Source organism: Phoca vitulina, unplaced genomic scaffold, assembly GCF_004348235.1.
Source record: "Phoca vitulina isolate PV1807 unplaced genomic scaffold, GSC_HSeal_1.0 scaffold43, whole genome shotgun sequence".
NCBI lineage: Eukaryota > Metazoa > Chordata > Mammalia > Carnivora > Phocidae > Phoca > Phoca vitulina.
In genome coordinates this window covers 10,080,656-10,210,759 of record NW_022589746.1, presented here as the reverse complement: position 1 = coordinate 10,210,759, position 130,104 = coordinate 10,080,656, and the positions used below count along the sequence as shown (strand labels likewise).

The 130,104-nt window shown below is 39.9% G+C and overlaps 5 protein-coding genes across 10 annotated transcripts; 3 read left to right on the top strand and 2 right to left on the bottom strand.

Moving 5' to 3' along the window:
* Positions 1-3,776: 3,776 nt before the first annotated feature.
* Positions 3,777-13,327, top strand: LOC116648427 (interferon-induced protein with tetratricopeptide repeats 1-like). The gene is made up of 2 exons (XM_032430411.1): positions 3,777-4,053; positions 11,589-13,327. The coding sequence occupies exons 1-2, from the start codon at positions 4,049-4,051 to the stop codon at positions 13,024-13,026; spliced, it is 1,443 nt and encodes a 480-aa protein (XP_032286302.1). The 5' UTR covers positions 3,777-4,048; the 3' UTR covers positions 13,027-13,327.
* A 5,362-nt stretch (positions 13,328-18,689) lies between these two features.
* On the top strand, positions 18,690-31,424 carry LOC116648436 (interferon-induced protein with tetratricopeptide repeats 5-like). The gene is given in 5 exon segments (XM_032430419.1): positions 18,690-18,857; positions 29,885-30,324; positions 30,327-30,532; positions 30,534-30,804; positions 30,807-31,424. Coding segments are annotated over 5 exon segments (1,437 nt in total). The 5' UTR covers positions 18,690-18,852; the 3' UTR covers positions 31,322-31,424.
* A 7,416-nt stretch (positions 31,425-38,840) lies between these two features.
* ZNF248 (zinc finger protein 248) lies at positions 38,841-62,270 on the bottom strand. Of its 5 annotated transcripts, XM_032430435.1 has the most exons (7): positions 62,182-62,270; positions 61,320-61,391; positions 60,489-60,590; positions 60,347-60,388; positions 50,677-50,803; positions 50,296-50,391; positions 38,841-45,670 (listed from the first exon to the last, which is right to left on the bottom strand). In XM_032430435.1, the coding sequence occupies exons 4-7, from the start codon at positions 60,359-60,361 to the stop codon at positions 44,172-44,174; spliced, it is 1,737 nt and encodes a 578-aa protein (XP_032286326.1). In that variant the 5' UTR covers positions 60,362-60,388; positions 60,489-60,590; positions 61,320-61,391; positions 62,182-62,270; the 3' UTR covers positions 38,841-44,171. The 5 variants fall into 5 exon arrangements, with proteins under 5 accessions (XP_032286326.1, XP_032286327.1, XP_032286330.1 ...); XM_032430436.1 differs by lacking the exon at positions 61,320-61,391; XM_032430439.1 differs by lacking the exon at positions 62,182-62,270 and having other exon boundaries at positions 38,841-45,667; positions 61,320-61,780.
* A 7,045-nt stretch (positions 62,271-69,315) lies between these two features.
* Positions 69,316-98,822, top strand: LOC116648446 (zinc finger protein 33B-like). The gene is made up of 5 exons (XM_032430434.1): positions 69,316-69,938; positions 72,965-73,027; positions 81,534-81,660; positions 81,919-82,014; positions 93,055-98,822. The coding sequence occupies exons 1-5, from the start codon at positions 69,585-69,587 to the stop codon at positions 95,304-95,306; spliced, it is 2,892 nt and encodes a 963-aa protein (XP_032286325.1). The 5' UTR covers positions 69,316-69,584; the 3' UTR covers positions 95,307-98,822.
* Positions 98,823-114,347: 15,525 nt separating this feature from the next.
* On the bottom strand, positions 114,348-129,630 carry ZNF25 (zinc finger protein 25). 2 transcript variants are annotated; one of them, XM_032430441.1, is made up of 6 exons: positions 129,521-129,630; positions 127,165-127,280; positions 118,559-118,685; positions 118,190-118,285; positions 116,210-116,273; positions 114,348-115,762 (listed from the first exon to the last, which is right to left on the bottom strand). In XM_032430441.1, the coding sequence occupies exons 2-6, from the start codon at positions 127,177-127,179 to the stop codon at positions 114,712-114,714; spliced, it is 1,353 nt and encodes a 450-aa protein (XP_032286332.1). In that variant the 5' UTR covers positions 127,180-127,280; positions 129,521-129,630; the 3' UTR covers positions 114,348-114,711. The 2 variants fall into 2 exon arrangements, with proteins under 2 accessions (XP_032286332.1, XP_032286333.1); XM_032430442.1 differs by lacking the exon at positions 129,521-129,630 and adding an exon at positions 129,017-129,507.
* Positions 129,631-130,104: the final 474 nt, after the last annotated feature.

Here is a 130,104-nt window from a genome sequence, read left to right as displayed (position 1 = left end):
AGGACCCAAATTAATAAAATTATGAATGAAAGGGGAGATATCACAACTAACACCAAGGAAATAGAAACAATTATTAGAAATTATTATCAACAACTATATGCCAATAAATTAAGCAACCTGGAAGAAATGGATGCCTTCCTGGAAACCTATAGACTGCCGAACTGAAACAGGAAGAAATTGACAACCTGAATAGGCCAATAACCAGGAACGAGATTGAAGCAGTGATCAAAAACCTCCCAAAAAACAAGAGCCTGATGGATTCCCTGGGGAATTCTACCAAACATTCAAAGAAATAATACCTATTCTCCTGAAGCTGTTTCAAAAAACAGAAGGAAAGCTTCCAGACTCATTCTATGAGACCAGCATTACCTTAATACCCAAACCAGGCAAAGACCCCATCAAAAAGAAGAATTTCAGATCCATATCCCTGATGAATATGGATTCCAAAATTCTTAAAAAAAATCCTAGCTAATAGGATCCAACAATACATTAAAAGGATCATCCACCACGACCAAGTGGGATTTATCCCCGGGATGCAAGCGTGGTTCAACATTCGCAAATCAATCAATGTGATAGAACACATTAATAAGAGGAGGGAGAGGGGCGCCTGGGTGGCTCAGTCATTAAGCGTCTGCCTTCGGCTCAGGTCATGATTCCGGGGTCCTGGGATAGAGCCCTGCATCGGGCTCCCTGCTCTGCGGGGAAGCCTGCTTCTCCCTCTCCCACTCCCCCTGCTTGTGTTCCCTCTCTCGCTATGTCTCTCTCTGTCAAATAAATAAAATCTTTAAAAAATAAAAATTAAAAAAATAAGAGGAGGGAGAAGAACCATATGGTCCTCTCAATTGATGCAGAAAAAGCATTTGACAAAATACAACATCCTTTCCTGATTAAAACTCTTCAGAGTATAGGGATAGAGGGAACATTCCTCAAGTTCATAAAATCCATCTATGAAAAACCCACAGCAAATATTATCCTCAATGGGGAAAAGCTGAGAGCCTTTCCCTTAAGATCAGGAACACGACAAGGATGCCCACTCTTGCCACTATTGTTCAACATAGTACTAGAAGTCCTAGCAACAGCAATCAGACAACAAAAAGAAATAAAAGGTATTCAAATTGTCAAAGAAGAAGTCAAACTCTCTCTCTTCGCAGATGACATGATACTTTATGTGGAAAACCCAAAAGACTCCACCCCCAAATTACTAGAACTCACACAGCAATTCAGTAATGTGGCAGGATACAAAATCAATGCACAGAAATCAGTTGCTTTCTTATACACTAACAATGCAACTGTAGAAAGAGAAATTAGAGAAACAATTCCATTTACAACAGCACCAAAAACCATAAGAGACCTTGGAATAAACCTAACCAAAGAGGTAAAGAATCTATACTCTAGGAACTACAGAACACTCACGAAAGAAATTGAAGAAGACACAAAAAGATGGAAAAACATTCCATGCTCATGGATTGGAAGAATAAACATTGTTAAAATGTCTATGCTACGCAGAGCAATCTATACCTTCAGCGCCATCCCAATCAAAATTCCAATGACATTTTTCAAAGTGCTGGAACAAACAACCCTAAAATTTGTATGGAGAAGACCCTGAATCGCCAAGGAAATGTTGAAAAAGAAAAACAAAGCTGGGGGCATCACGTTGCCTGATATCAAGCTATATTACAAAGCAGTGATCACCAAGACAGCATGGTACTGCACAAAAACAGACATTTGGACCAGTAGAACAGAATAGAGAGCCCAGATATGGACCCTCAACTCTATGGTCAAATAATCTTCGACAAAGCAAGAAAAAATATGCAATGGAGAAAAGACAGTCTCTTCAATAAATAGTGCTGGGAAAATTGGACAGCTATATACAGAAGAATGAAACTCGACCATTCTCTAACACCATACACAAAGATAAACTCAAAATGGATGAAAGATCTCAATGTGAGACAGGAATCCATCAAAATCTTAGAGGAGAACATAGGCAGTAACCTCTTTGACATTGGCCACAGCAACTTCTTTCAAGATACATCTCCAAAGGCTGGTGAAACAAAAGCAAAAATGAACTTTTGGGATTTCACCAGGATAAAAAGCTTCTGCACAGCAAAGGAAATAGTCAACAAAACAAAGAGGCAACCCACAGAATGGGAGAAGATATTTGCAAATGACACTACAGACAAAGTGCTGATTTCCAAGATCTGTAAAGAACTTCTCAAACTCAACACCCAAAAAGCAAATAATCAAGTCAAAAAATGGGCAGAAGACATGAACAGACACTTCTCTGAAAAAGACATACAAATGGCTAACAGACACATGAAAAAATGTTCATCATCATTAGCCATCAGGGAAATTCAAATCAAAACCACATTGAGATACCACCTCACACCAGCTAGAATGGCAAAAATTGACAAGGCAAGAAACAACAAATGTTGGAGAGGTTGTGGAGAAAGGGGAACCCTCTTACACTGTTGGTGGGAATGCAACTTGGTACAGACGCTTTGGAAAACAGTGTGGAGGTGCCTCAAAAAAATTAAAAATAGAGCTACCCTATGACCCAGGAATTGCACTACTGGGTATTTGCCCCAAAGACACAGATGTAGTGAAAAGAAGGGCCATATGCACCCCAATGTTCATAGCAGCAATGTCCGCAATAGCCAAACTGTGGAAAGAGCCGAGATGCCCTTCAACAGATGAATGGATAAAGAAGATGTGGTCCATATATACAATGGAATATTACTCAGCCATCAGAATACCCAACTTTTGCATCAACATGTATGGGATTGGAGGAGATTATGCTAAGTGAAATAAGTCAAGAAAAAAATCAATTATCATATGGTTTCACTTATTTGTGGAACATAAGGAATAGCATGGAGGACATTAGGAGAAGGAAGGGAAAAATGAACGAGGGGAAATTGGAGGGGGAGACGAACCATGAGAGACTATGGACTCTGAGAAACAAACTGAGGGGTTTTAGAGGGGAGGGGGGTGGGGGGATGGGTTAGCCTGGTGATGGGTATTAAGGAGGGCACGTATTGCATGGAGCACTGGGTGTTATACGAATACAATGAATCATGGATCACTACATCAAAAACTAATGATGCATTGTATGGTGACTAACATAACGTAATAAAATTAAATTAAATTTAAAAATATAAATAAATAAACAGAGCCACAGGCACCTAGAGAACTGGACAGAACTGGACAGTGCTCCTGCACAGCTATGAGAGTCAGGTCTGAGAAATAAGAACACTTTAGACCACTACCCCAGAGAGCATTAAAAATACTGTCATTAAGGCCTAACGTGTTCTGTTTGAAGTCTTAAGATGCTAACACAGACATTTTCTCTGTTCCAATGAACAAAGAAGAGGTTAGATACAGGCTCTTACTGTCATTGGCCATTCTCAGGAAGGGTATGCAAAACAAAGGCAGAGTAGAATTAGTAAAACACAACCTCTTGGTCAATCGCAGCAAATTTGGGTTGAGACTCCAGTTTAGTAATATACATGCAGCATTTTATACTATGAAAGGGACACTTTGTTTCCAGATGAGCAAACAAAGGCACAGATTTGGGGCATGAGCTTGGCAAGTTCACACAAGCCGATGCTCACAGGCATCCCTGGCTCCAGGCTTAGTGGACTATACGCGCCTGGCATTCCTCCCCCTCAACGCCCACCCCCTCCCCCCGCCCCCAACCAGCTCTCTACAAGGCCATGCGGAGCCTGGGAGAGGAATTCACCTTATCACTGAAACTGCTTTCACCAGCCTCCTCTCAATCGTTTTTTTCAAACAGAACAGAGAAAGCCATCCCTGTTTCATTTTCCCCAAGCAGGAACTCTGCTAACTAGTTTCAGTTTCCACTTTCGGTTTTTATTTTGGTTTCCAGTTTAATTTGGTAACAACGCCGTCACAGCTTACATCATTAACTGTTTATCTTATAGAGCCCTGAGGTGGGGCTTAAGCCCAGAATATCCTCAAGACCGGCTGGATCTCAGAGGAACCCATCAGCTAAGCAAAACACTGCAGAACCACTGTCTAATTCAGCACAGCCATGAGGTAAGATTTTTCTGCTCCCCCGCCTTTCAGTCTAAAGTTTTGGAAAAAATGTTAATCAAAACCATCTCCAGAGACTTCGCTTCAGTAATGTCAAGTTTCCTTACTCTTTTATTTGAGCATCCGCTTGTGGATGGAGTGTTCATTAATTCAGGCATTTTCCTTTGTGTTAGCATCACCCTGAGGAAGCTTACCTCATAATAACGCCCAAAGAAGCAGAGGGATGTGGGAAGAGTTTTCTAGGAAGGGAGAAAATGACCCCCAGCCTCTGAAATTCTTTTCCCTAAACTCACTACTGTCTGACCTAGGGAAGGAACGGACAGTTGATCTGGAAAGAGACAATGCTTTCTGCTGGCTCCTCACTATGGGGGAAAAGTGGGACCCACATAGCTGTATGAGCCACAGTCCTGGGTTCTCTCAGATTCTTGAGGAAAATACTGTGGGCATGGGGTAGCAGAAGCTCATGGCCTAGAGAACAAGACCTTCCTCTGTAGGTTTCCAGTCTCACTGTCTGTACTGCTGGGCTCCCATGGCAGGTCTTCTCAATCTGACCGGATTCAAGATGAGTAGATTACCTCTCCCTATGGAAGCCAGTGGTCTGCAGATCCTTGATATCCTTCTGGCCACGGGGCTTGACTGGAGTTGTGTACTTGGGAACATCCACATATCCCTTAGCTAAAGGCCCTAATGTGGGAATTTCTATGTTGTCTAAACTGAATCTTGATTTAAATCACCCTTGATATCAACAGACTAAAAAAATTTTAATTAATATCGACTTGCAAATTTCCCCTCAGTCCTCCAGTGGACAAAATTTTGAAGGGACAGAAGTTCCAGAAAGTGCATAATTAACAGGCCTATGATCAACCCTCCTCCCTGGTCTATAGACAGATGGAGTGGGTTATCATCGATAAAGGAAATAATAATAATAATAATAATAATAATAATAATAATAATAATATAGAAGTAGCTATCACTTTCTCAATGCTTATTAAGTGCCAGCCTGGCTTCTAAAAGTATTATGTAAATTACTATATTTAACCCTCAAAAGACAGCAATGAGGCAGGTACTCAGATCCTACTGATTTTGCAATAATGAATCTTAGACTTAGAAACGTTAAGGATCACACAGATAACAAATGATAGAGCTGAGACATGAGCCAGAGTCTCTATTCAGTGATACTTTATTTAACCTTTAAACCAATGTTTCTTTTTTTAAAAAAAGATTTGTTTATTTATTTTTAGAGAGGCAGGGGAGGGGCAGAGGGAAAGAGAGAATCACAAGCAGACTCCCCACTGAGCACAGAGCCCAGCACGGGACTCCATCCCAGGACCCTGAGATCATGACCTGAGCCGAAGAGTCAGACTTGCTTAACTGACTGAGCCACCCAGGCGCCCCTAAATTTCTTAAAGTGTACCAGTGGGGGGTTCATGAGATTATTTCAGACTGCATACTAATTAGTTTTTATGTTTTAATGCTTTTGTGTTTATTTCAACATGTACTAGAGAAAAATATGTATATATCACTTGTAGAATTTCTCCTGGTTTAGTAGCATGATTTTTTATTGTGATCATACAGGTATATATGATAAAATATAGGTATAGGTATGATAAAATTAGCCATTTTCACTTATTTTCAAGTATATGATTTTGTGGTATTTAGTACATTCACGACGTTGTCCAACCATCACCAGTATCTACTTCAAGAATATTTTCATCACTCTGAGGAGAAACCCCATACCCTTTAAGCAGTCACTCTCCACTCATCCTTTGCTCCAGGCTCTGGCAACCATTAATCTGCTTTCTCTCTATGGATTTGCCTACTGTGGATATTTCATAGCAATGGAAGCATGCAAGAAGTGGCTTTCTGTGGCTGCCTTATTTCACTTAGCATAATGTCTTCAAGGTTCATCCATGTTGTAGCAGGTGTTAGAATGTCCTTCCATGTTCAGGCTAAATAATATTCCACTGTATATATATTCCATTCATCTCTTGATGGCCTTCGAGTCTCTGTTTTCACTTCTTTTGGGTATATACCCCAAAGTGGCACTGCTGAATCATATGACAATTCTATTTAATTTTTTTGAAGAATCATCACCATTTTCCATGGCAACCGCCCCATTTTAAATTCCCCGTAGTAATGCACAACAGTTCTAATTTTTCCATATCCTCATCAACACTTGTTTTCTCTGTTTTGCGATAGCAGCCATCCTAATGGGTGTGAAGTGGTATCTCATTTTGCTTTTGATTTGCATTTTGCTATGCCTGGTGATGTTGAGCACCTTTCATGTGCTTAAGGCCACCTGTGTATCTTCTTTGGAGAAATGTCTGTTCAATCCTTTGCTCATTTTTTAGTCAGTTGTGTTTTTTCTAATTAAAGATTATTTATTTATTTATTTGAGAGAGAAAGAGCATGAGTAGGGGGAGGGGCAGAGGGAGCGGAAGAGAGAGAATCTCAAACAGACTCCCTGATGAGCGGGGAGTCCGATGGGGGGCTTGATCCCAGGACCCTGAGATCATGACCTGAGCCAAAGTCAAGAGTCGGATGCTTAACTGACTGAGCCACCCAGGCGCCCCAGTTATTTGTATTTTTGTTGTTGAGTTACAAGAGTTGTTTATATAGTCTGGACATTAATCCCTTATCAGATATGTAATTTGCAAATAATCTCTCCCGTTTTGTGGGTTGTCTTTTCATCTGTCAGTAGTGCTCTTTGATGTACAAACATTTCTAATTTTGATGAAATCCAATTTAATCTCTGTTTACTTGTGTTGCCTATGCTTTTGGTGTCCTAACCAAGACTGCCAAATCCAATGTCATGAAGTTTTTTCTATTTTCTTCTGAGATTTTTGTAGTTTTGGTCCATTTTGAGGGTTTTTGTTTTTGTTTTTGTTTTAGTATACAGTATAAGGGTCCAACTTCATTCTTTTGCATGTGGATATCCAGCTTTCCTGGCACCATTTGTTTTTTTGGGGGAGGTTGTTATTTTTTTAAAGATTTTATTTATTTGCGAGAGCGAGCAAGCATGAATGGGGGGAGGGACAGAGGAAGAAGGAGAGAGAGAACCAGAGCCGGATGGACCCAGGACCCTGAGATTATGACCTGAGCCAAGGGTAGATGCTTAACTGACTGAGCCACCCAGGCGCCCCCTGGCACCATTCACTGAAACACCTTTCCCCATTAAATGGTCTTGGCACATGTGTCAAAAATCATTTGACCATCGTTATGGACTGAATTGTGTCCCTCTGGTCATATGTTGAAGCTCTAACCCCCACTGTGACTGTATGTAGAGATGGGGCCTGTGAGGAAGTACTAAGGGTTAATTGAGGTCATAAGGGTGGGGCCTTAATCTGAAAGGGCTGATCTCCTTGGAAGAAGAGGAAGTGCACTCACTCTCTCTCAATCTACAGCACCATAGAGGAAAAGTCATGTGGACGCCAGTAAGAGGCTTTATCAGGAAACAAATCAGTAGGTACCTTGATTCAGGACTTCCAGCCTCCAGAACTGTGAGAAAATAAATACCTGCTGTTTAAGCCAGTCTGTGGTACTTCATTATGGTAGCCCTAGAAGACTAATGCAACTATAAATGTGAGTGCTTATTTCTGGGCTCTCAATTCTATTCTACTGATCAATATGTCTGTCTTTATGACTATACCACCCTGTTGTGATTATTGTTGCTTTGAAGTAAGTTTTGAAATCCAAAAGTATGAGACCTCCAACTCTGTTCTTTTTCAAGATCATTTTGGTTATTTGAGATCCCTTGAGATTCCATCTGAATTTTCGGATGGATTTTTCTATTTCTGAAACAAACAAACAAACAAACAAACAATAAAAGCCATTGGGATTTTGACAGGGATTGCACTGAGTCTGTACACTCCTTTGGGTGGTACTGACATCTGAACAATATTAAAGCTTCCAGGCCATGAACACAGGATGCTTCTTACTTTATTTCTGTCTTCCTTACCTTCTTTCAGCAATGTTCTGTAGTTCCCAGTGTACGAGCCTTTCACCTCCTCGGTTGACTTTATTCCTAAGTATTTTATTCTTTTGATGCTATTAAAAAAGAATTGTTTTCTTAATTTGCTTCCTGGGTTGTTCATTGTTAGTGCATAGAAACACAACTGATTTTTACATGTTGATTTTGTATGCTACAAAGGTCTAAATAAACAGAAATATAGCATGTTCATGGACTAGAAGACTCAACATAGCAAAACTGTCAATTCTCCCTTAACTGATATAAAATTCCTATCAAACTCCAGCAACAGGGGCACCTGGGTGGCTCAGTTGTTAATCGTCTGCCTTTGGCTCAGGTCATGATCCAAGGGTCCTGGGATCGAGCCCCACATCGGGCTCTCTGCTCATCGGGAAGCCTGCTTCTCCCTCTCCCACTCCCCCTGCTTGTGTTGCCTCTCTCACTGTCTTGCTCTATCAAATAAATAAAATCTTTAAAAAAAAAAAAAAAACTCCAGCAACAGGGCGCCTGGATGGCTCAGTCAGTTAAGCGTCTGCCTTCAGCTCAGGTCGTGATCCTGGGGTCCTGGGATCAAGCTGCAGTCAGGCTCCCTGCTCAGCAAGGAGTCTCCTTGTCCTTCTCTCTCTGCCCCTCCCCCCCATATGCTCTCACACGCACACACACTCTCTCTCTCTCCCTCAAATAAATACTTTAAAAAAAGAAATATTAAAAACACTCCAGCAAGATTTTTTATAAATACAGACAATATTAATCTAAAATTTATATGGAAGGGCAAAGGAACTAGGATAATAATTTTTAAGAAGAATAAAGTGAGAGGAATCATCCCACACAATTTTAAGACTACGGTAAGTGAAATTATATGGTAATGGTGTAGGGATAAATACATAGCTCAGGGAAACAGAATAAGGAACCAGGAAATAATCCCACATTATTACTGCCAACTGATTTTTCACAAAGGTGCAAAAGCAATTCAATGAAGAAAGAACAGTCTTTTCAACAAATGGTGATGAAACAATCAGATACCCATAGGCAGAAAATAAGCCAGCAAATTAATCTGCTTACATTATGCAAAAGTTAACTCAAAATGGATCATAGATATAATGTAAAAGGTAAACTATAAAACGTATAGAAGAAATCACAGGAAGAGTACATGGGTGGCTCAGTCAGTTATTCGTCTGCCTTCTGCTCAGGCTGTGATCTCAGTGTCCTGGGATCAAGCCCCTCATCGGGCTCCCTGCTCAGTGGGAAGCCTGCTTCTCCCTCTCCCTCCGCCCCTCCCCCAGCTCATGCTTGCTCATTCTCTCTCGCTCTCTCTCAAATAAATAAATAAAAATCTTTAAAATAGGGCACCTGGGTGGCTCAGTCGTTAAGTGTCTGCCTTCAGCTCAGGTCATGATCCCAGGGTCCTGGGATCGAGCCCTGCATCGGGCTCCCTGCTCTGCAGGAAGCCTGCTTCTCTCTCTCCCACTTCCCCTGGTTGTGTTCTCTCTCTCTCTGTGTCTCTCTCTGTCAAGTAAATAAATAAAATCTTTAAAAAAATATCTTTAAAATAAAAAAATTAAAAACAAATTAAAGGGGCGCCTGGGTGGCTCAGTCGGTTACATGTCTGCCTTCTGCTCAGGTCTTGATCTCAGGGTCCTGGGATCAAGTCCCACATCAGGCTCCCTGCTCAGCCGGGAGTCTGCTTCTCCCTCTGCCTGCCACTCCCCCTGCTTGTGCTCTCTCTCTCTCTCTCTGGCAAATAAATAAATAAAATCTTTTAAAAATTAATTAATTAATTAATTAAAAGAAAAAGAAATCACAGGAGAGAATCTTCAGGACCTTGTGCTTGCTATGAGGTTCCTAGACACCATACCAAGAGCATGATCCATGAGAGAAAAAAAAATCAATAAATTATAGTTCATCAAAAATAGAAACTTTTGCTCTTCAAAAGACCTTATTAAAGGATAAAAAAAAACAAAAAACAAAAAACAAAACAGGCTACACCCTGAGAGAAAATATTTGAAAACCACATACCTCACAAAGGACTCATATCTAGAATCTATACAGAATTCTTGAAACCTGACAATGAAAAAACAAACAATCCAATTAGAAAACAGGCAGAAGATATGAAGAGATATTTCACCAAAGAGGATGTGTGGATGGTAAAGAAGCACTAAAGATTTTCAACACCACTAGCCCATAGGGAAGGGAAATTAAGCCCACAGTGAGATATCACTAACCCCTATTAAGAGAGCTAAGAAAAAAAAATTTAAGTGAAATTCCAAATGCTGGTAAAAATGCAGAGAACTGGATCCTTCACGCATTGCTAGGAGGAAGGTGAAATGATACAGTCACTGTGGAAAATAGTTTGGCAGTTACTTAAAAACATAAGCACATGCTAACCATATGACCTGGATGCCACTCCTGGGCACTTATCTCAGGGAAATGAAAATGTATGTCCACACAAAAGTCTGTGCACAGCTGTTCATAGTACGTTTAACTGTAATAGGCCCAAACTGAAAACAATGGAAATGTCCTAGAATAGATGCATAGGTAAACCAACTATGGCATGCCCATGCCACAGAATATTATTCCCCAGTGAAAAGGAATGACCCATCGATAAACTGAACAACTTGGATGGATGTCAGGGGCATTATGATGAGTGAAAAAAAAAAAAAAGGCAATCTCAAAATGCCACATACTGTATCGTTCCATGATATGACATTCTTGAAGTGACAGAATTCTAAAGATGAAAACAAGTGACCAGAGGCTAGGGATGTTTGGTGAGGAGAAGGGAGGGAGGGCAACAGGCGTGATTCTGAAGGAATAGTATGAGGTCGATGCTTGCGATGATAAAGTAGTTCTGCATCTGATTGAGGTGGTGGTTCCATGGATTTACTCACTCACGTGATGAAATGACACAGAACTGACAGATATTTTCCCAAAGTCAGTATCTTTGCTATGGTATGGTCGATCGGTAAGGTACAGTCCCTGGAAGAAACTGGGGGAAGGGTACGCCGGACCCCTGTACTCTCTTTGCAAATATCAGTGAGTCTATAATTATTTCCAAATAAAAAGTGGGGGAAAAAAACTTGGTTGAACAAATATCATCCCTTTTAGGTGGTCTTCGTTTGTTGCAAAATCTACAGACTAAGATCCTGAAGTGAATAATGTTTCATAAGGCTCTACCTTTCTAACTGGTTTCTGTCCTGATTAGAGATATAGGAACACAGGACACTCATATAGCACGTAAGATGCATGCTCTAAATGCTTCACAAAAACAGGCGTATTTATTTTCACCCAAATCCAGACTCAAGTGTGGTGCGTCTGTTACTATCCACGTCTTACCGACAAGACTCTGAACCACGGAGAGGTTACTTGGTGGAAAGCGGTGAAGCCAGTGTATGGGACCAGGCAAGCTGCATCCAAAGTCCATGCAGATCTTAGAAATATAAGGACTCTAAGGAAAACCACAGCAGGCATGCCCTTTCCAAGGCTAAGTTCTAAAAAAGAGGCATTTTATCTGGCTTCTTTCTATTGATTGTTCCTCATTCAACAAAGAAAATCTGTTTTGTTTTTGTTTTCACAGTAAGAATGCAGATGAGGTCAAAGCTAAGCTGGACCAGCTGAGATGTCACTTTACGTGGGAGTTGCTAGTTGAGGACACCGAACTGCCTGATTTGGAAAACAGGATCTTGGATGAGATTGATTTCCTAGACACCAGATACAACGTGGGGATCCACAACCTGCTGGCCTATGTGAAGCACCTGGCGGGCCAGAACCAGGAAGCCCTGCGGAGCCTGCAGGAGGCTGAAGGCTTAATCCCGCAGGAACGTGCCGCCCAATCAGATGCGAGACGTCTGGTCACGTGGGGCAACTACGCCTGGCTGTATTACCACATGGGCAGACCCGAAGAAGCCCAGGCTTACCTGGACAAGGTGGAGAACACCTGCAAGGAGTTCGAGGCTCCCTCCCGCTACAGGATGGAGTGTCCCCAGATGGACTGTGAGGAGGGATGGGCCTTGCTGAAATGTGGAGGAAAGAACTATGAACGGGCCAAGGCCTGCTTTGAGAAGGCTCTGGCAGTGGACCCGGAAAACCCTGAATTTAGCACTGGCTATGCGATCGCCACCTACCGCCTGGACGTCTTTAACAAAGCAACACAGGTTAGTGAGGCATTCTGTCTGCAGCCCCTGAAAGAGGCCATCAGGCTAAATCCAGAAGATGCATATATTAAGGCTCTCCTTGCCCTGAAGCTTCAGGACGTAGGCCAAGAAGCTGAAGGAGAAAAGTACATTGAAGAAGCACTGACCAACATGTCCTCGCAGACCTACGTCTTCCGATACGCGGCCAAGTTTTACCGAAGAAAAGGCTCTCTGGACAAAGCTCTTTGGTTCTTAAACAGGGCCCTGCGGGCCACCCCCTTCTCTGCCTTCCTGCACCACCAGATAGGGCTTTGCTACAGGGCACAAATGATCGAAATAAAGAGAGGTGCCAACTGGCAGCCCAGAGGACAGGTTAGAGAAAATTTTGACAGAATGGTAAAAATGGCCATATCTCATTTTCAATTTGCTCTGGAACAAAAGCCCACATTTGACATTGCTTATATACACCTCGCAAGTATGTACATAGAAGCTGACGACTACGGAAGCGCTGAAGACACATACCAAAGAGCATTCTGCTTGAAATCACTGGAAGAAGAAAAACTACAAAAGATACATTTCCACTATGGTCAATTTCAGGAATTTCAAAAGAAATCTGAGGTCAATGCAATTATCCATTATTTGAAAGCAGTAAAAATAGGGAAGGCATCATTGTTAAGGGATAAAAGTATGAATTCTTTGGAGAAATTGGCTTTAAGGAAACTTCGTAGAAATGCATCAGATGTAGAAAGCTTGAGCATTCTTGGGTTCATCTACAAAGTCAAAGGAGAAATGAATAAGGCCCTGGAGTACTATGAGCGGGCCCTGCGGCTGGCTGCTGACTTTGGGAACTCTGAGACACAATCCCTAGCCGTGGGAATATGAACCACGTTCACATTTTGTTTGATTTTTAGGTATATGTGTTAACTCTAATCATTTTTTCTGCTTGCTGCTTTCAGAAACATATTAAGTAATCTACTATAGTTATACAAGTTTTTAACATTTATACTCAAACCTGATAAAATATTGTTTGTATTCAGTAGTGAATAGTGAAACAGATATATATACATTTCTGTATGTGAGAGTGAGAGGAACCATTTCTCTGTGTATGTTATCTAGTAGAAAAACAGTTTTTTGAGTAGATTTGTAGCAAATAAAGCACTGGACTTACATAAAATAAAATGTTTAATTCATTCGTTTTATCAACAAACAGTTTTCAGTGTTAGACACTGAATATGGTGATGTGGGGGAGGAAAAAATCTTTTTACTCTACCCATCTTAGGTTCACTGGCCAGGACCCTGAATGAGACGGACAAGGACAGACTAACAAGAGAAAAACAGAGGTTTATTAACACATGCATCTCACATACACATGGGAACGCCCAGTGATGAGTAACTCAAAGGGTGGTTAGAACTTGGACTTACATAGCATCTAACAAACGAACATTACATTTAGAGAAGGGATAAGAAAAAGGAAAAGAACCTTGAGTTTCTCGTGTGGCAAACTGTAGGAAGGTAAATATATGGGGGAGATTAATGGAAAATAAGAGCTAGTTAATAAGGTCTGTCATGTAGATTTCTCCAGTAGTGACTCTGGGCTGATAAGGGCCTAGAGTTGTCTCAGGCAATCAACTTCTCTCTCGCTGGGTAGAGAGGGTAAGGGGACACCTTTACAAATTTATGTACTGCTTTCAGGCAGATAGGGGGATTGCAGAGAGTTTTTCTTACATCTGCTTCTTAATTGCCTTCAGCTGAAAATAATCCATAAGCCAGGCGCCTGGGTGGCTCAGTCAGCTACGCATCTGCCTTTGGTTCAGGTCATGATCTCAGGGTCCTGGGATTGGACCCACATCAGGCTCCCTGCTAAGAAGCCTGCTTCTCCCTCTGCCCCTCTCCCTGCTCGTGTGCGTGCGCTCTCTCTCTCTCTCTCTCTCGAATAAATAAAATCTTTAAAAATAAAAATAATAATCCATACACCAACGTGGCATATTTTGGAGTGGCATACTCCGCTATCTTTCAATGAAGCAAGCAGACATTTCCCCAAACCTCCTGAAGTTCACAATCTAGACAGAGACAGTAGAACAAGTGCACAGTCAATTCAAGGTCAACTTTCTCCATGAAGATGCTTGGAAGTTCATTTATTGCCAAATTGTTCCAAGCAGCTTCTCTAGTTTTATGCCTTTTGAAGCATTATTTATTCAGTCATTTTCTGGTCTGAACAAGAAATAGGAAAAGGAGGGCGCCTGGGTGGCTCAGTTGGTTAAGCGACTGCCTTCGGCTCAGGTCATGATCCCAGGGTCCTGGGATCGAGCCCCGCATCGGGCTCCCCCTGCTCTGTAGGGAGCCTGTTTCTCCGTCTGCCTCTGCCTGCCACTCCCCCTTCCTGTGCTCACTCTCTCTCTCTGTGTCAAATAAATAAATAAAATCTTAAAAAAAAAAAAAAAAAGAAATAGGAAAAGGATACTAAATGATCTGAGAGACCATCAGTAACAATCACCTTTGATTATGACATTTTATTAAAAGGGGTTGCACACCGAGCAATATTTTTAAAAGGAAAAAATAAGGAAACCACATGACCTTTTTCATTCTTATATATATTTTGGGAGTGGGTATATTTATTTCCTACTGTGGCTGTAATAAGTGACTACAAACTTGGTGGCTTAAAACCACAGAAATGTATTATCTTACAGTCCTGGAGGTCAGAAGTCTGAAATGGATTTCGTTGGACTGAAATCAAGGTGTTGGCATGGCCACGCTGCCTCCAGAGGTTCTAAGGGACAAGCCCTCTTGTACCTTTACCAACTACTAGAGGCTGCCTGTATTTCTTGGTGGGGACCCTAATCCACAAGACTACAAGTCCTCAAGGAATTCACAGACAGACTGCACAGGCCTTTGGATTTCTACCAGAATTCTATAGGAATTGAAGGGACCAGACTTCTTTTTAATCATTGAAGGGCAGACATCAGAGTTACAGAGATGCAATCTTCCCCACTTACTTATAACTAAAACCAGAGATTTATTAGATCGAACAAAAATGGCATCTTACAGTGCTTATGTTTGGGGCAGGAGGCCAGGTGGTCCTAAAAAGAAGTCTGACCACTGCCAACTCTCCCGGAGTGAGAAATACTGAAGGTAAATAATTGTTGGATAATTGGTTGATTCTCTACTAGGCAACTCTTCCCAGGTATTGCTATCCATCATTTGCCACCCAAAAGCAGAGCTCTTTCATGCAAAATAAGTCTCTGGATTATGTGATGTGTTTGTGTGAGGTGTGTTTGACAATCTGCAGAGACCACGGTTATTAGAGTGTCTTATAACCTAATACCATCTCTCTATCCCCTCCCTCCCTACTCTGGAGGAGGTCTCTGCACCCTCAGGGCTCAGTAGCTCTAACGTTTGCAATAGTCTGGATGTTTGCAGAGAAAAACAGCAAGCAGCAAATCCAGAAAAACAGATGCTTTTTAGTATTGAAAATGCTACTGCAAAGCTTACACATGACTATCTCCAGGCATTACCAAGAAGTCTCTTTAAATTGACAGCTGACTTCCGGGAGCTGGCTACTCCCATGGAAATGACTGACAGAAAGAACCTCAGTTGGTGTCCTTATTTGGAGTTTCCAAAATTTCTCCAAGTGCCTAGGGAATATCTCTCATGTCCCCTAAATCGGGCTGAGCCACAGCTCCTGCCATTCACTACTGTGAAGGTGCCCCAGGCCAGATCTTTGCTAACTGCTGTCTGCACACCACTGCAAGCTTCAGTTCCTTGGGGACCCTCCCTGGCCACTGATGTCTCCATTCTCATAATGCTGCTGGTGCTGGAACTGCATTGGGAATGAGGGCCCCTACCCATAGCCTGCCCCAGCTTGAATGACCCACCCTCAGTCTGAATCCACAGCTCTGTGGCTTGTCCCCAGCCAGACCAAATGTGATACAGCCATCTCCACTCCGGAGTCCCACGTTGAAGGGAGTGGGCCTGCTCTGACATGCCCCTTGATATCTACCCTTTTACCCAGGCCTCCTCTTAAACTCAAGTTCCGTCCCCAACTGCTCTTCATCTGTGTTCAACTCTTCCTCTCCTACCTGAAATCCAGCTCTCTCTCTTCCAGGCTGTGTTGTGAGGACTAACTCAAAGGAATGCAAACAAATACACGAGGGTATTATTTATAGCACTGATTCTCAAGGAGGGAGGGTGTCAGGGGAGAAGAGGAAGTTGCCCCTGAGAGGAAAAAAAAAGTTGCTTTGGCAACTTACAATTTTGTTTGTCACAACTGCAGGGTGCTACTAACATCTAGTGGGTATGTGGAAGGATGCTGCTTATATATCTCATGATGCTGGGCAGCTTCCCGCCACACAGAATTATCCAGCCCCAATGTCAATAGCACCAACATTGAGAAATCCTCTCCTACACCTATTTCTTAGAAGAGTTATTGCTTAAGTTTTGGTTTCCCAAGCAGATTTTAGATCAACTGCCATGTTTCACTTTCTATTTCCCTTTGTTGTTAGCTGTTGTGTTTTACGTGTGCATTAGAATAAATTCAAAAGACAAGGCACTACTGATTTTCCTAAGAACTCACCCAATCCAACAGTCTGTGAAAAAAGATCAATATTCAAATTCCATCTAGTAATTTTGGCATGTTCAACACCCACTCAACAGCTAGGCGTGTTTCTTCTCAATCCTGAAAATGTATCTTTGAAATTTTTACAGATGGCTTTTGTGTTTCTGAATTTGAATTCCTAAACAACATAAGTAGATAACCAGGATTTTTTTTTCCCTTTCATGTTTACCTCTGATTACTTAGTTGCTATCCATCTAAACTGTAATAAGCAAAGACAATCTTTTGGCCCAGTTATGGTTAAGAGAAAAGAAGGGAAAGAAGCAGGAATGAGGCAGAAAATAATCAACGCACTGAAAATTTTTTCAAGCACTGAAGTGCTTATTAAAATTTTCAACACCCTTGGTAAGGAGGAAATTGTGGGTTTAGTTTTCACCCACAACAAACTGTTCAGTACCTTTTCTAAAATGTGGCTTCCTGGGTCACCTGCTTTTGGCTCAGGTCATGATCCCGGGATCCCAGCCTCACCTTGAGCTCCCCGCTCAGTGGGGAGTCTTCTCCGTTTCCCTCCCCCTGCTCCTGCTCTCTCTTTCTCACTCACTCTGTCTCTCAAATAAACAAATGAAATCTTTAAAAAATAAATAAATAAAATGTAGCTTCCTGCTTCAGTTAAACAGGCCCGTGACAGTATCACTCTGATCTCATTTCTTACAACATTTTCCCTGCTCTTGCCACTCCAACCACACCATCCATGCATGGCAAGTACGCTCCCACCTCCCGGGGTTTGAACTTTCTTCCCTGCCCCATAACCACAGTGCTTTGAACTTTCCCTGCCTGAACTTCCTTCTTTGGCCCCATAACCACAGTGCTCACTCCTTCACCTGCTTCAGCTCTTTACTCAAATGTCACTCAGTGAAACCTTTCCTCCCCCATATATTTATAATGGAAAACACCCTGCACTGTAACCCTATCCATGCTTTTTCTCCATAGCACCATCTGACACACAATGCTTTATTTGTTCATTATCTTTACCTACTCCCTCCAGAAATTAACTCCATGAAGGTAGGTCCCTTTTCTGGTTTCTTCTTTGCTGTATGGACCGTGTCTGGCACAATGTCTGGCTCTTAGCAGTTCAATATAATTTGTTGAATCAATGATTCAACATCAATGATTCAATCAATGATCAACATTGAACGAATGATTGAAGTCGAAGGGGACAAAAATTTTGGTGTATGAGTATTTGGCATTTTCTGCTTAGAGTCCAAATACCACCCCTACCTTTATTAGAAGTGTATTAAGCGAAGCGCGGTTGCCAAGGGCGCAGAAGACAAGCACTGTCATACAACTCTGGGTAGGGGGTGTAGAAATCTCTCAGCAAAGCCATTTGGCAATAGCTATCAAATTTTACCACCGGGAGTAATGGTACAGGGACACAGCAGCCCACCTGTGCAATGGGTATGTTGTCTGTTGAATCAGGGACTTTCCGCTTAGGATGCAGAGAGATACAAAGAGCATCACTGCCACCCTTACAATAAAAATAACACAGAACAATCTTCTGTTGTTTTATTTTTTTAAAGATTTTATTTATTTATTTGAGAGAGAGCCCGCGTGCACATGAGTGAGGGGGAGGGGCAGAGGGACAAGCAGACTCCCCGCAGAGCAGGGAGCCCCACGCGGGGCTCCATCCCAGGACCCTGATCATGGCCTGAGCCAAAGGCAGACCCTCAACGGACTGAGTCACCCAGGTGCCCCTCTCCTGTCATTTTATTAAAAAAAAAAAAAAATCACTCGAGTTTGTGCATACTCGGCGAGGCAGGCGAGACCCCAGACCAGATTCCAGAGGCCCCGCTGCAAATCCCACACCAGGATCTTGCACAAGCTTCTGTTTCCTGGATCTGGCCTCCGACTAGTCCAGGAACAGAGTGACTACCTAGTTTCGTTTTCCCGCTCGGGTGCGCCTATGTTCATAAAGGCGAAGGCCCCGCGGGGCGCAGACCTCGCGCTGCAGACGTCCGCCCGCGGGAAGCGCACTCCCCGCCCGCCCGCGTCCACGCCTGCCCGCGCCCCACGCGCACGCCCCTCGCTCAGGAGCCCGGGCTCCCCAACCTTAGCAGAAAGCCCGAGGGGACGGCCGCCTCCCAGGACGGCCCGCCACCACCATGAGGTGAGGATTTTCTCCGCTTCTGCTCCCAAACTCCGCGTAGGCCTCGGACTCCGTGGCCCGCGCTGCGCCGCGGCCCTTTCGGGGGCCGAGCCCTGGGCGCCCCGCAGCGGGCATCGGGGTGGGCGCCCCCGCGAGCCCGGGCCCCGCCTGCGCTGGCCTCCCGCTCCCTCCCGGGACTGTCGCTGCCGGCTCGTCACCTGGACCTGCTGCTACTGCCCTAGTGCCTTTCTGACTTCGGGGTCTCAGCTCGTCCCCTCCTGGGAGCTACAGATTCTTGGTGATCCGCCCAGTCCGCGATTTTGTGCGGATGTCTGTAGCTGTCTCCTAACAGCGCAGGGCTGTTTTTCTCACCGGGTTTGTGTGCCCAGCGCTAGCACCCTGCCCTGCACCTGATTAGTGAACCATCTGCATTAACGAGTTGAGGGATTAGAGGCTAAGTTCTTGTTCCAAGTCTTGACTCCGAACACCTACTAGTTGGATGACCCAAAGCAACATTTTTTAAACTCTGTGAGTCCGTTTCTTATCCGTAAAAACGAATGGCATCCAAATCTTAGGACTGTGGAAAGAGTTAATCAACTGCTTAGCATGTTAATATTTGCAAATGCTGATTATTATTATGTGAAGTAAAAAAATGAAATTTAGTGAGTGCCCCACCTCTCACATCCGTAGAAAGGGAGGGAGGTTTCAGGAAGGTGCCTGAAGAAAGGAGGAGGAAAAAGGGGTGCACTGTATGTGTATGCGGGATGGCCTGGAAGCCAGTGGACCCCACTGGGGACTGTCCCCCAAGAACAATGAAAGGCTGCTCCTTCCTGGCCAAAAATCAAAATTGCCTAGAGATAAATGTTGCCTCTTTCAGACACAAGAGCCTCTCTCTGCCAGCTTCCCAGAGACAAAGTTTAAAAATTAACTGGACAAAGTTTAAAAGTATAACTTATCATGGCATCCAGTTGTATACAAATTCCAGGGTCTGGGCAAAGCACTTCAGTGGCTGACTGAATGACCCTTTAATATTTCACGGCCACATTCATATTCCCTGGGACAGCCCTCTTCAACCTCCTTGGGCTGGGCTGGGGTAGACCTTCAGAACAGAAGCAGAGGGCCATTGTACTGTGTTGATGGGCAGGGGCCTGGGCAGGCTGTTAAGGGGTTGTCTTGCCATGATTTGGTGCACCACTAACCTTCACCAAGGGACAATCATACCAGGTTTCCCAATCAGGACCATAGAAGACAGTCCAAAACCTATTTTCAGAATCAAACATAGGGCCAGACAGAGAGCATGCCGAGATATAAAGCCAAGTGGGATACGGAAGACTGAAGTGGGAAAAAGTTTGGAGCCATTAGCAGGAAGGGAAGAACTAGCAGGAATTCCTCATCTGGAATCCAGGTGCTTTTTATGTTAAGCCTAACCTCTGGGCTGGACGTGCCAGAAGCTGCCAGTATATTATCTACATTTTCATTCATTCAACAAATATTTATTTACTGAGCTTCCATTATCTGCCTAGCATAGTAGATGCTGCGGACACAGGTGAAAAAAATAAAATCACAATAAGGTCTCAGTACTCATGGGGATTATATTTAAATGGGAGAAATAAATAATAGGTAAGTGAGTAAATAATCAGCATAATTCAGAAAGTGATAAGAGCTACAAGGAAAATAAAATAGTGTAATGGGCTAAGAGAGTGATCTAGAATGGAGGGGGCCGTTTTAGATAGTTCTGCCCCAGCAGCCTCTTGGGTAGGATATATTTGAGCTGAGTAACAGGACGAGCTAGTCATGCAAAAATTTAGAAGCAGAGCATCCCAAGTAGAGTAAAAACAACAGGTATAAAAGTCCTTAAACTTGATGTGTTTGAGATAGGAAGAAAAGTCCAATATGTCTCAAACACAGTGAATGAGGAGAGTAGGAGGAAAAAGGCTCAGATCGTAGGCAAGGCCGGGCTCCTTTAGGGACCTGTGGGACATGGCAAGGGCTGAATTAGTATCTAAGGGTATTGGGTAGCCATTGGGAGATTGTAAGCAGAAGACTGACATGACCTGGTTTACAGTTTCAAAAGTTTATCAGGACTGTATGGGGAATAAAGACAGGAAGCAAGGAGACAAGATTTTTGCCCCAGCCCCAAGGAAAGGTGATTGTGGTTCAGACTAGGAAAACAGCAATGGAAATGCAGAAAGGTGGATGGATTTGAGATGTGGTAGAATTAACAAAACTTTGTACTGGATTGGATGAGGGATTAAGACAAGAGGAATGGAGGGATCAAAGATTACTCCTAGCTTATTTGCCAAACAAGATGGGGAAGACGGGAGGAACAGGATCAAGGAGTCCAGGTTTCTGTATTGGGTATGTTTATTTCAGATGCCAACTGAACTTCTAATTGAAGATGTGAACTAAAAATTCCTGAAGTCTGGAATTCAGGGGAGAGATCAGAAGTTGAAGAAGTATGTTGGAAGGTCATCAGGGTATATGAGGAAGTCTTTATTGGATTGTAGGAGTAAAGTATTTTAATTCATTTCTCTTGATGATAATTATATCTTTGATAACTAAGATCAATGCCCTTCCTTCGGATCACTTTTTAAGATTGTATTTATTTATTTGACAGAGAGAGAGAGTACAAGCAGGGGGAGCGGCAGAGGGAGAGGGAGAAGCAGAGCCTCCGCTGAGCAGGAAGCCCGATGCGGGGCTCAATCTCAGGACCCTGAGATCATGACCTGAGCCGAAGGCAGATGCTTAACTAACTGAGCCACCCAGGTGACCCTGGATCACTTTTAATATATATTTACCTAGCTCTTTTGTTGTTTGAGAGGGCCACTAATCATCCTTAAAGAAATAAATCCCTCTGCCACTTCTTATCTCAAGCACTCTGCACAGCAAGTCCCGGTGAGAAGCGGCTCCATCTAAAACGACCGCAACAATGTAGAATGTTGGGACTTTTGATTGAGGGCTCATATTTGAAACGATCACTTTAACCCGAGACCTTTAAATACCTGGCTTGTCCTTCCCCATGGGCAGCCAAACAGACCTCTTAGCTGTTCTTTAAGCTGCTCTAAAATCCCTTCACGTTTTCTTTTTAGGTCCTCCCCAGGCAAAATGAATTTTAAATACATTACATATATCCTATACTTTAAAGTAAACTATTCTAAAAACAACTTCCAATTTTTATGTTACAGAGGTAGAATAGCATTATGGTTGAAAGACAGTAGCTTTATGCACTCTGAATCAGGCAGAATGAGGTTTGAACCCGAGCTTGGCCACTTCATAGCTGAGTAACCTCGGACATGTAATTTAAACTCTGTCCCCCAGTCCTCATCCATACAATGTGAAAGTAATAAAATGTTATAAAAATTAAATGTAATTTGGAAGTGCTTGGCACACTGCCTGGCATGCAGTAAACTAGTGATGAATGGCAGCTTCTGGTTTTTTATGGTGGGGGGATTGTTTTGTTTTGTTTTTTGAAAGCTCATCTGATTGATTCTGGATCATATATTATAAATGGTACAGCATTTACATTATTGAGCCAAATCTGCAGTGAGCCCAGGTCATATGTATAAGGTTGTTTTTTCAAATCTGTCTTGATTTGCCATTTAATTTAGCTCTTCACCTTGAATAAAATATCAAACAATTTTAAGTTAAAAGGACAGCTCTAACCTGTTGTGCTAGAGGCCTTTTATTCTATGAAGCTGGCCAGGCCCAGTATCTCCAGTGTCCTGTCTCATACAGGAGCCACGAGTCATATGTGGTTATTTAAATTAATTAAAAGTAAATAAAATTTAAAATTCAGTTCCTCAGCCATCCTAGTCAAATTTCAAGGGATCAGTGGTCACTTGTGGCTAGTGTCCATCATATTGCGCAGCACAGATAAGAACACTTCCATCATGGCAGGAAGTCTCTTGGCAAGCTCTGGTTCTAAACCAGAACCTACAATCACTAAAAGGTGGCACCTGTATACACACAGAGAGAATGAGAATAAATTATGAAAATTATAAAACTGAAATTAATAATCTACAAATTAACTTAAATGTGTACTAAAGATAATATTGTCTTTAAGGATGAAATTTAGTTTTTATAAAAGCTGGAAAACAATTTATGGAGTAGTAGATTAGATTATAAGTATGAAATGGTTTTATTTGTTCAATTACTACTACTAGCTGTGCCACTAATCCAGTTCTCTAACTCCTGTCACGTTTGGCTATTAAGACAGCCCCTTCCCCGTTCCTAAAGACTCAGTCCCATCCAGTTTAAAACCTCAGTCTCATATGTGATTCAAAGTACTCTTCTTCCCAACTCCCAGCAAATATTGATATGAGTGCTATGCAGGACAGGAAAATGAGATATACTAGACTTTAGGATGACTGGCCAGGTGGGGGTGCAGCATTAGCTAGAGTGGTCAGGGGTACCCCTCTTTGAAGAGCTGACATTTGAGCCAAGACCAGAATTATGAGACTAAGTAATCCCTAGAATTCTCTTAGGAAGAGTTCAGAGTAAGGGTGTAAAAAGCAGGTGCAAATACCCTGAGGTAGATAGACTTGGCGGAGGAAATAAACTTTTTTTTTTTTTAAGGCCAGTATGACTGGAGCACAATGAATAAGAGAAGATTGTACAAAATGAGGCTAGAGAAGTAGACATGGGACAGATGATGAAGGGCATGCAACCATGGTTCCGAGTTTGAGGCTGTAGTTAAAATATTTGAGTATTAACAATGTAGAGCTTCGGGGCACCTGGGTGGCTCAGTCGTTAAGCATCTGCCTTCCGCTCGGGTCATGATCCCGGGGTCCTGGGATCAAGCCCCGCATCGGGTTCCCTGCTCCGCGGGAAGCCTGCTTCTCCCTCTCCCACTCCCCCTGCTTGTGTTCCCTCTCTCACTGTGTCTCTCTCTGTCAAATAAATAAATAAAATCTTCAAAAAAAATTAAAAAAAAAAACAATGTAGAGCTTCACTTCTGCTTCATGTTCCATCTTCCTTGTAATTATCCTCACCTCTCTGCTGCAGGCATCATTCTTTCCCTTGATACTGAATCATTCCCATTGGCATATCATTAAGTCATTAAAAATTTCATGATTAAAACTTTTTTTGACAGTTCCCCCAGCCTCCTTCCAGATGGAGTTCTATTTGTCTATTCCCTTAATAGTAAAATTCCTTGAAAAGAGTGGCCTGTATTCCCCATATCCACTTTTTCACCTCCCATTGTCCCCCCAACCAGTAATGTTTTCATCCCTGCTTTTCTAGTAAAATGCTCATCAAGGTCCCCCACAGCTTTGCTCCAGCACAAACAGTAATCTCTTCTCTGTCTTCAGTCACTCAACCTCTTAGAGTCATTGTACATATTGATAACCATCTGTCCTTCCTGAAATAAATATTTCTTCCTTAGGCTTTTGTGACATCATGGATTTTTCTTCTTTTTTTCTCTTTTTCCTTTTTTTTTTTTTTTAATCTACTACACCCATCCCCTCATCCACTTCCCTCCCCTCTGGCAACCACCAGTTTGTTCTCTGTATTTTAAGAGTCTGGTCTTTTGTTGGTCTCTTTTCCTTTGTTCATTTGTTTTGTTTCTTAAATTCCACATATGAGTGAAATCATATGGTATTTGTCTTTCACTAATTTATTTCATTTAGCATTATACTCTCTAGCTCCATCCATGTAGTTGCAAATGGCAAGACTGCATTCTTTTTTATGGCTGAGTAATACTCCATTGTGTATCTCACCATCTTCCTGATCCATTCATCTATCAATGGACTCCTGGGCTGCTTCCATAATTTGGCTGTTGTAAATGATGCTGTGATAAACATAGGGGTGCATGTATCCCTTTAAATTAGTGTTCTGGGGCGCCTGCGTGGCTCAGTTGGTTAAGTGTCTGCTTTCGGCTCAGGTCATGATCCCAGATCCTGGGATCGAGCCCCGTGTCAGGCTTTCTGCTCAGCGGGGATCCTGCTTCTCCTCCCTCTGCCTGCCACTCCCCCTGCTTGTGCTCTCTCTCTCTCTGGCAAATAAATAAATAAAATCTTTAAAAATAAATAAATAAATAAAATTAGTGTTCTTATATTCTCTGGGTAAATAAATACCCAGTAGTGGATCATATGGTAATTCTATTTTAAATTTTTTCAGGAAACTCTGCTGTTCTCATTTCCCTGATTAGTGGTGTTGAGCATCTTTTCATGTGTCTCTTGACCATCTGTATGTCCTCTTTGGAAAAATGTCTTTTCAAGTCCTCTGCCCATTTTTAGTCAGATTATTTGGGTTTTTTGGTATTGAGTTCTATACATTCTTTATATGTTTTGGATATTAACCCCTATCATTTGCAAATGTCTCTTCCCATTCAGTAGATTGCCTTGTCATTTTGTTGATAGTTTCCTCTGCTGTGCAAAATTTTTTATTTTGGTGTAGTCCCAATAGTTTAGTTTTGCTTTTTTTCCCTTGCCTGAGGAGACATGTCTAGAAAAATGTTTCAGTGGCCAACGTCAAATAAATTACTGCCTATATTTTCTTCTAGGAGTTTTATGGTTTCAGGTCTTACATTTAGGTTTTTAATCCATTTTGAGTTTATTTTTTTTAAATTTTTAAAAGATTTTATTTATTTCTTCATTTAGAGAGAGAGTGTGTGAATGCGTGAGTGAGGGAAAGTGCAGAGGGAGAGAGAATCTCCAGCAGACTCTGTGCTAAGTGCAGAGCCAGATGCGGGGCTGGATCCCATGACCCTGAGATCATGACCTGGGCTGAAACGAAGAGTCGGTCATTCAACTGACTGAGCCACCCAGGGACCCCTAAGAGTTTTTGTGTATAGTATAAGAAAGTGGTCCAGTTTCATTCTTTTCCAAGTAGCTGTCCAGTTTTCCCAGCACCATTTGTTGAAAAGACTGTCTTTTTCCCTTTGTATGTTCTTGCCTCTTTTGTTGAAGAGTAATTGACCATGTAAGCATGGATTTATTTCTGAGCTCTTTATCCGGTTCCACTGATCTCTGTGTCTGTTTTTGTGCCAGTGCCAGACTGTTTTGACGACTACAGCTTTGTAGTAAATCTTGAGATCTGGGTTTGTGGTACCTCCAGCTTTGTTCTTCTTCCTCAATTATTGCTTTCCCTAATCAGGGTCTTCGGCGGTTCCATACAAATTTTATTATTATTTGTTCTAGTTCTGTGAAAACTGTTGGTATTTGGGTAGCAACTGCATTAAATCTGTAGATTGCTTTGGGTAGTATGGACGTTTTAACAATATTCGTTCTTCTCATGACACCAGTGCCTTCCAGCTCCCTCCCTCATTGCTCGTGCTTGGCCTCCTTTCCTGCTCCTACTCTGCTTGACCTGGAGTGTAGTACAGCTTCGTTTTGACCTTCTTCTCTGCCTGTGCTCACTCTTTGGGTAATTTCATTCTAGAACTCATGGTTTTAAAGTTGATGTGCATGCCAGTGACTCCCCGTTTTATATCCCTAGTTCTAACTTCACTCTCTTCATCCCCAGTATTTTCTTCATTAATATCCAACTTCATACACAACCTCTTGACTTGAATGTCTAATCCGACATCTCAAAATTAACATTTGCAAATAGTCCTCTCGACTTACCCACTCAGTTCCTGAAGTCAAAGCGTAAGCGTTACCCGGGATTCCCTCTTCTCCTTCTGGTCCACCCCACACCCAACCCATCAGAAAGACCTGTCAGCTCTGTCCCAGACATAACCACCCAGACCTCACTAACCCTCCACTGCAACCCCAGCATTGGCTGGCTCCCACTCCCCTTGGAGCCCCTCAACAGCTGCTTTCATGTCTTTTTCAGGGAGATTTGCTCCGGCCATACTATTTAAATTTTAACTACCTATTTGACCCCCTGCTAGCCTCCCATTTCTCCTTTTCTGCTTTATTTTTCTCCTTATTACTTCTTACCCATCTCACATACTCTATATTTTCAATTATTCTGGGGTCTTCTTATGGCACACCCTCCCCACCCCCGACCCCTCATTAGAATGTAAGATACATGAAGTCAGGGCTTTTTTTTTTCCCCCTGTTTTGTTCACTGCTGTATCCCAACACTTAGAACAGTGCCCTGAATAAATTCTCTGGATAATTGTTTGTTGAATAAATACTTCCCTATCAGATTCCCAACTTCCTTTCTTGCCCCCCCCCCCGCCCCGTCCATTCTCCACAGAGCAGCCAGAGGGATTTTTTTTTTAAGCCTGTATCAAACATTCTCATTTCCCTACTTAGAAATCTCCCTGTAGTGGTTTCCCATTACAACGAGAGTAAAATTAATATTCCTTATCATGGGCTGCAAGCCCTGAACCTCTGTCCCTGCTACGACCATGCCTCATCTCCCACTCTTCCCCTTCACTATGCATCACATACACTTTCCTTCCTTCTGGTCCATGAACATTTCGAGTCTGTTCCCACATCAGGGCCTTTGCACCTGCTGGTTCCTCAGCCCAAACCAGGGTTTCTCAACCTCCGTACGACTGACATTTTGGGCTCGATAACTCATGGTGCTTGAGGCCTCCCTGTGCGCTGTTGGATATTTAGCAGCATCCCTGGCCTTGACCCAGTAGAGGCCAGTAGCATTCCTCCAGTGTGATGACCACAGTTGTCTCCAGACATTACCAGATGTTTCGGGGGAGGGAGGGCAAAAGCACCCTGGTCAAGAAGCGGTTGCTTAGACCCTTCTGCCCTCAGATCTTTGAGGACTGCTTCTGTTCCATTGCTGAGATCTTACTGTTTCAATTGCCCCTTTCTACATGGGCTGTTCCTTCACAGTCTTAACTAAAGTACCCCCCCCCACACACACATACCACCACCACTTAATACCATTAATCTGATTTTTTTTTCTTTTTAACACTCCTCACTATCCGGAATTATGCTGTCCATTTGTGTTTCCATATTGATTTGTTTCCATATTTCTTTTCTTTCAACTCCTTTTGCTCCTTCCTCTTCCAGAGTGAAATTACCATGAAGAAAGGGCCTTTTTCGAACTTACTTGCTCACTACTGTATCCACTACAACTAGAATTGGCACAGATGATGAGGTGGTCAATAAATGTTTTGATGGAAATAGTACTACAGTGCTCATAAACATTTATACAAATACGTGTGGGGGTGGGGGTCCTGTGTGCAGTAGAAAGGGGAATATACATGCATGTCCTCACACACAGTGTACCCTGTTCATCCCATAAGCAGAGCACTTCTCTGTTCGAAAGAAGCCTTAAGGAATTTTTTTTCTGTATATTTCTTAATTACGGCCAGTGGCAGATTTAGAAAGTCCTTCCTGACTGCCTCACCACCACCATCAACAAAACAAACAAATAAAACTAGGAATATTAATCCAGACTTTGTCCGTTGCAGATAGTAGAAACCTAATTCAAACTAGCTTAAACAAAGAAAGAGTTCTTTCTTTAAGAGAAGTTCAGGGGTAGACAGGGTGATCCAGGCAAGGCTGTTAAGTCACTATCTTGGGCATTCTGTCCTTCCTCCTGTCGAAGCTCTGCTTTCCACTCTGTTAGATTCCTTCTCAGGCAGGCTGTCCTCAAATCTGGAAAGAAGGCCACCAGCAAATCCAAACTTATATTCTACCAGTTTAAAATTTTTAGAAGGAAGAGACATACTTCTAGTGAAGTCCCATTTCAGCAAAATGATATTTTAATTGGACTATCTCTGAGTAAATCACTGGGACCAGGGAATGGCTAGAATATCGTGTGTCTTCCCAGACCGGAGTGAATGGTGCACCACCCATCTCCAATCACATGGACTGATAGTAGAGGGAAAGGATGTTCCAGAAATGAAATCCAAGAGAAGGGATCTTCACCAAATCAAAGCCAGAGATGTCCACAGCACTGGACTGTGTACACTTTCTGGGTCACTTCCGTGGACCTTGGCTGGAATGCTGAGTTGTTATTGACTATTTACTTATAAGCTCTGTACAAGCAGGGCTGTGTCTCGTTCAGGGTTCCATCCCCAGGGTTATTTAGAAGATCTTGCACATAGAAGGCTGTCCGTAATGAATAAATATTTCCTTTCCCTTCCTTTCCCCTTCACCTTCCTAGTTCCAGAGATCCTGTTTCCAGTGGGCTCTGCAGAAATTATACTGGGTCTCGTACAAAGGGAGCTGGGCAAATATTTGTGAAGTAAATATTAAGGGCATTGATAAGTTCATAATAGCCCTTAGCCTTTACTCTTGCCCACAACCCCAGAGGACAGAAGGACGTGGCACTTTATAGCAAAACCTACTGAGCTTGGGGCGCCTCAGTGGCTCAGATGGTTAAGCGTCTGCCTTTGGCTTGGGTCATGATCTCAGGCTCCTGGCGTGGAGCCCCACGGGGTGGACTGCCTGCTCAGTGGGGAGTCTGCTTCTCCCTCTCCCTCTGCCTCTCCCCCTGCTTGTGTGCGCTCTCTGTCTCTCTCAAATGAATAAATAAAATCTTTAAAAAAAAACCTACTGAGCTTATTACTCAGCCTCCTTTTGCTTTTTCCCTATCTTCTTTGAAATCTGTTACTCCCCTTTTTATCTACCTAAAATGCTTTCCCCATCTCTTGGCACACCTGTTCCTGTCTGTTTCTGGGCCTTTTCTCTCTGTGGGGTTTTCTTCCTCCCTCTGCAAAAATGATGTATTGGTATGGCTTCCGTGTCTCCTTCAGTGTACTTCTTTTTCTTATTTCTGACTATTCTTCTTTCCTTTCCTATTCATAATACAGAAATGGAATTTTTATGTTTGTTATTGACTGTTTACAGATCTATGATTCTTAATTTTCAAGGCTAGTAAACAAAACATTTAAATTTCTCTCTGTAAAAATAAGTGGTACTTGGCACAGTTAGTGACTGCCAAAAGGAAATCGATACCCAGCCATCTTTGAGGAACTGGTTTTGCAATAAATAATGAGAATTTAATGAAATATTTCTAGGATATAGCTGTACACAGAGGAAACTAATATAAAGTTATAGGGGCCTAGTGCTTCAACTGGAAATTCCAACAGAAGATCAATTTGGTTGCTAAGCAGAGAACAATGTTTAAGGTTTAAAAATGGACTTATTTCTTCAAAAATTTAAAAAGGATTTTATCTTTGACAGTGAAATTCCTAAGGACCCCTTGAAGGCCATTCTGTTGGAGTCAGAATGTCACTTTACATGGAATTTACTTAAGGAAGACATTCTGTTTGATGTGGAAGATACAATTGGGCAGCAGCTTGAATTTGTCACCACAGAATCCAGACTTACTCTTTATAACCTATTGGCCTATGTGAAACACCTAAAAGGCCAAAATGAAGACGCCCTAGAATGCTTGGAACAAGCAGAACACATAATCCAGCGAGAGCACTCAGACAAAGAAGTTCGACATCTGGTCAATTGGGGAAACTATGCCTGGGTGTATTATCACATGGACCAGCTTAAGGAAGCTCAGAAGCATTTAGACAAGATAGGGACCACCTGCAAGAAACTGTCCAGTCCTTCTGACTACAAGTTGGACAGACCTGAGATTGACTGTGAGAGAGGGTGGGCACTCTTGAAATTTGAGGAAAGTATTACCACAGGGCAAAAGCGGCTTTTGAGAAGGCCCTGGAAGCGGAACCTGACAATCCAGAATTTAACATCGGTTATGCCATCACAGTGTACCGGCTGGACGATACTGCCAGACACGGGTGTATAAAGAGCTTTTCTCTGGACCTGCTGAGGAAGGCTGTCGCCCTGAACCCAGGTAATGCCTACATTAAGGTTTTTACTGGCACTGAAGCTTCAAGATGTACAAGCAGAAGATGAAGGGGAAAGGTATATTGAAGAAATCCTGGACCAAATATCCTCCCAACCTCATGTCCTTCGTTACACAGCCAAATTCTACAGGAGAAAAAATTCCTGGGACAAAGCTCTTGAAGTTTTGAAAAAGGCCTTGAAGGTGACACCAATGTCTTCGTTCCTGCATCACCAGATGGCACTTTGCTATCGGGCGCAAATGATCGAAATCAAGAAGGCCACAGGCAACAGACCTAAAGGGTCCATAAACTGAGAATGGACAGGCTTATTACAATGGCTATCTCTCATTTCAAAGTAGCTGTGCGACGAGACTCCAAGTTCCCATTTGTCTACACAGACCTGGCCAACATGTATGTCAAGGCAGGCAAGTGTAGTAAAGCTGAAGAAGTTTTCCAGAAATCACTTCATCTGGAGAACATAACTGATGATCACAAACATCAGATCTACTACTACTACGGCCGCTTTCAGGAATTTCACTGTAAGTCAGAAAGTACTGCCATCCACCATTATTTAGAGGCCTTAAAGATCAGCGACCAGTCATCCCTCCGTCCCAAACTGACAAGTGTTCTGAAGAAATTGGCTCTGAAGAGACTTGGTCATGATGCTTCAGATGTGCAGAGTTTATGTGCCCTAGGGCTTGTTTACAAGCTGGAGGGAGAAGAGAGGCAAGCTGCTGAGTACTATGAGCGGGCCCAGCGGATAGATCCCGAAAATGCAGAGCCCCTTGCTGCTCTCTGTGAGCTTCAACTTTCTATTTAAATATATACTCTAGGAAATTGTTTTTAAGCTTTTCTTACCATTTTGGGCTCATATATTTTTGTTTATTGTTTTAATCCATTGGTTGTTTTTTTTTTCAAGATTTTATTTATTTATTTGACAGATACAGCCAGAGAGGGAACACAAGCAGGGGGAGTGGGAGAGGGAGAAGCAGGCTTCCCGCTGAGCAGGGAGCCCGATGCGGGGCTCGATCCCAGGACCCTGGGATCACGACCTGAGCCGAAGGCAGACGCTCAACCAACTGAGCCACCCAGGTGCCCCCCCATTGTTAATTATAGAGCCAATTTTTACTGAATGTTTACTGTATACCAGGCATCATGCTAAATGTGATGAATCTTTTGGCTTTTTTTTGAAATTAAAATACTGTATCCATTTGAAAACAAAAACATTCCAGATGTACCTTTCAAAAATGGTATGGCCATTTGACTATATCCCCTTTATCTCTGTTATTTATAATTTTCTGATTAGGGGCACTTGGGTGGTTCATTCGGTTACGCGTTTGATTCTTGATGCTTGTCCCTCTCCCTCCACCCCTCCCCCCTTCCTCTCTTTCTCTCAAATAAATAAAATCTTTAAATAATAATAATAATAATTTTCTGATTAAAGTTTGTCATATTTCCCATACTGCTCACTTATGCAGTAAGCATAATCCTGCATAAGCCTTTGACCCCTAGGTCAAGAACGCTCTTTCAGGAGTGCAAAATTATATTGGTTAAGCTCTTAACTATGTAGCTTGCAAAAGATGGATCCTATCCATTTCTGACTCTGATGAGGATATTTAACCATTAGCCTGATAGTCACTTAAAGAATCCTTTTTGTTGAAAGAAAAAGTTCATAATAGTAAAAAGTCTGCCATCTATGATGACTTCAATAAAAGGAGAAAAAAACTAAAACAGGGGGAAAAGGATTTCTTTAAATATAGAACTTTAGGGACCCATGAGAAATCAGAAGTGTTATCTCCCCAAAATGTTCACTGCGTAACTAGAAACAGTTGTGAGAAAAAAATGAACAACGGAAAATCGTTAGTCTCAACTTTCTCTGGTCTTTTAACTAGAAGAATAAACCTAACCTAAATGGATTAATTTTATTCCAACTAAAACTGCAGAGTTTTTGGGTTAAAATTATTGAGACAGAAAGCAGATTGAGAAATTGGGAAAAATGATTTTAAAAAATGGGTAAAGTAGATGTCCCCATTCTACATCCATAGATTACCAAGGTTTCAGTGATTTGGTTTTGAGTCTGGACTGGGTGGTTCTTGTACCTCCAATTTCTGGCCTTTCGTTAACTCCTTTAGTATTCCAAACTTACTTCTGTATAGCTTTTTCTTTTGCCTGAAGGTTTCAGATTTACACGTTTTCCTGTAGATCTTTCAGGAATAGTTAAGCCCTGCTTTTGGTTTGAATATCCACCTTGAAGGGTCTATTGCTTAAGGACTCTTATCCCTGGGGGGCTTTTTAAGTTGAGATGCTGATGAAAGTGGCTTATTTTTTTTTTTTTTTTAAGATTTTACTTATTTGACAGAGAGAGAGACACAGTGAGAGAAGGAACACAAGCAGGGGGAGTGAGAGAGGGAGAAGCAGGCTTCCTGCCGAGCAGGGAGCCCGATGTGGGGCCCGATCCCAGGACTCCGGGACCATGACCTGAGCTGAAGGCAGACACTTAATGACTAAGCCACCCAGGCGCCCTGAAAGTGGCTTCTTTAAAGTTGTTTCTTTGATTATCATCTACAGTTATATTTACCACCACAGTATTAGTGGAAAAGTGTGCCTTGTGGTTTGATTCTCCATACTGCCACTGCCTAAAGACTACTATGTATGTTTACTTTTTACTTATTGTTACTATTTTTATTTTAAATTTTTGTTATGATTTTATTACAAAAATGATGAATTCTCATTGTAAAATTTTAAACAGAAGCATATGAATTTAAAACTAAGGCACTTCTCCTCACCCTAACCCAATTCCACACCCCCCTGGTAAGTTGTTAACAATATGTATCCTTCCAGATGTGTTTTCTATGCATATTCAAACATACACCCATACTGCAATGTATTTCATGAATTAAAATTTTTTAAAAGTTTGATTTACTTAAGTCTCTGCTGTTTTTATTTTACTAATTTCATTTGTTTATTCAAGAAGGAAGAACAGGGAAGGGAATGATCAAGTATTTCAGAAATTCAGGATGAAGTCCTAACCTGTCAGAAGAAGCATTTATCACATTTTGCAGCACATATTTTATTTTGCAGCAAGTCATTGGGAATAATGTTGGAATTAAGGTTATGTTCCCAAGTATGGACTCCATACACAATAAGATACAATTATGATATCAAAACAATAATACAGCTAAAAGCCTCTATAATTAAATATCAGACTTTAAAGTCTATTAAATGACTTTAAAATTCACTAGATATTAAAACATTGAAAAATTGGTTCACATGGGGGCACCTCAGTGGCTCAGTCGTTAAGCGTCTGCCTTCGGCTCAGGTCATGATCCCAGGGTCCTCCATCGAGCCCGGCATCCAGCTCCCTGCTCGGCGGGAAGCCTGCTTCTCCCTCTCCCACTCCCCCTGCTTGTGTTCCCTCTCTCGCTGTGTCTCTCTCTCTGTCAATTAAATAAATCAAATCTTAAAAAAAAAAAAAAAAAGAACTGGCTCACATGATTATGGAAGCCGAGGATCATAATCGTGGCCTGCTGTCCACAAGCTACAGACCCAGGAGAGAGCCAACAGTGTAATTCTAGTCAGAGTCCAAAGGCCCGAGACCTGGACGGATAATGCCATAGGGCTCCCGTCCAAGTCTGAAGGCCTGAGAACCAGGAATGCCGGCGGTATAAGCTCCAGTCTAAGGAGAGGAGAAGACCAATGTCCAGCTCACACAGCCAGACAGACGGAATTCACACTTCCTCTGCCTTTGGGTTCTACTCAGGCCCTCAGCAGACGCGGTGAGGCCCATCCACACGGGGAGGGCGGTCTGCTTTCACTCAGTCCACTGAGTCAGCTGCTAATCTCTCCTGGGGACACCGTCACACCCCCCCCAGAACTAATGTTTAACTAGACATCGGGGGTCCCACAGCCTGGCAAGCCGACACACAAAACGAACCTGTAACTGCGTCCCAGGTGCAATGCTTAGCAGTCGTGCCATCAGAGTGACCGGGTTTATTTTCTCCACAGTGAGGTCAACAAGGATTCTCTGGAGAAAACCCTTCCACAGCTGAAATGCCATTTCACCTGGAACTTACTTAAGAAAGACAGTGTCTCAGGTGATCTAGAAGATACAGTGTGTCACCAGATTGAATTCTTAAACACGGAGTCCAAAGCTACAATGTACAATTTTTTGGCCTACGTAAAACACCTGAATGGCCACAGCGAGGCGGCGCTGGAGCGCCTGCGCCAGGCGGAGGAGCTGATCCAGCGGGAGCACCCGGATCAAGCGGAAACCCGAAGTCTGGTCACCTGGGGTAACTACGCCTGGGTCTACTATCACCTGGGCAGACACGCAGATGCTCAGATGTACGTTGACAGGGTGAGACGAGTATGGGGGACATTCTCACATCACTACAGTACTGAGCGGCCACTGGTTTCTCCAGTGACCAGAGCTGCCCGGGTCCTCTGCAGGGCAGGTCCCTGGGAACTGTGGTCACTACCGCCATCTACTGACACTGTAGCACCTGCTCGGCCTTGTTCCTAGCCATCTGTACATGTCTTAGCTTTGCCAGTCTCTGGGTGGAGCAAAACCAAGGTAGGTCCGTTGCATGCTGCCCTGAAAGGCTCAGAAAGCTAGGTGCTCACCTGGCTCTTCCTTTCCCAGGGAGAACCCTCTCTGGCTGGGAGTTCCCTGTGGGCACTGAGCAGCGCCAGCCAGGGCAGGTGGAATCAGGGGGCAAATTGAAGCTGTTCTCCTCTTTTTGAAAAGTTATTCTCAGGTTTATTTGTTTTTTTCCATTGTTGCTGAATTTGGTAAGTGGACACCTGAGCTTTGCTGGAGCTGGTTTTATTCACGAATAAGTTGTGTAACTGTGGATCTCAACTGGGGGCGGCAGGATCCCCTACTTCACCATCTTGGTGACATCACTCTCCAACAGAGTTTTGTGTTTCATTTTCAAATAACTCCTAATCAACTACAAAACTGTCTGATTCACATCTATTGATTGATAAATGAACTTACGTATTTTATTTTTAAATCTTACAACAACCCCATAAAGTAGTTACTGCTGTCATTCACTTTTTAGTGAGGGAGAAACCAAGGATTCCGATGCTTAAGTCACCTGTGTAGACTCACAAACGTGTTGAGTGGTAGAGTCTGGACATGTAAGCAGACCAGACTGACTGCAAAGTCCAGGCTCCTTGACGGTGTCTCACTACAGACTACCAAGACCCCACAGCCCCAGCTCCTAGGGGACAGCCTTTAACAACTCTCCTCAGTCACAATCGCTGGCCTCACTCCCTGGCATATGCAGCTGAAGAAGAGACCTTCTGGGATCGAGGCCCATACATTTTACTGCATATAGGGAGCTTTCCTCAAAGAAAGTGACAGGGGCGATCACAGCTCATCTTCTGCTGGATGCCAGTCCTCATCTTCTCCCCTATACCCTTCCCTCCACCTTAAAACAGCAGACGCTTGGCACAGCCTATCCGCAAAGGCCTTTCTCTGAAGGTAAGTCCTGGGCAGGCTCAAAACTACACACATTAATACACCCAACTGAGAAGCATTTGGAGATTGTGACCACGACCCACTGCAATCCAATTACAACTCTTTTTCTTTCTGACTACCAAACTCCACAGAACCCAAAAGAGCACAAACTTCCTTTCCAGTTCTCTGTCCAGAACCAGGTGTCCAAAGGATAAAGGCTGGAGCCTCCCGCATGGAGCTCAGGAGGCTGGAGACAACATGGAACCGCCCATGTGCAGAGCAAAGAGCTGTGCCTTACCTTCCCAGTGTCATCAGAGGTCCCATCCTTTACAGTTCTAGATTCAGTGACCATTAGCCTCTACGGCCCCTCCTTTAGAGCTGCCCAAAACAATCTCTTCTCCCTGGAGGTGTTGTTTTTACGATTCCTAAGAACAGGGTTTAAAAGTGGGCTTTAATCATAGCCTGTGTCTATACTGACATAAACCTACCACAAACAAATGTATATCACAGATACATCATTTATGAACATAGGTAAAACATTTAAGAAAAGCTGAAAACAGAGGCCAACAATTAAAAAAAATGCCACATCCGTGATCAGCAAGATTTCTCTTGGGCTGCAAAATAGGTCTGCTTGGGAATATTATATAAACATTAAACAAAATGGAAAAATTCTAAAAATATAATCCAAAAGAAGACCCCCTCCTCTTGGAATTAACTTTAAGTGCAAACCCTGGCATTTTTATAAAGAGCATGATGCTTTGTGACTATCTCTTTATTGAATAGTACACAGTGAAAATCTTTATTGGTAAATATATTTTAACAATATAAAATTCCTCCCTTATATTCATGATGATAATATAGTCCAGAGGTTTACATGTTCAGAGAAAAAAATAGACATAAATAAGAAATGTGCAGCCTGTATGAAGGGAACTATTGGACTTCAGTGAATAATAATTTAAAAGATTTGAGTAATAAGAGGTACAAATCATTTTCCTAAATAAAAAGATGAAGTATATTATGGTACAATATTCCAAGCAAAATCTCCACAAACTTTCATATTTTCACATTTTTTTTGTTCTGTTGCTAGAACAAATGTAAATTTTATGTAGAATAATAAGAGGCAAACATTTTGTGAAAAGGCAGACTGAAGCTGAACTCAAGTGTCTTTAATAGCTACAATAATCTAAATATTTTAGCTCTGAGTTGTGAAAAAAACATGTAAAGTCCTAATATTATGTTAGAATTTAGTATGTGAAAATGGTACAATCTGCAAGAGGTAGAAAGAAATGGGCCTCCCGGGGTAACTGATGGTGTCTCTAGACAGCTAGTAAGAGTAGATGTTTACTTCCTATATTGCAATGAATACATATCTGTGTGTAATTGTAAGTATTCCTAATTGAAATATAAAATTTAAACTATCAAAGTTCAAAAAATCATGAGTTTCATAATTTTAATGTTGAGAATGCAGGACACCAATAGCAGACAAAACTTATTTAAAAGTTTGAATTTATGAAATCTTGACTTCAAAAAAAATCCCTCCGTGGACAAGTTTTAGAGGGTACTCCAAAATAATGAGAAAGGGAATCATATTAATGTGGAATAATATGTTATAAGGTGAAAAAAGCCATTAGGTATAGTTCTCATTGTTGCTGTAAACAGAGATAAAATATATAGATTCTTATTACAAAGAGCACATAAATCAAGAAGATACTGTAATACTTCTATGACCAACTACTATAAAATGAGCACCTCAGTTAAAATGAGGCTAAGGAACCAAAGGTACTGCAGGTCCTATGCAGTACACCCCAGAGCGCTGACTGCTGCAGCCAGCCCCGGGGGAAGTGGGGAGCGGCGGGCAGCAAACGGCCCAGTCGGTCCTCCTGCTCTTGCTCCCTGTCCTGGGCCTGCCCATGCTGCTGAGGTCTGGGTGAGGCCTGTGAGCTCTGCTCCAGAGGAACCCTGTGCCCTGGTGTCCGGGAGCCCAAGACCTCTCCCCCAAACCCATTTACTGACCTCCTTCCCCACCCCAGGAACCCCAAAACACAGACCCTGGGTCCATCTGCAGCTTATCTTTTTGCAAACCCTGCCTGACATAAAACAATAAAACTAGAAACTTACAAAATAAATAAATTATAAATAAAAATAAAATGAAGCTAAGGACATGAGCCAACACTAAGCAAGAAACTGAAGATGAGCAGTCAACAAATAGTGTTGAACTGCTCAATGTCTCTAGAAAATCAATTCAAGATTATGTAAGGTTGGAAAAGCCTGTAAAAGAATAGGATCCATGATGGAAATGGGTTTGGAGAACACACATTTCCAAACTTTGGATGGATCTGAAATTCATATAGCTTTTCTGGAGTCAATTTCATCAGAACTGAATATGAACTTACCTTTTAATCCAGAAATTACAGTTTTAGAAAGAAATCCAAAGAAGAAAACTTGGAGGAGTGTAGAAAGGTATATGCCCAAAGGTATTCCTCCACAATGTTAATTTATAATAATAAAAATATTGGAAGTCACCTAAGTGAGTATCAATAGGTTATAGGTAAAATGGCATTGATCTGTAAGAATCCTAGGTGGTCATTAAAAATGACCACATAAGGGCAGAAAAGCCAACATGGACAAGATGTTAATCACATATTATGAAGTGAAAAATGGGAATTTACAGTATATATGTTATCCTAATACTGTATGCGTGAGTGTGTATTTCCAAAAAGAACACTGAAATAGAAGCAGCCAAACCAAAAACCAGAGACAAAACTACAACCCACCTATGGAGAACAACAGGGAGCAGTATTACTATTAATTTTCCCATATAAGTAAAATTGAAGAACACATTTCAGAGAACGTAGTCTATGACTCCTGTGTAATATTAAAGTCATTTTATTATATTTTCTAAGCATGATTACTTTCTCATTGTTACCTGCCAAACTAACAGCATGCTGTTTCATAAGTAAAAGTTTTTCACAGGCTTCCATAATATCTGCTCTTCTAAAGTTACTGAGGTTCAGGTATGTTTTTCATCACAACCACTAACATTAGCAGTTTTAAAACTTGTGGATACATTTTATAAGAATTTTTAAATGTTTTAAACTATAATAATATATAATACCTGCACAAATCACCGAATTGTCTAGAAAGGAAAAACCCCCAAAAACATAAACGATAGTTGTTCATCCATAGGTTATTAAAAATTACATGGTTTATTTCTCTTCATTAGCAATTACAAATACAGCTTTTGCAAATCACTGGGCATGGCAGCTTTAAAGTTGTCTACTCCAGGCAACAACATATCATGTGGAAATGGCATGGATACTTTTGCTTGCAATATACAATTTTAATATTCTGACAGTATTTCTGATTTGCCCAAGTCAAATGCCCATAAGAGTCCGGTCTATTATAACTTCTCTGGAGGTAAACAAATACGGATTAAAACGCATGGAAAAAGGCCTAGGATACATGCTGAACTAAAAACCAACAGTTATTTTAGGAGAGGCAACTATTGAGAGGCGGGGGAGAAGACTCATCTGTTATATTTTCCTTAGAATATTTATGCCCTCTCCCCCCAACATGGGCAGCTGGTATGGACCACTGGCACAGGAGCACCCAGTCCTAGGATGGCTAAGGAAGTCCGACTAGCCCCTGGGCCCTAGTCATGGTTGCCATGCCTCTCCAAGTTCCTTTTCTATTTTAAAGTATGTGGTTGGAGACCCGAAAGAGCAGGATATGCCTTCACCAGGGGCTGGAGGTCAAGTAGTTCTAAAATCCCCTGCTGTCCTCTGAGGATGTGAACTTCTTTGGGTTGGGGGGGGGGGGAGTGAAACGAGAATTTTTGGCCTGTGTGTCACTGCAAGTAAGCTGAAACTAAGGCCTGCTCTTTAGACGGGGATAACTATTCCCATCTTTTACATGAGGAAACTGAACCAGAGAGGCTCAACCATCCCAAACTATGGACTCCAGACATGGTAGAGCAGGCAAGATATCCAGCATCACTTTTCCAATTCCCCAAGTATCTGAGGGGACCTTGCTCTTAAAAAATAGTGTCTAAGAGGAGATATCAGTTCTTCATTGTCTGAAAAAGAAGCCTGGGGAAGTGCAGAGTCTGAAAGGAGGGGCAGGTGGGGAAGAGGAAGGAGGCGGGAGATTACGTAGTGTCCCGTCACTCAGTGGTACATGAAGATTCTGTGGAAATAACGGGAATCAGAACAGGCTAAGCCTTCCCCAAAAACACAAAGGACGAAGGAGTTGGGCAAGGGCAGCTACAACTGCAGGGGCCTACTGGGAGCAACAAGCGGCATGGTTGAGGGCATCTAGGATACCCAGGGGTTGAACCTTTCCAGAGGCAATGGCTCTACCTTTTCCTGCCAAGTATAGGCTGGATGTGAAGTGACAGGGCACACCGGGCACGGGGAGGCCAAGTTCCACACAGAAAATGGGCCTAATTCCCAAAAGACAGGTTCTAGAGAGTTTACCAGGAAACAATTTCCAGGCACTGGGAATGTGAATCGCTTAGTCATTTCAGAAGGCCATACCTATGACCCAGCCATTCCTTTTGATTTTGCACTTGAGCATTAGTTTTTAAGTTCTGGGAGATGACCCAATCACTGGCTGTGAAATCAGTTTAGTATATGGGAATAAGCATTTCTTTTAACAGAATGTGGTACAGTACAAAGTATCAAAGTGTATTACAGGTAATTAGGGTGCTGTTTCAGGAAACAAAACCATAGGTACCTAAAATTGTTGGTTATACATGTACATGTATTACACACACACACACACACACACACACACACACACACTCTCTCTCTCTCCAGATAACCAAATGGCTCACTCCCTCCACTGTAGCTTTCCCAGTGAGGTCGTCCCTTCTCCATGCTATGTAGACTGAAACATCTTTCTGACAACTTTTCCTATTTTCATTTTACTTTACGGCACTTATCGCCATCATCTTCTCCTTTGCAGACATTTTCTTGATAGGACTTCTGACAGCAACAAGGACACAAACTATCTGGTCACAATGACTTGTGAAAAAATAGTCTAGGATAAGTTCTCATTGGCCTATTTTGTAACAAATGACCATTCCTGGATCAATACAAATGCGGGTCCAGGAAGAGATGGTATCATCTGGGATAAATGTCAACTCTTGTGTTCACAAGGACGGGCTATCTTATGGGAAGAATGTAGAAAAGTTGCCTCAAGCAGACAAAAAGTAACAGCCACTACACCTAATATTTAAGTACATGCTAAAAATGCCCTAGCAAGTGGACAAGGAAAAGGGTAAGTTAATCAAACAATGCAGGGACAACTGGCTATTTATTTGGAAGAATACAGAGCTGCTTATCTCACAATACATGTAACAAGAAACACCACACAGGGACATATGAAAAATGTCATTTAACATAATGTCTGCTTCATGCATGTCAACAGACATACCTGCCACAGTGCTCACTTCCAAAAGGAATTTACTTGTGACGATACAAAAGCACAATGAAGTAGAAATACTTAACTTTCAACTAGTAGAATAAGTTTATTTCTAATACTGAGACTTTACATAGGAATTTACAGAAATAAAAAAAAACACCGTGCTGCTTATTATCCATTGGCTCCACCTAGACCTTCTCTCTCCACTTTCTCTGTGCCCACCTGGGCTAACCTGCAGATCGCATCTGGTTGGGTTCTCCAAAGGGAGGCACCAGCAATTCGGTGCCACAATGCTGGTGGGAACAATATCCCCTCGGAGATGGTTTCTCCTCCATGAGAGCAGCTCTTATTGGGCTCTGGTGACACTAGTTTCTTTCCATCCTTTGCCCCTTTATGACTTAGAATGGTCACGGCTTCTGGGTGATGCTAGTCTCTAGGTGCTTCAGTATCCCTTGTTTCTGGCCCACACCACTGTAATACGTCTACCATTACAATCCTCTTGGTTGGGGTAGAATTCTGTTTTTCATTAGAAGCAGGGCTGATACAAAAGCTATCCTTGTATTAACTTGTCAAAAGAAGTCATTCTTCCCCCAAATCACTGTATAGAACATGAACACTTAGAACTAAGTACTCGTCTGTATCAGCTGGAATGCCTTCAGCTAGAAGTAACAGATAGCCTTAAGGATAAATAAGCAACTATTATTACCACAGTACAGAAAGTCCTAGCCGAGAACAGGTCCAGATGGAGTTGTGCAGCTCAATGACGTCTGAGCCAGGCTTTTCCCATTTTGTCTACTGTTATCTTCAAGCTATTGCCCTTCAGGGCCACAAGCTATAATTTGGTATAACATACATACCTGAAAAAGTCCAGCATAAGAGAGACAATCTCTCCTTGTGTCTTCTCATGTTACAATAGTTTATCACTGAGATCTTTCCCAGAAGTACCACAGAATATTTTCCAAACATCTCAACAGAATCATTAGAATAGCATCTCCACGATTAACTTAGATTAATCTGTATTTACTCGTAAATCATCTGGGGGAAGAATGGAAAGAGAGACAAAACAGAGCCCAGCAAGTAAGAAGCAGAGTAGTGGGTGGGCAATGTCTCTTGGAACTGCTCATCAGTGTGTTCTCCTTGGAAAACAGTAGGACAAAGGAGGCAGGGACAGTGTATGACACCCTATTATTTTAAATACGAATACATAGTTCCTGGGGCACATACAACAGATCATGCCTAAATAGATACAACAATGAAATACCAAGAGTAAGAAAGTGGCATTCGAGTACATACCACTATTTTTTATTTGTGGAGTGCAGTGAGTATTCCTGTTCATAAATGATGTTAACCTTTGCAAAATTCATGTAAAACCCCGTTATTAACAGCACTTACAACATTATAGGACTGACCCAGAGGCAGCTGAAAAACCTCAGAAAAATATTATTTGGCTTCTTTGGGAAGTAGTAGTAGATTAGTAACAATGGCCATACTAATTCCTATTTGCCAGCAACATCAGAGGGAAGGTTGGTGATGTGGTTGTAAAATAACATATACCGGCCAAACGATAAAGAGACTCAGGTAAGTATTTACAATTAAGACTGGTGCAGAGGTAGTTAAGAAACCTCACAAAAACAAATTTGGGGTTCTTTACTGAAGAGGCAGTTCAGCAATAATGGCCATAGCCATTTGTTTATGTCAGGAAATGGGAGAGGGGGGTATGTAGTTTGTACTTTAAATTGTCCAGATATATTTTCATATATACACAGTGGTGTGCTGGTAAGTATTTGACAACAGGTTCTCTGAGAAAATAAAAACCCTGGTTTGTAGAGTTTGCCAATTTCCAGGGCGTAAATGCTCCCACTAAAGCCAAGCTACCAAAAGGACAATACTGAGTGCAGAGGTGGGAAGAGATGTGCAGTAGCATATTAGATGGTATTTTTACCATGTGACTTGATAATATAAGTGACCTAAAGAACAAAGAGCAAAATGTTATAAAGTAATTAAGAAGTGATGAGTGTATTTATTACCTTTTTAATATAATTTAATTTTTAAATAATAACTATGTTTAACAACTGGCTCACAAAATTCCCGAAAATTTAACCATCGGCAGCTGCAAGCCAGTGTGAGCTTACTCTAACACACCACTGTGTACATGTGGGTACATGTGTATAAATATATTTACATATACATATATATACATATATAATTATATCAACCTATAAAGACACTGGTGGTATTTAGTGTGGGTGATATAAATATAGACCATAATAGCTATTTAATTAAGGGATATTTTCTCTTCACAAGTATGTTGGACTCCAATATGCAAATCAAGCATACCTCTAACTTCTGCTGTATTACTATACCCACATCGGGCCTGCAAACATCAGGGACTCTTCATAAATGTTTAATGTTGTTGTGATTCAACTTTTTTTAAGCTTCAGATTCCACTGTGAATATGGGTATGAATGAATACCATCCACTATATTTACAATAAAATTTGGTATCACATCTGGAATATGACACAACAAATTCTACACAAAGATTTCTACCACATTCTTTAAGTGAATAAATTTCCCCTCAATATAAATTTTCTGATGAAAAGTTTCAGTTTTTGAGAGCTTTCACATATTTAAAATATCAGTAAAGTTTTATGCTAGTATTAATTATCTGAAATACGATAAGACATCGCTTTCTAGTAACATGAGGCATTCTTTGGGCTTCGTTCATCTCATTTTTAAAAATGGTGTAAGAATTTGAAAGGGCAGGTGAAGGCTTCTGGACATCAGGATGTTGAAAGAGCTTTCACCCTTGTGTGAATTCTCTGATGTTTTGTGAGTACCGACCTCTGACTGAAGGTTTTCCCACATCCATCACACTCATAGGGCTTCTCTCCTGTGTGAGTTCTCTGATGTTTAGTGAGAGCTGATTTTTCACAGAAGGTTTTCCCACACTCGTTACATTTATAGGGTTTCTCCCCTGTGTGAGTTCTTTGATGAACAATGAGGTTTGACTTCACACAGAAGGACTTCCCACATTCATTACACATAAAGGGTTTCTCTCCTGTGTGTGTTCTCTGATGGACAGTTAGGGCTGACCTGTGGCAGAAGGATTTCCCACATGTATTACATTCATATGGTTTCTCCCCTGTGTGTGTTCTCTGATGTTCCGTGAGGTTTGACTTTACGCAGAACGTTTTTCCACATTGCTTACATTCATAGGGTTTTTCTCCTGTATGTGTTCGCTGATGGTTGGTAAGGTGTGGTTTCTGACAAAAGGATTTCCCACATTCTGTACATTCATAGGGTTTCTCTCCTGTGTGTGTTCTTTGATGTTGAGTGAGGTTTGACTTCTCCCAGAATGTTTTCCCACATTCACCACATTCAAAGGTTTTTTCTCCTGAGTGACCTCTTCGAAGCTGGGTGAGATGTGACTTCTTGTTGAAGTTATTTCCATTTTCATTGTGCTCATAAGGTTTTTTGCCCATGTGTACTATCTGACGTTTAAAGAGGGTTGACTTTTCCCACGTTTTAGGACCTACTTTATATTCATGGGGAATCTTTCTTGTATAGGTTCCCTGATGGATAATGAAAGTTGAGTTATCACAGAAGGTTTGCCCATATTCATTGTATTCATAAGGAGTCTCTCCTGTAAGAGTTCTCTGATGTCCCAATCTTAAATCTGTATAGAAGGACTTCCCACAAATACTGCATTCATATGGTTCCATCTCCAAATGAGTTCTCTGAGATAAACTGAGTTCTAAACTGTGGATGAAGGTTCTTCCACATGCATTATATTTACAGAGCGTCTCTCCTATCTGTATTTTCTTGTTTGTGAAAAAGGCCGCTTCCTCATGGAAGGCTTGTCCGTTTTCATTATACTCAGAAGGCGGGTCAAAAATTGGCTGACTGAGGTCGTGGCTATGATTGAGCACATTCCTTTTTTGATTATATTTATAAGATTTCCCTCCGGGAGGTGTTTTCTCATGCTTAATATCAAGGAGCAATTTCTCATATACATTAAACTCATCAGGCTTCTTCCCAGAATAGCTCTTTCTACTAATAATTAAGCCTGAAATATTTTTCAAACTCATTTCACACGAGTCACATATCTTATATGGAAAATTTCTTGAAGGAACAGAATCTGTGCCCAGATTGAAAGCTTTTCTTACTCTATCACCACTATCTACATTTAACGTTTTGTTGGTGGTGAAAGCAAGTTGCCAAAAATGTTCGTCTTCATTGTCCTGGCTGCTCTCTATCAGGTCATCAACTTTCCAGTCTTCTAGAAATGAGAAAAATAACCACATCTTATGAATCCTAGTACACTTCTAATGGGACTAAACTCACACAAATGCCCTTTCATGTAGTCGATTCTTTTGTTTTAGGCTCAGTTTCCTGGCGTGAACTAAAACCAAGCAAAGGTTTCCTTTATCCTCCTGGTCTCAGTGGAAAGTAAATACATGCTGCAGTGTAAACAGGGAATGGAAACTGGCAAGGACATTTAACATTTTAAATAAAAAACCTTCAAAACTGGACGGAAAAGGGTGAAAATTCAAAACACAGGGAGCTGGGAGTGGCTGATTCGGGAAACTCAGAGAATGAGGTGAGCCAGACAGAGACACTGAACACTAAATAAAGTGATGTGGAGACTAGTGGACATGGCTTTCAGAGGATGAACTATGTGTGGTGGAGACAGAACAGTTCCGTCCTAATCCCCTCATATACAGATTCCTGGGGTAGGATTCTGGCTGGAGCACATGATTCTACTCTGCGCACCAACACCAAACTTCCTCGGGTTCAACCAAGAAGTCCTATAGCCCAGCATCTAGTTTTTCTTTTAACTTATTTTATGAGAAATAATTATTTTTTTTTAAAATGCTGTAAGACGCAGGCTAGAGAAAGTGAAATAAAATCAAGATACACGGTGAGCAAGGATTAGAGATTTTCTGAGAGGTGTCCACTTAGAAAGCAAGAAACTCAGAAAATTGGAGAATTCAACAAGGGAGCTTTTAAAATAAAAAATAAACTACAAATAGACTGAGAATCAGTAGAGGAAGAATTCAGAGACATCACAGTTCATGTCCTTATCCTCTCACAGCTTGACTACTACGGTAGGATTCTCACTAGTATGCATGTTGCCAGTCCTTTTTTCCCCTCCATTTGATTTATAAGAATCAACATAAATTTCTGAAAGCGCCTCCTTCCTCATTTTTTAAGGAACACTGCTTTACCTCAGACTCTCACTCTCCATCTAGCTGAGATTCACTACACCACAAATATCCAAAAGGAAATACAAAACGGATGAGGGGCAGGCCATCTCTGCTGAAGGACCAGGTTTGTTTTCTCACAGCTGCTAATGAATCTGTCCTGACCATCAAGTCATACATTGATTCACTTCAATCTGCTGGATTACTTCTCCCCAAAGCCATTTTATGTCTGAGGCAATGTTGATCTTTAAGTCTGCTTTTATACCTAGGTTTATCTTTTATATCAAGGTTTTCTGCTTTTATATCTAGCCTCATCTGTAGTTTTTACCTACTAGTGAGACCCATAAGGATCATGTTTCTCTACACGGTTCTGAGACCTTTGGTAAACTTTATCATAACAATCCTTGGCTGTGCTTCACTGTTGCTACCCAATGCAACACTGTCAATCACATGAGAAAAAACTTCGATGGCAGTCCTGAGCCCACTGCTCCAAGGGCCAAATAGTAGTAATTATTAGCCAGCAAAAACAAATCAATACAAAACAAACTTTCCACCAACTGGATTCACAGTAAGTGTCCAAGACACCACATCACATGTCCAAGTAACAGTATTTCTGTACAGCTCCAGATGGGCCTCTCATAAACCACTCACTCCCAGAAACACAATGCAAACTGCATTCCAGCCCTGGCTCATCCTGGAACCTGGACATCTTTCCGGAAATGCTGCTTTCTTTCATTGAAAACAAGCCAAAAAAATAATAATAAAAGAATAAATGCCAACAAACACTGCAACACCCCATCCACTTTCAGCCTTCACTCACTGTCTTTAAAAGTTTACTGCCTGTAAAATTCACCATAATTTGGTGATGAAGTTCCTTGCTCAATGCTACACCCTTTGTCAAGACCACAGTCTAGCTCTTGGCAGGTGTTACCAAAATCCTTCTTCCTCTGACCTCACGAAAGAGACAGAACATGAATAATTCATAAATGCAATGTGCATATGAATTATTTCCAACCTGTACATGATGAACTGTAATACACGAGGACAAAATGGGAATGTGCTTTTTGGAAAAGTACTACGGGATGCTTTCTGAATGGATGAAAAAGAGTGATCTCTTCCAAACTTGGCTTCACAGTTAATCAAAAAAGTAATTAGTAAACTATCAGAATTAGGAAAAGAAAGGGCCTTCTCTGTGGGAAAACAAAATCTCAATAAAGAAACCCTAAGCAAGAGTAATATGATTAGTTCTGAGTTTTGAGGATATAGCCACTAGTGGGTTAGGGTCATAAAATATGGGTTATTTAAATTACAGGGAAAAAAAATGAGCTCTAATTTAAAATAAATGAGATAACAAGCCATCACTATGTACCATTCAATGTTTAAACACTTTACACATACAATATTAAGTATCTGAAAAGCAAAGTAAACAAGAATGAAAGTTGTAGATAGAAGAGAAAGCATTTATACACGAAATTTAAGATACAAGACAGTATGGGGTTTAGAGGAAATTCTGGAGAGCAGAGAGAAAGAAACGAGACAGGTAGAATAGGAGGACCACATTATAATAGTCAATGAAAGGAGACTTTAATTTTAATTTCATTTCTTAATAAGTAGCAACTTTGCCAGGCTAGTGAAAGATAAATCGGATGCTTCAGGTAAGAAAATAAAAATCATTTAGGGATTAGATCAAGCCGGAAAGAGAGAACACACAGTTCTGGTTTTGAGTGGGATCAGTGAGAAGTGAGAAAACAGAGACACGCGAAAGCTGGTTTTGAAAGGCAAGCGACCCCGGAGTATAAGGACACTAGCAATAGGGGATAATGGGTTTAGTGCACTGATCCCGGAGCTGCCATGTAAGATAGTAATAGGACGCTAGGATATTCCTTATTGGATTCCTGAGAAACCAGGCTCTCTGGTTTTCATAGCACTCAGACTGTTCCTCAAGCTCCTCTTGTGATGAGATTTAATAGATTTTCAGGCCTTGTAGAAGAAGAACTGTTCCAGGACCACTGCTCTCATGTGCAAACCACCACTTTCTAGGAGTCTGCAAACTATGACTGCTGAGCAAAGGTCCTTGAACTACAACTGTTTTTTACATTTTTAGAGGGAAAAGACAGAAGAGGCAGTAGGGAGGAGTGAGGAGGAAGAAGAAAGAGGGGAGAGGGAAAAGGAGAACCAGGCAAGAGGAGGAGGAGGAAGTGGAGGAGGAGGGATCACACCCAGACCGCATGTGACCCACCAGACCTAAAATATGTGCTACTGTCTTTATATAAAAGTCCACCAACCTCCGACCTGGAAGCTCTCAGCCAACTTTGTGCCTTTACCACCACCCACAGCTGACGCCTCGCACACGGGCCCTACTGGCTCTGGCCTCAGCCACGTGCATCACACTCGCACAGAACCAACATCCTTTTCAACACACAGCCTGGGCTCTAGCAGTTCTCTCCAGCTTCTCGTGTCCAAGTTTAGGTATGTCGTAAGTCCCCTATCATCTAATTTCCTCTCAGTAAATGGCACCCTGATTTACCCAGTTGCTTAAGACAAATCAGTCAAGTCATACTAGACTCCTGGCTCTCTTCCACACTATCAATCCAACAGCAAATCTTGTTGGCCTCATCCTCAAGATCTACATACAAACCTACCACTCCTCAGCACTTCCAACATCGCCTAAGCCATTATCCTCTCTCCTCTGGAGTATATAATAGTCTCCTAAGTGGTATTCCTTCCTTGCTCGTGCCTAAGCACCACCTAGACACCAGATTGTATTTAGTGCATATACTATAAATCAGATCTGATTATTTAATCTGACTTAATTTACTCAAAAAAAAAAATACAATGATTTCTCACATCACTCAAAATAAAATTACCATGGTCCATGCTACTTCTTATGACATCACCTCCTATCACTCTCCCCAACACGTATTCACCTCCAGCCACAATGGCCTCCTTGCCATTCTTCAAACACTCTAAGAACACCGCTGAGAAGTTTGGCATCTGCCTGGAACAGCTCACAGTTTCACTTTACTAGGGTCTCATCCCTCCTTTGGACCTCATCAAACAGGCTTTCTCTGACTTCCTTACCCATTAGCACAGGCCATTATTCTCCACCCCGTCCCCACTGCTTTAACTCTCTCCACAGTGCTTACCACCACAAATACTGTATGTACATGTTCACGCGCATATGCTTGTGCATGTGCGCACACACACATACTTCTTGTCCCTCACTGTAATACACACTCCATGAAAAAGGATATTATTCTTTTACCTAAAAACATAACTGGATCATAGTGGGTACCCAACACATATTTGTTAAATGAATATGTTAAGTATAGCATGAATACACACCAGGTAACAAAAGGTGTCCGAAGAGAATAGAGGGAAGGTGAACAATTTTAAAAGATAAGCTAACCAAGAAAAATCACCTAAGATGAAGCCAACTGAGTTTGCATTATAGGTATTAGTAAATCACTCTAAAATATCATAGGACAAAGGAAAGCATTTATGAGGGGAAAGTGACATGTGGAGGAATGTGATTAAGGTAATGGAGGGAGATGTGAGCCAACTGTCCTCTGTCACTTCCAAAGGTCTAAAGTTTAAAAAAGAAATTTCTGAAGAATATTTCACAAGTGATAAACCCTAAACCAAAGGCCTAAGATCTCATTCCCTTGTTTTCCATCTGCCTGTGAACTCACTAACTCACCTTGGTGGCAGTGGCTTGGGAATCCTGCCTCTAATATCCAGGGCTCTTCTCCTTGCTCTATCTTGAAGACCACTTCTGGCTTAGTAATGCAATATCCTGTTGAGAAAAAATAATACAAGATGATAGCTAAATAGCCTGGCTTCAGGGACTCTGAAAAAATGATGGGGAAGAAAGGTACAGCCTCAGGAGCTGCCCAAGGGAGATGCCCAAATGAACCAACCCCTGAGGAGGTTAAGAACACAGCATTTTGTATGGTGGCCAGAGAGACTGGTCATCTCAGGGCCTTGAATCTCAAGCATCAATCAAAATTCCACAGGCAGTTCCTGTTTCAACAACTAGAAATGCATGCTAAGGGTAGTCACAAGGAAAAACAATTCTTACCTACTGAGACAAAATGGCTGTAATTTTCTAGAATCACATCTCTGTATAGTATCTTCTGAGCAGGATCCAGCAGATACCACTCTTCCTGAGTGAAGTCCACACATACATCTTTGAATGACACTTGTTCCTGTAATGGTATATTCCTTTTCTATATGAAGCCGTCAGAACTATATGACATGGAAGAAATTTAAAAGGGCTAATCTCTTTAGAGTTTGCTAAAAACTGACACATAGGATGCCTTCTTTTGTGTTACTTAAATAAAAGAAATATCTCGTACAAACCGAGTTTCCACTAAAGGCTTAGAACTGTTCCCCTTGCTGCAAACACTACTGATGAAAACAAACACACACCATTCCTGTTCTCAAAGTGCTTATGATCTGATGAGGAGACATATACATTAACATTTATTAAGTTATACACAAGAGCTAGCAGGATGCACACAGTAGACTGCAAAGGAAAGCAGACCAAGAAAAAATTAGTTCTTTAATATTATCATTTATATGATATAAAAAATAGACAATAAAACAGACAAAGCAGACCAAAGGGGACCCAGATACTGGAAATAATAAACAAGAACTTCAAAATGGATTATGATTAATATGTTCAATAAAACAGGAAAATATGAACAAAATAATTGGGAGAAGTTCAATGGATATATGGTATGTGTACTGTGCAGAAAAAAATTACTAGAGCAGGCTGAGACTGGTCTGCTTTGAAAGGTCTGCTGCTATGAGGGTATCCCTTGGCTGGCATCTGGGAACTTAAATTCCCTAATAAGAATGGTTCACTGAGCCTAAACTGTTTGTGTAAGCAATATGGTTTATGCTGCACACATGCATTCCTTCTAAGTCTGGAAGTTTCTGTGCCAAGCAGAGAGTACCAATGTGATCAACTCCCGATTAAAAACATTGAGCCCTGGGTGTCTACTGAGCTTCCGTGGCAGACATTTCACGTTTGTTGTCAATCTCATTGCTAGATTTGGGAGAAAACTCTTAGAAGTTTGCTCCTGGCTTCCTCTCAACTATGCTCTGTGTGCACCTTTTCCCTTATTGATTCTGCTTTATCTTCTTGTACTTTAATAAGTCATAGCCATAAGGAGAACCACTTGCTGAGTCACCCTAGTAAGTCACTGAGCCTGGGGATGGTCTTGGGGACCTCTGATGGATGTGTATACAGACATAGATAAAACGGGCATTCTGGAGCTGAGAAATACAACACTGGAATTAAGAACTCATTAAATGGGTTCAAAATCCTATTAGAGAAAACATGTATCAATCTAACAAGAGTATCAAAACATGTATGTATCTAACAAAAGGGTACCAAAATACATACCTCCAAAACTGATAGAACTGAAAGGAGAAATACATAAATTTTTTTTTTTTTTTTAAAGATTTTTTATTTATTCATTTGAGACACAGAGATACAGAGAGAGAGAGAGAAAGCACGAGCAGGGAGAGAGGCAGAGGGAGAGGGAGAAGCAGGCTCCTCGCTGAGCCAGGAGCCCGATGTGGGGCTTGATCCCAGGACCCCGGGATCATGACCTGAGCTGAAGGCAAACGCTTAACCATCTGAGCCACCCAGGCGCCCAGAAATACATAAATTTATAATCCTAGTTGGGAGGCTTCAACACTCCTCTGTCAATACTGAGAGATCAAGGAGGCAGAAAATCAGTAAGTATAAAGACGATCTGAACCACACTATCCATCAACATGATCTAATTGACAGTTACAGAATACCCCATCCGAAACAATAAAACACACATTTTATCATTCTATTCTAGCTCATATGTAACATTCACCATGACAGACCATAGTCTTGGCCACAAAACACATCTTAACAAATTTAAAACAATAGCTATCATACAAAATACGTTCTCTGACTACAATGGAATAGAAATCAATAAACAAGAGATATCTGGGAAATCACTCGAACACTTGAAAATTAAACAACACACTTATAAATAACCTATAGTTCAAAGAGGTCTCGAAAGAAATTTTTAAACATTGTACATGAAATTAAAATAAAAATACCACTTATCAAAATTTGTGGGATGAATTGAAAGCAGTACATAGAGGGAAATTTATAGCAGTGTATATATTAGAAAAGAAAAATTTTAAATCTGTAACCTAAGTTTCCATCTTAGTACACTATAGAAGAAAAGTAAATTAAGCCAAAAGCGAGCAAAATAAAGGAAATATTAGAATAAATCAATGAAATTGAAAACATGAAAAAAAAAAGAAAATTAATGACACCAACAGCTGCTTCTTTGAAAAGATCAATAAATTAATAAACTTCCAGAAAACCTAACCAAGAAAAAAGAGAAAAGAAACAAACTGTGAATCTCAGAAATGAAAGGTCAACACTACTGATCCTAAGGACATTAAAATAATAAGGGAATACTACAAACAATTCTATTCCTGAAAAATTAACTTAGTTGAAATGGATAAATTCCTTACAAGACACAGCTACCAATTCATACAAGGAGAAATAGATAACCTGAACAGATCTATATCTGTTAAAAACAAAATTGAATTACTAGTCAAATCACTCCCAAAATACAAAGTACTAAGCTCAAATGGTGTCACTAGTGAATTCTACTAAACATTTAGGGAAAAAATACTAATTCTCCACAATCTCCTTCAGTAAATAACACTTCCAAACTCATATTATAGGGCCAACATTACCCTGATTCCCAAACTAGATAAAGACATGAGAAACTAAAGACCAATAGCTCCCATTAGCATAGACACAAAAATCCTCAAATATTGGCAAATCAAATCTGACAATATATACAACGAATTATAAACCATAACCAAGTGGAATTTATTCCAGGTATGGAAGGCCAGGTTAATGTTAATAATAATAAAAAAATCAATCAATACAATCCAGCACATCAATAAGCCAAAGAAGAAAAATTACATGATCAAATCGATTGATGAAAAAAAGCATTTGACAAAATCTAACAGCCATTCATGATGAAAATTCTCAGTGCACTAGGAATAGGGGGAATTCTCTCAGCTTGATAAAGACCATCCACAAAAACCTTACAGCTAACATCATATTTAATGTTAAGAGACTGGACACTTTTCCCCTAAGGGCAGGAATAGGGCGAGGATGTCTTACCTCAATGCTCCTATTCAACTCTGTACTAGAAGTCCTAGCTAGTGCAGTAAGACCAAAACCAAACCAAACCAAACCAACCCAAGACCAGAAATAACACATATGTGATTGGCTCTGTATCCTGTTTCATTATCTATTTTTGTGCCAGTACCATACTGTTTTGATTACTATAGCTTTGTAGTATATCTGGAAATCCGGGACTGTGATCAATTTGTGAAACAAATCCAGCTTTGTTTTTTTTTTCCTAAGATTGCTCTGGCTATTCAAAGTAGAACAGAACAGGGGTGCCTGGGTGGCTCAGTTGTTGGGCGTCTGCCTTCGGCTCAGGTCATGATCCCAGGGTCCAGGGCTCAAGCCCTGCATTGGGCTCCCTGCTCCGCGGGAAGCCTGCTTCTCCCTCTCCCACTCCCCCTGCTTGTGTTCCCTCTCTCACTGTGTGTCTCTCTCTGTCAAATAAATAAATAAAATCTTTAAAAAAAAAAAAAAAGTAGAACAGAACAGAGAGACCAGAAATAAACCAACAGTTATATGGTCAGCTAATCTTCAACAAAGGAGGCAAGAATATCCAACGGGAAAAAGACAGTCTCTTCAACAAATGGTGTTGGGAAAACTGGACAGCTAGCTACATGCAAAAGAATGAAACCGGACCACTTTCTTACACCATACACAAAAATAAACTCAAGATGGATTAAAGACCTAAATGTGAGACCTGAAACCGTAAAAATCCTAGAAAAGCACACAGGTAGTAACTTATTTGACATCAGCCATAGCAACTTCTTTCTAGATATGTCTCCGAAGAGAAGGGAAACAAAAGCAGAATCAAACTTTGGGACTACACCAAAACAAAAAGCTTCTGCACAGCAAAGGTAACCATCAATAAAACAAGAAGACAACCTACTAATGGGAGAAGATATTTGCAAATGATATATCCGTTAAGGATTTGATATCCAAAATATATAACTCAACACCAAAAAAAACCCAAATAAGCTGATTAAAAACTGGGCAAAGGACCTGAATAAACATTTTCCAAAGAAGACATTCAGATGACCAAGAGACACATGAAGAGATGCTCAACATCACTAATCACCAGAGAAACTCAAATCAAAACCACAATGAGATATCACCTCACACCTGTCAGAATGGTTAGAATCAAAAAAAAGAAATTACAAGAGTTGGTGATAATGTGAAGAAAAAGGAACCCTTGTGTACTGATGGTGGGGATGAAAACTGGTTCAGCCATTATGGAAAACAGTGTGGAGGTTCCTCAAAAAATTAAAAATAGAACTATCCTATGATCCAGTAATTCCATTACCAGGTATTTACCCAAAGAAAATGAAAACACTGATTGGAAAAGATATTTATATGGCAGCACTATTTACAGTAGGTAAGATGGATAAAGAAGATGTGGGGTGTGTGTGTGTGTATGTGTGTGTGTGTGTGTGTGTGTATAATGGAATATTACTCAGCCAGAGAAAAGAATGAAATCTTGACAATTCCAACAACATGGATGGATCTAGAGGGTATAATACTAAGTGAAATAAGTCAGACAAAGACAAATATCATATGATTTCACTCATATGTGCAATTTAAGAAACAAAACAAACAAAGTAAAAAAGAAACAAAAAAAGAGACTCCCAAATATAGAGAACAAACTGGTGATTACCAGAGGGAAGGTAGGTGGGAGGAGGGGATGAGACAATTGGGTGTATCACTGAAAAGGAAAAACAAACTCTCTTTATTTGAAGTCAATATTATTATCTATGTAGAAAATCTCAAGTAACTTACAAAAAGAAAGAAAAAAAATCTACTGGAAGTAATAAGGAAATATCAAAACATCACAGGATACAAGGTCAATAAAAAAAGTCAACTGTTTTCCTATATCTGAAAATACCATTTACAATTGCACCCCCAAAAAAGGTACTCAAGTATAAAATCTAACAAAATATGTATATATAGAAAAACACACCATTTGATGGAAGAAATCAAAGATCTTAAGAAATGGAGAGATAGTCCATATTTATCAATAGGAAGACTCAATATGCCTAAGATGTCAATTCTTTCCAACTTAATCTATAAATTCAACACAATCCAAATAAAAATCCCCAGCTATTTTGCAGATATTGACAAAATGATTCTGAAGTTTATATAGAAAGACAAAGGATCTAGAATAGCCAACACAATGTGGAAGAAAAATGAGAATTCACATTGCCTGATCTTAAGAGTTACTATAAAGCTACCAGTAACCAAGACAGTGTGTTAGTGCTGAGAGAGACACATAGATCAACAGAACAGAACAGAGGGTCCAGGAATAGATCTACCAAAATAGAGTCAAATGTTTTTTGACAAAGGCATAAAGGCAATAAAAGGAGAAAAGATAGGCTTTCAACAAATGGTGCTTGAACAACTGGACACTCATGCAAAAGAAATCAACCTAGACACAGACCTTACACAAGGATTAACTAAAAATGAATATGAGGTCTAAATGTAAAATGCAAACCTTTAAACCTTCTAGAAGAAAATACAGAACAAAGAATATAGGAGAAAAATCTCTGTGACCCTAGATTTGGTAATGAGTTTTTAAATACAACAGAAAAAGCATATTCCATGGGGGGGGCGGGAAGCATAGGTTGAATATTATTAAAAATAAAATCGTCTGCTCTGTTAAAGACATTTCTAAGAAAATCAGAGGACAAGACACAGACTGGAAGAAAATATCTGCAACACATTATCTAATAAAGGATTTGCATCCAAAAAATACAAAAGAACTTTTAAAGCTTCATAAGAAGAAAACAAATGACCCAACTGAAAAATGGGCAAAAGATTTGAACAAACATTTCACCAAAGATATAAGGATAACAAATATATATATGAACAGATGCTCAACATCACCTATTAGTGGGAAAATGCAGACAACATGACATTATTTATTAGAATGTGTTAAATTAAAATTTAAATCCAAAATTATGACAATACCAATTTCAGGTCCAGAATCAGAACAACAAAGATTCTGATTTGTAGTTGGTAGGAACACAAACTGATACAGCATCTTTGTAAAAAACAGTTTGGCAATTTCTTGCAAAGCTATACATACATACATACATACATACATACATACAAAACTGACTCAGCAATTTCACACCCTATGTGTTTGAAAACTTATGTCTGCTTGAAAACCTACACATGAATATTTCTAGCACCTTAATTCATAATGGCCCCAAACTGGAAGAATCAAGAGTCCATAGGTTAACAACTCTGAAATCATGTATGTGTATTCTGGAATTGAACTACCAAATAAATGAAATTCAGATGATGTTAGCTGGATTCTCATTGTTAGAGTGGAGATTACAGACAAACAAGGAGAGAAGGTTACAATGTTCCATGTGGTAATGATTATAACAGGAGACAACAGTGTGAACTAATACTTAGCTTAATATACAGATGGTTACATACTGAAATATTTATAGACACCTGTATACACATGAGAGAGTATACGCGTGTATTTCCTCTTTCAGTTAGCTGGGAGGGTCTGCGAGCAGTGACACACCAGGAACAACAGACACACCTAGTCCCCCAATCTTGGTTTCTCATACTATGCTCCAATGAAAAGAACCAGAGCTATTTAGAAAAAAAAGAAAGGCTAATTCTAAAGCAGGAAAGATGTAAGATGAACCTGGAAAACCTACTAACAGGGAGGAAGGAAGAAGTATTCAAACAATAACGGGGTGTGTCAAAAGACACAGGAACCAACAAAAGGTACTTTTTAAACATTTTATTTACTTATTTTTGAGAGAGAAGGAGAGGGAGAGAGAGCATGAGCAGGGGCAGGAGCAGAGGGAGAAAGAGAGAATTTCAAGCAGGCTCCACGCTCAGCAAAGAGACCAGGACCCTGAGATAATGACCTGAGCCGAAATCAAGAGTCAGACACTCAACTGACTCAGCCACCCACGCGCCCTTAGAAGATGCTTTTAATAACCAACCTGGAATAACTTGAGCAAACGAAAGAAAACAAGGTAGCATTGTACTATAATCAAAATATAAAATAACTATCCATGAATTCATGCTGATATAAATAAATGCATTAGTAAATAGGAGAGAACAGAAAAATCTCCTGTGAAGAATTCCTGATAATTTATGTAGATACTCCAGCAGGAAGGAGGTATCGTGTAACTCTCACTTCTTTCCAAAGAGTACAGTATGAAAACAGAGGAAACAAAGAGTAGCTTTACTGCTACTCATGACCACATTACTTCAGCTAAGTGATCAACAGTGATACATCACTGTAATAAGTCATGTTGACAACACTTACCCTTGATATGATGTGACCAAATGACATTATATCTCTGTGGTCTTCCTCCAAGAAGCCCATAACCTCAGTCTTATCATGAAAACAACAGCAGACAATTCCCAATTGAGGGACGTCTTACAAAACACCTGAATGTACTCCTCAAAACTGCCAAGGTTATCAAAAACAAGGAAAGTCTGAGAAATTGTCACAGCCAAGGGGAGCTTAAGGGAACGACTAAGTGAAACATGGTATCCTGAAACAGAATACCTGCATGGGGGAGAAAACACCAGGGTCAATTATCAAAATACAAATTATATACCATAAAATAATAGTTTGCAACCTATATAACAGACAAGCATTAGTATGTCCAATATATAAAGAACTAGACACCGAAGAAGAAGAAAAACAAAAAAGCCAGAAACCTAAGAGCAAAATGGGCAAAAGATATGAACAGAGGGTTCACAGAAACGTAAATACATCTTTCAGATACATGAAAAAGAAATTTAACCTCACTCATAGTTTAAAAAACTGCAAATACAAACTTCATAAAATACCACTTTTTATCTATCCATTGCCAAAATTCCAAAAGTTGACCCACATGTTCTATGGGAGAAGCTGTGGACAAAACAGCACGCACTCAGTGTCAATGGGAGTGACACAAAATGATACCATAATCCCAACTGATCAAGTGTATCAATTATATTCACCCTTTGACCTGGCAACGCACTTCTGGGAATTTATCTGAGAGAAAAAACCTTATGTACAAGGTCATTCATTAGAACATGGTTTGTAGTGGCAAAAGGTTTGAAATAATTCATAAGTAATAATCACCAGTTTAATAAACAATGGAACATCCATGCTTGAATTACTGTGCAGTTATAACAAAGAAAGAAGCAATCCATGTTCTGTTAACAGAAAGATGTCTGGGACAGGCTGAAAAAAGTGAAAAAAAGCAAAGAAAGAATGGAAAATTGTGTATAGACTCGCTACTCAAAGTGTGGTTCCCTGAGCAGCAGAGTCAGCTTCACCTGGGAGCTTTTTAGAAATGCAAAACCCAGGGCCCCACCAGATCCACTAAATCAAAATCTGCATTTTAACAGGATGCCAGTGAGGTACAGGCGCATCTAAGTTTGAAAAGCCCTAAGGATGATGGATTCCCTTCTAAATAAAAGTAGGGGGCATACAAGAATATCCTTTAACTGAAAAAAGAAACACTGGGAGGACAAACAAGAAAGACAGATATCTACAGCAGGATGACCCTATATTCCAGTTTGTCTGGGACTGTCCCAACATATGCCAGTTGTCCCGTCATAACTTTATAGAACCTCTTTCATTCTCAGTGGAAGTGTCTCCATTTAGATGAGAAATAAATGTCACCCTTCCTAGAGGGAACATCACTTAACCTTTTAACCATGTTAATAAATTACTAATTCAGAAGTATTTTATTTAAAAAAAAGAGAGACAAAACCAGTCAGGAAAAAAGATAGACTGAAAAAAGCAGTGAGCCAAGGATGGGTAAGCAATAAACCCAAGGAGAGGCAACGTATGGGGCAAAAGGGAAAGACAACTTTGTGAGGAACAGGAAGGGAATGTATCAGAGTTAAGAAAGGAGAGCTAGGAGGGAGGTGTCAGAGACAACAGAGACTGAGGACTATGCCATAGGAAGGTCAAGTAAGACAAAGACAAAAACTGGATTTGACTACAATTTGGTGGCCTTTTCCAGAACTGCTTCAGGTGAGTGGTGGTGGTGAAGGAGCAAGAATGCATTCATGAGGTTGAAATGCAAATGAGAAATGCAGAGACCAAAACCAGAACAGTCTGCTACTCAAGCTAGAAATACAAACAAGCTGACGCAAACAGTTATGGAGAGTTATCTGGAGGATGTCCGGTCCCTCCATTCTGCCAGATCTTCAAAGTCTCATTCCTGGATTAAGCAGGACCACGAGAGAGCTGTCTACTCAAACCTCACTTTTGGTCCCCTGAAAAGCATCCACACATCTTTGGCACGGTGCTGTGTCTATCAGATGATTACAGGCAATTTCAGTGTTTTGATTAGAAAGATCAGAAAATTTTACAACTTGCGCAACTCTGTAAAATTAAGAGTCCTACATCTAATTCTACCAACTCTTTGAATTTGCTACTCTCGACATATTTCCCTTCAAGTAATTCTTGCGTAGTTCTCTTTTCTCGTAAAAATATGAATCCTTACAAACTTTAGAAAACCCATTTTAAAACAAAGTGGGAATAAACAAACAAAAAGCTCACCTGGGATCTGTTCATTTTCCGCTCTTAGTGAAGGAGGGAGAGCTGAGGAAAAAGGAAGGAAGAAGGAAGTTAGGAGAGACTTGGCCTGCCTTGCAGTTCCTGGATTTACCTGCCTACACAGCTCCACATACAAGATACTTACGTGTCCATGTGTGGCTCCGATATATGTTGAGCTTAGACATGATACTTTTCACTGAGTGAATGTAAACATTTGTTTCTTATTGATTTATTACCAATTTAGGTTCTGTGACACAGAAAAATTAAAAACATGAGAAGATGAGTTTAACATTTAACAGTAACCTAAAGGAGGAAACACTATGGATTTGTCAGAACTGATGTGGTAGGGAAAAATTAAAAATCTCAAGCCACATTGTTAATCTGTTTTCCTGTTAACACTATGAATCCCTTGAGGTCAGATAATCCAAGAAACCTCTGAAAAAAAGAGATGGGGGTGTTTAAGGCAAGATAAAAAATTGTTTAATGTTTGTTCTAACCTTCTTACAACTTTCAAAAGGTCTTTTAATTAAGAAACTATCTTTGACTTAACAGTGACAAAATGGGCAGGGGCTTGGGAATTTGCAGACCTGACTTTTAACCATGGTTCTGCAACTAACAAACTGCATGATCTCGGTCAGTCACCTTCTCAGACTCAAAATCCTTTTTTCATTTTTCAAATAAGGTCAAAACAGATAACCTCTTGCCTGCACTACCATCCTGCACGTCTATAAAGCCAGAACGGGAACCTCAGCATCTTTCTAGATGCCATTCTCAGCATCTTTCTAGATGCCATCAACAATGGGAAATACTGAACGAAAAATGAGGGGAGTAGGGGGTGTTCGGGGAGGGGTGAGGACAGAATTTCCTTCGCTATGGCTGGTGAGCCTTTCATTCCCGACCATGCCCTCACAAACTCTCCAAAGAGGTGACATCTCCTGTGTAGCCTGCGTGCCCACCCCTCTCAGCTCCAGCTCACCTCGCTCTTCTTAAATTTGTCCCAGACCTTCCACCGTCACACAGCCTTCGATGGCTTCAGGATACTGTCATGCTTATACATAACAAATAACAAATGAATACATAATAAATAATAACTGGGGACCTGGGGAATGTTAGAGCCAGGAAAGGGCCTTGGTGGCTAGCTAGTCCAGCCTCTTCCCTCTTCCATTGCACAAATGAGTTAACTGAGCAATGAAGGCCCTAGAGACTTGTCCAAGCTCCAGCCGCATGTATTACATACATAACAAACAAATACAATAACAGCTAGCAAAATGTGAGTGCTCAGAACAATGCCATGCGGCAAGTATTACTGACATCCACACTTTACAGATAAGGAGACCGAGCCTCACGTCGACTATTCGGTCAGAGCAATTCATTCACATCTGACGCCCTGCCTGGTTCTCCTACAACCGCGCCCCTCCTAGTAAGCCCGGCGCACATACGACGCACGCACACACGTCACAACGTCAAGCGCGCACGCACGTCGCGCACGCGCACTCACTCCTTCCCGGAGCCCCACCCCCTCCCCGTGGGCCCAGCGCACACGTCACGCACGCGCACTCCCCACCCGCGGCCGCACGACGGCGCAGCCAGCTTAGCGCTGGGGCTGGACACCTGCGGACCCTCCGAGCCCGAGAGCCCACGTTCCCACGCGGGACCCTGGTCCCTTAGTCAGAGACGCCCCCGTCCGCCGTCCCTTCGACTCTGTAGGCGCCGCAGACGCCTGGGGTCGCTCCGGTGTCCGCGGAGCTCCTACCCACCACCCGGCACCGCCGCCCCCGCCGGGCCCCCCGAGCCGCGCAGGGCCCTCTCGGCCCACGCCCCCACCCCCCGGGGCTCACCCGCAGTTCCCTCGCCGCGTGGACCCGGAAGCCAGGGAAGGTTTCCCACGAGGGGCTGGAGGCCGGGGAAGGACGAGCCGGGAGGAGAAGGCGGGGATGCACATGCGCAGAGGGAGGGAGCGGCGCGGCGGCGGCGGGTAGCTGGAACTCCGCTCCTCGCCGCTTGGGCTGGGAAAGTGCCTCTACCGTTAGAAGGGATGCCTCACCCCTTAGTCGTAAAAAGTAAGCTAATAGTACCGAGCTAGCAGGGTTTTAGTGAAGAGGCCTTTAGGACGTAGATCTAGCAGGTAAATTGTTCAGTACCTCTCTCGAGATTCTCTTCCCCGGTGTACACCATGCCCATTTCTTGAGAAATCATTTGGAGAGTTTCTGCCGACTTTGCTGAGTTGAGAGATTACTATCTGAGATACTCATGCCTGCTGCCTGGAGCCAGGCTTCTTTCTGTCGTTGCCCCTCGACCTTTGCATCAAAGCAGTGCACCTTTTAGACACAAGCCGAGAGAAGGAAAGCTGTGCTTGAATTTCATTTATGTATGTGGTATCTGTGGCCAGCATGGTTATTCTCGAATGAGAGAAGCAGCGAGCCAGCAATTCGGGATTAATACTAAAAACCGTTCATGTGTGAAAAACTGTTCGTGTACCAAACTTGAAAGCACGCTGTCATCTCCCGCAACCTCCCGTATACACTTCACCCAACTTACCCCAATGTTAACATTTTACAGAGCCATGGTACTTTTATCAAAACTAGGAAGGTAACTCGGGTGCGATTCTATTAATTAATTACAGAGTTTATTCAGATTCCGTCAAGTTTTCCACTAACGTCCTTTTACTGATCCAAGATTCTATCCAGATACCACGGTACATTTAATCATCACGTCTGCTCCAATCTGTAAGAGTTTTTTCGTCTTTCCTTGTCTTTCATGACCTTCACATGGTGGAAGAATAGTCAGGTATTGTGAAGAATGTCCCTGAATTTATGTTTGTCTAATGTTTTCTCCTTATTGGACCGAGGTTATAAATTTTTAGGAAGAATCCCTTGGGAGGATGTGCCCTACCTATATATCAGGTGACACATGATATCAACTATCATACTAACCTTTATTACTTGGTTAAGATGGTATCTGACAGGTTTCTCCACTATATAGTTAGGATTTTTCCATTTCCAGTTTGCACTTAAGAGTGGGTTGCTAAGTCCAATGCACACTCGGGGGACAGAGGAAATTAGCTCCATTTGGAATTTGTGGTCATATTTTAAAACCACCACGTGTATTAATAAATTTGAGGGGAGACCCTCTGAGGCTACCCAAGCATACTGTTTCTATTTAGAGTTTTGGCCACTAATTTTAACTTTCATTGCTGGATCTTGCCTGCAACCACTTTTACTGTGGTGTTCTAAATGGTGATTTTTCTGTTTTACTTCTATATTTATTGGGATTCTTAAGGAAAGATTTTCATTTTCCCCATTTATTTATTCCATCATGTATTTATGTCAGTACGGGCTCATAGATAATCTATTTTTTTCTCCTCCATTGTTAATCAACCCATCTTTCTCACCCAACGCTTCGATCCGTTTTATGTTTTACAACTTTGTCCTTTCGGAATGTCAACCGAATTATATAATATGTATCTCCTGAGTTTGGCTTTTTTCACTTAGCAAAATTCATTTAAGACTCATTGGTGTTGTTGCTCCTTTTCTCAAATCAGCTCCTTTCTCCCCACTTTTTTCATTTCATCTGATGCTATTGTATTATGTTGCTCAGATTGTTCCAGCTTGGGCATTGAGAGCTATCACAGGTTAGCTTTTGGGTCCTTTTAACAAATCCTTATCATTGTTTCTAAAGCACTTCCTTACTTTTTGACATACAAGGTGCTCCAGGCTCCTTGTATTTTGTGTGTCATGAGATCAAGTCCCGCATCAGGCTCTGCACTCAGTGTGGAGCCTGCTTAAGTTTCTCTCTCCCCCTCTCCCTCTGTTTATTTGGATGGTAGTGCTGTTTATGTTGAAATCCTTACTGATTTTCTTTGCGCTGAAAAAAATGTCAATGTCTCCAATTAGGGACTTTTCTATTTTTTCTTTCGGTTCCATCAGTTTTTGCCTCCTGTATTTTGAAGCTCTGTTGTTAGATGCATACACATTTAGAATTGTTATGCTCTCTTGGATAATTGGTCTCATTTACATTGTGTAATGTTGCGCCTCATCCTGGATTATATTCCTTGTGGTGACATCAGTTTATCTAGTATTCATAGAGTTTTTTTCAGTTTTGTTTTGGTTAGCGATTGCATGTTATATCTCCATTCTTTTCTCTAAACCTATGTTTATATTCAGATGTAGTGTGGGTTCCTTAAGAGAATAACCTTAAATATTTCTTTAAGCACTTCATAGGTGGCATTTTATTTTTTTCTGCTTAGTTTCTCGTGAGAATGCTTCTGAAAGCTGCTGAAAGTTTTTGGATATTATTTGCTTTTGTGTGAACATCTCCGTGTGAGGATTTATTCATGGTAATCTTTTTGACGACTGTTGTACATGGTGTGAGTGTACATTTATAACATTGCATGAGCAACCATCACAACTGTTTTAACATGAGCCAAGACCTAAATAAAAACATTATTGTTGAGAATAGTATTTGTAAATACATTCATGTGAATCAAGAACAGCATCACCTTGGCCCTAGTGCTCCTACTCCATTTGCTTTAAGTGGGAAAATTTGTGTGGGCCCTGAAGCCTATAGGGTCTTCTTGGGGTTGAGGAGTCTATGGGTTTCTAAAACCCCTGAGGGCCTAAAATCTTGTGGACTGGGGGTGTGAATTATAAAATTCACTGGGGGTGTATATTAAAAAATCCCCCCATTGATTTGGTAGGGCCAATAATGCTCTGTAAGTGCCGGGGACCTAGCAGCCATGGGGGAAGCAGCAGTGACTTATGCTCATTTGAGCATATACTGCATTCCTAAAGACTGTATCTACCTTCTGAGGATGTTGTCTTCCAGTTGGCAACATAATTGAATCTTCAGTAAGCCATTCCACTTTTCAGTTAGACCAGCTGTTTCAGAGTGATAAAGTATTTGGTAAGACCAGTTAATTCAATGGGCATGAGCTTAATGCTGCACTTCCTTTGTTGTGAAATGAATTTCTTGACCAGAGGCAGTGCTATGGGGAATACTACTATAGTGAATAAGGCATTCTTTGAGACCACAACTAGTGGTGCTGGCAGGAGCATTGCAGATGGGAAAGACAAATCCATATCCAGAATATGTATCTGTTCCAATAAGAATGAATTTCTGCCCCTTCCATGATGGAAGAGGTCAAATATAAACATCCTGCCAGGAGGTGGCTTATTGGTCCTCCCAGATAATGTTGCCATATCAGGACTTGGTGTTGATCTCTGTTCTTTTTTTTTTTTTTTTTTTTTTTTTTAAAGATTTTATTTATTTATTTGAGAGAGAGAGAATGAGAGAGAGAGCACATGAGAGGGGGGAGGGTCAGAGGGAGGAGCAGACTCCCTGCAGAGCAGGGAGCCCGATGCGGGACTCGATCCCGGGACTCCAGGATCATGACCTGAGCCGAAGGCAGTCGCTTAACCAACTGAGCCACCCAGGCGCCCTGATCTCTGTTCTTGACGACTGATTTGGCACTTAGCAGTACCATTATCTAAGTCAGCCTTGGTTAGGGGAAGTCCATGTTGCTGAGCCCATGTATAATGTCCATCCCTGCTACCATGGCCACTTTACTCATGGGCTAATTGAGGCCATGATCACTCTGGTAGATGGGGAAAAAGGCTTGCTGACATTCACAGAGCATACTATTTTGTCCACCTGATCAAAAGTGCCTTCTGTAATAGATGCCCTTTGGTGGACATTAGCTATTAAGTTACAAACTGTGAAGGGTATGAGATTCTCATCTTACTTGCAAGCTAACAAGTTAGCCTGCCATTTAGATAAAACTGTGACTGGCTACATTATTAGCTTTAAGAAAGGTAAAATCACAAATATACACTTGCACACAAATACAGAAAACACAAGGTCTTTGGGTCAGAGATAAAGGCAGTTTATTACTGTCAGCAAAAGCACCAGCCAGAGTAACTTCATAGCACTGATTGTCTGACGTACAGTACCCATGGGGCAACACAGTGAAGGCTAGTTGGTGCCTATACATGCAATGGAGAAATCCTGAAATTAAACACTGACTTTATGTAGAATTGCTGGTGACTTTTAGCTTGTGGATATAATGGATTACATTGATTTTTTGATGTTGAACCAGCTTTGTCTACCAGGAATAAATTCTACTTGGTCATGGTGTATTTTATGGATAGGTAGATAGATATCTTATCCATATCTATATATAGTTGGATTCAGTTTGCTAGTATTTTGTTGAGGATTGTTGCATCTAAATTCATGAGGAATATTGGTCTGTAGTTTTATTTTTGTACCTCTTGGTTGATACTGGTATCAGGGTAATAATATGCCTCATGAAATTAGATGGGGAGTGTTTCCTCCTCTTTTATTTTCTGAACAAGATTGTGTAAAATTGAATGAATTCTTCTTTAAATGTTCGGTGGAATTCTCCAGTGAAATCAAATGGGGCTTGAATTTTCTTTTTTAGGAGATTTTTAAGTACAAATCCAGTTTTTAAAATGGTTGTAGGACTATTCAGATTGTCTATTTCATTTTGGTTGAGTTTCGGAAGTTCGTGATTTTCAAGAAATTCATTTCTTCTAAGTTGTTGAATTTATGAATATAAAGTTGTTCACTGTATTCCTGTAATATCCTGTAGTGATAGTTTCTTTAATTGCATCGATGATTTATCTAGCAATAAAGAACATGTTCATTTTGAAGTGTGATACAAAGAAGCTTCTAGAAAGTTAGTACTTACACAAAAATTTGGTAGAAATACCCAGTTGCCCAAATCCACATCGAACCTGGATATCTCCTAGTATTTACACTTTTCATATGATTTTTTAAATGTTTGCCAATCTCAACATGTCATAACAATATATTATGTGATATTTTAAATATTTACATTTTGTTATTTCTCAGAATATACTTTAATATACAATAATTGGATTGCTCTTTTTTATTGTGTTTTAGGAACACTTTGTATGGTTTAGATGCAAATTCTTCTCTTTTTTCGCAAATTCTTTATCAGATATGTGTTAAGCAAATATTTTCTCCTATTCTGTTGTCTTTTCATTTGCTTAGCACTGTCTTCCACAGAGTAGATGTTTTTGATGTTAATAAAGTCCCACTTGCCCATTTTTTTGTTTCATGGATGATACTTTTGTGTTGTATATAAAAATATATCACCAAAATCTCTTAGATTTTCACCTTTTTTCTTCTAGAAGGTTTTTAGTTTGCAGTTTTACATTTAGGTCTGTGGTCCACTTTGAGTTAATTTTTGTGAAAAGTGTAAGTTTTATGTCTAGATTCATTTCTTTTGCATTTGTTTGTCCTATTGTTCCAGCATTATTTGTTGAAAAACTATCCTTTCTCCATTAAATTAATTGCCTTTGCTCTTTTGCCAAAATCATCACTTGACTGTATTTGTGTTGGTTTCTATTCTGTTCTATTCATCTTTGTCTTTATTTGCCAGTACGTACTGTCAAAAATGAATTGGCCATGGATGTATGTGGTTATTTCTGGACCTTCAATTCTATTCATTATTCTGTAGGTGTATCCTTAAAGCAGCACCACACTGTTCTCTTTTATGTAGCTGTGTAGTAGGTTTAGAAACCATGCGGTGTGAGTCATTCAACTTTGTTTTCAACATTGCTTTGGCTATTTGAGATGCTTCATATTTCCTTATGAATTTGAGGATCGGTTTTTTCATTTCTGCAAAATGGCTGTTGGAATTTTGATGGATAGTGCATTGAATCTGTAGATTGCTTTGAGTAATATTGCCATCTTAACATTATGTCTTTCCTAACATGAACATGGAATGTCTTTCCATTTATTTCAGTCTACTTCAATTCTTTCAGCAATGTTTTACAGATTTCAGTGTATAATTTCTTTATCTCCTTCTTAAGATTATCCCTAGGTATTTTATGCTTTTGTATGCCTTTGGAAATGGAATTTCCTAATTTCCTTTTCAGATTATTCATTGCTGCTGTATAGAAACACAAGTGGTTTTTTCAGTATTGATCTTGTATCTTATAACTTAACCTAATTCATATATCAGTGCTAGTAGAGAGAGAGAGAGAGAGAGTGTGTGTTTGCTAGTATTTTGTTGAGGATTTTTATAACTATACTGATAATTTTCATCTGTAGTTTTTCTTTGTGATGTCTTTGTTGTTTGTTTTGAATACGGAGAATGCTGGCATCATAGAATGAGTGAAGTGTTCTCTCCTTCATTATTTTATGGGAGAGTTGGGAAAGGATTGATGTTAATTATTCTTTTAAATATTTGGTTGCATTCACCAGTAAAGCCATCTGATAGTAGGCTCTTCTTTGTTGGGGTTTTTCATTTCTGATTCAATTTCTATTTGTTATGAATCTGTTGAGGTTTTCTATTTCTTCTTCAGTTTTGGTAATTTATGTGTTTCTTGGTATGAACATTGTTTTATACTTATCATTGGTGCATTTGTCTTTTACCTTACACGAGAAACAGAGGAGTTACTAAAAAAAATACATGATACTGGTTTTTTATATTTACCTATGTAGTTATCTTTACTGGTACTCTTTATTTTCTTAATATGGCTTCAAGTTACTATCTAATGTCTAACGCCTTCCTTTTCATGCTAAAGGATGTCTTTTAGGATTTTTTTATAGGTCAGGTTCACACTGACTTACCTTGACTATTTGGTCAGGCTTTGTTTCCATTCACAAGGTCCTGAATTTTGTTTTGTCCCCAGGTCTGAGCAAGCACCGTGAACAGCTCCACTGACCACAGTGGGAACATTTCACGTCAGACTACCCCATCATGCATTTTGCTCACCTCCCCCACTCACTTGCCCAGTTTCCTCTCAAAAGTTCCTGCTGACCCATCTTACTCCTCCCTCTAAACGAAAAGTCTTTTTCTAAAGTTTATTTACTTATTTAAGTAATCTCTACACCCAACATCGGGCTGGAACTTACAACCCTGAGATGGAGTCACAAACTTCCCCAACTGAGCCAGCCAGGCGCCCCAGAGAAGCCTTTTTCTATTTGATTTTGAGATGCTTTCAGATCCTGAAGTCAGAGCATTGTTCCGATTGCAAGTCTTTTTGAAAAAAGTTTCTCCTTACCGAAGTCTGGATTTATTTTTATTTGACATTTGAAGGTCCTAGTTGCTTACCTTCTTCGCTGCTGAAATGTTATTATTTTATCTATTGTTTACTTTGAAACTGTATTATTTTTATTTTATTGCTAGCATTTCCTAGTATCTAATTCGTTTAGCTTTCTAGTATGTAAGGTACCCTTTCTACTTACATTCATGACGCACGTTGATTTACATTTTTGCCTCCTTTGGTCGCTTGGCGTTCAAAAAGGCACACTGGTTGTGAGACTATTTCTTCGAGGTACTGAAAAAATTCAGGGCTGCCTACAGAAGCGACAACCCCGTGCTACCATCTCTGAATTGGTAAAGGAACAACGTTTCCGAAATTCCCCAAAGTCCTGGGCGAGCAGGCTTATGGGATCTGAAGTCCGGAAGTTTGTGAGCCCGCCGCACGTGGTCATGGGAGCTGGTCTTCTGCGGCTCCTCCTGCGCATGCGCAGTACCTCGCAGGCTCTTATAGATGTTCCGGCGTACTGTGGGAGACGGTCCGGAATGTTGAGGATTCTGGAGGTCTGCATGCCGCTTTGGGAGTTGGTGCGGCCCGAGTGGGAGGAGGGACGAGACCAGAGGGTTGGGGAGATCCGAGAGGGTCCCTGCGTGGCTCCAGGAAGCGGGCGGGGGCGGCGATGCCTGGCAGTAGGGAAGAGGCTCGCGGACCCTGGCGGGACCCTCGGCTGTTCTACCCGAGAGACTGGGTACCAGGAGGCGTCGGCCGGGTGGAGGGACCACAGGACCGGAGAATCTCTATTAGGGGGAGGGATCGGCTTGGGAGGCAGGGAGGCAGGGACTCGGCACCCGGGGGAGGATGCGGACTTCGCGTGGATCCCGCGGCGTGGTTTATGCGGCCGCGGGAGGAGCGCGCGTTGCGCATGCGCGATGGGTGCGCTCGGCCCTAGAGCGGCGGGAGTTGAGCGGGTGCTTTGATTTATGTAGGGCTGAACAGAGTATAAAAGTATCATCTGGGAACGATAACCTACGTGAGGCTTTACGTCTGTAAAACTGAAGATATTAATAACACCTGCCTCATGGGGTTGTTTAGAGGATTAAATTCTGTAGCTCAGTGCCTAGCAGTAAATATTAGCCGCTGTTGTTAATAGACTATTTCTTCTCACTGGTTACTTTATGCTCACAACCTCTCACTTAGGTCGGTATAGCTCTCTCTGCTGTAACAAATTAGAAAACTGAGATGGAGAGGAATGTTGTATACCCAACGTCACAACACTAGCAGATAAACTAGAAGGCAATTTTATTTTTTTATCTTATTTTTCAATTTTATTTTTTAAAGATTTTATTTATTTATTTGAGAGAGAGGGAGGGCACATGAACGGGGTGAGGGGCGGAGGGAGAGGGAGAATCAGACTCCCCGTTGAGAAGGGAGCCCAACCCAAGGACTCGATCCCAGGACCCCAAGATCATGATCTGAACTGAAGGCAGCCCTTAACCGACTGAGCCAGCTAGGCGCACCACCAGAAGACAATTTTATTTATTTTTTTAATTTTTATTTTTTAAGATTTTAATTATTTATTGGACACAGAGATAGAGCCAGGGAACACAAGCGGAGGGAATGGCAGAGGGAGAGGGAGAAGCAGGCTCTGCACCAAGCAGGGAGCCTGATGCGGCTTTGGATTCCAGGCCCCTATGATCATGACCTGAGCTTCGCGAAGGCAGATGCTTAACCATCTGAACCACCCAGGCGCCCCAACAAGACAACTTTAGTTGTTTCTCCAATTGTCATGTTCTTTGCAGCTTGCTGTCTTGGGCACAGTACTTAGCGGAAATAATTCGGCATGTGAAGAAACTATTTGAACGATTGAATCTTAACCATGTAGTATTTTTTTTTCTGGGATTTCTAGATGTCTTCAGAGCCTTTGACAGAGACAGTATAATTGTATCTGAGTTAGGTTTGTAACAGTTCTCAGCAGCCTTGATTTGAGTTTATGGAAGGTCTGACCTGAGAATCTATGGAATATTGAACTGTGGGCCTGGGTGACAATTCCAGTAAAAATGAATTTGCCCCTCAGGTGCATTTTTCATCTACATTAGAAAAGCGAAGTAAGGAGGAGTCTCTAAATACATAATGTTAGGTGGAGAGAACCATCCCACTATTTGAGGGTTTTTTTTCTTTCTTTTTTTTTAAAGTAGGCTCAGTGCGGGGCTTGAGCTCATGACCCTGAGATCAAGACCTGAGTTGAGATTGAGTTGGTCGCTTAACCGACCGAACCCCCCAGACACCTCTTGAGTGAATTTTGAGCAGAGGCAGTGTATTTCCCAGAGAGGAGCAGATCCTAGGTTTTCACAGCCTGTTCAGAACGAATGAGATTTGAAAATGTTGCCACATTCAGAAGCTCCCAGGCTGCCTAATGGGGGGAAGCCGGGACCAGGGCAGCCGGGTGGGAAGGAGTGAAGGACGGGTAGGTGACATGGAAAATAGAACTTCACTGGAGGCATTCCAGGGATTGTGGGAAAGGGCCTTAAAAGTAGATGTGAGGCGGTTTTGTCTCAACAATCCCAGTTCAACTCCCACTCTTTATTTTTCACTCTTCCCAGATTCTGAGCTCTTTGAATCTGGCATTTAAAGATGTGCTGATGAGTTCTTTATAGGACAGCAATACAAGAAGAGTTGTTTATTTTTCTTCTTGAAAGTTGAGAAATTGGTGCTGAGAGTGTAAGTGAATTTCTCTGGCTTTGTGTTGGGGTAGAACCCAGAGGAGGTGTTGAGTCTCCCCACCCCAGTCCATGCTGACCACATCATCACTGGTAAAACACATTCCTTAAAAGACAGCCATCTGAGAATCTGCATGTGCTTTAAAAAAACAATTAAAAAGGGGCGCCTGGGTGGCTCTGTCATTAAGCATCTGCCTTCGGCTCAGGTCATGATCCCAGGGTCCTGGGATCAAGCCCTGCATCGGGCTCCCGGCTCGGCGGGAAGCCTGCTTCTCCCTCTCCCACTCCCCCTGCGTGTGTTTCCTCTCACTGTCTCTCTCTCTCTCTCTCTCTCTCTGTCAAATAAATAAATAAATAATCTTTAAAATAAAATTTAAAAAAACAGTTAAAAAGTACCCTTACCTGAAAGTGCCTCCATCCTTTTTTTTGTAGCTTTGGTTGTGTTCTCTAACTTGAGAAGTAAACAAGGAAATATACATGTAACAACTTTTGTTGTACAACCTCTGCTGAAGGTTTAGTGTTCCTTCCTTTAACGTATTGTAATTTGCTTAACCAATTTTCTCATTTTTAAAATTACTTCGAAACAGAACAGAGGGGTACAGACATTGTTTAAAAATGTCCTAGACAACAGTTCCATACACCCAGTGAAAAATTGCACACCCAAGCTCTGCATGGCCAAATCACAGTCATACGTGGTCATTTGGGTGCTTTATCATGTGTCGTTTCCTGCCCCTTCTGCAAGGTGAAAAGGATATTCTCCCACCGAGAGGCATTTCACCCAGGTGATGTTTGCAGCTTTTTAAGAAGGCAAGTCCAGGAACTGCAAGACAGTCTGTACCTCTAATGACTTCATTCCTCTTTTTCTATCCCAGCTCTGCCTTCAGAGATTTCTACATTTTTCCAAGAGAGACCAGCAAAATATGAAGAAGTCCTGTGTGAGTTGTTGAAGTCATTTTCTGCTTTGTTTTACAATGGATCTTATGAGGATAATGATTCATATTTGAAATAGAAAAGTAGAAATAGATAAAATGAACCTGAGGGGAACAGCATGACACAGTGGTTCTCAAACTTTAGTGTGCATCAGATCAAAACTGGGAAGTGTTTTAAACCATAGAATGGGGCCTGAGATTTTTTTTTTTTTTTTTTTTTGAGAATTTTCATTTTGAACAAGGTTGCAGGTGATACTGAGGTCTATAGACTGGTAGCATTGGATTAGCCAATCAGTAGGGCAAATTTGGCAAGGAGATAGACACACACACACACACACACACACACACACACACGGATCATATGAAGTTAGATGGTTATCAGACTTAACTTGCAAATATTTCTGACCTTTTATTTTATTTTTATTTTTTTTTAAAGATTTTATTTGACAGAGAAAGACACAGCGAGAGAGGGAACACAAGCAGGGGGAGTGGGAGAGGGAGAAGCAGGCTTCCCGCGGAGCAGGGAGCCCGATGCAGGGTTCGATCCCAGGACCCTGGGATCATGACCTGAGCCAAAGGCAGACACCTAACGACTGAGCCACCCAGGCGCCCCTATTTCTGACCTTTTAGCCATGACTCCCCTCATGCCCCTGGGGAAAAAAAAACACATACATGAAGCATCCCAATTTCTTTTGGAACCTAAAGACTCTCTGGCATCAAGAGCTGAATAAAAAACTTTTGTTTCTGTTTATATAAATGATGAACAACCTTCTGGTGACAAACCATGAACTAAATGCCTATAATTATCCTTCAGTGGAAGCAAAAGACAGAGTACCAAGCAGAACCCAGTTAATGAGGCTTTTTAGGAGACTGTATTACTGAAGCCCATGTAGACAGCTTTCCCATGGCCTTGGTTTGTTTTTGTTTTCCCTTGATAAAACCTAAAACTTCTATAGAATAAATTGACTGCATGTCCTTAAAATAACTCCAAAATTCCCAGACCCTGACAACCACTAATCTACTTTCTGTCAGTATGGGCTTGCCTCTTCTGGATCTTTTATATGCATATAATCATACAGTATGTATTTTTTTGTGTGTGTCTTCCTTCACTTAGTATAATGTTTTTAAACTTCATCCATATATTGGAACATGTTATAGACTTTGTTCTTTTTCTTTTCCAGCTTTATTAAGGTATATTTGACAAAACTGTAAGATATGTAGTGAACATCGTGATGATTTTGGTATTTGTATACATTGTGAGAGGACTCCTCCCATCTAATCTAACACATCCATCACCTCACATATTTCTTTATTTCTTTGTTTTGTTTTGTTTTGTTTTTGGTGAGAACATTTAAGTTCTCTCAGCAAATTTTATTTGTACAATACAGTGATATCAACTATAGTCACCATGTTATACATTAGATTCTCAGACCTTCATTTTACAGTTGAATGTTTGTACCTTTTTACCAAGACTTCATTCCTTTTTTATTGCTGAAGAATATTCCGCAGTATAGATGGACCACATTGTTTTTCCACTTACTGCTTAATGGACATTTGGCTTGTTTCTGCTTTACCACTATTGTGAATAGTGCTGCTCTGAACATTCACGTGCAAGTTTTGCTGGAATACATGTCTTTGGTTCTTCCGGGTATTTACTGAGAAGTGAAAATGCTGGATCATACCTTAGTTGTAGTTTTAACTTACTGAGGAACAGCCAAACTGTTTTTCACAGTGCCTGCACAATTTTATATTTCCACCAACAATGTATGAGAGTTCGTTTCTCCTCATTATTGACAATGCTTGTTATCTTTTTATTATAGCCATCCTAGTGGGTGTGAAGTAGTATCTCATTGTGGTTTTGATTTGCTTTTCCCTAATGACTAATGAGTACCTTTTCATGTGCTTGTTGGATATTTGTATATCTGCTTTGCAGACATGTCCATTCAAATCCTTGGCCCATTTTTAAATTGGATTTATTGTAAGAGTATTTTGGGTACTAGATTTTTATCAGATATATGATTTTCAAATATTTCTTCCCATTCTGTGAGTTGTCTCTTTTAATTCTCTTGAAAGTATATCCTTTGATTCACAAAAGGTTTTAATTTGGTAAAGTCTGTTTATCTTTTCCATTGTTGTGTTTGCTTTTGATGTCATATCTAAGAATCCACTGTCAGTCTAAGATTGTGAAGATTCACTCCTGTTTTTTCCTAAGAGTGTTAGAGTTTCTAGCTCTTACATTTAGGTCTTTGATCTATTTTGAGTTAATTTTTGTATATGATATGAGGAAGGGGTCCATTTTCATTCATTTGCATGTGGATATCCAGTTCCAATACCATTTGTTGAAGAGACCATTTTTTTCTCCCATTGAATCATCTTGGCACCCTTGTTGAACATCATTTGACCATAGATGTATGGGTTTATTTCTGGACTCTCAACTCTGTTCATTTGCTCTGTATGTGTATTATCATGCCAGTTCCTCCCGTTTTGATACTGTAGCTTTGTAGCAAGTTTGAAGTCAGGACATGTGAGTTCTCCAGTTTGTTCTCCTGAACAAATTCTTCTTGACAAATTTGTCAAGATTGTTTTGGCTATTTTTTTTTATTTTAAAGATTTTATTTATTTATTTGACAGAGAGAGACACAGCGAGAGAGGGAACACAAGCAGGGGGAGTGGGAGAGGGAGAAGCAGGCTCCCTGCTGAGCAGGGAGCCCGATGTGGGGCTCGATCCCAGGACCCTGGGATCATGACCTGAGCCGAAGGCAGACGCTTAACGACTGAGCCACTCTGTAGTGCTACGTGGAGATATTCCTCACTTTTTTTTCCAGTTGCTTAGCACTCCATGGTGTGAGTATACCATAACACATTCAACTAAACTAGTTCCTTAGTAATCAATACTTGGGTTGTTTTTAGTTTTTTTTGCAAATATAAATAGTGTTGTAGCCTTGTTCCTACACCTCCTCTTTCTTTGGCCAGTGTGTCCTTGTAGTTGGTTCCCAGAAGTGGGATTTCTGGGTTAAATGGTAAAATCATGTAATTTAGCTAACTATTGCCATATTTCACTTCATGTTAGTTAATCACTTTGCATTCTGCACGGGATATGAGGATGCTTTTATGCCTATAACAAATTAAGTATGTGTGCTGTTAAACTTTTGGATTTCTTCCAGTCCAATAGGAGTGAAATGGTTCAGTATAATTTTTTTTTTAATTGTTTATTCTCTTTTATTCCACATTTTACCCTCTGCTGGTTTGGAAGTCGTAAACCAGATTTTATTACGTTGGTGGTTACTCTTTGCATTAGTTTGCTGCAAAGGTTCAGTATAATTTTTTTTTTTTTTAAAGATTTTATTTATTTGACAGAGAGAGATATAGCGAGAGAGGGAACACAAGCAGGGGGAGTGGGAGAGGGAGAAGCAGGCTTCCCCGCGGAGCAGGGAGCCCGATGCGGGGCTCGATCCCAGGACCCCGGGATCATGACCTGAGCCGAAGGCAGACGCTTAACGACTGAGCCACCCAGGTCCCCCCAGTATAATTTTTATTTACATTTTTCTTTTTAAAGGGTAAGCTTGATTTTATAAGTTTAATGCCATTTGCATTTCTCTTCCTGTGAGTTTTTGTTTCACAGTTCTTGCCCATATTTAGAGGATTATTGGTTTTTTCCTTTTTAGGAACTCTTTATATAGGGGTACTAACCCTTTCTTTGTCATGTAAGTTGCAAATACTTACTTCTGGGTTGTCATTTTTCTTGTCACTTTTCTTTGGGTTTTATTTTATTTAATTCTGCAGAGGATTTGTTTGGTTGTTTTATAATTTTATGTCGTCAGATCTTATCAGTACTTTATTGCATCTGGATTTTTAAAAGTCTGATGCTCTACTGACTGAGCTATGTGGGCTCTGCATCTAGATTTTTAGATATGGTTAGGAAAGTTTTATTCTTTCTTAAGTTATGGCGGAACTCACCCATGTTTTCTTCTAGTACTTACATAGCCCCCCCCTTTTTTTTTTTTTTACATTTAAGCTTAACTGATCCATTTGCAGTTGTCCTGATGTATAGATGAGAATGGATCCTGTTTTATCTTTCTTAACCTATTAAATTATCCTACCACTCTCTTAGTGAAAGATTCTTTTTCCTACTTTATGATACTGTCATTTACTAAGTTTCAGATGCATTTTAGTCTATTTCCATTGATACGTCTTTCTATTTATGTGTCTGTACCAATTTATTTTATTTATAGGAGCTTTATGTTTATGTCTGGTACTGTCTGGTAGATTAGCTGTCCTCGTTGCTCTTTTTTTCAGGTTTTTCTTGGCTTACCTTGCTTTTCTTCCAGTTCAAATATATAATCAACTTGCCTTATTCCAGGTTAGAAGCTTGATGGTGTTTTTTTTGAGACTGCATTAAATTGCTCTATTAATTCATGAATCAAAATCTTGATGCTAACATTTCCTATGTGAGAAAATGGGCTAGCTTTCAGTTTCTTTAAATGTAGTTTTTAAAAGGAATGCTTTCATAGTTTTCTTTATGTAGGTTTTGTTCATTTTTTGTTACAACTTCATGCCTTAATATTTTTACTTCAACTTTTATATTTTACAAAGTTAAAAAATACAAGCATTTTCCTCACATATTTTCTTTATTTGTGATATACCCCTATTTGTACCCAAAGTGTCCTTTAAACTATGTTGGGTTTAGGATCCAATCAAAGATCATGCCCTTGTATTCTTTCATATTATGGATTTTTCTTTTTTAAGTACTGGTCACATGTCTTGTTAAATAGTTTCCTTGTACTTAACTGTGCTTTAGAATCATCTGAAACTCTTTGAATATTCCTGTACTGAGACTACACTTCATACCAGTTAGGTCAGAAACTCTGGGGGTAACACCTGGCAGTGTGCAGCCACGTTGAGAAGCATGATTGTAGAATGCCCCCACGTCTGTGTTGACTGATCTGTTTTTCCTCATGATTAGATTCAGAATATATATTTTTATTAGGCTCATTTATTGGATGCTTATTTATTTATTTATTTATTTGAGAGAGAGTACGATCGGGGTGAGAGGGAGAGGTAGGAGCAGATTCCCTGCTGAGCAGAGCGCCTGATGTGGGCTCGAAACCCAGGACCCTGGGATCATGACCCGAGCAGAAGGCAGACGCTTAACCGACTGAGCCACCCAGGCACCCCTATTGTATGCTTTTTATATGGTCTGACTGTACCATTATTGATAATACCACCAGATATCTCCACTTGAAGAGTAGATTTTCTTTTCCCTTTTTGTAAACTAATAATCTGTCGGGTGAAACTTGGAGACAATGTGAATGTTCTTATTCCCAGTGACCTTTCATCCAGTGGTTGACTGTTTAGGTTGAGCACCTTTTACCATGTTTATTGGCCATGGGTCTTTTCTCTTGTGAAGTCATTGTTAGGTCCTTTTCCCATTTTTCCATTAGATTGTGTTGCTCATATTGATTTTAGAAGTATTTTATATATTCTGGATATAATCTCTTTATCATTTCAATATGTTGCTAAAATTTCCTGCTGATTTACTTTATTTATTTTATTTTATTTTTAAGATTTTATTTACTTACTTGACAGAGAGAGAGAGAGCACAAGCAGGGGGAGTAGCAGACCGAGGGAGAGGGAGAAGCAGGCTCCCCAAGGAGCAGGGAGCCCGATGCGGGGCTCGATCCCAGGACCCTGGGATCATGACCTGAGCCGAAGGCAGTCACTTAACCAACTGAGCCACCCAGGCGCCCCTGATTTGCTTTTTTTTAATTAATGGTTTCCTTTTGATAAGTAGAAGTTCTTAATTTTAATGTCATGCAATTTGTTTCATTCTTTTCCTTTATGGTTAGTGCTTTTGGTGTCTTGCTTAAAATTTTTTTGCTTGTCTACAGATTGTGAAGATAGTTTTTTGTGTTACCTTCTGGAAGTTTTACTGATCACATTTTAACCTATAATCCATCTGGACTTGATTTTCGCATATTATGTGAGATTGAGATCAAAATTGTTTTTTGTTTTAATGTCCTTTTCTAACTGCCCTACTGTAACACTTTTTTTTTTTTTTTTATAAACCAGGTGTCCATGCATGTCCAGTTTCTAGACTACAAATTTAGTTCCATTGATCTTTCAGTTTATTCTTTTACTGATAGCACACTCTGGCAAATTACTCTAACTTCAGAATAAATCTTTATATACACTAGTACATCAGTTTTTTACTTCATAATAAGTTACCTCAAATTTTACAGGTAAGAACCACACAAATTTATTATCTCACAGTTTTTGTGGATCAGGTGTCTAGGAATAGGTTAGCTAGGTTCTCTTAGGCATTAAAGCTGCAGTCAAGGTGTTGCCTGGGACTCCTTATCTAAGGCTTGGTTGGGTTCCCATCTGTACATATGTGGCAGAAATTATTTCTGCACAGCTGTAGAACTCACAGTAGCTTGCTTCTTCTTTGAGGTCAGTAGAAGAGTCTGATATTCTACATTCTTTAAAAGACACATGGTTAGGTCAGGCCCACCCAAGTCAGTCTCCCTTGTAGACCGAAGTCAGCTGATTAAGGGATCTTAATTATACTTGCAAAATCTATTTTGCCATAAAATGTAACATAATCACAGGGACATAAGTCTCTTCCACTTAAAAGGAGTTTATATTAAGGTGTTGGATCCATTGGAGTTAATCTGAGATTTTGCCTACCATAATTAGTGTGAGTTTATTCATTCTGTTCTCCAAGATGGCTTTGGTTATTCTTGGCCATTTAAGTTTCTATGTAAGTTTGAGAATCAACTTACCATTTTCCACAAAAATACCTGCTAAGATTTTAATTCTGATTGTCTTGAATTTATAGGCCAATTTGTGGAGAAATGAGATTTTTTGTAATACTGAATTGTCCAAACCATGAATATAGTGCATTCCTCTATTTATTTAGGTATTCTTTGTTTTTTTCTCAATAATACTTTATACATTTCTGGATAGTAGTCTATTCTTTTTCCTATTAACCAATTTTTACTATATGGCATGAGTATTGATTTTTGTTTTGATAACCTGGGAATGATATGTCTCTGTGTCTGCTTGCAATATTTTCCACAGTGGTCATCTCATAAGTGGGTGGTATAAAACCTACGAACTGTACAAGACAGTCTGTTCAGTTATGGGAAGAAAATATTCAGGTGTCTCCCTAGGTTTATTTTAATCCATAAAAAGAAGAATGAAGAAATCTAACGTACAGTGAAATGGATATAGATAGTAATATTTTACTATAATTATGTAATGTGATAAATATAGCTACATTGGCAATCATTTTATAAGCATATCAGAGTTACACAATGTTACATGCCAAATTTATTCAGTTGAAAAAAATAAAAGTGACTTAGGAAAAATAATAACAAAGCAATTTAATATATAGATTGACATTATAAGTTTACTATTTATGAAAAAAGGTTTCCTAGATGGAACAGTAACCAACCATTTTGGACACCCTATTCTATAGGAGTTATGTCCAGAATTACTCAATAACATATTCCCTGAAGACTACTATAGCTCTTTATGTGAACATAGTCCCAACAGTACTTTTCCTCTGTGTTCACTTACTCCTTTAACTACATTTTTTTTAAAAAAGATTTTATGTATTTATTTGACACAGAGAGAGAGCACACACAGACAGAGGGAGTGGGAGAGGGAGAAGCAGACTCCCCGCTGAGCAGGGACCCTGATGCGGGGCTCGATCCCAGGACCCTGAGATCATGACCTGAGCCAAAGGCAGACACTTAACCGCCTGAGCCACCTGGGCACCCCTTAACTACATATTTTATTTTATTTTATTTTATTTTATTTTATTTATTTTTTTTTTTTTTAAAGATTTTATTTATTTAACAGAGAGAGAGACACAGTGAGAGAGGGAACACAAGCAGGTGGAGTGGGAGAGAGATAAGCAGGCTTCCCACCGAGCAGGGAGCCCGATGCGGGGCTCGATCCCAGGACCCTGGGATCATGACCTGAGCCGAAGGCAGACGCTTAATGACTGAGCCACCCAGGCGCCCCTTAACTACATATTTTAGATGTGTACGTGGTTATGCTGTTGCCCCAGGTTCATGAATGATACTCTGTTATCAGTGAAACCCACCCTAATAGCAAGAATAGAACTTTTCTCCCCTCTGTAACCTCACTCTACTTTGCACATGTTTTTACTCTAGTAGGATGATATGCTACATGGTAGTTGGATGCTTAATGTTTCTGTCTGTCAGATTATATGCTCCTTGAGAACAGTGACATGGTTTTATTGGTTTTCAGATTCTCAAGGTAGGAGAGTTCTTTATGGCATGTAGGCACATGGTGGGACATCAGTAACTTATCACAGTGGTGAGGAATGTCTCATGCTTTCTCCTCCAACCAAGTGCAAAAGTAGGTGTGCCAGGACACATTTTCTACTTGTGGATAGTAAACTCCGTAACAATTCTCCGACAGCTTTTCCATGTCTTCCAATTGTGATTACTTACATTTGAACACAAATGTGCTGTTTCAGGGATCCTTATCATTTGAGGATGTGACTGTGGGCTTCACCCAGGAGGAGTGGCAGCACCTGGACCCTGCTCAGAGGATCCTGTACAGGGATGTGATGCTGGAGAACTACAGCCACCTTGTCTCAGTGGGTAGGGATTGTTTTCCATGTAGACTCCTAGTATGCACTTCCTTTCTTGGTTTGACACCTGTAGAAGCTTTGTAGAGTTTAATGATATTTAGGCTTGAGATTCAAGTATTAAGCAGAAGGATTATTGAAACACCATAAAGAATGTTTTCTTCTTCAACGAAACATTGTAATTGGCCCCTGAAGACTCATTTTCTGTCTTCTTCAAGGGCCCTGAAGCCTATGAGCCTAGCCCATTTCCCATGTCATTTCCCAATTTCAGGGTGTTGCATCCCTAAACCAGAAGTGATCTTGAAGTTGGAGCAAGGAGAGCAGCCATGGATAGTAGAGGAAGAGTCCCCAAGCCAGAGCTACCCAGGTGAGTTAGTACGTATTAAGCAGATGGATACCAGGTGACATGGTATAAATTGTTTTTATTCTCACGTGTTTGTTTATATGTTCATTTTCACATTAAACAAATACTGAGTACCTCCTGTGCCTCACTCAGGTTTTAGGTGCTGAAACACATCAGCAAACTAAATTTGTTCCTGACCTCATGGAGCTTACATTCTGATAGGGAAAGATAAGAAATAAACAACAGCACATACATACACATACTGTACACATAACATGTCAATAAAATAGCAAGGAAGTTATAGATTGAAAATAATGAAATGGAATACTTGAGAAAAGGAACTTCAGGAAGGCATTTTGATGATATCAACTTGAATGAAATGAGGGTGAACATCATGGGCAGTCTTGATGGCAGAGGTGACACTAAATGTCAGTCCACCAAGGCAGGAATGTACTTTGTGTTTTTGAGGACACACAAGTATCAGTGTGGATTGGGGGAGAGGAGTGAGCAGAGCATGGTAAGAGTTGGCATTGTAGAGGTAATGGAGCTCAGATTATGTAGGGCCATTTGGGGTGTGATAAAGACTTTGATTTTACTCTGAGTGAAGTGAGAAGCCATTTGTATGATTTTACCTAATATAAGTGACATATGCTTATTTATCTTTTAAATTTTCTCTCTGGCTGCTGGGCAAAGAAAATACTATTGGGGCAGAGGAATGAAAGTGAGACCATCAGGACGGTATTTCAGTCTATGAAAAGGTGATGATTGCTTACCCTTGGTTGGAAGTGGTGAAGAAGATTAAAAGTGATTGGCTTCTGTATCTGTTTTGAAGATGGGACCTCTAAGATCTGCTGTGAGTTGGTTAAGGAATGTGAGAGAAAGAAAGCAGTCAAGAACACTCCAGGGATTTCATCCAGAGCAGTCAGATGAATGGGTACCAGTTCCTGAGATGTGGGATACTGGAAAGAAACAGTTTTAGAGGGGTCATTAGGAGTTTAGATTGCACATACCAAATTTCAGGTGATTATAAAATACACAGGTTTACATGGGAATAAGTATTTGGCTGTATGAGCAGAGGTAATTTAGGGAAGACCCCAGGTTGGAGATATTTATTTGGAAATTATCAACTTATGGTAGTATTTAACGTTTTTAAATTTAGTATTTGAAGCTAAGGGATCAGGTAACCACCTCTCCTTAAAGTTAAGAGTGAACAGATTTGAGAGGTCTGAAGGCTATCCCCTGGGATACTAATGTTCAGAAGTCATGAAAATGAAAAGACTCAGCAAAGAGAGAAGAAGCAGTTTGGGGATAAGGTGGAAACAGAGAATGTGGTGTCCTGTAGCCAAGTTAAGACAGTTTGCAAAGACAAAATGAACTTCTTGAAGAATATATAAAGTCAGCATTTTCTTTCTCTGCCCACAAATCATCCAGAAGCATTAAGGAAAGTGAGCAAGACAAGCTTCATTATATGACACTAGTGGATATCTGAAATCCCAAATCAATACAAATGTAAACGCAGCAAAGTGGATGAAAGGATCAAGGAGTGTATATATCAGCAGGTGGGTAGAAAACAAAAGCATTTCTGATGCTCACAGGGACCGGCAGTGCACTTTTCATGAGCAGAGTACATCCTCTGAGGCGTGAAACCTAAAACTTTGATGAACAACAGTGCCGTGAACTAGATGGCTGAGTTCCCTTCGTGACAGTTTCGTTCTGCAAAGCAGACGTAGTAAAGCGTAGAAGCACAAACCGTATTTTTCAGTTTCTGAACTATTTTCTCTATTTCTGTGACGGTGCAAGAGAGACTGAACATGAGGGAAAACCACTTAACAGACCCCTAAATGTGCAGAAATAATCTTATATGCTATCTTAGTGGGTACTCCTAGGACAGAGAATTTGAAGCAAAAACGTATTTGATAACAATTGGTCAGGATGTGCAGACCTTCTACAAAAATGAGGGAAGCGGGGGTGGGGAGTTAAGGCTGATTAGAAGGAGGGGATGGCTCCAGGGGGTGATTACCTCGTTAACTATAGCTCTGTCATTAGCACATCTGATTGCTCAGAGTAGCAGGATCTTTTCTGAGTCTTAATGTGAACCACTGTGTGCCAGAGCAGCATGTCAGAAAGGTGGAAGGGAAAGGATAGTATCTTTTGTCTTATTCCTCTCTCTCATGAGATGAAACTGTTCTGTAGAGTTTTAACTACCTTTCTTTCCTGGATTGCATCAGTTTGTCTAGGCAGATGCTGGGGAAGTCGGGGCCTCCATGGGCCCAGTTCAGCCTCTTGAGCTTGTAGTTTCTGTGAAGTCAGCTCAACACTCGGTTTTCCTCAATTTGGAGCTGCAGCAACACCAGCACCAGTGACCTGACTCAGTCATTACCAAGAGAGCAAGCCATTGTCGAGGCTACTCTGGCGAGGAAGGAAGGCACATCCTGGTTGATCTATAAACTGAGACCAGTAAATGTGCAAAACACTTGTTCATAATGAATTATCTCACTAGCCTAAGACATGACTCTATTCCCTCTCCCAAGTAAACCTTTTGCAGTGTGCTGTTCCTTAAAAAGCTCACATCCTTTGAGCCCGAGTAATGGAAAAGGAACCAGCACAAAATGCATATAAAACTATTGAAAGAAAAAGGGGTAGAAAAGATCGGGAAGAAAGCTAGTTGGTGATAGAATTGTTATCTGATCAAAGTAGTCATAAAGTAGATAAATTATGTGACCAAATATTAAATCATGAATTTCCAAAGGGTGAACTAATTGAATTAATTATCTCTGTGATACAAGAATTTAAGAAAGATATTAATAAGGGAATAGTAGCAAACACATGGTGGGTGTCAAATTCAGAAAAGAGAACAGAAAATATAATCACAGTAAAGAAAGCAAATTGGGGAAATCCCAAGGAAGAATAGGTACTGTCAAATTTCTGTTCAGAAAGGTAAGAAGAAAATGAAATAAATTTTGAAGATTACATTAAAAAGAGAGTTCACAAACATACCATACAGAGAATTCATTCCCCAAAATAGAAAGGAAAAGAAATAGGATATTTAAAATATTTCAAGAACACTTTTTGTGAGGGAAGAGATATATGATTGAATCTATATAAAAGAGCCAGTCCTTGTCAACATTAGGATATATTCTTTTTTTTTTTTTTAATTTTTTTTTTTAAGATTTTATTATTTATTTGAGAGAGAGAGGGGGATAGAGCACAAGCAGGGGGAGCAGCAGAGAGAGAGGGAGAAGCAGGCTCCCCGCCGAGCAGGGAGCCTGATGCGGGGCTTGATCCCAGGACCCTGGGATCATGACCTGAGCCGAAGGCAGACGCTTAACCGACTGAGCCACCCAGGCGCCCCAACATTAGGATATATTCTAATAAAGGCACTAGATTTCAAAAAACAGTCATTTTGACAACCGGCCAATAAAAGAGAAAGTCCAAATAGCCTCAGACTTCTCCATAAGTAAAATCTGTAGCTAAGAGTCAGAAGAGCAGTTTCTACAAAATCCTCAAGGTGTCACATTGAGAATATTATGCCCAGTTAAGAAGATATTCTTTAACAAAGATAGCAGATCTTTTCTGAATAGACAAGAACTCTAGGATCTTTGTTCCTAGAAGCCTCTAGAGAATGAATATCAGGTAACCAAGGAATGACATAAAAAAGGATGGTAAAAAGGCTGGTAGTGGGCTCTGAATTTAACTGAAGAACTAATTTTGTTTTTTAATTTTTTTTAAAGATTTATCTGAGAAAGAGAGAGTGAGCATGGTGGGGAGAGGGAGAGAGAAACAAGCAGACCCCGCACTGAGCGTGGAGCCCGACGAAGGGCTTGATCTTACAACCCTGGGATCACGACCAGAGCCGAAACCAAAAGTCAGACAGTCAACCGACTGTGCCACCCTGGCGCCCCCAAAGAACTAATTTTAAAGCAAATGTGGGAGCCACATGACAGAAGAGAGTGTACCAGTTGCAAATCTGGGCAACACAGAAAGGCTATATATCTATATAGATAAAAGGAAGCCAAAAACAAATGGAGAGGAAAGAAGGAATACAAATAGAGTGAATTCTGTTATAACATGATGTGTGTATTCCTAAAAAAGAAAAAAATCACAGCTCCATATAAAATAGTGTACTGAAAATCACAGGGCTAATGGGAAAATATCCCCAAAAGCTTTGTCAGTGAAACAATGAGAGGTAGTGTTGAAGTCTGCAGCTATAATTTTGTGGTTATTTCTCCTTTCGGTTCTATTGGTTTTTGCTTTATCAATTTAAAGAACTATTAAGTGTATAAATATTAGGATCTTTATGTTCTCTTGACGAATTGACTCCTTTATGATGATGTCTCTATTTCTAGTAGAACTTTTTTGTTCTGAAGCCTACTTTGATATTAGTACAGCTAGTCCACAAATCCTAGCTAAACCATTTATTGGCTTAGACAAGTCACTTAACCTCTATGAGCCTGTTTCTTCATTGTAAATTTGGATAATAAGACCTTTGTCACGATATTTGTGAGCATCAGATGAGGCAAGATATAAATACACAGTGCCTTGCTAAAAATAGGCATTTGGGATGTTTATACTTTTAACCAACATTTAACTGATGCCCTCCTAAAACCTTGGGATACGTCAATGAATAAGAAAGTCAAGCACTCTGCTTTTGTGGAGCTTAGATTGAGGAGGGAGATGTAGAGGTAAGGACCACAGAGGAAGAAAGGATGCAAATAAATTAATCTTATAATTTCAGGTCATGCTGAATGCTATGAAGGGTTTTAAAGACAAGAAAATGAGATGATGTGATGGGGGATAAGTGGACTGTTTCAGCCAAGTGGCCAAGGGAGCCTCTTCAAGATTATATTTGAAAAGAACCTAAATTATATGAAAAATCTTGACAGCAAAGACCTGTGAGAAGAGCATTCCTGAGAGAGGCAGGAATGCCCTGGGCAGGAACACACTAGACTCATTCAATCAATAGCAAGATGGCTAGTGTGTTTCTAGCATGGCAAGCACAGTGAGCGACGGCATGAAAGAAAGTTGGAGACATCAGCATAAGCTTGATCTTGAAGTTCTAGGCCATGCTGCAAAATTTGAATTTCGTTTAAAAAAAGTGGGGGTCCATTGCAGTTTTTAGTAGTGAGAGAGACAATAATATAGCAAAAAAAAAAAATTTTTTTTTTTTTTTTAATCTTTGCTCGTGATTCCTGGCACACAGTTCCTAAAACCCTTGGATTCTCTGGCGTGAAAAGAGTGTCTTTTGTATACTGAGGTAACTGGTGGCTGGGGCTGCTAGATCACTTAAGTCCTGGGGGTGGCCACCAGCAGTGGCCAGTGATTTAATCAATCAAGCCTAGGTAGTGAAACCTCCATAAGAGCCTCTAAACAATAGAGTGAGGGGAGCTTTGAGTGGTGTGCCCAAGAGAGGGCATGGGAGTTCCACACGCCACACACATCCCCAAACTTCACTTATATATCTCTTCTATTTGGCTGTTCCAGAGTTGAATCCTTTATAATAAACTAGTAATATATAAGTAAATTGTTTTTCTGGGTTTTCTGAGCTGTTCTAGTGAATTATCAAATCTGAGGTCGGATGGCTAGTCATGGGAACCTACAGTTTATAGTCAGAAGTCCTGGAGGCAAAAAAAGAAAAAGCATAAATAGTCCCTTCAGCTTTTTTGTAATGTCTACATGGTACATCTTTTGCCATCTTTTTATTTTTAATCTATTTATATTTAGAGTGGATTTCCTATAGATAACATATGGTTGCATCTTTTTTAACTAATGTGGAAACCTCTTATTTTTTAATGGGAATACTGTAACCACTTAAGTGGTTGCCCTATGGAATACGATATCTTCAGTTTATCAGTCTGATTTCAAACGACGTCATACTATTTTATATGAGGCTGTGCAATGTTATAACAATACACTTATGTTCCTCCCTCCCTTTCTATGTGGTATTTTACTTCAAACCCCACAAGGCAGCAGCTCTTTCTGCCTACAGGTCTTCATTTGTGCAGGATGTTTTCTCTAGTTACGGAAATCTGGATCGACGCTCTTTTCTGTCCATACTTGATTCACTTCACTGTCTTCTGGGTTACATACTTACTTCCTCCTCTGATTTTTAAATCTTTGTTCTTCTGTATTTATATTCTGTTTTCTCTTACTGCCTTCAAGATTTTCTTTTCATCTTTGGTTTTCAGCTGTTCAATTCTGATGTTTCCAGGTTTACCTTTGATTTGTTTTTGGGGGGTTTCCTGGGTATTTTTCTTGTTGTTTTCTCAGTTTCCTAAATGTGTGGTTTGATGTATTTCATCCTTTATTTTTTCTTGGGACTCCAGTTACTTATGTGTGGCTGTATTTGATACTGTTCCCTAGTTCTTGGGTCTGTCATATCAGGAGAATTTCCTCAGTGTCTGTGCTCCATTTTCAGCTTTGGGCTGCCCATCCAAGCCTGTGTCACAGAGGGTTTATCTCTTTACTCATATTTCTCTTCCAGCAGTCAACTGAGCTCATGCTGTTCAATGAGAAATAAAGCCAGCCACCAGCTAACAGTGATAGATAAAGATTTTATTCAGTAGCTGTTGGAATAGGAGGTGAGAAGTTTCGGTAAAGCTGAACTCAACTCCAAATACTGCTAAGACAGCTGGGGACTTACAGAGTCGGGGGAATCACTGGATAGAAGATTACTAAGAGAAATATCAACTGTAGGGGGATTCTTTTTTTTTTTTTTAAAGATTTTATTTATTTGAGAGAGAGAATGAGAGAGAGAGAGAAAGAGAGCATGAGAGGGGGGAGGGTCAGAGGGGAAGCAGACTCCCTGCCGAGCAGGGAGCCCGATGTGGGATTCGATCCCGGGACTCCAGGATCATGACCTGAGCCGGAGGCAGTCGCCCAACCAACTGAGCCACCCAGGCGCCCCTGTAGGGGGATTCTTGCTGAATGCAGACCAGGCACTAATACATCAGGGGCAGGGTATAAGGAACTTGATCAGATATCAAGGGTGAGGGGATTGTCACTAGACCGACTTAAAAGATTCTTGCTAAAACTGAGCTCAGCCCTGATAGACCTGGAAGACCTAGTCAAGGCCTAGTTGAGAATAGGGCTCAGAGGACACTAACCAGGGTTTTGTCAACAGGAGAGTTCGTGTCAGAGCGGATCATAAAATCTGGGTTGATAATGAAATAAATTATAGAAGCTGTACCTTTAATTATGTAATTTCATTGTAAAATTCTAATGGAAATACTACAGGAAAAGAGAAAATGAAACCCAAAAGAATGCTTGAGATTAGAGAAGGAGTGGTAAGTGGTAAGATATGACAAAACATAGAGGTAAATCTGAACAGTAGGTATATAAAGTGACATGATATTAATGTGTATAGCTAAAAAAACATGTACACAAAGCAATAACTGCATGTAAATGAGGTGAGAGGTGATCAAATTGAGTTTGATGCTTCCGTTCTTCAGGAAAAGAGGTTTAAGATACTGAATTACTCCAGATTTTAGGTTAAATATTCATGGTATGATGTGATGGATAGCCACTTAAAGCTGAGAAACAGGTGTGTATAACTTCTAAAGTTGTAAAGAAGAGAAAATGGAAAAGATACGAAATTATTTCAAAAAGAAGGAAGAAAAGTACAATAGAATCAATAGTAAAATTGTGACAAATATAAAGTACCAAGTGAAATGTGAGAGACGACTTGAATTTTTTTCAGTAATCATAAATGGACACAGACTACATTTACCTGTTAAAGTACAAATTGTCAAATTGGATCTTCAAAATATAATAATACCTTGCTATAGCTAAGATAATAGGTTTTCATTTATTCTACTAACTACATATTATATTTTTAGCATCTTTTACCCACTTGACATTCAGTGTTATATACCTGCCCATATACAGAATATACAGGATATCCTGATCCCTTCAATGTGGCAAGAAGTAATATCACAATGAGCATTCACAAATCATAAATTTTCCCTGCTTCATTTGTTACCTTCTATGAGTCTTCTCTTGTAACTTAGTATCATTTTATTTTTCTGTCTTCCTTTCTTACTAGTGTTAGGTCACTATTGTTATATTTTTGTAAACTTTAAAAAATTCTTTTTATATTCTCACTTTGCACTGATACCACCAAAGCACTTGGGCATTCTGTTTTACTCTTTGTTCTAATTCCTAAATGCAATTACACTTTGCCCCACAAAGCATCTAATTTATCATGTTAATATCTTGAGTTGTATTTTCCCCAATACGTAATATAGCAAATTTACGTTTTTCTCATTTAATGACCCTTAATATTTTTTTACCTTTTTTTAAAAGATTTATTTATTAAGAGCAAACACACATGAGTGGGGTGGTGCAGCAGAAGAGGGAGAGAGAGAATCTCAAGCAGACTCTGTGCTGAGCATGGAGCCCTAGCAGGGCTCAATCTCACAACCCTGAGATCACAACCTGAGCTGAATCCCAAGAGTTGAACACTTAACCAACTCAGCCACCCAGGTGTTCCAGTAACCCTTAAATATGACTACATCTCATCTCTGTGGCACAGAACTGGTGCTAAACTCCCATTTAATCCTTATTCCTAGGATTACCCACAGATAATGCTTTCCTGCCATATAAGTCCACATTTCATTCCTAACATACTTGGGGATTCTTGTGAATTAATACACGAAAAGTACATGGAACAGTGCTTGGCTCATGGTAATGGTTACTTTTCCTGTTAACTTTTCCTATTGTTAATAGCATTGTCATTGTTTTTAAGCACATTTTTAAATTTAAGCTCAGCTTTCCACAGCTTTTGTAAAATGTCCCTTCCTTGCTTTGATTTACATTATCTAGTATGGAATCTGATTCCTGATAGTGTATGGATGTTGAATGAAGAAGCTATTACTGGATTATAATTTCTTCAAAGAAAGCATATCTTATTTTGTCATATAACATATAATGGATATTGGATCATTACTTAATTCATTAACTGTGCCTCTTGATGAGTGCGAGAACCTTTATATTCAGAAAATACTACAAGGAATTAATTTCTAAATGCACATGTTGGGTTATAAACCTGTAGATTCTTTTTTTTTTTTTTTTTTTTAAAGATTTTATTTATTTATTTGACAGACAGCACAAGCAGGGGTAGCAGTGGGTAGAGGGACAGGGAGAAGCAGGCCCCCTGCCCAGCAGGAAGCCCAATGTGGGGCTCGATCCCAGGACCCTGGGATCATGACCTGAGCCAAAGGCAGACGCTTAACGACTCAGCCACCCAGGTGCCCCAAACCTGTAGATTCTTGTTCAAAATTACAGATTTGTAGAAAGCTTGAACTTTGTTTTGAAAAAGCACACCACTTGTTAAGGACCATTACTTTCATGTCCACTCAGATGTATTCAGAGGAAATCAGATATAAATACTTCTGACACCATAGGTTGTAGTTGGGAAAAGAAAAAAAGACTACTGAGTATTTCAAATTTCAGCAGTTAACAGGGTATGTTTATGTTTAAAGGGGGTATTATCCAACATTCTGATAGAATGAGATGTATAGAATGTGATTAATTTTAAATTTCAATGTAAGTAGGACTCGAAATGGTAGAGATGTTTGTGAAGACTTATTATGAGACAGTGTCATTTTCCTAAAGAGTGAAGTTCTGAGCAAATCCAAAATGGGAATGTAAACCAGCTGAGTGAAAAGTCTTGGTTGAACTTGAATGATTTTTGGCAAGTTAATAGTCTGGCATTCCTAGAAAGAAGACATTTATTATGAACTAGTGAAGTGATCACTTGAGTATCTAACATGTATGTGGTTGGGGACAAATTCCCCCCCGCCCCCGAAATTATAACTGCAGTGTGTTTGCTCCTGATGGTGCTTGGAGACAATGGACTTTGAATAGGTTTTTTTTTTTTTTTTTTTTTAAAGATTTTATTTACTTGACACAGAGATAGCGAGAGCAGGAACACAAGCAAGGGGAGTGGGAGAGGGAGAAGCAGGCTTCCCACCAAGCAGGGAGTCTGATGCGGGACTCGATCCCAGGACCTTGGGATTATGACCTGAGCTGAAGGCAGCCGCTTAATGACTGAGTCACCCAGGCGCCCTGAATAGGTTTTTTAATAGGGTCATCATTGTTACGTTGTATGTACTGAGCAAGAAGGTAAAGTGAAGTATAGCTGAGAATTCTTAGGGTAAATAAATATATCATTGAATGTTTTAGGTCAGGTCTTCCATGGTTATAAATCAACCCACGAAATGTAGAAATCTGGGTGTAAAAGAAAAAAATTATTATGTCAGAGCAAGTTTACAGTGGGGAAAAATTAGCATCTGGTGGTAGCATATCTGACAAAATAAGTTTGACTATACCACAACTAAAACAACTGTTGGGTTTGGTCATCTTTCAGTCTTGTTTTCATCTTTTTGATTTTACTTTTCCTGGTAGACATTTGTATTTTTTATAAGTAACATGAGTAGAGGGAAAATTAGAAACCACATTACAGGACTCTATTCACAAGCACAAAGAAATCAGTGCTTTCAGAAATTTAATTTGATATTAACAGTATACTAAATTAACATATAACAAAACAGAAGTAATTTTAAAAGGAGGAGAATGAAACTGTAAACATGTAAAGTTTAGAGAGAATTTAGCTGCACTAATGTAAGTATGAGGAAAATTATGTAAAGTCTGATCCTTCAAAATATCAAATTGTTCCTCTATTTCTTTAGGGCACTCTTATCTACTAAGTTTCATGGCCTCTCTAGTTTTCTGCATTTCCCCTTCCTAGATGAGCCATTTTTTTTCCAAGTCTGTTTTCTTCACCATGCTTTTTATTTATTTCTAATGTGTATATTAAGTCTTGAAATATGTCTTTGAAAATTGCCAAATGTAGATGTGTGTGTTCTAAGTTTCTATCCCCCTTTTCCACCCTGTCAGGTTTTATTTTTTTTTAATCCAAAAGGATGGGGCAGTATGACTATTTGGATCACTCTTATTTCACAAAACCAAGCCAGTGATGTAAAAGGGCATTTGTTTTAAGTGTAATTTCATCATAATTATGATACGATTCATGGCTTATGGTTTGTTTGTTTTTCTCATTTCTAGAAGTCTGCAAAGTTGATAACCAACTAGAAAAGAATCAAGAAACCCAGGACAGACATTTCTGCCAGCCTCCATTTATCAACAACAAAACACTGACTATGCACAGAGGTAATGTATTAGGAAGCATTTTTAATTTCAGCACAGACACAGTTCCTTCCATAAAAATACCCTGTAGGTGTGACTCGTGTGGTATGAATTTGAAATGTATTTCAGAATTAATTATTAATAAGAAAAACTATTTAAGTAAGAAGCCTATTGATCTCAATACATATGGGAAATTGCTCCTTCATATTAACCATGAACAAACTCAAATGGGAGAGAAACCTTGTGAATTCATTCAAAATGGAAAATACCTCAGTCATAATGAAGATTTCATCCCATATCAGAGAATTAAAAATATAGAGCAATCCTTTATTCAAAGCGATAAGGAATATAAGGAATGTGGGAAAGCTTTCCATGAGAAGGCAGTTGTCATCCCATATAACCAAGCTCATGTAGGACAGAGTCCTTGTGAACATAATGAATCTGATAAAACTTTCTGTAATGATTCAGCCCTCATGGTCCGTAAGATGGCACAAAGAACAGAAAATCCTTATGAGTTTCATGAATATGCTAAAACTTTTGAGAAGTCATCTCTCTTGGAACACAGAGTTCATTTAGAGGTGAAAGGTCATGAGTATATTGAAAGAGTGGATAATTTCAATGGGAGATCAGACTTTCCTGACACAGGAGAGAGAATATTTGAATATAACAACTTGGGAGAACCTTTCTGGGAGAAGTCAGTTCTTAATGTAACTCAGAGAACATACATAGGAGACAAAGTCTGTGAATGTAATAAATGTGGAAAAGCATTCTGCAAAAAGTCAAAACTCACCAAACATCAGAAAATACATACAAGAGAGAAACTCTATGAATGTAAGGAATGTGGGAAATGCTTCTCTCGGAAATCTCTCCTCACTTTACATCAGCGAATCCACACAGGAGAAAAACCATACGAATGTAAGGAGTGTGGGAAATGCTTCTCTAGAAGTTCACACCTCATAATTCATCAGAGAACTCACACGGGAGAGAAACCCTATGAATGTAAGGAATGTAGAAAAAGCTTCTACCATAAGTCCTATCTCACAGTACACCAGAGAATTCACACAGGGGAGAAGCCCTATGAATGTAGTCAGTGTGGAAAAACCTTCATAAGCAACTCAGTCCTCACAATACATCAGAAAACACACACAGGTGAGAAACCCTATGAGTGTAATCAATGTGGAAAATTCTTCTCTAGAAAGTCCTACCTTACAGTACATCTGAGAACTCACACAGGGGAGAAGCCCTATGAATGTGAGATATGCGGAAAAACCTTTTGTCACAAGTCAGATGTCACTAAACATGAGAAAACTCACATAGGGGGAAAACCCTATGGATGTAATCAGTGTGGGAAAACCTTTAGTCGCAACTCAGGTCTAAAAGTACATCAGAGAACTCACACAAAGGAGAAACCATATGAATGTAGTGAGTGTGGGAAATCCTTCTCTGAGAAATCAGTCCTCACAGTACATCAGAGGATCCACACAGGGGAAAAACCTTACAAGTGTAATGAATGTGGAAAAACCTTCTACAATAAATCAGACCTCACTAAACACCACAGAACTCACACAGGTGAGAAACCTTATGAATGTAAGGAATGTGGGAAATTCTTCTCTAGGAATTCATACCTTACAGTACACCAGCGAACTCATACAGGAGAGAAACCCTATGTGTGTAAAAAATGTGGGAAGACCTTTTGCCATAAGTCAGATTATACAATACATAAACGAACACACAGAGGGGAAAAATCATATCACTGTAATCAGTGTGGGAAAACCTTCACTTGCAGCTCAGTCCTCAGATCACATCAGAGAACTCACACAGGTGAGAAGCCCTATGAATGTAATGAGTGTGGGAAGTCATTTTCTGAGAAATCCGTTCTCACCGTACATCAGAGAATACACACAGGGGAGAAACCTTACAAGTGTAACGAATGTGGGAAGTCTTTCTATCATAAGTCAGATCTCACTAAGCATCAGAGAACACACACAGGAGAGAAACCCTATAAATGTAATCGTTGTGGGAAAACCTTCAGTTGTAACTCAGGCCTCAAAGTACATCAGAGAAGACACATAAGAGAGAAGCCCTATGAATGTATTGAGAGTGAGAAAACCTCCAAGAAAGCAGTTATCACAGTACATCCAAGGTTACACACAGGGGAAGAAAATTTGTAAATATAGCAGTGAGAGAAATCTTTCTCTTGTGATTCATACCTCAAAATACCACAGAAAATTCACAAAAGACATGACTCCTATGAATGTGAAGAATGGCAAATCTTTTACCATAAGTCATCTTCCAAAGTAAACGAGAATACTCATAGTGGAAAATACTCTGAATTTGGTGAATGTTTAAAAATCTGTTGTAAGTAAGACAACTAAAAGTGACAGTAGAAGAAACCCTATTAATGCATGTAGGAAATATGGGGAATTATTTTTATTATGAAGTAGAGCTTATTAAACAAAGAACTTACATAGGAGATAATCCTGTCAATCAAACAGATGAGTGAAAATGTTCTTCCAGAATTTGGCCATAAATAACAATCAGACCACACTTGGGAAAAAGTGTCAACATCTTGTATTTTTTTGAGACCTTCATACACAAGTTGTACTCGATATATGTCAGGGAAATAATAGGGAAGATACCCGAAGAATGCAGCAAATGTGGTTGAGCCTTTATCCAGAAATGCCATTTTGTTCAGCAAGACAATTGATATTGGAGGAAGTCATAAAGATGTTTTGAATGTGCAGACTTTAACAAAATTCAGACTTTATTATATCTGAAGATTTTATTGAAGGAAGTATGTCTTTAGGAAATAGGGACAGAAATTGTCCTTTAGATATATTATTCTTAAAGTTATGTTTTTCTCTAATCTCAAATTTTTTAATAGAAATAAAGCTGAAAATAGACATTTTTAAAAACATTAACTGGAATGCGAAGCTTTTTGAAAAGAACAAATAAACTGAATAATCTTCTCAGACTCTGATTTCACTTTGGGAGAAACACATGTCACCCCATGGCCCTCCCTAGCATGAGCCATCATGGGTTTTTGATTAGTCTGTCCCCAAACTATGCTGTTACCTCTGCAAAGAATGCTTGATGGTCTGGTTCATCCTGGGGTCTACTCGAGGGGTTCTCCCCATGGACTAGACTCATACCAGAATGTACACTTCCACCAGCCAGGGACAGTCTGGAGGACGTATCTGCTTCCTCTTCTTAGGTTCAGGAACCAGAAGAAACATTGAGTGTGTTAATGAAAGTAGAGTACTGTAGGGCATATGACCTTTGTGTCCCAACTGAAATTTCCAGGAAGCTCATCATAGCTCAACTTTCTTGAATTCAGGCCTATTGACCCAGTGATAGCCCACCTTTCCAGGGGGTGTGTCCAGTTATGAGGAATATCATAACCATTGCTGTGTCTGCTGCAGGTTGGAAGTAATGTACAAGAATAGTTGAAGTATCTGCATACCATCCTCAAATCCATTCCATATCCTATAACTTCTACCACCTTCAGCACTTTTCTAAATTTCGTTAATATTGATCTCACATCTCATTACTTTTACAGTAATATTTTACATGTATTTCTCTGTGTGTGTGTCTAACATTGTTTTGCTTGTATATCAGTGGGAACACATGTTTTGCAACTTGCTTTTGTCTTTAGGTGCATGGTTTTGATATTTATACATATTGACATATTTAGCTTTAGTTGATGCATTTTAATAAAGCATGATATATGACTATAACAATATTGTCTATTTTCCTGTTTATGATTTTCAAAAATTTAAGAGCTTTGTTATTAAAATAATAATGTTTCCAAATTTTTAAAAATCAACTCTGGGCAATAATTTAAATATGGTTAAATATACCAACTCAAGTTTTAATAAGAGTATACTCATACATATGACTCCTACAGTTTAGAGAGACAACACCCATTACCCAGAAGGGTTTCTCATTCCCCTTTCCCAGTCACTTCTGGGACTCGCCCCCCCACCATGGCCCCTGGCAACCAATGATCTGCTTTCAGTAACTAGGTTAGACTGATTTTTTAAAATATCATTTCACATAAATGGAGATATCCAAGATGTCCTCTTCCTTGTCTTTTATTCAGCATGATTTTGAGATGCATCCATGTTTTAGCATCTGTCAGTAACTCCTTTGTTTTTTATTAAGTCATATTTTATTGTATGCTTAATTACAGTGTATCCATTCTCTTTCCAGTTTTTGGTTGTTATGAACATAGCTGCAGTGAACTTCATGTGCATTTTAATGTAGGCATGTTTTTATTCTCTCGGGTAAATACTTAGGAGCAAAGTTTTTCGGTTTGTAGGATTAGTATATATAATGTCAGACTCCTCTGAAGTGGTTGTTCCATTTTACATTTCTGTCACCAGTGTGTGAGAGTTGTAGTTATTTCACATTTTTGTCAATACTTGGTATTGTTACTTTTTAATACAGCCATTTTAATGTGCATAGTGGCATTTCCCTGTGCTTTTCATTTGCATTTCCTTGATAAATAATGATGTTACGCATCTTTCACTTACTTACTGGCCATTTGTGTATCTTATTTTGTGAAGCATCTGTTTAAATCGTTTGCCCACTTCGTAGGTTGTTTGTCTTATTTTTGAGTAATAAAGATTTTTTATTGATTGGATATTTTCCCCAATCTGTACCCCCTGTTTGTGGATTTGTGGAAGTTTTTCATTTTGATAAAGTCCAGCTTACCAGTTTTAATCTTTTTTAAGAAATCTTTGCAGACCCAATAGTATCAGAGATTTTTCCTCTTGTTTTCTAAATGCTTTAGCTCTGTATTAGGTATATGATCTATTTGGAATATATTTTTGTGTATAGTGTTTTAAGGGTCAAAATTTATATTATTCCATTTGAACATTCCGTTTTTTCAGCACCATTTGTTGAAAAGACTATCTTTTCTCCGTTGAATTACCTTGGCACCTTTTAAGACATCCAATTGATTATTTGTCTTTGTGTGTGTCGGGGGGTGGTTTCTACCTATGGGTCCTTTTTCCTGTCCCATTGATCTGTTTAGGTTCTCTACATTGTCTTTATTCCCATATCTTTTTGTTAATAAGTCTTTAAATGAAATTGTATCAGTTCTCCAACTTTGTTCTCTTGTCCAGAACTGTTTTGGCCCTTGCAGGTCTTTTGCATTTCCACATACATTTTAGAATGAACTTGTCGGTTTCTAAAAAAAAAAAACAAAGGCTGCTTTCATAGTGCTTTTAGGATTTTATTGATTCTGTATGTCTGGGGAAAGTTGACATCTTAATACTGACTTTTCTGATCCATGAATGTGCTCTATCGCACCGTTTAATTAGGTCTTTAATTTCTCTCAGCAGCGTTTTGTATTGCCTGAGTACAGACATTGTTTTGTTAGATTTATCCCTAAGTCTGTCTTGATTTGGATGCCATTATAAGTAGTATTGTTTATCTGATTTCACTTTCAGTAGTTCTTTGTTAATCTGTAGCAATACAGTTGATCCTTGTGTATTGACCTTGTTTCCTGTAACCTTGATAAACATCATTTTGGTAGCTTTTTGATTCCATAAAATTTTCTAATTGTATATGATCATGTCTCCTGCACTTGGTTCTTTCTTTTCAATCTTTATGCTGTTTACGTTTTTTTTCTTTTTTTCTTTCTTTTTTTTTTTTTGCCTTTACTGCATTCTCACTACAATGCTGAAGAGAACTGGTGACAAAAGACATCCTTGCCTTACTCGCAGTCTTAGGGGACAGCATTGAGTCGTTTACCATGTTTCATGTCAGCTGTGGGTTTCTCAGGTATAGAATGTTGTTTTTTATTCAAGTTTGCTGAGAGTTTTATGAATAAATGTTGATTTTTGTCATTTGGCCTTTTAAGCACAAAATCTAATAATCCCATGATTCCTTTTTAAATTTTCCTGATACGATTAATTACATTTACATATTTTTTAAATGTTTAAACAACCTTGTATTTCTGGAATAAAATCCACTTGGTTGTGGTCCATCATTTATATTTTGCTGAGTTTGATTTGCAGATTCTGCGTTAAAGACGGTTGTGTCATTATTCATAAAGAATGATGTCTGTATGATCTGTACTGATCACCCCTCTTTTGTTTTTACATTGATAAAATTTGTTTTCTCTTCATTGGTTTGGAGGAAATTTATCAGTTTCACTGATTATGTTTTTCAAAAGAATGAGCTTTTGGTTTCATTGATTTTCTCTATTTGTCCTTTTTTTATTTCATTGACTTATGTTCACTTTGCTACTATTTTTATGTTTCCATTCACTATGGGGTTAGTTCTTTTTTTAACTTCTTAAAATGAAAGCTGGGTTTTCACTGGTTTTGATACTATTTTCATTTTAATTATAAACTTTTAAAGTTCTGAATTTCACTCCAGCATCTAGAAATTCTGGAAAGTTATGTGTTCATTTTCATTTAGTTAAAAATATTTTCTAATTTACGTTAAGGTTTCTCCACCCACCCCTGCCATGGGTTATTTAGAAAACTGTTACATGATTTCTAAATATTTGGGATTTTTTTTCAGATACTTTTCTATTCATTTCTAACTTGTTTGTGTTCAGAGAATATAATCTTTATGATTTTCCTTAAGTTTTTCTTGGTGAATGTTCCATGTGAACTTGAAAAGATTATGTATTCCGCTGTCACTGGGTGAGGTGTTGTAAAATGTCAGTTGGTTGATAATGTTTTGCAAATTATACGTATCTATGCTTAATTTCCCTTTCAGTTGTTTTATCAATTCCTGAGACAGGTATGAAGTTTCCAGGTGTAATTGTGACTTTGTGTTTTTCTATTGTCGGTTTGTCATACAACTTGAAGCTCTCTTACTTTAGGTACAGTTACATTAAGATTGTTACGTCTTCTTTTTCATTCTGTAATTTTCCTGTTCATTCCTGGCAAAATTCCTTGTCCTGAAATCCGCTTTTTTTTGATATTAATATAACCACTTCAGCTTATGATTAGTGTTTGCATGGTATATCTAATTCCATCTTTCTTTAGTCTATATTTGTCATGTAATTTAAAGTGAATTTTTTCTATAGGATAGAGTTGACTCTTGCTTTCTTATCCTGTCTGATAATCACTGCCTTCTGTCTTAATGCTTTTATTTGGAGTAAGTTCTTAGGTGAACATCTACCATCTTGCTATTTTTTTAAATTGAAATTTTTATGAGAGGAATGTAGATTCACATGCAGTTTTAAGAAACAATACATACAAGTCCAGGGAACACTTTACCCAATTTTCACTAATGGTAACATTTTGCAAAACTATTGTATAAATATCCCATCCAGGGGCGCCTGGGTGGCTCAGTCGGTTAAGCGACTGCCTTCGGCTCAGGTCATGATCCTGGAGTCCCGGGATCGAGTCCCGCATCGGGCTCCCTGCTCGGCTGGGGGTCTGCTTCTCCCTCTGATCCTCTTCCCTCTCGTGCTCTCTGTCTCTCATTCTCTCTCTCTCAAATAAATAAATAAAATCTTTTAAAAAATAAATAAATAAATAAATAAATAAATATCTCATCCAGGATATTGACGTTGATCACAGGCCTTAGGAACATTTCTCCAGTTTTTCTTCTTTTCATTTGTTTGCATGTATATATTTAGTACAGTACAACTTTGTCACTTGTGTAGCTTGTGTGTATCTGCCACTGTAGTCAAAATACTGTATAGTTCCATCATCGTAAGGACCTCTCATGTTGCCCTTTTATAACCGTACCCTCTTTACTCCTCTGTGCTCTGCCACTGTCAGTTCGGACATGTTACATGGAGATACACACATGTCACCTGTGGGGTTCGTTTCTGTCCCTACACATAACACCTTGAGTATTCATCCAAGTTACTGTATAAGTGGTTCATGCCTTTTTGTTCCTGAATATTGTTCCATGTTATTTATATATATATATATATAAACATATATATAGTTTGTTTAACCATTCATTGATAGATCTGGGGTTTTTGCAGTTTTTGGCTATTACAAATAAGCTGCTAGGAATGCACCGTTTTGTATTCCCACCAATAATGTGTAAGTCATCTAGTTTCTCTGCATCCTTACCATTGTTTGTGTTAGGACTATTTTTTGTTTTAACAGTTCTGAGAGGGGTGGCTTAGTTAAGTGTCTGCCTTTGGCTCAGGTTGTGATCCCCGGGTCCTGGGATCAAGTCTTGGCGTCCGGCTCCCTGCTCAGTGGAGAGTCTGCTTCTCCCTCTTCCTCTGCCCCCCCCACCCCCGCATTTGTGCTCCCTTTTGCTCTCTCTCTCTCTCTCTCTCTCAAATAAATAAATAAAATCTTTAAAAAATTCTGATGGGGCGCCTGGGTGGCTCAGTTGGTTAAGCATCTGCCTTCGGTTCAGGTCATGATCTCAGGGTCCTAGGATCAAGCCTCAGATCGGGCTCCCTGCTCAGCAGGGAGTCTGCTTCTCTCTCTCCCTTTGCCTCTCCACCTGCTTCTTATGTGTTTTCTCTCCCCCCCTGCCCCCGTCTCAATTAAATAAATAAAATCTTTAAAAAAAATTCTGATAGGTATGTAGTGATAGCTTGCTGTCATTTTATTTTTTTTAATTTATTTTTTTTAAGATTTTATTTATTTGTCAGAGAGAGAGCACAAGCAGGAGGAGTGGCAGGCAGAGGGAGAAGCAGGCTCCCGTTGAGCAAGGAGCCCAATGCGGGACTCAGTATCAGGACCCTGGGATCATGACCTGAGCTGAAGGCAGATGCTTAACCAACTGAGCCACCCTTGCTGTAATTTTAATTTGCATTTCCCTAATGGTGTTTAAAATGTTTTTAACTATATATTTGCTGTCTTGTTTTGCTCTTTGTTGAAGTGGTTCTTTTTGTCTTTTGCCCATTTTCTGACTGGGTTGTGGTTTTACTGATGAGTTTTGAGAGTACTTTGTATATTCTGGATTATAGTTCTTTGTCAGATACAGGCAAACCTCAGAGATATTGCAGGTTCAGTTCCAGATCATGACAATAAAGCAAATATTACAATAAAGCGAGTCAGATGAATTTTTTGGTTTCTCAGTGTTTATGAAAGTTATGTTTACACCTTACTGTAGTCTGTTACGTGTGCACTAGCACTATATCTATAGAAGAAAATAGTACGTACCTTAATTTAAAAATACTTTATTGCTAAAATATGCTAATCATTGTCTGAGCTTTCAGGGAACTTTTTGCTGGTGGAAGGTCCTGCCTCAGTGTTGGCCGTGAACTGATCAGGGTGGTGGTTGCTGAAGGTTGGGTGGCCGGGGCAATCTCTTGTGGCAACAATGCAAAGTTTGCCACATCAGTCGATGCTTCCTTTCACGAACAATTTCTCTGTAGCATTTGACAGCCTTTTACTCACAGAACTTCTTTCAAAATTGGAGTCAGTCCTATCAAACCCTGCTGCTGCTTAATCAGCAAGTTTATGTGACAGTCTGGGTCCTTTCTTGTCCTTTGAACAATCTTCACAGCATCTTCAGAAGCAGATTCCATTTCAAGAAACCACTTTCTTTGTTCATCCATAAGAAGCAACTTCTCATCTGTTCAGGTTTTATCATCATGAGATTATAGCAGTTCAGTCCTATCCTCAGGCTCCACTTCCGGTTCTAGTTCTCGTGCTCTTCCCACCACATCTGCAGTGACTTCCTCCCCTGAAGTCTTGAACCCCTCAAAGTCCTCCATGAGGGTTGCAGTCAGCTTCCTCCAAACCCCTGTTATGTTGGTATTTTGACTTTTTCCCATGAACTACATGGGAATCTGGAATAGGGCATCCTTTTCAGAAGGTTTTCAATTACTTTGCCCAGGTCTATCAGGGAAATTACTATCTATGGCAGCTATAGCCTTCTAAAATGTATTTCTTTTTTTCTCTTTTTTGAGAGAGAGAGAGGGAGTGCAAGTGGTGGGAGGGGCATTGGGAGAGGGATAGAGAGAAGCTTAAGCAGGCTCCATGCCCAGCTTGGAGCCCAACACAGGGCTTGATCTCATGACCCACGAGATCATGACCTAAGTTGAAATCAAGAGTCAGATGCTTAACCGACTGAGCCACCCAGACACCCCTAAAATGTATTTCTTAAATAGTAAGACTTGAAAATCAAAATTATTCCTTGCTCCTTGGGCTGCAGAATGGATATTTTGTTGGCAGACATGAAAACAAGATTAATCTCATTGTCCATCTTCATCAGAGCTCTTGGGTGACCAGGTGTATTCCTGGTGAATGAGCAGGAATCTTAATCTGGGTGGTACATGTCAGTAATTGACTTAAATAGTATGATGTAAACAGATGTGCTGTTATGCAGGCTTCATTGTTCCATTTATAGAATACAGGCAAAGTAGATTCAGCATAATTATTAAGGACCCCAAGATTTTTGGAATGGTAAATGAACATTGGCTTCAGTTTAAAGTCACCAGCCCTTACTGAGTCAGCCTGTCTTTAGAAGATTTGAAGCCAGGCATTGACTTCTCTCTAGTTATGAAAGTCCTAGATGGCATCTTCTTCCGATAGAAGGCTGCTTTGTCTACATTGGAAATCTGTTGTTCAGTGTTGCCACCTTCCTGCATTATCTCAGCTCAGTCTTCTGGAGAACTTGCTGCAGCTTCTCCATCAGCACCAGCTGCCTCGCCTGGCACTTTGATGTTACGGAGACAGCTTCTTTTCTTAAGTGTCACGAACCAACGTCTCTGAGGTTCCAGCTTTTCTTTCACAGCTTCCTCGCCTTCCTCCACCTTCACAGAATTGAAGAGAGTTAGGACCTTTCTCTGGAATAGTCTTTGGCTTAAGGGAATGTGGCTGGTTTGACCTTCTATCCAGACCACACAGACGTTCTCCATATCAGCAATAGGGCTGTTTCGCCTTCTTATCTGTGTGTTCACTGGAGTGGCACTTTCAGTTTCCTTCCAAAACTTTTCTTTTGCATTCATAACTTGGCTGACTGACACAAGAGGCCTAGCTTTTGGCCTGTGTTGGCTTCTGGTGTGCCCTTTTCACTCAGCTGAATCATTTCTAGCTTTTGATTTAATTTGAGACATGCGACTTTTCACTTAACACTTGACACTGTAGGATATAAACTGGCCTAATTTCAACATTGTCGTGTCTCAAGGAGTAAGGAGGCCCGTGGAGAGGAAGAGAGATGGCGGAATGACTGGTCAGTGGAATGGTCAGCACACACACATTCATGATTAAGGTTGTTGTCTTGGATGGGCACAGTTCTGGTGCCCCCAAATAATTAAAATGCTAACGTCAAAGATGACTGATTACATCACCATAACAAAAATAATAACAATGAAAAAGTTTGAAGTATTGTGAGACTTACCAAAACGTGACAAAGAGACGCGAAATGAACAAACGCTTTTGGAAAAATGGTGCCAATAGAGTTGCTGGACCCAGGATCACCACAAAACTTTAATTTGTAATGAATGCAGTATCTCTGAAGTGCAGTAAAGCAAAGCACAATAAAACAAGGTATGCCTGTATTTGAAAATCTCTCAAACTTGGCAGAAAACATAAATATACAGATTGAAGAAGGAAAGTTAACCACAAGAGGATAAATTAATACAAGTCCATGCAGAGACACATTTTAATCAACCTAAAAACTAGTAACAGAAAAAATCATGAAAGAAGTTCAAGAAAAACCGTGTATTAACTTTTAGGGAACCCAGTACAAATGGCAAGAGATTTCTCACCTGAAACCTTGGAGGCCAGAAGTATATGGCATAAAATTGTTCAAGCCATTAAATAATTGTCTACTATGAAGTCTATATTAAAAATAGCCTTTGGGAATAAAAGGGAAATATTTTCTCAGATAAAGGAAAACAGAATGTGTTGCAGGGTGACCTACCTTCAGACAGTGGCTAAAAGAAGTTTTTCAAGAAAATGATAACAGAAGGAGTCTTGGAAATTCAGAAAAGAAAGAAGGAAATGGGTAAAAATATGGGTAAGTATAAAACTATTTTCATAAGCTTCTTAAATTATTTCACATTGGAAGCAAAAAAAAACATAACACCACCTGATGTGGTACTCAATATATATATAGATGAAAATACTAAAGACAATTATATTTCAAAATAGGACCTGTAAAGAACATAGGTAGTAATTTTCCATATTTCATTCAGTGATAAAACATCACTACCAGTGGACTATGAGCAAACAGTAAGAAGATGGTACAAAAAAAAATACCCTGAATGTTAATTTTGCCCCGCTCATCCCTCAACAGGGTCTATTCTGAGGCGCATCCTTTGGAGTGATTCAGAGTCCACGGTGGTGTTAGACACTGTTCTCTCCAGTGGCACTTTATTAACTTTCCCTCCTTAACCGGCCAGCTCTCTGCTTTCCCTCTCTGTTTTCTCGAGCTGACCTCCAAAATAAACTATCTGTGCCTAATTCCTTGTCTGTCTCTGCTTTTGTGCAAACCCACCGTAGTCCTGTTGGTGCCAGAAGTGGTCCTTGAAATGAGAACTTGAGTTTTGGAATCTAAAACTCAATTGCTTATTGGTCACATTTCAGTGAAGGCCACGTTGCCGATAGTATGAGGATAACCCTCGTCGTCCTGTAATAGAAGGATTCTCCTGTGTGGTAGATGAGGGTGAGGACGGGTAGATTTGTCCTGTGCAGTAGCTGTAGCACTTTGAACAGGATGGGGCAATGATAAGTTTATGAAGTTGTGAGAAATGAGTTGTGGAGTTAGTGACTTTTCTGCCTCAGAAGCCTCGAAGATACAGGTTCAAGTTAGCTGTCAACACAGGGCACAGTGAAGGATAGTAGACCTCCATAAAAGCATTCAGAAGATTCTTGTGTCCTGAGAAGTGAGGCTGTGTCCTGTTAAGTCATGCCCGAGGTTTAACTTCAGGGTGGCAGGAGATGGCAACGGGGCAGGTGTTACAGACTTCCTGTGCGAAACAGGAGTGGAAAATTGAGATCTAGAATGGGGAAATTTGCAGCTGTTCACCCAAGACTCTTGAGCGCAGAGATTCTTCTAAACTGTTCAGGCTGGCAGAAGCAGCCATTTCTCTTTAATAGAGAGAATACCCTACCTCTTCCTGGAGACTGCAGATGCCTGCCATGAGGCAGATGCCTTTCACAATCATACTTGGCCTTCTCGAAAACTACCTCATTTCCTCCCTTAATATTTAATGTAGCTATTGATGGATTTAGTTCTATACTTTCACTATTTATGTGTGGTCCCTCTTTTTTTGTTCTCTGATTTCTTGCCCTTTTTCTGTTGAATTTGAATATTTTTAGAATTCGACTTTAATTGGTCTGTTGGCTTTTTAGCAATATCTCTTTGCATTATATGTATAGCAGTTGCTAGAGCAGCTACCTCAGTATACATCTTCAACTTTTCACCTTCTAGTTGGAGTTAATAAGGTACCATTTCACATAAAATGTTGAGACCTTGCAACCGTAAAAGTCCATTTCCCTCCTGCCTGGCGCTGTTCTTTTTGTTATGGTTGTTATATGTGCATTATAAATCCAAGACGAGGTCATTTTTGGTTTCTAGTAGTTACGGACTGAATGTTTGTGTCCCGCCAGAATTCATTTGTTGAAACCCAGCCTCCCAGTAGGATGGTAGTAGGAGTTGGGGTCCTTGGGCATGAATTAGGATTAGATGTGGTCGTGGGTTGGGGCCCTCTACTTGCTCTACTTTTGCTGTTAGTGTTGCCACCTGGCTTCTGCGGTGTCAGAATTCCATCATCTCCTTTGGCCTTTGTGAGAGCAGTTCCATAGCGGCGTCTCCTACCATTAGTCTTGGCCTGCAGAGCACGGTCAGCACTAAGCTCGCCTGTTGTACCTGTGCTCCTGTCACTGGTATGTTCCTTCCCACTTTAGTGTCCTCGGCCCTACAAAGTTGGCATGGTCTCTTTTGAGAGGACCAGCCCTGTGACCCAGCTATTCCATTCCTCTTTGTAACTCCTGGAGCTTTGGTTTTAAAATTGTAGGATGACATCTATTAATAGGCTGTCCTTTCAGTGGATTTGGGCAAAACGTGTTCATATACAAGGCTGAAATAGAATATAAAACAGTGCATTATAAATAGTGAGGGTATCTTTCCAGAGATTTTTTTAGGATATACTTCAGTTGTATTTGTGTATACTATAAATATTTTTTTTCCTTGTCTTTCATGCTTTTACTCTAGATAGCGACGTGGCTCATCCGATTATATCCTTACAGTGTTTTCTCAAGTATAGTGTCATTTGAGGACTTCGTTGACCACCCCCCTCCATCAATTATCTAGCTTGCTTTCTTAGTTTTTTATCCTTGAACTTACCACAGTCTGCCATAACAAGTATCTTACTTTTTGACCCCCTACCTATCCTGTCTTCCCCAACTAGAATTAAACCTCTGTGAACTCTGTGAGTGCATGGAGTTTTCTTTTGTTCACTGCTGTAAACCCCATGCTGAGAATAGTGCCTGGTACATAATAAGTGTTTAAACATTATTGAAGGTATGACCACATTTAAGTTCGTATTGCTATTGGAGAATACTGCATTGCTTAAAGGGAACCGAAGTTAAAAAAAAGAAAAAAAACTTGTTTAGAGAAACTCCCATAATGTGTCCCAGACTTAGTAAGTGCTCATATCAATAAGTAAAAGGGTAAAATAGAATTGATTAGAAAATAACATCATGGGTAGAAATGATATTGTTTCATGCAAATGTGTTTCAAGTTGATATGCATACATTCGTTAATACATATATAAATATATAATTGTATATACTGCATTTATCATATATTCACATATCACATATTCCCACATACATCCACAAAGTTCACTTCCTCATTCTTCAGCTATTTGCTGGACTCTCCTTTTTCTCAGACCTTCTCTGACCCCCTTTTACAATTGAATTCCCTCTCTGTAATTCGCTATCCTTTTTTCTTTTTTAAAACAACACTGGCCATCTTGTGTACTATATATGTAACTTTTTTATATTTCCTAAACTCTGTTCCTCCCCCAATACCCTGCCCACCACAATACAAGTGTTACTAAGGTAGAGCTGTTTTTATTCACTACTATTTCCAGAGTGCCTAAAATAGTTCCTGATAAATGGTAGGTACTTAATAAAGTTTTATGAATGAATTAATATGTTTTTGTGGGTGTGTTGGTCATGAAGTATAATAAATTATTTCTTATAGTGTGGAAGTTTTTTTTTAAATGTTTAAAACACTCTATAAAGAAATTCTTAACTCGTTGGCAAAAGTATGGGCAGTAATTGTATTTATAATAGTGAATTCTCTTATTTCATATTGTGAAATTACATTTCACTAATAAAAAATTGGAAACTAAATGTTCAACAACTGAAACGGTTCTTGTAGTTTTATAAAGTATATTATATAATAGTTTAAATATTCAACTTGAGCTATATACATAGATCAATATGCATAAATCCAAAACCATAGAATTGAATAGCAAGTTTCAGAAGAGCTTACATGTTACCACACTGACAGAAAACTTGCAAAGCAAATAATATCTATTATTTCTATATAAACTCTAGATATAAAGTAAGAGTATAAGTAAATAGAGAAGATAAACAAGTTTAGAATAGTTCAGAGTGGAAAGGTTGTAGTTTGGGGAATGATTTTGCAAAGATACCCATGGCTTTGATTTTTGTAATCTTTTACTTGTTAACGGGGATAGGTGTTCATGTTATCCTCCATTCTTTTCTGTTTTATGGGGAAAAAAATTTGTTTTAAATGACCAGGCTTCCAATACCCTGAAAAGGTTATCTGTAGCACAGAACCTTGCACCTCTCCTGGCCCTAGTGCTTTTCTGGGAATTGGTCTGTTGACACCGAGGGCACATGTCATGGAGGTTTTCAGAAACGGCAGCTCTCTAGTTTCATGGTATGAACATTCTGCTCCTAGAAGAGGCAGGGACGGTCTGCGGTACTGGTATCAGCCACCACCTCTGGCTGCTCTCTGTCTCTTCAGGGGGAGATTTGGGTCACTCTTAAGCTCTCCTAAGGAGGATTCTAGGATGAAATAGATTGGCAGGCACTATGTGGAAAGCTGAGGCCAGTCTTGTCACACACATGTGAGATGGGCTGGTCACAGTCTTGCAAGGACTCCCCCCAGGGTGTGATGAGAGTTGCAGGGAAAGAGAGAATTTCAAGCCAAGGGAATGATGGGATGAGATGAGATGGTGAGATGTTGCTTATGGTGTTGGAACCTCTGAACAGATGTCTATAATTAGGGAGTCCATATTCCGTCAAAAAGCTAATTAAGAGATACTCTGTACACAAATTTACTCATACACATAGTTGTGCTAAAATATAGGATTCATTTATGAGGATAAATGGGAAATCATAGATACAATGAGAACAGTGAATCTTAACTATTCTGTTTTTTTAGGTAAATTTAGTAGTTTGGCAGCTAACAGAAATCGTTCTGGGAAGTCTACCTTTAAGTAGCCTACCCAGGACATCCAAGAAAATACTAATTTTTATGGATTCTCTGAAAAAAAGTGAGAGTTTAACTCTTAAGTATTATTCACAGGTTGCCTCTTACACAGTGTCAGTGTTCTTCTCCTAGCACCTCCACATTAGTTAGATCTGTATCATTTTCCTCACTAGAGTTTCTCAGTTTCCCTCATTTTGGTCAAAACGGTTTTGACCATGAAGCCCTTAATCTCTTTAGTGCAGAATCACCATTTACTGTTGGCTGAGCATACTGGCTGTGTAGCAATGGTTAAGCACCTGGGAAGCAGACATATATAAAGATTCTGTCTTTCTGTGCAGTATTCAACATCAATGTTATTTCTTGGTATTACTTCAATGAATGGATTTATTTTAGTCTGTGGGGCCTTTACAACTTAAGCTGTTTTGTCCATTTGTTCCAAAGGCAGAAATAAATGGATCAGTAATTTTTATCCATGGTTTTATTCTTGTAGCATTTATTATTAAGCATATAAATACAGGAAATGATCCTTTTCAATGTGATTTGAAGACTGACATTGATTGGTGTCTGTTTTAACATATATAATCTCATTATAGAATATGTAGAGGTGTTTCTGGTGACCTTACTTTAGGAAATGCAGTTCTTACCTTTCAGGCATACAGTTTACATGACATTAGATGTTTGATAATCTCAATTTATGAGGGGAAAATTCAAGCTATTTCTCAGGTCATTTAGTAACAATTTCATGAGAGTTTATAGGGATTTTAAAAGTATAGATCACATTGCCATTAACATGAGGAGTAGTCATAGGACCTTAGGCTAAGGAATATTGAGCTTTTCTGAAAGCATCGTGTATTAATCATGTTTTTTCTGTATTTTATGTTTGGCAACTTTAAAATGCTTGCTGGCCAAGGGAGAGCCTTCCTCTCTTAGAGATGGCAAAGGGCTGATCCTGGAGCTCACCTTTCAAATGTAAACCAACTAGTCCCAGCCCCAACCTCCTCCTCTAACTCTCTCACAGCAACCCAGTACTTGCCCTGCCCTATATCAACCAGACAACCCAAAACACCTCTTTGGCCCAGAGCTATAATGCTCCATGAGGGAGGGTCCGAAGCCAAATCAGAACTTTATAGATAAAGCAAGATCTGGTCACTTGTTGAAGGTGACCTACTCTCTATTCTCTTAAATAGAATCATTACTGTAAAAAAATGTCTGGACAATTTCCCCATCATTGGGGTTTAGTCTTTTTAATTTCCAGTATACAGCTGTAATTGGGGTGGCAGCACGGGACAGTGTAGTTGAGCTAGGATTGCTCTCTTTCATGGGGGTAGATTGTTGTATGTGGGTAAAGCCTTTTTTGACATCAGATTAAACAATGGTCATTGTAGTGTTATTAATGTGGCAAACTTCTAAGGGCTTCGTATGCTGCACAACTTTTTGAGAAAGAAGAGACTAATCAATATCTAAAGCTTGATTTATGGCTCACTTTCTGTTTCAGTTATCTATTACTGTGTAACAAAAACGCCCAAAACTTAATGGTTTAAAATGATTATTTCTTGATTATTTCTTGTAGAGTGGGTGGTTTCTCTGCTGCACCTGGCATTGGCTGAAGTCTTGTTTGGCTGGCTAAATTCAGCCAGTGATGGGGCTGGGTCAGAAGGTCTAAAGAAACTTTGCTCACATGTCTGGAATTATATGGGGCTTTCTCCTCATAGCTTGAGTTTCTTCACAGCTTGGTAATTTCAGACTAGTTGAACTTTCTGCATGATGATTAGCTTCAAGAAGGAAAGTGGAAACTGCCACACTTCCTAAAGTGTTGGCCTGGAACTTCTGCCATATTCTACTAAGCCGAAGCAAGTCACAAGGCCAGTGCAGATTTAAGAGGAGGAGAAAAAAAAGAATAGCTTTTTAGAATGGAATAAGAGAAGGAATTGATATTGTCTTCCTTTGACCATCATACTAACCAAAGAAGGGCTATACTTATAAATCAGTCCAGGAAAGTAAGAAGTGATACAAGTTTGGGAAATAAGATTCAGGGATTGGTGGGCTTTCAAAAACAGGAATGTTGAGGGACTGACTGGCTTTCCGTTGTAAAAGTTTGGTCACTGGAATGAGGCTGTAGCTGACTTTCTGACTTTACAGAACATGGTCATAGTGAATGCTGTTGCTGATTGGCCTTCAGAAATGTGGAACTGCCAGGCTGGCTGGCCCTCATAAGCATGTGTGCATCTGATGAAACACCCATCAGTTGATCTGGTGATCAGTTGTCTCTGATCTTTCGATTCTTATGGTTACTAATTCGTGACTTAAAACTCTGGCCAAGAGGCAGTCAGTCTCCTTCCATCCTTCTTGACTTTGAAGGCCAGGAATATTTTATTCTCAGAGTATCTTTAAAGTCTTTTCATTAGTACAGACATTATTCTGTATTATTCAAAATCCAGAGTTACTGGATTTTCCTCAAAAAGCAGTAATTTTTATTTTTGATTGAGAAGCCAGGGGAAACTAGGAAACATTTGCTTTCGCAGCAGGTTGAAATAAAGAACTACTCTGAAGGCATAGCTCTCATCAAGATGGCATGCTCATGTCAGTGTTGGGTAGAGTATCGTAACAATATTTATTGTGTTTGAGTATTTAGAAGTTATATAGGTAGCAAAGCAATTACTAAATATCACAGTAGGTGTTCATTGGTGGTAAACAGCAGACAAATCAAGGCATGTTTAAGAAGTTGAGCATCACGAAAGTCATCATTTGGAAGGGGCGGGCAAGTGGCAGGATTTAGATCGGAGCAGCATTTCACAATCATGAAGTTTAGGCAATAAAATAATTCTGGTACTGTAGTAATACTAGTAATGTAGATTACTAGTAATGTAGCTGGTGGAGTTGGGCATTGTAAGGTTTTTGTTATTAGATTATGCTAGTTAAGTATGACAAAGATGGTCATGGGATAGTGAGAAAATTATAAAATGATATAGGGAACACCGGCCATTGACTTGGAAGAAAATAAGGGAGTATTTTTAAGTAGGGACCAATTGACAATTTGATTTAATTTAGACAATGTTTATTTTATACATGTACTGCTACATTCCATCAGAAAATGTTTTGATTTTATGACAGTTGAACAAATAAAACACATTTGAAAAAATTCTAATGCTTAGGCTTTTAACATATAAATACAATATACAAAATAAATACACTGCAGAAAACCACCCACCCACAAATTGCTGTATGCATCATTTCTGAAACACACAATATATATAAAAGTACATCATATACATTGATTGTGGTGTTTTCAGCTCTAAGTAACAGAAAAACTTAACTTTGTAAAGTGCCAGATAGTAACTGTCGCTGGCTCTCTTGAGTCATACGGTCTCTGTCAGAACTACTCAACTCTGTTCTTGTAGTGCTAAAGGCAGCCTCAGGCAAAACAGAGACAAATGGTTTTTATTAGTGTTCTAATAAAACTTTATTTGTGGACACTGAAATTTGAATATACTTTTCACATGTTGCAAAATATTCCTTATTTTTTTCCACCCACTTAGAAATGCAAAACCATTCTTGGCTTGTAGGTTACAAACACGGGCTTTGGGTCACATCTGAATATCTGAATCCTTTGTGGGAAAATGCACAACCAAGCCAAACCAAGGCACTACAGCAATAAAGTGAGTGGTGAATGTTGGTAGCCAACTTTTTTTCCAGCATAATTCAAGAAATACAATTATAATGATAATAGTATCTAACATATGCTTTTCTTGTGTCTCAGACACTATTCTAAGTGCTCTAAAAATATTAACTCATTTCTATGTCAAAGCAATCCTACCATTATCACTTCTCGTTTATAGAAAAGGAAACAGAGGCACAGAGAGGTTAAGTGGCATGCCCCATGCTGGAATTTGAGCCACGGCAGTAAGAGTCCAGGGTCCACATCTCTTAACCACTACCATGTTGCTTCTGCTATGAAGAAAAAGGCAGTGAAGAACATTCTTAAGACACTCATACAAAATTCTAAGGCAGACAGCTCTGCCCCCTGCTAAAACATCAACAGTAAGATAAATACTACTTCTTTACGTAGTGTTATAAGTGTTTTCAGCTGTTTTTAAAAATAATTTCAGTCTTTTCTTATGAATAAATGTGTCCCTAATGTAAAACTCGGCTGACCTTTCTGAAGGATTGGTTCAGTAATGTCTGTATTCATTTAAAAATGCAAGGAAATAGAAAAAGATGCATTAAATTTTAAAAGAATATTACATTTAAAATACACATTAGAGTAACAACAGGAGTCGATGCCGAGATATAACGTGAAATATCTTCACATACGTGAAAACTACTGAACCAAGGCTACATATTTCCCTATGTACAATTATGGATGGGATCCACGTGCATATAAACATCCACAACCTGTCTTGTAGCGCGCTGACACACATTAGTTCTACATACTAAAGGATTCTTCACATGTGTGTAAGGATATCACCTGGTTTTTTCAATGTGTTTGTGCTTTTTAAAAAGCTTCAAATATCTAGACATTGATAGGTTTCTTAAAAACAAAACCCAAAAAACAAAGAAAACCCCTCAGAATCCAACTGCTGCAACATGACTTCTGGTGTAACTGTTACCCTCACTCAGTACAGATTCTCTTTGAATTTTTGTCAAGGAACTTTCACGTATTTGAAATGTCTGCAAAGGTTCTATCCCAGCATCACGGATCTGAGGTTCACTGAAACATCACTTCCCGATAAAGGCTTCTGTATCTGTTGCAGTCTGTGCAGTTACACCTTCGAGTGCTCCAAGTCCACCTGATGTCAAAGGTTTCTGAATGCTCGGGAAGGATACTGATAGGAGCTTCTCACTCAGGTAAGCTTTTGGATATCTAGTGATGGCTGCCCTGACAGAAAATTTCCTGACATTCATTTGTTTTTATAGGATTTCTCTCATATGATTTCTATGTTGTGCGATCTAGTATGACTTCTAAAAGAACGGTCTCCCTCATGTTTTACAATTTGTAGGTTGTCTGATACTTAATTAAGTCTGACATATGGTAAAAAGCTCTCCCTCATAGATTTAAAGAATTTCTGTATATTTCCTTTTTTGTCAAGAAAGACTCTGAAATTTTCTGAGATTGATGATATTCCTAAGTTTTTTGTCTTGTGTGAATTATCCAATTATTCTGAAGGATGAATTCCAAAATAAGTTCCCAGTTCATAGTATTTATCAGCTTTTTCCCTCTGTGTGTGTCTTCTGATGTGCAGTAAGTTTTGATTTCTGAATAAAAGTTTTCCTACACTCCTGACATTCATAGGGTTTCTCCCCTGTGTGTTTTCTCTGATGTATGATAAAATGTGACTTCTGAGAGAAGGATTTTCCACATTCCTTACATTCATAGGGTTTCTCTCCTGTGTGCGTCCTTTGATGTAATCTGAGGACTGAATTCACAGAGAAAGATTTACCACATTCATGACATTCATAGGGCTTCTCCCCTGTGTGTTTTCTCTGATGTTTAGTGAGGTCTGATTTATAGTAAAAGTTTTTTCCACATTTATTACATTCAAAGGGTTTCTCCCCTGTGTGAGTTCGCTGATGTACTGTGAGAGCTGACTTCTGGTAGAAGCATTTCCCACATTCCTTACATTCATAGGGTTTCTCTCCTGTGTGAGTTCTCTGATGAGTTTTGAGGTGTGAATTTCTAGAAAAGAATTTCCCACATTCCTTACATTTATAAGGTTTCTCCCCTGTATGTGTTCTCTGATGTACTGTGAGGTGTGATTTCTGGGAAAAGGATTTCCTACATTCCTTACATTCATACGGTTTCTCCCCTGTGTGTGTTTTCTGATGTACCATGAGGTATGCCTTAACATAGAAGAACTTCCCACATTCATTACACTCAAAGGGTTTCTCTCCTGTGTGTGTTTTCTGATGTTCTACAAGGTGTGGCTTCTGGTAGAAGGATTTCTCACACTGATTACATTCGTAGGGTTTTTCCCCTGCGTGAGTCCTCAAATGTCTACTAAGAGATGACAGGTGATAGAAAGTTTTCTTACATTCTTTACATTCATAGGTTTTCTCTCTGGTGTGGGCTTTCTGTTGTACTGTGCGGTCTCCATTTCTAGAGCCAGATTCTCCACATTCCCTGGGTTTGTCCTTTGAATGAATATGCTGATGTATTACGAGAACAGACTTCTGGCAGAAGGACTTTCCACATTCATTGCATTTATGGATTTTCTCTCTGGCTTGAGTTTGCTGGTGTTTTGTGAGTTCTCCATTCCTAGAAAGAAATTTCCAAATTCAGTAATGTCTAAGGTACACTAGCTTAGCTGAGAACCAACTTCCAGAGATTTTCCCATATTGATTAGATTCACAGTTTCTCCACTTACATTCTCTGACACACACTGTGGTTTAACATTTGGTAGAAGGAACCTTCCCTTGCATTGTATGCACAGAGTCTCTCAAATGCCTGAGATCTACAAAGCCTCCCTTACTGTGTAACTCAGAAGAGTTAAAAGACGAAACTTCAGAGTTTGAATCTCCTGGTCCTGAATAAGATCTCCATTACGGAAGAGTGCGTTCCCATTTGGGTTATATGCTTTGGAATTCACTCCAGTGTTAGTTTTCTCACATTTAGTATGAACTAGTGTTTTCCCACTTCCAGTACTCCCGTCAATACTTTCTTACTACAAGGCTTCTAATCTTAAAATCGAAATCTTGGACTTGCCTTGAATTTTCAGCTCGGCTTTGCTGGTATTTCGCTCCTAGGTCATGAATTTTCCAGAGGTCTTCTACAAAGGAATCCAAAATTTAATACCGTATAAATCTTAATGTATTATTATGGTTGTAGGGTTGATTCTTAGGCTTCAGGCAATCTCCCCAAATAAAGGAACTCTCAAATGCAAATTTCATCTATCCCATTGGTTTAGAAAAAACATAAACATTAAAAACTGCAGTAGCAGACCAGGGAAGAAACGTGGTTATAAATCCAAGTACTTCTGACACTTTACAAATATGGCCTTAAAAACTTGGGAGGAAAATGTTAAGGGGGAGGAAAAAAAAAAAAACAGGGAGCAGAGAACAAAAGATATTCAGAGTGCTGCTGAACAAGACTTAGGGACTCAGAATGCTGTAAGCCCATGACAGACAAGAAACAGTAAGTAGAGTGACAAAAAAAATTAGAAGACACCTGTGTTCACTGAAAATATCAGGGGAAAGATGAAATTGGATGAAAAGCTAACAGGTCTTTGTCAGCTCAAATCTAATTTGCTGTGTTCTTTTAGCAGACTGTAAACTTCTGCTTGATTTCCTCTACATCTGCACACGACAATCTGGGTGCCAACACTAAAGTGACTTTCTGAAAACATCTGTTTCCCCGTGTGTGGGGGAATAGTTCTACACTTTGGGCTCTCACTGTCCATCTAGCTGGCTTAATTTTCACGGGGACAGAAGACCCAGGAACACATAGATCCTAAAGGAAAGATAATTAAAAAGAGAGTGCAAGCCATCATAAAACAGGATGAATTCCCATTTGCAGTAGCAAAGATTCTCAAGGCTGATCGCCAAATGCTGCATCTCCAAAGCAGTGTTAGCCACAATTCAGTCCCAGGCTTATTCTGCTTTCGTAGTTTAGTTCCCACCTATCTGCTTCAAGTTATTGCATGATCTATAAAGAGTAATTACTCAACATCATTCTGCAACCTTTACTGACCTTCATATTTATTCATCTTTAAATGCTTCACAGAAAGTGAAAGATTATGAGCAGAGGCTTGGGTTGGAATTTCATGGCACTTGTGGGGAAGACGTTAAGACGTTACCTGATGGGGACCTGGGCAAGGCTAACTGGGACACAGAGGAAACAAGATCATGTGTGTCTCTGGTCTTAGGAAAGGAGGAGCCCTTGCAGGAGTTACTGTGAAGGGCACAGAGGAGAAGACAGTGCCTGCCTCTTTTTAATTCATATTCAACCTTTCAACAGTATCTAGTGAACAACTACTAAACACCAGGCATTGTTCCTGGTCCTGGCAACACGTAAGTACACAAGTCAGGAATATGAGAAAAGCTTTTAAGGAAGCAGAGTGAGATCATCTTAGTAGTTTTTTTGGCTTGTTTTTAGTTTTTTAAATCTTAGTGTTACAACACTCCAAGTAAGGTGAAGGAGATTTTAGAAGGGATAATTAGTACTTTGTGTGAAAGACAAACCACATCTAAAAGGAAGTATCAACTCTGAAATAATGTAATTGATGAAAAACAAAGATTTGTAATCTGATTTCAGAGTTTAAAGAGAGAAAAGGAAGTTAATAAAACCAGTGCTGAAAAATAACTGAGGCATCTCATTGTTAGTAAAAGAAGGGAAATGGCATTTGGAGAAAAATTTATCATCAGATTTAAGATTACAGTGTTCTAGAATTTCAGTAACTGGGAATTCTAGAAAAAAGACAAAAATTTAAGGCAAGGTTAGGCAGCAATTAGATTTTGTATATAGGAGAGAAAAGTAAATCTATTTTAAAAAGTCTGGCAAAGGAGGAATTATGTGGAAAAATGAAAACCGGAAGTGTGATTTATGTTGCTTGCATATGCAGGTCAAGTGTCCTTGGTCTTTTCCAAAAGTTTATAGGGCATTTAAAAAAGAGATTCCTAAAATATTTCAGAAGGCCAAAGGCACCAACCACCTCACTAGCAACAGGGGCCACAGGTCCTCACTCACCCGGGTAATTCCGATGTGGAAATTCTACTTCCAATATCCACGGTTCTTTTCCTTGTTTCAGCTTGAAGACTGCATTCGGCTTTTTCACACGGTAACCTATTAATGGAAAAGTACGTAATACAGATTACTTGGAATTTAGGGACTTTGAAGGATGAGGAAATGCAGTTTTAGGAGAACAATGAAGGTCCTACTTAGGCTTGGCAGATTTAGATTCTTTCAATGGGGAGGGAGGGGACACAAGTATTTTTTCTGGTACCCAAAATGGATTCATCACCTTTTACCCCTGGAACAAAGCTAATACTATGCAATCCGGCAACTGGGAAAGGAAATGCAAACTCCTGGTAGTTACATAGGGGAAGTTTTTCTCACCCACTGAGATTAGGAGACCATAGTTCTCTTGCATCACTTCCCTGTATAGGGTCCTCTGAGCAGCGCTCAGTAACTGCCACTCTTCCCGGCTGAATTCCACAATAACATCCTTGAATGTTACTGGTCCCTGTAACAACAGATTTCAGTTCAAACTGAAGTAATCAGTAGAGCACCACAAAAAGACATGTGTAAACTAGCTGTTAACCTGCCAACTATAAAGTTTACTCTAGAAAGTTAAGATACTTTGCTCCTCCGTACATAGATGAAATGTTCAATATGTATTTACTGAGATACCACCCATGCCTAGAACGCTGCTGGAGACACGATGAATGAAAGCAACTATTCCTGTTGTCAAGGAGCTTACACTCTGACAAGGAGGCAAAGATGTAAATACTTGAATGCAACATGCATAGCAGGTGCTCTGATAGAAACATGTACCAGATATACGGTGGTCACAAATGGGGATAGATATTTGCATTGTATATTCTCAAATCAGATTTTACTAGGTAGTCAAGCTACCATAAACTGGGAAGAAAGAAAATAGAGTCGGCAAAGGCCTTGATGCATGAAAAATGGCAAGTTTAGGAAAGTTACAAATAAGACGGCATGATATGAGAACAGGAAAGATTAATTAGAAGGTGATACAGTCCAGTCAGGTGACAGAACATGGAATAATTCTGAGTGTGTCTCTGGGCCATTAAAATATATTTTGTATATATATTTTGCATACCCACTTAATTGGTGCCTGTTTATAAATATAAGTTTATAAGTCTTTATTAAAAATTGATGTTTTGTTTTTCTATTTATAAGAAAGAAATATGAATAGATATTCTGCTATTTCCCACTATTTTTACACTTTGTGGGCTGTCCTACACATCTTTGGGACATTCACCCATTCACTTACAGAGAACAGGGAGCCACTGAAAAGACAGATACGAAGTGCTAGAGTTACAGGAGTAGCCTGGTCGTTTAGAAGAAGACACTGAAGTAGAAGAGGCAAATACCACACCCGAAATATGGAGTGTTAGAAAATTAAGAGGCATATGTGAAATAGCAGCAGTGGGGGGAAGAAACATACCTTCATGGGAAATGAATAATTATTGAGAGAAGGGAAGGATAACTCCTGCAGTATCTACAGAGTTTGAGAATAGCTAGGACCGTAATGCTAATTATTTTCATTCTCTCATTTTTATTGGTAGGACTGTGTAAGGCTATGAAATTTCCTCCAATCATCGCTTTGCTTATATTCCACAGAATCTGACATGTAATGTGAAAACTTGAAGAACTTCTTCGCTGAATATAAATTCTTACTTTTACTTTTTTTCTTGAAAACACTGTTCTGCTATTCTTGTTTTATATATATGTTGCTAATAAAAATTCTGTCAATTTTATTTTCTTTCCTTGGCAAGGGCTGTAGACTTTTTTCCTTGTGACCTAGAGGACTCTTTTTTCTCTACTTTTAAGTAAGTCTAGTAGTTTTATGAGACTCTCTCTTGGGGTTTGCCAGACTCTGGGTCAGTTCTCTCTGGCACACAGAGCCTTTTCAGTATGTAATTCTGTTTTCCTTTTCTTTATGGAAAGTTTCCCTGGATTAAATACTAGCTCTCTTCCACTATTTAGGTTTTGTTATTCAGGGATTCTACTTTATGTCCTATTTGTTATTCTCTCTTCCTCTTCCTTGTCCATTCTTATCAGCACCCCTACCCTCTCCCCCACTCCACGGTCTCTTCCAATTCCTCTGCCACATGTCAGTTATCCACTTGCATTTCTCTTCTCCCAGAGCTGCACTGTCATTTAATCTTCTAACCTGACAGGATTTTCTGTTCTACTATTTCTTCCCTGAGTTAATTTGCTTATATTTTATATCTACTTGTTTTTCAGTTTCTGAGTCTTTAATCTCTGGGTTTTAAAGTTATTTCCTATCTGAAACTCCTTAATATCGGAAATCTGTAGTCTACTTTGTGTTTGTTTGGGGGAGGAGTACTGACATCAACGGACAAAGTGTTAATTCACACATTCTACTTTTTTAGTACTGTCTGCATGTTGAGTAACATTTTTTGTTCATGATCAAATGAAGATAAAACATTTTTTGGTGAGGAGGGATGGAAGTGTTACCCCAGTCCTCAGTTCCTCAAAAAAGTCTGTTGCCAGAGTATATTCACATTCTTGAAAGAAACAGCAGTACGGGGGTGGCATCTTCAGATTCTGTGAAAATGTACTCTTTTCTTTAGGACACCTGATTTCAGCTGCTTGTTTTCTGATTGCTTTCACTACCAAGGACACAAGGGATTCCACTTCTTTTCCTCTGTGTTGCTGACTGCTTGAAGCTGCCGTCTGCGTTCCTGCACACATTCGAAGTCCCTTCCTTTTTACTCCCAGTGCCAGTCCTTGGATCCCACGGTCTCAGGCCTCTCCTGCATCTCCCCAGTCAGGGTGAGCGTCTCTGTGCCCACTTGATCTTACGTTGCTCTACAACTATGACCTCGCCATCCTTCCTCTTCCATCAGTGCCCTCCTGACTTCCTGCTCTGGGGTGAGCTCCAAACTGCTTTTGCTCATAATTGTCGTCTCCCAACTTACACAGAAACAGAAGTTTCCTGTCTCCTAGCTATACAGTGGGAGTAGGTTGGGGCGTGTGGAGACATTTGTATTTTGCCAACTAACATTATTCTGTGGCAACCAGGAAATCCATAAAAGAAAACTGGAAAACAAGAAAAAATCCACTGGGCAGGAGGAGACAGAGTTGAATTTTGTTCACACTGTGAAGTGACTGTGGAACATATAGCTGGAACTGTCTATTCTGATGGATATACATGTAAGTAAATTTCCACAAATAATATTGTCATATTTAAAAAACAGGGTTCCAGAAGAGTCAAGAAGTCTGAAAGCAACAACATTCAAGATAATGGTAGGAGAAACTAGGCCAAGACCGAAGTCTGACAGAACTCTAAATATATGGGCAGGTCAGGAGGAGGGTGCTTAGGAGGCCAAAGAAAGACAGATTCACAGCTAATGGGCAGTTCTAGTTCAAAATCCAAATATAAAAGTCCAAGGTAGTGTAACTTGGTAAGTGCACTCCAAAAGAAGATATATGGGTAGCAAATAAGCACATTAAAACATTTTCAATATATTAGTCATAGGATAAATGCAAATTAAAACCATAATGAGATACCACTACACACCTACCAGCAGGATTTGAAAAAAAACTGACAATACCAAATGCTGACAAGAATGCGAAACAAGTAGAACTCTGTACATTGTGGTAGGAACACACAATAGTACAGCTACTCTGGTAAACAGTTTGGCAGTTTCTTACAAAGGTAATCACAATACTAATCTGATGCAGGCAAGCACATGCCTAGGTGTTTACCCAAGATAAATGAAAGTCTGCATACACACAGCAATCTAAATGCAATTGTTTGTAACACCTCCTTTTATAATTGCCACTAAACAGAAACCCAAATGCTTTTCAGCTGGTGAATGGGTTAATAAATTGGGTACATACATACAGCTCAATACTATTTAGCAATAAAAAAGAATGAACTGTGGGTACAATCAACATGATTAAATCTCAAATGCATTATGCTAAATGAAAGTTGGTAGTCTCAGAAAACTACATACTATTTGACTTAATTTACATGATATTCAGGAAAAGGCAAAATTATAGGGATAAAGAATAAATTGGTGATTGCCAGGAATTAGTGGTGGGGGGAACCAAAAGAATTTTGAGGCAATGAAACTGTTCTAATTCCTCACTCTGGTGATGATTGTATGCCTTTATGCATGTGTCAAAACTCACTGAAATGTATATCCAAAAAGAGTGAATTTTGCTGTTAAGTTAAAGATAAGATAAAACATAGCACAAAACAAAAATGACTTCACACCCATTAGGATGACTACTCTCAACAACAACAACATAAAAACCCAGGAAAATATCAAGTATTGGCAAGGATATAGAGAAACTGGAACCCTTGTGCATTGCTGGTGGAAATGTAAAATGGTGCAACTTCTACAGAGAATATAGTACCTCGATTCCTCAAAAACTTAAAGTATTACCATATGATTCAGTAATTCCACTCCTAGTTATATATCCAAAAGAACTCAAAGCAGGGACTCAAACACATATTTGTATACCAATGTTCATAGCAGCATTATTCAGAATAGCCACAAGGTGCAAAAAACCCAAGTGTCCATCAAGAGATGAATGCATAAAGGAGAGGTTGGGAAGATGGTGGAGTAGGAGGACCTAGCTCACCTCCTCCCACGGATAAAACTAGATAACACTCACATCAGCATAAATAACCCAAGAAAACAACCCCAAGACTGGCTGAACAAACTCCACAACTAAAAGTAGAGAAGAGGCTGCATCGAAGAAGGTAGGTGTGAGTATTAAGTTAACTGGATGCAAAAGGAAAGATGGAACACAGTAAAAAGTATAAAGTCTTGATTTTTAATAAAACATGTCAAATAAAAAAAAGATGAATGCATAAATAAAGTGTGGTATATAGAAACAGTGGAATATCATTTAGCCTTTAACAGGAAGGAGGAAATCCTGTCACATGCTACATTGATGAATATTAAGGACATTATACTGAGTGAAATATGCCAGTTAAAAGCGGCAAATGCTGTGTGATTCTACTTATATGAGAGACCTGGAATAGTCAGGTTATAGATAGAAAGTAGACTGGTGGTTCCCAGGGGAAGAGGGAATAAGGAGTTATTGTTTAACGGTTAGAATTTTAGTTGTGCAAGATGAAAAAAGTTCTGGAGATGGATGGTCGTGATGATTGTACCATGATGTGAATGTACTTAAAGCCACTGAACTGTACAGTGAGAAATGGTTAAATGGTAAGTTTTATGTATATTTTGCCCCAATTAAAAAATAAAAGTAAAAACCAAACCCCAGAAAACACTAAGAATGGCAGTATGAAAACATCAGATATTACCATATGCACCAAAATTGTTGGGGGATCAAGATCCTAGAAAAAAAGAAATTGAGTCCTATACCTTGAATTTGAATTTTTGGGGCATTTTCAAATTTCAGGGCAGAGCAGAAAGTAGCTTAGAGCTAGTATCCTGACCATAAGGATAAAAAGCTAGTTCTCAGTAGAATGTAGAAAGGCAAAAGAGAAGTGGATCTCACCCTAACAATAAGAACAAGCCTCTAACATAGAAACTTATAAGTTTTCCAAAACCTATCAGAGAACTGAGAATCCAAAGATGAACAAAGGAAAAATTCACAACAGATGAATGCTCCAGAAAAGAAAACCACAATGACTTTCACTTTTAGGGGCAAGTGGGGAGAGGGAACCAATCCAACTCAACAAAATTTTAATGTTTGCTTATGGATTTCTGCGATGTCTTAGAACTCCAGTCACAAAGCACGTGAACATCAATCTGCCATTTGATACTAGCTGGTGACTGGATGTTTCACATCCAAAAGGTCCCTAATTGGAAGCTAGTATCTGCAGGACTTTTTTTTTTTTTACTTCCCATCAAATGTCTCAGAGTGATCATTTTATTATAAGTTGGGGAGACAATTTCTGGAACCAAACAGGAAGCTCCATAACCAATATGAATGGTCTGAAGTACAGAGAGCCACCAGTTTTCCCCACTCTACCGAGTACATGGCAACAGCCCTCCATAGGCTGGGAGCAGAGCACCAGGCCAGGAAGAGACGTCTCCCAAAGGAAGTACAACGAATCTCATTAGGATAAAGAAAAATCCACACATAGAACACAGTAGAGTTAAGGTATCTTAAAAGTAGCTAGCCCGGAATGCAAATTTACTTTAGAGGTCTGACAAAAGGTGAATTTTCAGTAGTATCAGAAGACAATGAATGCTTTTCAATGTGGGTTTTTTTTTTTTTTTTAAGATTTTATATATTTATTTGACAGAGAGATAGCGAGAGAGGGAATACAAGCAGGGGGAGTGGGAGAGGGAAAAGCAGGCTTCCCGCCAAGCAGGGAGCCCGATACAGGGCTTGGTCCCAGGACCCTGGGATCATGAACTGAGCCGAAGGCAGATGCTTAACGACTGAGCCACCCAGGCGCCCCTTCAATGTTTTAAACTGTAAGAACTGTCAGCCAAGGATTCTATACACAGTGAAAAAGCTGTTTATATTTCAGATAAACCAAACTCAGAATTTTCCACCAGCAGACCCTCACTAAAACAAGTAAGCGAGCAGAATAAAAACAACATAAAGGATGTTTTCAAACAGAAGAAATTTATGCCAATACAACCTGAAAGATTCAAGAAGAAATAAAAAAAGATCACATCATTTGGCCAAAATGGCAATGAACAAACAAAAAATTATAGTATCTGCATAGAATAAACTTCTCCAAGAGTTGGTAGTGATAACTGCATTCAAAATTATTTCAAAAAACTAAAAGGCTCACTAGTCAGTTGTGCTGGCCAAACTGGCCAGTCAGAGATTAGTTACAGAGCATAAAGTGGGGAACATGTGGCACCCCTGAATGAATTCTGGATAAGGAGAATATCATGTAAAAGATACATGTTCAAGACTAAAGCAGTACTGTTGAATAGGTTAATTTTTTTGGAGCTTCCTCCTATATTATTTCTCCCTCTTTCCATAGTCTCTTTCTCCCTACCATCATGCCCAAAGACTATGATTTTTAGTTCACATAATGTCCACACTGAAAGTTTATGATATGGTAGTGAACGATTTCAAAAGCTGGGCTAGGGGTGCCTGGGTGGCTCAGTCGGTTAAGTGACTGCCTTCGGCTCAGGTCATGATCTTGGAGTCCCGGGATCGAGTCCCGCATCGGGCTCCCTGCTCGGCAGGGAGTCTGCTTCTCCCTCTGACCCTACCTCCTCTCATGCTCTCTCTCACTCTCTCTCTCTCAAATAAAAAAAATCTTTAAAAAAAAAAAAAAAAAAAAAAACTGGGCTATAAGAATTTCAAAGACTATGTCAAGTGCTTATAAAAGGGCTGGGAAATTAAGTGCCAAATACACTCTTTTGTTTTAAACATTAAATTTTAAAATCAAAGAAATGGTTACCACAAAAGTCAGGATTCATTTTTCTCTGGGTAATGAATGGTGAGGAGGGGCACATGGGGCTTCAAAGATAGTAGTAGTTTTCATTTCTTAAGCCAGATAGGGGATACACCTGTGTTTCATCAATATTCCCTAAATTTTACATATACATTAAATACATTCCTTTGATTGCATAAGTATGATTTTTAAATAAAACTTAAATTCAATGTTTTCTTCAGCTTACAAGGTCCTACATATTCCAGCCCCTTCTACCTCTTTGATCTTCCCTCTTAGCTCATTCTCCCCTATGTCCGCTCTGTAGCTTCAGTGTCTTGAATACTGTTTCTGGAACATGCCTCAGGGTGTTTGTATTTGCTGTTCTTCATATCTAGAATGCTCTTCCCCCAGAATCCTACTTGGTTCCCTCTCTCATTTAACCAGGACTTTCCTCAAATATTAGCTTTTTAGAGTGGCATTCCCTAACCACCTTATTCTGTTCCTCACTTCTCTGTGTCACGCTGTCCTCCTAAACTGCCTCTGAGCACATATATCAGAAATATTACTCAAGGGGCACCTGGGTGGTTCAGTCGCTTAAGCATCTGCCTTCCACTCAGGTCATGATCCCAGGGTCCTGGGATTAAGCCCCATGTCAGGCTCCCTGCTCAGCGGGGAGTCTGCTTCTCCCTCTCCCTCTGCCACTGCCCCTGCTTGTGCACGGATGCGTGCTCTCTCAAATGAATAAATAATCTTTAAAAAAAAAAAAATTACTCAAATGCAGACACATATAAAAAATATATCACATTTGTTAGTATCTTCACCAATCTCTTCAGAAAAGTCTTTAACTATTAGAACACGTCAGCTTCACAGTGGAGGATACAAGTTTTCCAAAAATCTCTGTTTCACTTGAAAGCTCAACTTTCAACACTGGCAACAAATACTGAGAGTTCTTTTTCTTGAAGTGACAGACTCACTTCCACCGTTTTTGAGAAAGTGTTTGGTAAATACCCGTCCAAAGAACCAGTTTGTCTGCCAGTTGCTCTTTCAAGTAAAAATAGTATTCCATGAAAAGGTGGCTAGGTGAGCTCACGAATCAATCGCACAAGTGCCTTTTCTCTAGACAACCAACCATCATTCCTCAATATGTAGCAAAAGTACTGTAAGTCAACTTCCCATTTCCTCAGAGTCAATATTACAAAGTAATACGTATTCAAGGGTCAAGATTTAATAAATTAATTTTTACTGTTTCATCAAAGATACCCTTAAGTAAAGGTGGCAGTTTTTTATTGAGTACACTGCAGAGAAGTAGTCATTGGTATCACTGTCTCGATTCATGCCAAACAGGCAGCAACCTAGTCACCACTGCTCTTACACCATCAGTGTGCAAGGCAGTTTGCATCTTGGTATTACGTTCTGACCTCACAGGCCCCTTATAAAGGTCTTGGGGATCCCAGGAATCTGCAGACTACACTTTGAAACTGCTGTGCTATTCAAACAGCATTTTCCCTTAAGGTGATTTTTAAATATTTCCACTTTTCATGTTTTATGTATGGGCTTTCATAAAACTCACTGAAAATAGACACACACACAAAAGGCTAAGGAAATGACTCACCTGATACTTGTTCATTTTCTGCTGCTCTTGGGAAAGGACAGAAACTATGAAGCCAGAACAGGGAAAGTTGGAAGACAGAAGTCTTAAAAGACCTTATCTTGCAGCTCAGGAATCACCTGTGAGAAATTTCCATATATTTTAGTAAAACATAAACACCTAGGAAAATATCCCTTTGAGCCATGAAGAGGAATAGGAGGACCATGATAAAGGAGTACCCACCTGTCCATTGGTGATTCTGATATAATCATGATATATCTGGGAAAATTTTGAGTGAATCTAAACATTTCTTTCCTACTGGCCATTTAGTCCATCTAGTAAATGGACAAAAGAATTGAAAACCTTAAACACCCAAAAATAGGTTAGGCAAGGTGTATAATATATATCCAAGGTGTTTAATATATATCCAAAGTATGGCCCCCGATGCTGGCATTACAAATGATGTTGAAAAGAAATACTGATATGGAAGTGTTTAAGTCACATAACAATTTTTCCTATTAATATTATAAACCCCACAAAGTTAGAAAGTCTTCAAAGCCCTCAAAAATTAACATGTTTCCTCTCCCTAAATTGCAGTTTCTCCAGAATCACTTCTCCAAGAAACTTGTTTTGACTTAAACATGGTATAGTGGACGACGTGGAGACTTTTATTCTATGCTAGTCTCTCCTATTAACAAACTTAGTGACTTAGTTTCAGTGCTATTATTTAACATGAGAAGGAATTAGATCCTTTTGAACAACCTTTCCTGTACCATTTTGATTCTGTAAGTCTTCACTCATTGCCACAAATCCAGACAGTACCCTGGAATTCACTGTCCCCTTCAACCTTGGGCTGGGCCTTAGGGTAAAAGTTAATTAGGCCTTGAAGAATTTTGACATAAATTAATTTTTATTAATTAATTTAATTAATTAAATTTTGTTTCATCAAAGATACCCTTAAGTAAAGGTGGCAGTTTTTTATTGAGTACACTGCAGGGAAGTAGTCATTGGTATCACTGTCTTGATTCATGCCAAACAGGCAGCAACCTAGTCACCACTGCTCTTACACCATCAGTGTGCAAGGCAGTTTGCATCTTAGTATTAAGATGTTAATTTAAGGTTTAGATTTGTGTGGCTGTCAGAAGATCTTCTGACAGCCACACAAATCTAAACCTTAAAATAACAATTTGACACCATAAATCCCAAAACGCTTTATGTAGGTAGCAAAAGGTAACTAAATGCCCCTTCCAGCTGGCATGATGCTTACAAAACTTAAGTCCAGACACACCTGCCAAACAGAGACATAACACTTTAACATGGAGCCCCGATGAAGTTCCAGTTTTCGTCTGTTAACAAAGTCTGTCCCATTTCCCCTCTTTAGAAACTAGCCTCTGGCCTGGAGAGGGTTCCCAGCTTCTCCAATAAGACTTAAAATTCAGGGCTCAACTTAACGGTTTCAGTTTACATGTTAGCAGCCCTCTGAGAATAGAAACAGGCTGGAAAATGCAAGAAGGGCCTTAATTAACCTTTTGACATAAGAGTTCTGAGAAAGCCTCAAGAATTTTTGGAAGTAGAACTCTACGTGGTAAGGTTAGGTCTACCACACTCCACAGTTTTGCTCAGGGACAATTACGGTACTAAATACAACCGAAGACTGGATTTTATCGTGGGAAACAGCATGAACCAGAGTAAAACAATGAGAATTTATCCACCTTCCCCCGCTAGTGCTGAGTACACCCATTTATCGCTAAACCTCTAGTACTCGTATTAGAATGGAGCTGATTAATACCGATTCAAAGGATGGTTATGATGATTATGATTAAATGAGCCAATAACGAAAACAGCAGCATACCTTGTAATAATAAAAGAAGCTCACCTTTATTGAGTCCTCATCATATTTTATGTATACAGCCCTATTTAAAATACAGCAAACAACCCCAGTGGTTACTGGAATTATTTTACAGATGAGTGTCCGGGTCGTACCGAGGTTGTCCTGCTCGGTTCCTGGCGGGAGCGGGACGCGCGCAGGTCCCCCGGGCTTGACAGCGCTGCGGCGCCAGCAGCCACGCCAGCGCGGACGTGGCGGGCCTGGGGTCCACGTCACAAAAGCCGCCCCCCGCGTCCCTCCCCGCTCCACCCGCGCTCCAGGCCAACTCGGGCCGCCCGGCTCCGCAGGTCGAGAGCCAGGAAGGTGGACAACGGGCAATCCCCGCAAAGCCCCCTGCCTGACCCCCTCCCCAGTCCTCCTCGGAGGCCAGCTGGGAGCTCAGAGGGGGGCGGCGGCGGCTTCCAGGTTCTCCGACTCGGCGCAGCCGCGGAGACCCGGCTTCCCCCCCGCCGCCCTCCCGGCCTCGCACCCGCAGACAGGCCGCTGACACACCTGCAGGGCTCGGCCACCGCTCCCGGCCAGCGCAGGTTCCAGGCCCCGCCCTCTGTCGCACCGCGCAGACCTGGAGACTCCAGAGTGCTCTCCCGCCCTGGGGCGTGAGACAAGATGGCGACTATCAAAAGGAGGTGGGATTGCGCATGCGCAAAAGGCCCTCGCGCCTCACTCTGGAACTACACTTCCCAGGAGACTCCGCAGCATCTTCATTTTGGACAACGTATGATATTCGACCTCTTCCAGCCGCCTGAGTACTGATGGGATTTTCTGGAGGCTATCACTCACAGAGAGAGCTAATTTGAACTGGCAGCGCGCAATCTGGGGGCTTGAAAACAAAACTACCACTTGATAAAGAAAGTACTTGTTCCCCGGCCGCTCCCCTTGCTTGTGTGCGCTCTCTCTCTCTGACAAATAAATAATCTTTAAAAAAAAAAAAGTACTTGTAACTAAGTACAATAGTACATTCAAAGAATAATATCCTGTAACATCTGAATTAAAGCTTTCAAAATTATGCAAATGATACCTGAAACTTGTAATAAAGAGAAAATATGTATAGGCTAAAAGAGAAGACTAGTGCCATA

Coding starts and splice junctions, on each gene's coding strand:
- ZNF248 (XM_032430435.1), bottom strand. Junction 50,392..50,676: donor CAGCCATTTTGTCTCAGTAG/GTAAGAATTGTT, acceptor TTTTCTCAACAG/GATATTGCATTACTAAGCCA. Junction 45,671..50,295: donor CCCAAGCCACTGCCACCAAG/GTGAGTTAGTGA, acceptor TCTCATTTCTAG/AAGACTGGAAAGTTGATGAC.
- LOC116648446 (XM_032430434.1), top strand. CDS start 69,585: ATGACGCACGTTGATTTACATTTTTGCCTCCTTTGGTCGCTTGGCGTT. Junction 81,661..81,918: donor CAGCCACCTTGTCTCAGTGG/GTAGGGATTGTT, acceptor TCCCAATTTCAG/GGTGTTGCATCCCTAAACCA. Junction 82,015..93,054: donor CCCAAGCCAGAGCTACCCAG/GTGAGTTAGTAC, acceptor TCTCATTTCTAG/AAGTCTGCAAAGTTGATAAC.
- ZNF25 (XM_032430441.1), bottom strand. Junction 118,286..118,558: donor TGGTCTCCTAATCTCAGTGG/GTGAGAAAAACT, acceptor TTCCATTAATAG/GTTACCGTGTGAAAAAGCCG. Junction 116,274..118,189: donor TCCACATCGGAATTACCCGG/GTGAGTGAGGAC, acceptor ATTCCTTTGTAG/AAGACCTCTGGAAAATTCAT.